This window comes from Taudactylus pleione, unplaced genomic scaffold, assembly GCF_031769625.1.
Source record: "Taudactylus pleione unplaced genomic scaffold, aTauple2 ptg000604l, whole genome shotgun sequence".
NCBI classification, from domain to species: Eukaryota; Metazoa; Chordata; class Amphibia; order Anura; family Myobatrachidae; genus Taudactylus; species Taudactylus pleione.
This window is the reverse complement of record NW_028285006.1, coordinates 361,800-493,920: the sequence shown is the minus strand read 5'-3', so window position 1 is coordinate 493,920 and position 132,121 is coordinate 361,800. Positions and strand designations below refer to the sequence as shown.

General features: G+C 46.0%; 1 protein-coding gene and 1 pseudogene across 5 annotated transcripts; one reads left to right on the top strand and one right to left on the bottom strand.

The window, feature by feature from the left end:
* Window positions 1-17,177: 17,177 nt before the first annotated feature.
* On the bottom strand, window positions 17,178-128,985 carry TMEM51 (transmembrane protein 51). Of its 5 annotated transcripts, XM_088453957.1 has the most exons (4): window positions 128,866-128,985; window positions 73,358-73,500; window positions 50,834-51,292; window positions 17,178-18,090 (listed from the first exon to the last, which is right to left on the bottom strand). In XM_088453957.1, exons 3-4 carry the CDS (start codon window positions 51,169-51,171, stop codon window positions 17,691-17,693), a joined length of 738 nt encoding a protein of 245 aa, XP_088310083.1. In that variant the 5' UTR covers window positions 51,172-51,292; window positions 73,358-73,500; window positions 128,866-128,985; the 3' UTR covers window positions 17,178-17,690. The 5 variants fall into 5 exon arrangements, with proteins under 5 accessions (XP_088310083.1, XP_088310082.1, XP_088310087.1 ...); XM_088453956.1 differs by lacking the exon at window positions 73,358-73,500; XM_088453961.1 differs by lacking the exon at window positions 73,358-73,500 and having other exon boundaries at window positions 50,834-51,234.
* On the top strand, window positions 70,297-73,444 carry LOC148480704 (uncharacterized; annotated as a pseudogene).
* Window positions 128,986-132,121: the final 3,136 nt, after the last annotated feature.

Here is a 132,121-nt window from a genome sequence, read left to right as displayed (position 1 = left end):
CCGCTGAGCGTTCATTGGCTGAGAGATACAAGCCTTCCACCTCTCAGCCATCATGGGCGCCGAGAGGGGGGGGGAGCAGGTACAGTTTATCCGGGCCCAGGCTTGCTAGAGGGTCCAGCGGGGCCAGGGTCTGCAGCCGGAGCAGTCTCCTATGGCTGTGGGGGGGGAGCGATCACACTGATCGCCCCCCCCTCTGCTTAGCGCCGGGCTGGGGGGCTTACAGCGCCCCCCTCCGCGACACGCAAAACTGATATTTTTTTTGTTCAAGGGGGCGTGGCCACGCCTCCCGCGATCCTTTACCCAGGCCCGGCCAGGCTCTCTACGGCCCTGCCCACCATTGAAGTCAACGTTGAGAGCTGCAGGGTTACTAAGTTCAGCCTGCGGTTTCCACCATTGACTTCAATGGAGGGAGCAGTTCATTGGCTGAGAGGCGGAAGGCTCGCTTCTCTCTGCCATTGAACCCTCAGCGGTATGGTTTCCATGGTGAAATCCCGCCGCTAAGCTCTCATTCGGAATTGCCGTTCTTATAGACCGGTTCTTCAGTTTGTGGCTCCGCGCTTTCCAGGTTTTTTTTGCCAAGTCCCTGGATGCCTACTTTGAACCGAACTTCGCATAGGAGACGGTGAGTATGGTTTTCTTTCACAAGTACCGTATGGATAATCTACTGGACAAGGGGACAGAGCTACAGGGATACATAGGCGAGTATGTGTACATGTGTGTGTACATGTGTGAGTGCATGTATGTTTAATAAACTTATACTGTGTACGTTGTGTGTGTTTTGTGTTTATTTAAATATTGCTTTTGCTTTGGAACTACAGGTAGCAGCGGGCCCGTAATGCCTGAATGCTGGTACTTGTGGTTCTCCAAGTACCAGCATGCAGGGGAGTCTGCAGTTCCACAGCAAAAGATAATATATTTAACTATTTGAAATGCACTACACTACATAATCAACCCGGCACCCACCGCCCAGGGGTGTCGGGGATAGCCCCGGGCTATCAGCCTAGGCCTGATGTGCCCTGGAGAGGGGGACCCCTTTATTGGGGGGGGGGGGGGTCCCCAGCTCCTCAGGGATCCCCGGCCTGGGCTGACTAGCGGTTAGGGTTAATGCTTCAGCCGGGGGGGCCCGGTGAAAGGGCTCCCCTGGCTGTGGCATTAGCCCCCTGCTAGAAAAAGTCCGGTGCTGGTTCTGGAAAATACAGGGGGACACTATGCATTTTCCCTCCTGTATTTCTAGAACCAGGACCGGATCAGAGCCAAGTGCTGGTTGCTCAAAGTATGGGGGACCCCTACGTTGTTTGTCCCCCGTATTTTGGCAACAAGGGCTGGTTCTGACTAGCCCGGTGCTGGTTGTGTTTAAGTACAGGGGACCCCTATGTCGTTTGTCCCCCGTATTTTGTACAACCAGCACTGGGTCACTAAAGCCCGGGGCTGGTTGCTCTTTTGGGGGAGGGGCCACGGTGTGTTTTTCTTTTTACACAGGTTTATTCATTTTTAAAATACAGAAAACCAAGCGCTCTAAACCATACACATGTAAATTAGTATTTGAAAACAAGGTCTAAATTCCATCCACAGCTGCTATCCTAAAAATAGGTCTGTGCCTTACCTACTACCAGAGAAATAAAAACAAAAATAATAGACAGAATAATACATAAAAAATTAAACAATCAGTAAAGATTAATAGATAAGACCGGCCGGTATTTACTCAAACAATTAGCAAATAATAGACCATAATATAGATAAAAATGGTCTATAAAAATATGACAGTCAATACTAAAAAGTATCAATTGAAAGATATACTACCCATGATACAAACAAACATGACAAACAAACATATATAAGTTTTAGTATAAATTGAATTTAGCAGTTAATACTGCAGAAGCAACGCTGGTTAGTGTGCCAATATAATTGCGGGCCCGCATGCAAGACCACATAAAAGAGTCTTAAGCTTAGACTCTATACATGCAGATATAATGTTAGTCTCTTTCCAAAGCGAGTGGTTAGTATGCAAATCTTTTTGAAATAATTCCAAATATATATTGACAAAAAGTGGTTAGTAGCAGGCAAGCATATGTCCAGGCTTACAGCATATCACTCACAAATACGATGTTTGTATGCATCCAGGCAGGGTCTGGCTGGCAACTTTAGGCCTGGGGGGCAAACACTAGCATGTGGCCCTCAATAGTCTACCAAATAACTGCGACGGAAAAAACAGCATAATAATCTTCTCGTCGGCGTGGTATATCTAATGTGAGTGTGGTTTAAATAATCAGAGAAATTTCTTGTTATGCCAAAGAGCTATAAACAAACACATAACCTACCAGCCATATCTAACAAAGCAAAAACACATACGTGTAATGGTTAGCGTTATTGCCTCACAGCACTGAGGTTATGGTTTCGATTCCCACTATGACCCTAACTGTGTAGAGTTTGTATATTCTCCCATATTCTTGCGTGGTTTTCCTCCGGGTGCTCTGGTTTCTTCCCACACTCCAAAAATGGTAGGTTAATTGACTCCCATCAAAAATGAACCCTAGTGTGTGTGAGCATGTAGTAGGGAACTTAGATTGTAAGCTCCACTGGGGCAGGGACAGAAGTGAATGGCTAACTATTTCTCTGTACAGCACTGCGGAATATGTGTGCGCTATATAAATAACCAGTAATAAGTAAAAAACTATACTAGTGTCCTCTGTTGAATACAGTGACCAATGTAGACTAATTAGACTTACAATCAGATCCACAATATGACCGCCTCTCCTTGCTCAATAAAAATCAGATGCCAGATCTTCCCCCTTTTTTAAATTAGACCCCAGATTTTACCGACTCCAACCTACTTTCTTAAAAATCGTATTGAATACACTCACACACCTATCTTATTGAAAATAATACCCCATATCTGAAGCACTCTCACTAAATAAAACAGACCCAACTTCTGTCTCTTCTTTCACATTAAAAATCATACTCCAAAGTTGACACCCCCTTTTTATTAAAGATGATACCACAAATCTGTATTTCCTCCCAACCTCATAGCACATAATGCTGATTTAAACAGGAACACAAAGAGGAGAATGATAAATAAAAAGGGTCAGGAAGATACTTTTTTCCTTCAGTCATTATTCTTGCAGGAGGGAGGAGAAGCGGGGGACATCACAGGCTGGTGGAGGAGTAGATGATAAGAGATCAGGGGCTGGCATTAAGTTATGAGGTGACCCCTTCCCCTTCTCCAGATTAAATATGCCAGAATTCTGGTGTGGTATTTGAGCTATCGTCTGATAGATTTTGCCCACCAGAGTTATTCCAGCAGTGCTCACATGGGGCACTGGGAGCAGCTGCTGCATGTAAGTGACATGCACCATGGTGAGCTGTGCAGAAAGTGGGGCCACATGCTTGGGACAGGATTGGAGAGGTACATGCATGCAGGAAGTGCGCAGCGCTCCTGCCAGTAGTTGAATAAATTAAGTCCAAAAACAACGTGCCCCAGCCACCACCCCATCCCCACCAACCCCCACTGTGACCGACAGCCGGGGAGACTCATACACTATGCCCGCAGACAATTACTCTGCCCAGCCACTCTTACCTGCGTAGTTCTCCTGCAGCCTTCTGAATTCTGATTGGTGGATAGCTCCAGCCATCCACCAATCAATATGGAAAGAAATCCCACCACTGTGATTGGTGGATGGCTCTAGTCCCATCCACCAATCAGCATTCTGACAAATACTGATGGACACAGTGCGGCTGCATGACAGGTATGTGACACATGCGGCCGGAAGACAGAGAGAAGAAGCTCCCCGGCCGCTCTGACTGTGTGAATAACATAAATGGAGCGGTCGGGGAGTATCTTCTCTCTGTCTCCCGGCCGCAGGGTATGTGATGCAGCGTGCAGCTGCAGCCACCCGGCGGCCCCTTAACTTTAAAATTGTAGCGGCCCGGGGGGCAAATGTCACCCTGCCCCCCGGCCCAGCCCGCCACTGCATCCAGGTTGTTTATAAATGCGCATATAGCCCAATCATAGGGCATATAAATCACTCCTCAGTGAGGTCGTGAGCCGATGGAGTTATATGCTTAAACTCTATACATGCAGACATAGCATTAGCCTCTATCCAAAGCGAATGGTTAGTATGCACGTCTTTTTGAAATAACTCCACATATATATTGGCAAAAAGTGGTTAGTAGCAGGCATACATATGTCCAGGCTTACAGCATATCACTTGCAAATAAGATGTTTGTATGTATCCAGGATGTTTATAAATGCGCATATAGCCCAATCATAGGGCATATAAATCACTCCTCAGTGAGGACGTGAGCCGATGGGGATATTCCCCTTCAGTAAACTGAGATCCCGGCTTAGAAAAAAAGTCCCGTACTCACAATACTCCCGGGAGATAATTGAGTAGTACAATACCAGCTGGACATATGCTTGCCTGCTACTAACCACTTTTTGTCAATATATATTTGGAATTATTTCAAAAAGATTTGCATACTAACCACTTGCTTTGGAAAGAGACTAACATTATATCTGCATGTATAGAGTCTAAGCTTAAGACTCTTATGTGGTCTTGCATGCGGGCCCGCAATTATATTGGCACACTAACCAGCGTTGCTTCTGCAGTATTAACTGCTAAATTCAATTTATACTAAAACTTATATATGTTTGTTTGTATCATGGGTAGTATATCCTTCAATTGATACTTTTTAGTATTGACTGTCATATTTTTAAAGACTATTTTTATCTATATTATGGTCTATTATTTGCGTAAATACCGGCCGGTCTTATCTATTAATCTTTAGTGATTGTTTAATATCATAAATAATTCATAAAAAATTAAACTCTGTCTACTTAGCGCTGTCTATTATTTTTGTTTTTATTCATTTTAACACAGCAGCACGGATAGAGATCCGTCCATGCATCTGTGTCTTCATGCTTGCAGCACAGAACTCTTTGTTCCATGCCTGCAAGCATCGTATCCGAACACCATATCGTACAGGCATAAACAGTGTACGATATGCCGCAGGATCACGTCCGAGATTGGCAGATCTTGCCTACAGCAGGCAAGATCTGAAGATGCGATGTACGACCCGTGGGGACAATCATCGGCATCGTGATCATGAGTGGACACTCACGATTAGGACATATTCTACAAGATCTCTCGTTCCGATGCATTGGAATCGGGCGGATCGTGTAAAATATGACCTAGTGTGTAGGCACCTTAAGGCGCCACATAGTGGAGGGCGCCGGCAGACTGTAGTAGGCAGCCCCTTGCTGCACCGCGTTTGTAATAGGCAGCCCCTAGCTGGTAAGGAGCGACGTGACATCATGACGTCACGTCGAAGGCGCAAACAGGGCTGGGGCTGGACGACGTGGTGGGAGGAGAGGAGAGTTCCGAGTGCGAGCTGCAGTCCGAATTTGGGAAGGATCAGCTTGCAGGCATATTCCTGCTGCGGGCTGAGACGGCAGGTCTACACCGTGCACACCGAGGAAGAGAGCTGCCACGGAGAGGTAATGCTCCCTTGCCGGGAATCTCCCTTTCCCGCCCTGTCCTATCTTTCTGATTTGCTGCCGCTGCTCTAATGTTGGGATTGGGGCAGGCTGAGCCGGGAAAGGGGGGGGGGGGGGGAGGTGGCATTTGACCCCCAGGCTGGTGCATTTTTGTTTTGTAACTTTGGGTCATAAAAGTAGCTGCAGGGCACATGCCCTCTTCATGTCTGGCTCCTTATTCACGCCTGTAATTTTTTTGGGGGGGCGGTGGTCTGGCTCCTAGAATTTCAACCTGGACAGACTCTAAAATGGAAGGCTTCAAGCTTAAACCACTTGAGTAAATAAAGAAACAGACCACAGCAATAATCCATAAACCAGAGGTTTCCAAACTCCGCCATTAAAGTCCAGGTTTTAAAGATACCGATGCTTGAGCCCAGATGGCTACATCAAATTGACTGAGATGCTAACTACAGATGTGTCCGCATACATATAGCCTCCTTTAACTTTAAACAGCCCTTCTAGATGCACCATGCCATGGCGTGACTTGGTAGCGCCATGCATCTTTTTATACGACCTTTTCCTTTATATTGCGTCTTATTCACAAAGTGATGTGAATAGGGTGCACAAGCAGCTTATGTTGATTAAAATGATATACGGCATGTCTATATTCTGTGTGTGACGGAGGCTGTATCTTCATGCGAAATACTATGTAACAGTGCCACAGTCGCTTTTCGAATATGACGCACTGCAAGTGAAAAAGTTGCACGAAAAGACGCTCTGCACTATCAAGTCGCACAGCGCTCACTGAGTATGTGGAACATGGCTTGTAGCGCATGGACAAATTTATGTGGACACATCTGTAAGTCACCTGTGCTCAAACATGAATATCCTTAAAAGTTGGACTGTAATGGCAGAGGGCCTGATTCTGACCCGCTCGCGAGCGCTGTACGCTCGCAAGCAGGTCGATGGTGCCCAAGTGCGCATGCACACGACGGAGGGAGCTCCGTCGTGCACATGCGCAAGACCCGTCGCTCGGGGTCTCGTACCAAAGGGGGCGTGCTGTCGATGGTGAGTGACAGCCCGCCCCCTTTGGTGGGCGTGCCAGGGGAGTGGCTGCCAGACGGAGGCGTTCCCTACCGTCTGGGTCCGGCCCCACTGACATCACTAGTGATGTCAGTAGGAGTGATTTTGGCTCCGATAGATGGTCGCGATGGTCTTGACCATCGCGACCATCATCATGGACGCTCGCATAAGCTGTGGGTGGTAACCCACAGCTATGCGAGCGTCCAAGAGGCCGCTCCAATGTTAGGTAGGAGGGCCCTGATTCAGAGCGAGCGCTCTGGTCAGCGTGTCCGTTCTGAATCAGGCCCAGAGTTCGAGAACTTCTGGCATAGACCAAGTTTTTGGCTCAGGAGTTGCCTGGGATTGTTTCTTCTGTCTCCGCCTCCCCCGGTGCATCTCTTTCGCTTCCCGGTTCTCTCTCCTCCCCCCTTTATCTTCATTTACCTGGTTGCCAGGTCCACGTGGAGACTGCTATGTTCGGCAGTCTGCGTTGGACGTGCGCGCTGGTGTAATATCTGCCAGCACAACAGCTCCCAGGACGCCTCAGGTCCTCCTCCACATATACCCCGCCCCTGGTAACAGGCATTCAGTTTTGTAAACAAGCCCAAGGCAGAAGAAGGAAAGAGGAAAAGGAAGAACAATGTACACCATAAACACTCTCACACAAGATGAGGGAATCAGTGACCGAAAGAAAAATTACCCAATGCAGCCAGGTGCATCAGGGTGGGTGCCCTGTGGACCTCGAAGAAAAAGAGTTACCTTTGTTAAGGCTATAATTTTCTTCTTCAGGGTCCATAGGGATCCACAGGGATACCATGGGGATGTCCTAAAGCAGTTTCCCTAAGGGTGTCAAAGGCGTAGAACCTAAGAAAGTGTGGTAAGAAGACCACGTGGCTGCCTTGCACAATTGTTCAGCAGAGGCACCACAACGAAACGCCCACGATGGTCCCACAGACCGGGTAGAATGTGCTGTCCCCGTGTTTGAAACAGGGAGATCAGCCTGTGTGCAAGCCTGAGAAAGTCATACACAACCATCGAGCCAGAGTTTGTTTGTTAGCTGGCCATACAAAGAAAAAAAGCTCCCTCTATACAGGAGCAAAACCGGTTACAGGATCCAAAGCATGGACAATCGTTATCTTAGTCCATTCGTCCTTTTGCAATCGCTGGGACTGGTTGCCATAAACTTTTCATTGTTGTTGCCGTCCACTTGGGGAATCATCCATACCATCTGAGTATAGAGGCTACTGACGTCCATTTCTAGCGTCAGCATCTGTGGCCCAGGCAGACTCCCGCAGGTGGATGTATGGGCGGCGTGCAAGCACAGCCTCTGCACCACTCTTTACAGCACGGAAGATATTCAGGACTGCCTATTCCCACACAGCGTACTGAGGGCCTGATTCAAACCAACTCTCGAGCGCTGAGCGCTCGCAAGCGGGTCGATGTTGCCCTAGTGCGCATGCGCACGACAGAGGCGGGTCCGTCGTGCGCAAGACCCGAATAACGCCGGCCGAGCCGTCGTTATGGGTCTCGCACCAAAGGGGGCATGCTGTCGATGGTGATTGACAGCACGCCCCCTTTGGTGGGCATGCCGGGGGCGTGGCTGCCCAGACGGGAACGCCTACCGTCTGGGGCCGGCCCCAATGACATCACTAGTGATGTCAGTGGGAGTGCTTTTGGCTCTGATAGAAGCACTCCAGGGCTTGCAGCAGCGAGACCCTACCCCAAGGGTCTCGTCGCAAGCCCGATGGTCGCGATGGTCTTGACCATCGCGACCATCATTTTGGCTGCTCGCTATAGCTGTGGGTAGTCACCCACAGCTATGCGAGCGGCCAGGAGGCCGCTCTAAAAAGGAGGAGGGACGGCCCTGATTCAGAGCGAGCGCTCTGTCGGAGCGTCCGGCTCTGAATCAGGGCCTGAGTGCTGACTACCAACATTAGTGGAGAGTGGTGACTATACAAGCTTTCACGTTTCCATCTGCATTTTATTTGTGACTTAAAACCAGGAGCGCTATCTTATGAATATATGGACTGAGTCCTTTTAAAAGCACAGTGTCATTCATAGATTAGACTTGGAGATCTCCATGGAGTTAATGTGATCATTATTGTTGTTTAATTGGTTTTATGTATTTTATATGCAGTATTTGTGGTACATATGTATGCGTTACATGTTAAAATATAAGTGTTTGCAATATGGCTATTCATATTCTATGGTGTCTTATCAGCTCAAACAGGACTTTTTTTTTTCTTTGTATGTCTTAGTTACACCATATTATGTGATGGTGTAGGAGGTATGTATTCACAAGCACACGTCATTTCGCTGCTATTAATTAAAAATATTTTGGTAATTTGACTGCAAGAATATACTGTAGATATATACATATATCTTCCTTTTATTCATTAGCGCCTAATCACTTGTATTTGTAATTGTTAGCTGGCCAGCCTCGTTTGTGAAAACCATATAAACACAAAAAGAGCGTCTGATTTTCTAAAAGTGTTTGTACGGAGAGCACGAACCACATCCAGGGAGGCTTCACCTACAGAAAGGTCTGAAGACTGTAAAGTTGGAACCACAATCTCTTCATTTCACATGAAAACGGGACACTACCTTAGGAAGGTAACCCGCCCGTGTACAGAGGACAGCTCTATCCTGGTGAGAAGTCAAAAAACGGGGAGCGACGAGAGCGCTGCCAAATTAGGGACTCTGCGTGCAGAAGAGACAGAGCGGAGAAAAAGTGTATGTGCTGTCAAACACTTCAAATCTACTGAGTCCAGAGATTCAAATGGGGGAGCTTGTTGCCCCTTGAGAACCAAAGACAAATCCCACGGTGCCACCACTGGGACAAAGGGTGGCTGAATCCAGAGAACACCCTGAAAAAATGTCTAACATCCCACAAAGAAGCAATACTTCGCTGAGAAACCTGTACTGTCAGGGTGGCCAGGCGGAACAGAGGTCTAACCCAGCCTGGGGAAAAGAAAGTACCCAGGAAACCCTAAAAACATTAGGGTCATACTTTCTGTGGGAATACCATTGACCAAAAGAATGCCAAACCCTGTAATAGATGCAGGCAGAGGTAGGCTTCCGTGCTCTAAGCATCCTTTGAATCACAGAGCTGGAGAAACCTTTGGCTCTTAAGGACGAAGACGCAGGAGCCACGCCGTCAAAGACAGACGAGGTAAGTCCGGATGCAGGCAGAGACCCTGCGCTATCAGATCCGGCCATAGAGGAAGAGAAAACGGAGTATCTATGGATAGATTCCGTATGTCTATGAACCAATGGCGCCTGGGCCAAAAACAGAAGCTACTAGTATTACTGTGCCACCTTCCTGCTTAAATTTCCTGAGGAGCCTTGGGAGGAGGGAAATCAGAGGAAAGAGATACGCCACCTTGAAGATCCACCTCACTGCCAGCACATCCACAAAGGTGGCTGAGGGATCTCTGGTCCTGGACCCGTATCTGGGGACCTTGTAGTTGTGCCGTGAGGCCATGAGGTCTATGTCTGGTAGGCCCCATGTGTTCACCAGGAGTTGAAAACCCCCCAGGTGGAGAGCCCACTCTCCGGCGTGTATGTCTTGACAACTTAGGAAGTCCGCTTCCCAGTTGAGGACTCCTGGGATAAATATTGCGGAGATAGCAGGAAGATGACGTTCTGCCCAGATCAGAATGTTTGTTACTTCTCTCATGGCTGCATGATTTTGCGTGCCTCCCTGATGATTGAGAGGGGCTGGATCTGGACCGGCCTGCCTTGGAGTAGGACCTGTACCAGGATAAGCGCTTTGTATACTGCACGAAGCTCCAGGATGTTTATTGGCAGGTGACTTTCGAGATTTGTCCATCTTCCCTGAAAGGTAAGATGGCCTGTCACCACACCCCATCCACGAAGACTGGAGTCTGTGGTGAGGAGCACCCAATTTGGAATCCAAAATGGGCGACCCTTGTCCAGATGAGCCTTTTGTAGCCACCACGAGAGAGCTGAACCTCCGGATTGAGAAGGATCCTCTGTGACCGTATTAGATGATACTGCCCGTTCCACCGGGAAAGAATCAATTGTTGTAGAGGCTTGGAGTCGAACAGAGCATATTCCACCATGTTGAAGGTGGATACCATTGACCCCAGAACCTGCATCACTAACAGAATGGACATCCTTCGCTTGAGGAGCAATTTGCGTACTCACAATAATAAGGACAAATCTTGTCCTGTCAGAAACACCTTTTGTGCCTGAAAATCCAGAAGTGCCAGTACATAAAGGAGAAGGGAAGTGGGGAAATGGGGAACGCAGCACAGGGTAATAGTAATAGTGGTACTCTTAGGTAGCAAAGAAGAAAAATGTAGTTTACATTAATTAATACTACAAGGCCCTATACTATTGTATATTAGACAAAGGTGCTCCCAAGGAATTCGGTATCAGCAGACGAAAGAAAAGGAAAGAAAACTCCCATAGAAGGGGCACATTTTGCACAACGTTGTTAAAAATTAACTTTTATTATTAAACATCTTAAAATTAGCAATGAAATATGGCAAAAATATAAAGACAAAATAAATGTATATTGGACAGAATAATTATAACTAATAATACATATATACATACAAATCCTTGAAAAAACTAAAAATTCAATATTAGCATACCTCATAGAATCATGGGAAACAATCTATCGTGCCCATAGAATGAACCTATCATCCAGAGAGAGTACTGTTGCCCGGCAATAACACTGTATAATGCTGGGAAAATATATTAGCACCCTCTTTTGTTGTCAAGAAAAGTCAGCAGCGATGAATGTAAAAGGTGACTGTGCAAATAAATAATATGTATATAATTTGAATTTTTTGTTTTTCAAGGATTTATATGTATATATGTGTTATTAGTTCTAATTATTCTGTCCAATTTGAGCTATTTCATTACTAATTTTAAGATGTTTAATAATAAAAGTACATTTTTAACTACGTTGTGACAAAGTGTGGGAGTCTATGGGAGTTATCTTTCCTTTTCTTTCTTTAATCCAGAAGTGCCCCCAGATGTACCATCCGCTGTATAGGAGAAAGAATTTCTTCCAATTGATGATCCAGCCGTGCGTCTGTAGGCAGGCAATGGTCAGTTGGAGATGGTGTTGTAGAACAGCTGGAGACTGCCAATATCAGAAGGTCGTCCAGGTATGGCAGTATTCTGATTCCCTGATGCCTGAAGTAGGCAGTCATAACCACCATTATTTTGGTGAAGAACAGAGAAGCCGTTGATAGACCAAAGGGCAGTGCCTGAAATTGATAATGTTATTGCAGGACAGCAAACCGTAGAAATTGTTGGTGGGATAGTGTAATAAGCACATGCATATACGCATCCTGAATGTCCAGGGAAGCCATAAAATCCCCAGGTTCCATCGCCAAAATAATTGACCGAAAAATCTCCATACGGAACTTGGGTACAAGGATAAACGTGTTGAGGGTTTACAGATTTAGCATAGGGCGATGAGATCCATTTGGTTTCTGAACCAAAAATTGATTGGAATAAATCGGGATTATCACCCCTGCCCGCAGCAGTAAGTAAATAGCCTCCTAAAGCGCCAAGGCCTTGATAGAATCTGTTGGGGGAGTTGTGCAAGAAAACATTTGGGGGGGATGCCTCTGGAAAGTGAGGGCATACCCCTGAGAGACCACTTCTCAGACCCAGGCGTCTGTTGTTTGATGCCAGTAGTCCGCAAATTGAGAAGTCGGCCTCTCACCCTGGGATCCCCCCAGGACGAAGCCCGCCCCATCAGGCAGAGGGTTTGTTGTCCAGCTTATAAGGATGGACGTCTGACCGGCCAAGACCTCTTAGTTTGCTGCTTGGTGGTCCTGCAAGAACTAGACGGTCTGGAGGAAGACTGTCCTTTTCCTCTTCCCCGATGACGAAAGGACCAAAAAGAAGACTGCCTAGACTTTGATGTAGCTGTTGATAGCAGACCTGCAGATTTTGAGGCTGCCAGAGTAGCTACTAGCTTATCCAATTCTGCTCCAAAAAGTAGGTTTCCATAAATAGGTAAGGATTGCAGAGCCTTCTTGGATCCTGTATTGGCTTTCCAGGACCTTAACCAAAGGGCTCTACGAGCAACAAACAAAGCTGCTGATACTTTAGAAGCCGAGAGCCCAGCATCTATTGCAGCTTCTCATTTGGGCCGCTTCCCGTATGTGGGAGATATAGGCCAGCTGTTATCTGGTAGCATTCGGTAGAGTATCTTCCAATGCATGGATACCCAAGCCGCAGCCATAGCTGGCCGAGTAACAGCTCCAGACAATGAAGACACTGATTTAAAACATGTTTCAAGTTTTCGATCTGTAGTATCTTTAAGGGAAGATGCTGACGATATAGGCAACGTAGCACTCCTAAATGTGTCACATGAGCATACACAGTAGGAGGGACTCCCACTTTGTATCCTTTCCCACCTACTGAATGTACTAAGATACTAATCTTTTAGCAACATGGAACAGTTTATCTTTGTTACTCCATGCTTTTTCCATAAGTTCAGTGAGCTGCACAGACTTCAGAAACTCAGCTTTTACCACCTTCTGGTGTTTAAACACTGGAGCCTTAGCTCTAAGAGCAGGCTCATCATCCTTTATATTTAGGATTGATTTGGCTGCCCTCACCAAAGAAGTGACATCCACTGTAGAATGATGGTCCTCCTTTCCTGAGATAGATCCAGGAGAAGAACCCAACGCATCATTGGATTCCTCCGATGATGCATCTGAATCTACGTGTGAACGGGGAATCGCCTTACCTGTGTCCCTGTGCTTCCGGCTGGAGTCCCGGGTGCCAGCATCGCCGCTAGCCAAGCTCCGCTGGTGCCCGCCGAATTTACCAGTCCGGTTAATGGTGTTGCAGCGCCAGCGAAGGCAGGTGGAGCAGCAGCACAGGCGTCCTTTAGGACACCTTGCGATACTTGCTCTAAAGTAAAAATAAAAAGCTTGGGACTGCATGTTATAAAGGTGTGTCTGAATCCTTCCGCATCAATCTCAAAACTGAATGCCTGTGGCCAGGGGTGGGGTATATGTGGAGGAGAACCTGAGGCATCCTGGGAGCTGAAAGCTTAACTGTTTGCTGCCTGGATCACTCCAACCACATATCCCCATGGTATCCCTGTGGATCCCTATGGACCCTGAAGAAGAAACTGGTCTTACCTTAATGGATGAAGACCCCCAAGTCCACTCCAGTCAGCGAAAAAACGAGAATGAGGTTTCAGTAGCCTAAGTGTCACTGGAGAATTTGAAACTTTATCCAGTCTGATGATTTCTAATTCATGTTGTTTACAGACTAGTTTATTGTAAAAACCATGGAACCCATCCAACAATGTAGGCTTGTTGTGGCAGTGGTAACACACTTGATCCCTTGAAAAGAGCAGAAAAATATTTTAAGATCACAGATTATGAAAATATTTTTTCTGATCAATCCCCCACCATGGTAGCAAATTTGTACCCACCTGTAAATTGCCTTTTTCAGTAAGATAATGCTCCATGCCTTAAGGCTAGAAAATTCCTTTAAGGGTACCAGAAACACTGAGTGTATTCAGACTCATGCAGTGGCCTGCCCAGTCAATCATATGTGGGACAAATGGACCTAGCTGAAAGACAGAGCCCTCACCAGTTCTAATTTATATGGACAATATTGGAGTTGAGATAACCGGGTCGGGATTATGCACTGTGCGGGCTTCCAAAGTAGGGATTTCCCGACGGATCTAACTCCCGACTGGGGCTGGTAAGTAACCTAACCCTCCCCTCTCCCCCCCCCCCCCCACAAATCCTAACCTTCCCCCCCCATTAGTGCCTAAACCTAACCCCTCCCCGCACCCTAAACCTAGCCCTCCCGGGTGGGGGTGCCTAACCCTCCCTAATGGTGCCTAACCCTAACTCCCCCTTTCCCTGCCCTAACCCTCCCAGGGGGGGGGGGGGGGGCCTTATCCTAACCCCCCCCCCCCCCCGTGGCTAGACGCTAACACACCCAGCTTACCTTTGTTCGGTATGCCGGGTATCGGTAATTTGTAGTGGGGCTAATGATAGGTGTCGGGATTTCGATGCCTATATTTAAGTCCCCTGTCGGGCTATCGGCGGGCAGGATAGCGCCCGCTGGTATCCGGACTGTATGTATATATACATACATATAATATATACATACATACACGCACACTTCATGTACTTTACAATAATATGTGTATATATCAGATCCCTTTGTGAAACATATGTCCCTCCTTTCTGCACCCAGATCTGTGGAAAATGGACATAAGCTAGGGTACGGATAGAACACTTTTTTTTTTTTTTTTTTTTTACACAGATATGGGATGTGGTGGAAGGTAAATTAATGGCAATGTAGGAAGAGAGCCTTGTCTGAGCTGCGCTCCCTACATGGCAGCTACTGTGCTTCTGTATGTAATGGTAACACTTTTAATTCACCTTAGTTTCTTGTGGACGTGTTGGTTTCCGGGGCACAATCTTGTCCCTAAAGGTGCATTTTTTGCGGTGGGGAGAGTTTTATGGCAACATGTGTGAAGCAGTTTAAAAATATGCAGTTGTAGTCAAGTTGTGACTAAACATACAATTTATCTAACAGCACTGCACCCTGGAAACCCACACGGTTGTGTATAGATCCCCTTCAGTAGATGAACCAGACGTGACGTGAAGTGAGGGCGGAAGTGCGGTTCCATGCCCGGGCTGCGCTGTTATTTTGTCTCACCTGTAGTATCTGGCCACCAATAGTATAAATGTATTCCCTTGCATGCTCCCTTCGTTTGCCATGCTTCAGGTACGGTGGCTCTCTTTGCGCGCCACAGGTTACTCTGGCGTGGTATGTGGGGAGTTTGACTGGAGCGGTACACCTGTCAAACCATAACGTACTTGTTCTAGGGCGAGCTCAGGGAGGACAGAAACGTACAGTGGAGCAGAAGGGTTCATCCCACAGCGCCAGTTCTGCTCATCTAAAGTGGCCTACTGGGCTCTTGCACTCTTTGTCCACGTGGATAGTAAGTGATGACGTCAGCGTACATCTACAGAAGGAGATCTATCCACAACCAAACCAACACATCGACAAATCTAATGGAACTGTACTGTAGAATAATTATGGATAGATACAGTACGCCGGCTTCCAGACTGTCTAATCCTGGCAGGGGTCTAATGATAGGCGTCGAAATACCGACGCCCATCATCTCTACGCCGGGAGCCCGGCATACCGAACGAAGGTAAGCCGGGCGGCAGACGCGGACAGCCGCTGGGGGCTATGGAGGGTTAGAGTTAGGCACCCCCGGGGGGGGGGGGGGGTTAGAGTTAGGCATCCCCCGTTTAGGCTGCAGGGACAGGAGGGGTTAGGTTTAGCCACTTGGGGGGAGGGGTTAGGCACTAGGAGGGGAGGGTAGGGTTAGGCACCCCTAAGGGAGGGATAGGGGGGAGGAACAGGGTTAGTTTTACTTACCTAAATCCCGTCGGGATCTTCACTGCTGCCGATCTTCCGGCGTCGGGATTTGAGCCATGCGGCCGGCGGTCATACATACTGATTCCATACATTTACATCTATGCCTGTACCATACTAACAGTGCACAATGGGGCTTGCATAGAAACAAAGGTCAAACAGGTCCTAAAACTATGATCCCAAACACAATATAGAAAATAAGATACCGAATACATTACTCATATAACATACCCAGACACACAGTCCGACTTTCTCATTTATTAACAAAACTGCAATGGGATTATTAAATTACACATACCTAATTGCAAATACATTAACATGCAAATGAAATCACAATTTAGACAAAAAGTATTATTACATAGGTAGAGTCATAAAAAAAAACATAGCAACTTACATTTTACTACAGAAAGTGAGACTCTTTTGGATTTAATTTGAAAAATATTTACAAGTGTAATACAGGACTAATTACTAGGCACCATAGAACGGAATTATTGCTCAGATGTTTAGAAAATCCTACTCATTAACATTAAAGAAGGGTGCAAGTTTTGGTTTGGGCATCACGGTTTACTACTAATAGCCATCATTCACACAGGTGCTCAACGTACATGGAACCCCTCCATCTAACCAGCATTCAATTAATTTAGCGTTGTACATAAAGTACAGCATTTCTACTGGTGCTTAAAATAAAAAAAATCATAGTAAGGTTTGTGACCAGGCCTGGTTAGAAATATTTGCATCTCGCATCATTACATTACATCTATGGACCATCTCTGCATCCTTCCCGTCTTGCCCTGAATGCCCATGTGAACTTCCATGAAAATCCTGGGCAGTAATAGTTTGTGTTGTTTTCCCTCATCCCCAGTATTATAACAAAAAAGTTAACTTCTGCATAGGCGTTAAATAGTGTCTGAAACAAGTACAACCTATGGATCCAATGATGGAACCTAAGGCAGCTTTTACGATGGCAACAGGAAAGGCAAGCAAACAGCCCCAAATACACATTTTCCAGTACGCCATTTTAACATGCATTATCAAGTAAAGACTATAAAATGATTGAAGAAAAAAATAAATAAATACATTTTTTTTTATTTTATATATATATATATATATATATATATATATATATATATAATGAGGTTGAAGTTTTTGAACTTCCTGACAGTTATTATCTAAGCTATTTATAATTGCCAATTGCACTGGCACCCTCTAGTGGTAACCTGTAAAAAAAAAAAAAATATATATATATATATATATATATATATATATATATATATATATATATATGAAAAACACAAAGCAAATCACAGAACCTTCTTGTAGCAGTTGGAGACATCACTGAGGCCTATGGTTACCACAGAACCGTGTCAATCATATATCACACACTGTCTGTGGGCACAAAACGGCTGTGTGCACTGCTACATTTTCAACAGATGCACTTTCTAAGGACATAAACTTAACGATAATCCGCAGACCTTATTTTTCATGGCAAGACGACAGGACACCTATGAAACCCACACCAGTGGCAAAATATTTCCAAAAACATTATATCATTTACAGCCCTGTATTAAAAAAAAAATAAAAAAAAGTGTACAGTAATACATCTAGACAAAAAAATTACTTTTTTTTTTTAAACTGGTTTATAGATTACACAATACGACTACTTCCTCCTCCCCCTCCCCCAAAATATATTTTTTTTCCTAAAGACTTGCGTTAAGTTTCAGAGCAATAAAGGCTCCTATACAGGCTTGTCAGAACAAAGTTGCTTATCTTCATACTGTGGGGGTGGCGTTAAGGGCTCAATTTTCTGTGTTTCCGTCGACTTCGTTTGACCCGACAGGTTCAATCTGAATTCCTTCAAGTGAAGTTTGTCAGACTTAATCCTTCGAACGTTCAAGGGTTTTTTCTCTTTTCCTGAGCGAGAATCTGTCCTTTGTGGTTGCTCAGCTTTTGCTGATCCGGCATTAGGTCTAGTGGGTGTTGACTCGTCAAGTTCATTCAGAGACTCATAAGATGGTAGAGTAATGCTTATTCTCTGGTTTCTGTCGATGTCTGCAGCATCCGAAGCACTATACCCGATTCGCATCACTTCCTCATAGCTTGGAGCAGAATACCTTGGGGTGTCCACATCATCGTGACTAAATAGAAATTAAAAAAAAAAAAAAAAAAGGACATTAAATGCAGAAATTAGGTTCCAGGCTTATTATTGTGATTTGGCAAGTAGTACGTACAGCCTGATGTTAACAAACTGTAATATAAATAGTAAGCTTATACACTTCATCCATTTCCAATAATATGTGTGGAGTTCACATCAATGCAACACATTCTGATGCATTAACATACCATTATGTGCGATTATAAAAGACAACTGTAGCTGATCTAAGTAGGATGTGGCAGCAGTTGTGTCTGCAACTTTAAGCTAATGCTGTTACAAAGCCCTTCCCTGATGTACATCCGTGCGTCCCACTGAGATACCAACTTTCAGTGTCTTAGATGCTGTAACACCACTCGGTGCGCCTTTTATACGACACCATCAGTTGCAGGTACAGATTATCCATATGAATATGACCTCCAATGTGAACGGTTTTGCATCTATGACCGCTAACCACTATCAGCGACACTCCAATAAAACACAACTCAGCCACTCCTGTTACCTCCCAGTCATCGCCCCATAAATTTCCAATACACTTCTGCTACCGTGTGACTAAATGGTTTAGTGCGATTCTGTACAAATAAGAATGGGAAGCAAGACTGGTTCCTCTGACGCATGAGCAGTCCAAAAAAAAAAAAAAAAAAGGGGGAACATGGCCACTGCATCCAACTCAAATTCAGAATCAGCCCAATTATGTGCTTCCAGCAAGAGGGCAGACCGGACACAAAAACATTAATGGGGTGAGTCAACTGTTTTGGGTGCCCATTTCTCCAGTCTAAAGTAAAGGGGAGCTATACAATTGTTTGCACAACCAGCCCTAAGCTGGCTGCATTCTCACACCCAAATGCACAGGATTAGCCGTGAAAAGTGGCTTCTCCTGTGCTAAGCGCCAGCGTGCTGCAATTATGGGGCACCTGGCACTCACGTCCAGCCCCAAAGCCCTGTACCTCAGAAATCCGCAATATGTGCACTCTCTGGGCTGGACATGCAAAACTGAATAGCTCCCAGTCAGGTTAGACAGGAACTACGGCACCCAATACACTTGATTCGCCCTCACAAAGTTCACAACGAAGATCCCCTTAGAGTTGGAAGTTTACAATATCGGAGAACTCCTTGGGATGAGCACACAATGCAGTCTGCTTCTGTCACTCAAAAGTCCATGCAATTCAACATATATGTTATTTAGGCGGCATGCGATTCCTCACACACGAGCAATTATAATAACATACAGATTCACTATAAATCCTCTTTTATCATTGAGAAAATCGCATTTAAGACAAAATGAAAAAGTTGCAACAACTTAAAAACATTATTAAAAATCCAACTTATGTTTCACCTAGATAATAGGATTTTAATATAAAAACTATGGTGGTGATGAAGACAGTGTGTAAGTAAAGTATCCAATGAATACTAGACAGCAGACCCATTATCTTCTAGCTTGCATTCTCATAAGAAACAAAAGGAGTCTATGTACTAACCCTTGGACAGAGATAAAGTACCAACCAATCGGCTCCTATAATTGTTCAAACAGAGGCCTGTAAAGTGACAGTTAGGAGCTCATTGGTTGGTACTATATCTCCGTCCAGTTAATCTCTCTCCAAGGCTTATTACATAAACCCCAAAAGAGCTAGGACACCTGCACACTCTCAGACACTATGTATTAGGGGTGTGCACCGGCCACTTTTCGTGTTTTGGTTTTGGATCTGGATCTTTCTTCGTGTTTTGGATCTGGATTGGTTTTGCCAAAACCACCCTTCCGTGTTTTGGGTTCTGGGTTTTGTGTTTTGGATCTGTATTTTTTTGAAAAAAAGCATAAAAACAGCTAAAATCACAGAATTTGTAGGTTTTTCTGCTCCTATGCTATTATTAACCTCAATAACCTTAATTTCCACTCATTTCCAGTCTATTCTGAACACCTCACACCTCACAATAGTGTTTTTATGTCCAAAAGGTTGCACCAAGGTAGCTGGATGACTATGCTCAGCGACACGAGTGGGCGGCACAAACACGTGACCCATCTAGGCGTGAAACTGCAGTGGCAGACATCCTGGCAGTTTGAAAAACTAGGCCCCAAACTGTACATAATGCAAAGAAAAAAAAGAGGTGCAAGATGGAATTGTCCTTGGGCCCTCCCACCCACCCTTATGTTGTATAAACAGGACATGCACACTTTAACAAACCAATCATTTCAGCGCCAGGGTCTGCCACACAACTGTGGCTGAAATGATTGGTTCGTTTGGGCCCCCACAAAACAAGCTGGCAATTAATCTGTCCCTGCACAAACTGGCTCTACGGAGGCAAGATGTCATCCTCATCCTCCTCATCCACTGATTCCTCACCCTCTTCAGTGTGTACATCCTCATCCTCACAGAGTATTAATTTGTCCCCGCTGGAACCACAGGTCCCTCTGTACGTTCTGGAGGCTGGTCTCCCTGGAAGAGTTGATAATTCATTTTATGAACATCATCTTCTCCACATTTTGTGGAAGCAACCTCCTACGCCTTTCGCTGACAAGGTTCCCGGCTGCACTAAACACTCTTTCGGAGTACACACTGGAGGGGGGGCAACTCAGGTAAAATAGAGCCAGTTTGTACAGGGACCTCCAAATTGCTTCTTTTTCCTGCCAGTACAGGTACGGACTGTCTGACATGCCTACTTGGATGCTGTCCCCGATGTAATCCTTTAACAGACAGACGCACGCTTGTCGCTGCTGCTTTGAGGATGCTACAGCCCACACAATTCACAAAGACCGAAAAAAAAAGAACAATATTTTAATTGTTTGTGTAGCACACTTTGAGGGTGTCACCACCCTTTAACAGACAGATGCACGCTTGTCGCTGCTGCTTTAAGGATGCAGGTGCTGCTACAGCCCACACATTTCACAAAGACAGAAAAAAAAAGAACAATATTTTAATTGTTTGTGTAGCACACTTTGAGGGTGTCACCACCCTTTAACAGACAGACGCACGCTTGTCGCTGCTGCTTTGAGGATGCAGGTGGAATCTAGATGGGATTTGGAACCGGGGACACACTACCTCCATCAATTGTCTAAATCCCACTGCACTAATGGCGGATACCGGACGCACGTCTAACACCAACATAGCAGTCAAGGCCTCAGTTATACGTTTTGCTTCAGGATGACTGCTGTCGTACTTCATCCTCATCGCTAGGGACTGTTGGAGGGTCAATTGTTTAGTAAAAGTAGTGATGTTCCTACTTCCTCTCTGGGATGATGAACAACTCCCAGCAGCAGCTATAGAACTAGGAGGAAGTGGTTCTTGATCTTTCCCTATTTTATTTTTATCGGAGAAAGTTTGGTCCTCCATTTATGTTATATTGATATATACGTGTGGCTAAAGCGCACACAAACACAGAAAATATTTTTTTATTTTTGCTGGAGAGTAGTGCACTTTGTGGGTTACACCACCCTTTAAGAAATGAGCCAGCCGGCTCTTTCCTTATGGGACACAGGCGCACGCTTGGCGCTGCTCCTTTGTTGATGCACGTGCAGCCACAGTGCACACAAGTCACAAACACAGAAAATATTTTTTTTTTTGGTTTGGACTGGAGTGTACTTTGGGGGTTACAGCACCCTTTAACGGTCAAGCCAGCCGGCCCTTTACTTATGACACAGGAGCACGCTTGGCATTACTTTGTTGATGCATGTGCGGCTACTGCGCACACAATTCACAAACACACAAAAAATATTATTTTTTTAGCACTTGGGGGGAGCACCCCTGATGGACAGAGCACCCCCTGGACAACACTACAGCACCCCTTTAGGACTGGGACACTGCACAGGACTTTGGAGTGGACACAGCCCCTATGGAGAACTGACTGCACAACACAGTCCAGCCAGCCCCTATGGACTTTGAAGTAGTGGACACAGCCCCTATTAACAACAGCAGCACAGCACAACACAGCCAGCCCCTATGGACTTTGAAGTAGTGGACAACAGCAGCACAGCGCAGCACAACACTACTCTGCACTACACTACTCTGCACTACACTACACTACACAGCCCAGCCAGCCCTAACTCCCACCCTCCCTCTTCACTGTCCACAGCCGAGTGAGAAAATGGCGCCGACGCGGGTACCTTATATAGGATCCAAAACCCGCGAGACTCAGAAGGCGGGATGATGACGTTTTGCCTCGATTTCAGATCCGAGTCAGGCGGGAAAAGTCGAGCCTGACTCGGATCGGCCTCGGATCGGGGGGGCTCGGATTTCAGAAATCCGAACCCGCTCACCCCTACTATGTATTGATTAATTAGTATGGCCCCGTATTAGTATTCATACGAAACTGAGAAGTGTATATACGTTTCGGGGGTGCAGCATGCTGACAACATCAATGTTCTAAACATATACAAAATGTATTTACAGCATAGCTGATGATAGTAGAAGTATTCAACATTGTGGGATCTATTTACTAAACTTTGATAGAGATAAAGTGAACAGAGATAAAGTACCAACTAACCAGCACCTGTCATTTTTCAAACACAGGGCCATATTCAAATAGAAGCGAAAATCCATTTTCCGCGGAAAATAATCGGCCATCGCAACTTTTCGTGTGGTCGGAACGGGTGTAGTATCGCATGGCCGGCAGTTCAAATCCCAACAGCGGAAACCTGGCAGAGGTGTAGATCCCGATCACTTATAAGGCAAGTATAACTAACCCTATTGTCCCCCCCAATCCTCCCTTAGGGGTGCCTAACGCTAACCCCCCCCCCCCGCAGGTGCCTAATCCTAATCCCCGCTTCCCCTAACCTAACCCTCCCGGGGGGGGGGGTGCCTAACCCCAAGCCCTAACCATCCCCCACCTGCGGCTGTCCGTGCCCGGCTTACCTTCGTTCGGTATGCCGGGTGTCGGGCTCCCGGCATAGGTCTAATTCTAATGACAGGCGTCTGGTTTTCGACACCTGTCATTAGTACCTTGCCGGGATTTGACAGTCGGGAAGCCGGCGGTCGGTATTTAGACCGTCGGCTTCCTGACTACATCCCGGTCGGAACTTATCCCCAAATTTAATTCCAGCCGGTTTTTACCTACGCGGAAAGTCAATGTAATGTAATAGGCGAAAAAGATTCACCTAAGAATAGCAGGAGAAAAGAAGTGCAACATTTTTATTTTGGGGTGCAAACATGGGGGAACCGCTTAGAGCCCTTGGGACAGCCCCCCAAAGGACAACTCTGTAAAAAAAAATCCTGGGAAACAAACAGAACACCCCAAAAAAGTACCATCAATTTGGGGGCGAAAAAAGTACAAAGAGCTGTATTCAATTTGAGTGGACCCGCGATACTTTTCCGCCTGCAAAACAGGCGAAAAGTCCGGGAGGCGGAAAAGTATCGCGCGTGTGCCCTTTCCGTATTCAATTTGAAAGTACGCGAAAACGGGACTCGGCGAAATGGAAACAAGCTAAAAGTACTGTCAGATTTGGGGAAATAAGCCTGACATCCCCCAAAAGATGCTCTGACATGGGGGTTACCTATGGTTACCCCGATTTGGCTTGCTGAAGGTATTTGGAGTTTTTAAACGGGCTTAATAGCTGCTAAATAGCGTTTTTGTACAAGTGGTGAAGAATACTATTCACAAGTTTTTTTTGCAGAAAACAACTTATCCCAGCAAATTTGGGGTACTTGAAACTGGGGGCCAGCATACTTTAAAGTTGCTAAAGTTAAGTTTAAAAAAATCGTGAAAAATCGACCTGCCGCAAGCACCTGCAATGAAAGTGGGGCATACTTGAAGACCCCCCCTAGAGTCTAGTTCGCTAGTTTTTAACTTTGTCCCCCAACATGAAAGTGATTTTTTGGGGTGTTCTTAGGGGTTTTAAAATTTTCTGAAGGCTACACGGGGGTTCCCGCAACGTTGCACCCCAAAACCCCAATTCTGCACTTTTTTCCGCCTGCTATTCCTAGGCGAAACTTTTCCGCCTACTACATTGCATTGACTTTCCGCCTAGGCGTTAAGTCTTTCAAATTGAATACGACGATACTTTTCCGCCTGGCGAAATTACATCATCGGCGAAACTTTTTCGCCGATTCCAGCTTTTTGCTCCAAATTGAATACGGGCCAGTGTCTGGTAGGCAGATCTTTTTCACCGATGCGAAACTAATTGAATACCGCCCACAGCCTTGGGATATGGCAGTTGGGAGCTGATTGTCTAGTACTATGGGCCTCATTTATCAACGAGTTTTATCATTCACGAATGATAAAACTCATTGCATATGAGTCAGCCAGCCAATCAGCTCCGAACTGTCATCTGTTAGAAAAATTACAGATGGGAGCTGATTGGCTGGAGCACCATTTATCATACGTAACGAGTTTGATCACTCATGAGTGATAAAACTTGTTTATAAAAAAGGAGGCCAAGACTTTATCCAAGGCTTAGTAAACTGACCCTGTATCTCAAAGAGAAGATGAAGTCACATTGGGGAAGATGTATTAAGCTCTGGAAAGTGATAAAGTGGAGAGTGATAAAAGACCAACCAATCAGCTCCTGTCATTTTCAAACACAGCCTGTAACATGGCAGTTAGGAGCTAAGTGGCCGGTCATTTATCACTCTCCACTTTATCACTTTGCAGAGCTTAATACATCTGCCCCAAAGTGATAAAGTGCAGAGTGATACATGACCAGCCACTCAGTGCCTAACTGCCATGTTACAGGCTGTGTTTGAAAATGACAGGAGCTGACTGGTTGGTCTTTTATCACTCTCCACTTTATCAATTTCCAGAGCTGAATACACCTGCCCCATTGATTAGTAATGAAGTGTAATACCCTTGGGATACCAGAAAATTCAGGTTCATATATTTACAAAAAAAAAAAACCACCCAAAACACACACAATGAATCAGTTGAAGAATATAACCTAAATCCTACCAAAATATTGTAGGATTTGTGAAAATTATGACAGTAAAAGAAACAAAAAAGAACTATAGTTAAAATTTTACATTCATTATTTTTAATTGTATTGCAATATATTATTAAATATTGCACTACAATTGACAAAGATTACATTTACAATTAAATTTAAACCTATTGTTACTTGACAACCTCAAAACCAAAAAAAAAAAAAAAAGGGTTTCCATCCACCATCACTCGATAGTTAAAAACATCTAAAAGATGTGTAAAGTTCAAACAAAATTAAAAATGATGTAAAATCAATAATAATCTCTGTGGTATCCAAAGCAACGTGTTTTGCCGATTGCAGTCCACTCCCTCACACAGTAGTCTCTTCACATTCTCAGAAATTAGTTTAGAGTAGACCATAAGACAAGCATAAAGTAGTCAGGGACGGACTGGAGCTGTAGAATGCATGGAAAGGGGGCGTTTTACCACACATGCGTGGCCACTAGTCTCAGGGCGTGGCTTTGTGGCATGCCCCAGTCTCTCTACATGCCGGTCCAAGCAAAGCGCCAGGAGGCGAAGCTGCTCGGCCAGCCTTCTGGTTCGGACTGGCCCATCAGTCCATACTTGCTGACTTTACAGAACTCATCCCCGGGAGAAGCCTGGAGATTAGATTCTGCTGACATATCCGGGGGGCGGGGCCAGACTGTAGACATCATTAGGCCCTGTCCCATCACAGAAAAAGACAACGATTCACGGGTCCGCGTGGAGGGGGTGGTCTAAATGACGGCATTCACATCATTTTAGCCCAGTCACCCCTCATTACGGACTCGTGAATTCACTGTAAAATCTGCCCATCCTGCTCAGTTCACTAGGAAGTGGGAGGGATGCAGAAGATATGCCTACTCTTTCGGGCGTGCAGGGGGGTTACCCGAAAAATAAGAAGCCTCCCGGGAGTGTAGGCAAGTAAGCATCAGCCCTTCAGGGATGAGCCGGATGGCAAGTGCAGCGCTGTAAGTAGATATAACTATAAAAGTGGGGGCAACACAGATGGCAGATGACAAATGATATAACATTTATAGAACACAAAGTTGACGATTTTTTACATTTCACTTCACTGAGATAATAGGGGAGGGGTTTGGTGCAGTGAATTGTATGCCAGCTCCTTATTTCGCAATGCCACAATCTGTGCTATGGTCCATTGACCACAATGCATTTAACTTGCTCTTAAAACACACTGTAGAGATTGGACGATTTTCAGAGAACTGCAACAGTACCAGTTCACTCCTGAGCACCATTAGTAGGTATGGGGTCACAGTAAATTATCATCTTTCATTTTTAGACAGGTGTCTTTTGTTGTACTAGTGTTGAAAACAGTCAAAATGGATGCAGTTAGATACAAGGCCATAAGCTCACTCAAGAGCCCTTTTTTAGAAACATTGATTTCCCTGCTCCAAGTTGAATAGCCATTTTCACATCAGAAGTGCAGTCTTTTTTTCTTACATCATTGTCGTCAGAATTGCCGTATATTTTAAGTACACTGAAAATGAAGGAAATTCATAAAACCTGGAAGCAGATGTGTGAAGCAGCCTTGGTGTGATCGAGGCCCAGAGAAAACTGCAGGTTGGCAGCTCCAGAAACAACATGAGGGCACATCGTTCCCTTGAGCAAAGAGAATGATGCTAGGCCTGCCAACATTAAATTTCACTTATCACAAACTTGCTGGAGCAAATCGATGCCCAACTTGATAGTGAGCACATTTACATATATTCTATTAACACAGAGCAGCAGGCTTACAGAAACATTTTCTTAGGTTTTAAAGAGAAGGGAAATCACCCAGCTACTCCTTTGCATTTTCTATTTCCAGACCCTACAGGCTGACTGTTCCCAAATGTCTGGGGAACTATCTAAATATTAATTTGCTGCAACTCAATTATTGCACAATTTAACTGAATAACTTGCCTTCTGATATTTTACATTTACCCGGTTCCACTATAACAGAGTTGAGGAAAAAAATTCCTATTCTTTAAAAGAAATCTTTTTTTGTTATCTGTTAATAAGAGACCAAAATCCCCCCAACAACTCCACATATTTATTATCCGCTAAAACTAATTTCTAGCAGATTGAATGAGCAGGAAAGTTACATGCTAGAGTCAAACTCCACTGGGCCAAGTGATTTATGCAGTCCAGGTCTAAGTGGCAAGTGTATGGTGTCGTAATTTACTTCGCTGCACAATGCCGCAATCACTTTTACTCCTCTGATGAAGCAGGCAGTGACTGAGGCAGTACTGCCATTTTCTTACATGTATTCTGCACTAAATGAAAGCAGCTCAGTTAAGTATAGGTTAATTATACAGGGTAAAAATGAGTGCTTAGGTTGAGGCGCCTAACAAAATTATAACACATGTAAAAGCATAGTTAACACATGATATATACAGGGGTATTCAATATGGGTGCGATAACATCGTTTTTGCGTTAATATCGGAGGTATGACGTCATTATCGCAGGTTTTAGTTTTACACTGTATTCAATATCAAAGACTTATCGCAGTTTTGAAAAGTCTGATAAAAAACGGGGATAACTTTTCACCATTGAATAGGTGTCGAAAAGAAGTGCAGAATTGGGGTTTAGGGGTGCAGGCTTAAAAAAAATAGCCTGCACCCCTGGGACTGACATTTACAAAAGAACGGTGTCAAAAAAAGTTTTAAAAAAAATAGGGACACCCCCAAAAATTAATTAAAAAATTGGGGTGAAAAAAAAAATGGGAAAAAATTGTTAAACAATAGGGAAATAGGTTCAGGGCTATTCTGCATGTATGCGGCAGATATTTTCTAGAATAGTTTTATAGCGGCAGGTGCACAAATGCAGAATTTTTAAAAACTTACTTTAGGGACATCAAAATATGCTAGTACCCATTTTCATGTACCGCAAATTTGATGGGACCACTTAAAAAAACGAAAAAAAAATAACCTAAGTGCTCTTCTGCATCACTTCTTCAATATTGGGAAAAAAACACCTGCTGCGGCTATTTAAATTCCCAACTTTCAATTAAAGGCTAAAACGGGGGTACCCATAGTGTTCCCCCATGTTTTTACAACTTTAGGGGGGTCTTACAATTATTTTAAAGGAAAAATCCGTAACTTTACGCAAATCCATCTTCGGAGTTTCCCGTTTTAGTTAATTTTATATTGAATACGGGGATAAGCGGGAGCGCGCACCATACTTTAACGCAGGTAAAAACTCCGATATGAAACGTTAACTTCGACAGTGAAGTTAACGTTTCATATTGAATACCCCTCTTAATGTTTATAGTCTTAAGACTAGTTAGTAGGAGCTGGGTAGTGCAAGTAATGTCCGATGGCACAGGTACGTGAGTGCAGGTGTACCAGATGTCTATCTCACCCTAGCTATCCCTACCTGGTCCCCTGGAAACCGGCTTGTTTCTGTTGTTCAGCTTCGAGCCGCATCTCCCAGGGCCGATGCATATGGCCGAGGAAGTTGATGATGACGTAACTCAATAAGTGCGCTGCACAAGTGATAATCCCGGTGTTTGCCTTCTGTTCACTGGCTTCACAAAGATTCTAAGAATTCTGCTGGCTGCGCTCAGGAAATAAAGGATTGCAGTGTGGTATCTTGACAATAGCTTGGTGGTAGAGCTACAGAAAGTGGCTATGTTGCAGAAGACAGACTAATGCCGGATATACACTGGGGCGATGTCATTGGCCCATTTGATGCTGTTGTTGGCCAAATCATAACTACATATGGTGCAGTGTGTATGCACAATATGCGCGCTACCATGGGAGCATGCGACGTCCTCAGGTTTGATGTGCTGCACATCAAACCTGATGATATCACATGCAGCCCCATTCATATTAATTAAGGACAGAACAAGTGATCTTTCCATTGTTCATTACATCGTTCTGATGTGTACCCACTGTACAACATGTCAGTGCGACGAGCCAACATATCGTCCCGGTACACATCGTCCAGTGTGTACCCACCATAATGTCTTTTCTCCAACAGAAAGGCTACATTGCGAATGTCCAAAAAATGGTCAAGCTGCAATTCTTAGGGGTGTGGATACATACGGAGAACAATTGGACATCACCCCAGACACTGCAAAAGATACAACAGTTAGTGCCACAACTGCAGGCATCAACGTAAACTGGGTTCAGTCTGCCCAGGAGGTTTACTTCCATAAGCAATGTAATTCCATAGGCAAAGTGGCACATGTCATCAGTGTCGGACTGGGGTATGAAGGTCCTACCAGGAAATGCAGTGGTAGAGACCAAAAATTAAGGAGTGTGGCCACAGAGGGACTTGGCCAACCATTAGATAGGACATACAAAGAACAGGGCACCTTTATAAAGGAGGGGACTGGAGTGTGTCAGGACCACCCACTTTGATTGGCAGGAGGGTTAAGCTTAATATACTTTCCCTAGAAGTAAACCTAGAACCAAAGTGCATCCATAATCCTGCTCCACAAAGTTACTGAACCTTGAGGAGGGAAGGGGGCCACAGGCAGGGGGGCCCACCGGGGTTTCCCCTGTACCTCTGGAGACCAGTCCGACCCTGCGTGTCACCTGCTGCTGGAGCTTCTTCAACCCTTAGATTGAAATAAACACACGTTGAATGTCACATTCGGCTTAACAGTCAAAGAAGTACATTTACAAAAAAAAAAAAAAAAAAACTTATTAAATGCAAAACCAGGAGTGGTTTGCTTTTAATATTATAGCTGTTTTAACCACTTAAATAATATTTGACTAATATGTTTTCCACAAATTGCTCAGAAATTGTCTTTTTATGATGGATTTAGGTCAAGAACATCTATTTAAAACTTTTAGAAAATGATTTGATTTAAAACAAAAATAATTTTTTTTGAAACACATAATACTAATATCGATCTTTAACATATCGGTCATTGCTATATTGGACTAACGATATCTGGAAATCGCATCTTTGCATATCCCCAGCGGCTGCTCCTCTGGAGCCTATGGAGGCTTCTGAGCAGGAGAGAGATTTTGCAATTTCTCTCCCATGGCGGAAACTGACAATGTGCAAATGCGCAGTGTCTGTTTCCTCCAGAGAAGCCTTTCCCAAACATGAAAGACTTCCACAAATGCCGGCACAGCTGTTGCATTACCGCAAAGCTGTCCCTGGTGCATGGTGGATATTTTCATGTTTTATTAAAATATCCCCACTATGATATGCAACCTTAATAATCGCAGCAGTTCCGCGATTATTAATACATAGGCCCCATAGTAGCTTTCAAGAACCCCCAAAAATTCAGACAAAACCTCTCTTTATTCTGCCAGAGGGAACTCGGCAAGGACATACTAAAGATACTCTTGCCAGTCATCATCTATATTTACATAAGAGATGGGCAAAAGGTGCCAAAAATAATAAAAGAAACAAACAATACAAGCAGTAGCTACTTTGTGGACAAAGACGCTCAAGCTTCAAATACCTTATTTTGTAAAGCACAGCACTTTTGTTACATGCTAGAAGTGACATCATTCTGAGGGTGCATACACACCTGTACGTTATCGGCCCGATTTGGCCAAATCAGAAGGACAAATCGGGCATATCGTGCAGTGTGTATGCCCAATTTGCGCGTACCCACGGTCGCAAGCGATATCGTGCGATTGGCTGTGCTGCACAGTCAATCATACGATATCGCATATGAGCCTGTACAAGTTAATGAAGGACGGAACAGTGATTGTTCCGTCTTTCATTAAATCTTTCAAGTGTGTACCGGCAATCATGCGATGTCCAGGGTGAAGGCAAATCGCCTGAACATCGGCACGATTGCCGGTCGTTTAGGTGTGTACCCTGCCTGAGAGATGCAGTTTGGAATGAAAGTCCTCCCGGAAGTAGAACAATACATATTTTCTTGCATTACAAGTGTGATGTTGCAGATTGAGAGCCCATCCCTTACTGGCACTGCTTTTGCTAATGAAGCAGAGAGGTAGTGCATACTTTTCTTGTTAGTATAACTGAACAATGTATTGGGCAGCATCATGCGGGCCGCGGGAAGTCTGTGTCACTGTGACACAGACTGCACCGTGTGCGTAGCGCTGACCGGACGGAGTTTGGTCAGCGCTACACAAGTGACACGCAGCCGCCGGCTCCGGCAGCTTTGTGTTTGTTTTGATCAGCAGCTAATGAGAGTCTGTCAGACTCTCATTAGCTGCTGCTGCGCCCACTGCAGGAGCCGTCCATCCCGCGGCTCCCGCAGTGGGTAATGGGAGAGGCGTCATGATGTCATGACGTCTCTCCCATAATGCAGAGCGGCCCGGGAGGACAGACAGAGGAGCGGACGGTGACGGCGGGAGCGGGGATTGAGATAAGTGTTTGGTTTTTTTGTTGTTTTTTTATTACATGTGTCTACTGAGGGAGGGGTGGGCACTACAAGGGGGAGACCACTACTGAGGGCAATACAAGGGGGGGAATTACTACTACTGTGGGCACTACAAGGCGGGGACCACTACTGGAGGCACTGCAAGGGGGGGGGGACTACTACTACTGGGGGCAATACAAGGGGAGGACTACTACCACTGGGGCAATACAAGGAGGGGGACTACTACTACTGGGGGCACTACAAGGGGGGAACCACTACTGGAAGCACTGCAAGGGGGGGACTACTACTGGGGGCAATACAAGGGGGGGGACTACAAGGGGGGACTACTACTACTAGGGCCACTACAAGGGGAGGGGACTACTACTAGGGGCACTACATAGGGGGGAGGGGACTACCACTGGGGGCACTGCATCGAGGGACCACTGCTGGGGGCTCTATAAAAAGGGCAATACTGGGGGTACTTCATAGGGGGGAGACTACAACTGGGGCCACTATTTAAGGGGCACTGCATAAGGGTTACCACTATTGGGGGCACTGCTTGGGAGGTGGACTGCTGCTGGGGGCACTGCATAGGGGGTACCACTACTGGGGGCACTATATAAGGGGCTTACTACTGAGGGCACAAGGGGCACTGCACGGGGGGACCACTACTGGGGGCACTGTATAAGGGGCACTGCATAGGGGGGGATCACTACTGGGGGCACTACTGGAGGCCTGTATAAGGGGGTCCTCTCCTGGGGCACTGCATATGGGCACCACGACAGGGCTGCCCCTAATCTTTATTTTTACTTTACATTAATCCCATATGGACCCGCCTCCTCCCTGGAACACTTGAGGGGGAGAGTGGGGGGGGGTGCCATAGCATGCACGTTCTTCGGGCACCCTGGCTACACGCTACTCCTCTGCCAGGGCCGCCTGCATGCATTTGCCCCCAGGCTAAAAGTTGCCAGCCAGCCCCTGGTTAGATAAGTTCAGTGGGTTTTTTTGTGTCAATCTGCCTTGTGATTGACAGGTCTAGGATGGTTTAACAGCCTATCACAAGTTTTTGGTAGGGAGGGTATTAGCTCCCATACTTAAGGAGAGGAAGCAAGGTTCACTTCCTCTTTTGTGACTTGCAAATTCACAGTTAGTGCACCCAGCATCTCTCTCGGTCATCCATTTTGTTTTTCAAAATTGTCTCACTACTCTTTCTCTACCCTTCATTCTGTCTCTGCCACACACCACTTTTCTTTTCATCATCTCATTTCTGTCCCTGCATTACCACTTCACCTGATTCTCATCCCTGTTCTTCCCATATACACTGTTTTTCTTTCAACCCACTATGTCCTTCCCAAGGCGAGCCGCCCCCCCGCCCGCTGCCCTAGCGGAGTTGTCCCATCCTCTCTCCTTTGCCGCCCCCGCCCCCCCCTTCCCCAATAACTGTTCTGGCTGCCGCCGGCTCGCGACCTCCCTGGGGCTCCCTCACTGCCCGCGGCCGCGAACCTTCCTCCTCCCACTCCTCCGCGCCGGGCACCTCCAGCGGCCAGGGCGCGCGGACCTCCGGCCCCTCCTGCAGTCCTCCTGCCAGCCGCGCTGTGGCTCGTGCCCGCCTCCGGACAGCCAGCCTCCAGCCTCCCGGCCCGCTGGTCACATGGCACCCCCCGCCTCCAGCCAGTCAGGCGCCGGTCTCCCGGCCCGTGGGCTACACGCCGCCTCCCTCGGTCCCCCAGGCCCACATGATCAGGCCCTGGGCGCTCCCCCCCAGCCGGCCGCCCTTCCCCCCACAACACAGGCAGTCTCCACAGATGATTAGGGAGACTGCCTGGCGGCTGTCCCAGATCAGGCATCCGTGCAGCACATGCCACAAGATGGCGGCTATCACCCTTCACAGCCAACAAACATAGACCTGCACCCCCCCCCTGCAGGCACAGGATTTCACATACTTCTCTGGGCAGGCCACTGTGCAGGCCCCTGCACCTGCCCAGGCCAGTTTTTATAACTCACACATTACGCCAGCTGCCCATTTCAAGTGCCGGCGCATTTTCCCCTACTGTAGATGTTGGTGCCCACCCTGGCCCCAGGGGGTCGGGTGCTCCGCACACCTTACAGGCCGCATTCCCCATGGATGCATTCACCTACACTATCCCCCTTTTCGCACACGCCGCAGCCCCCACTTTTTCCATATTGGCCCGCATTTTATCAGGCCGGGCAGTCTTTGGTGCACGGGTCTGCATCGGTAGGGGCGTGGCTTTACCTCTATTGGGCTCCTCCATCTTGGGGGCCTTTTACGCCGCCAGTTTCTACCCAACCCCCTCTCGTGGGCCAATCCCCTGCTTCAGACGGCGGGTCGATAACTGCGATAGATAATAATATGGCACACAGCGTTGGGCTAGTTGATACTGATGCTCCTCTTTTTCTTACAGCCCCTTCCGGAGATTCGAAGAGTAGAGTGGAGAACACGCACGGGACTCCACAGACGTCAACAGCGGACAAAGACGAAAGACCTACAACCGCAGTTGCCATTGTTGGTGAGGAGGGGTCTGATGATGTTGTACCTGGCAGCGATAGCTCAACCACTAGCGAATCTAGTTCCGCCTCGGGTTCACCAAAGAGGCCGCGCAAGCTCATGCTGTAGCGGCACTTTAAAAAGGAAAAGACAAAAGGCGTAGGGGTTAAGCCAGCTAAGGCGCCAGCAGCCTCTAAGGCTTCTGATGCTGATTTAGTGCACTGCTCCAATACCGCCATCACTAGAGGTGTTAGGAAACTTATTAAAAGGAGAAGATTAACAAGGGTCGCTATGTAGACCTTTTTACAATTACGGAGTTGGGCAGGAAAGGCTCAGCGTCAGCTAAAGCCTCCGGGGGAATGGGCGAGGAAGCGTACCGTTCCTATGATAATTGGATGACTGGAATGCTGGTTTTTAGTGCTTGTTATCTCGAGACAAGGCCGGCAGAATACATGAATGTACTCAGGTACATTCATCTCATCCATGGCATGCAGGTTAAAGCCCGCGGCACTACTTGGCGTTCCTACGATGAGGATTTCTGCAGTAAGCAGGACGGTAATAAAACCATGGGTTTCAAGGACGTCGAAGTATGGCTCGATGTTACGCAGCAGCGCAAAATCTTGGGTGACAGCATGCCAAAGCGTAAGATTCCGGTCACAGGCAAAACGCAGGCCATTCCATTCGTTAAAGGGAAATGCTTTGCCTTTAACAGTGGGCAATGCGATAGGAGAACGAAGTGTCGTTTTCGTCACTCCTGTGCCACCTGCAGCGGAAAACACTCCGCCAAAGATTGCACCAAGACAGTTGGGTCTTCAGATACCCCTGGCGGCGACAACGCAAAGTAGTCTGGATTTAGCCCCTTCCCCGATTCGCTTGCCGGCGTTGTATAGATGGTTAGGTTTTTACCCAGATAGGGCCTCCGCAGAGTTTTTGTTTTGCGGTTCTTCATGCGGTTTCCGCATCCCGGTGGTAGCACCGGTTACAGTGGGTAGCTTCCCACAATTTGCACTCTGCCAGAATGTTTCCCGACGTGGTGAGAGCCAAATTGGCTACAGAGCTGGGCTTGGGTCGCATGGTCGGTCCCTTTCCCGAACCTCCCATACCCAATTTGTGCATATCTCCACTGGGTGTGGTCCCCAAAAAGGTCCTGAGAAGTTTAGGCTCAAACAACACTTGTCGTACTCGGCCAGCCGGTCGGTTAACGACGCCATCGAACCTAACATTTGCAGCGTGAGCTATCAATCTTTTGATGATGCGCTGAGGCTGGTTAGGGGTTTCGGGCTCGGGGCATTAATGGCAAAGAATGATATCGAGTCAGCCTTCCGTTTGTTGCCCTTACACCCCAAATCTTTTCAGCTGATGGGTTTTAGGTTCGACGGTTCTTATTTTGTTGATCGCTGTTTGCCCATGGGCTGCGCAGTCTCTTGCTCATTCTTCGAGAAGTTTAGTACTTTTCTTCAATGGTGCATTCAGACGGGTTCCGATCATGCAGGTATTGTTGCCCATTACCTGGATGACTTTTTAGTCGTGGGACCAGCGGGCGAGGTCAAGTGTGGAGATGTGCTTTTTTTCAGTGAACGCATTGTTTCGTACTCTTGGGGTGCCCATCACGCATGAAAAAACGGAAGGCCCAGTGACGTGCTTATCCTACTTAGGCATCCAGATAGACACATCGGCCGGTTGTTGCCGCTTACCTGAAGACAAGGTTCAGCGGTTGAGAGAGCAGATTGATCATTGTGTAACAGCGAGTAAGGTTTCTTTGCGGTAGGTGCAACCCTTGTTGGGCTTGTTGCATTTTTCATGCTGTGCGATACCCATAGGAAGGGTTTTTTGTAGGAAGCTGGAGAGAGCCACGTCGGGTATACCCTTGCCTCATCACAAATTGAGCCTGCCTAGGGAGATCAAGGACGATCTGACTTTGTGGTTATCGTTCTTGGAGAAGTTCAATGGAGTTAGGATTTGGCCTTCCCCGCCCGTCGATAGCAAGTGTCTGCAGCTGTTTACGGATGCGTCCGGGGCAGTTGGTTTTGGCGCTTATTTTGATGGCGATTGGTGTGCTGAGCCTTGGCATGCCTCAGGCTTGACGGCAAATATGCTACTATTGGAGCTTTTCCCAATAGTTGTCGCCGTTGAGCTCTGGACCCACAAAATTGAGTAATCGGAACATTGTGTTCTGGTGCGACAATTTGGGGGTTGTACAAGCCATTAATAATCAGAAGTCATCTTCCATGCCTCATTGCGCTTGGTCAGGCCTCTCTTCCTCCGTTGCTTGGAGGCGAATATTGTTTTTAGGGCGTGCCACGTTTCGGGAACTGACAACTGTATAGCAGATGCATTGTCAAGTTTCCAGTGGTTGAGGTTTAGGAGCTAAGCACCACATGCAAGTTTGCAAGGATTAATTTGTCCTCCCTCCGTGTGGCAGATTGTCAAGCCGGTATAGAAGGATTGGCAACCATGGCTTTGACGCAGTCTACGCGTCGTGCATATCTTGCAGCCTTGAGGGATTCGGAGCACTTCCTCGGGTCAGAGGTTGCTTCAGGTAAGACAGAGGAGCAATGTCTTAGCGCTTTTGTCTGGGGCTGTTACGAAGGAGGCAGATCCAGGGCGTCCACTAGTACGGCCCTAGCTGGGATTGCATATTTATCGAAATTACATTGCAAGGCAGATCCAACTAAATCCTTTTTAGTTTCTAAAGCCATGAAGGGTTGGGCACGTTGCGACAAGCCTAGGGAGGATAGTAGGTGGCCCATTGATGTTACATTGTTGCGTTCGCTAGTCGATCGTGTCAACAGTAGCTGCGGATCCATACGAGGCAGCCCTGTTCCAGGTTGCATTTTCAATAGCTTTTTACAGGGCCTTTAGAATTTGCGAGTTGGTTGCGTCATCCAAGGAATCGTTGGATTCTGGCATGCTAGCTGAGAACGTAGTCCTCAAGGCAGACTCCCTTTTATGCAAAATACACCGCTTGAAAACCGATCAGCTGGGCCGGAGGCGGTGGATTACCCTCAGGGCTCAGCCCCAGTCCGGTGTGTGCCCGATATTGTTGGCAATTAAGTTTGCTACTTTACACCCCTGTAGCTGCTCCCACTGGCTGGCGCACACAAATTCCTCTCCAATTACAAAATTCCAATTTTCAGCTGTCTTTAAGCGTTTACTGACTTTAAAGTTGGATGCGTCCGCTTATGGCACATTCCTTTAGGATAGAAGCTGCCACTTGCGCTGCAGAGGAAGACATGTCAGTTAGCAGCATTCAGTCGCTTGGCCGTTGGAAATCTGCTTACAAGCAGTACATACGCCCTAATATTAGCAGCTAGGAATGCGCTCCCTGCGGGGTTGACCCAGACTTTTACTCGTCACCATTGTGGGGATGTGAAGGGATTTGGCCGAACACAATTTTTTTACCTCGAGGGAAATAAAAAAAAAAAGAAGAAATGAGATGAAAAAAAAAAAAAAAGACGAAACAGAGAAATAAAGAAATGAGACAAAGCAAAATAAGATCCCCGAGGGTTTTTTTTTTTTAGATGGTTTTACCTTCGCCTGGGTCCCCCTTTTTTTCCCTCATATCACGCCGCCCCTCCCTCCCTTCTCCCTGCTGCCCAATTTGTTTGGTATTGGTCATGTTTTGTTTGGAGGAATGTTAAAATTTGCCTGTATGTTTTTTGTTTCATGGATTGTTATTGACTGTTTCGGGGTTAATCTGATTAAAGATGCATCTCAAGATGGCTCTCCTATTTGGTTTATCGGGCATTCCTTCATTTACTGGGCGCGTTAATCCCATTTATCCACCCGGTCAGCAGATTTATTGGGTGGTCGGGAGGTTAGGTGGTTAGGAATTAGGGGGCTCAGGTGGGAGGGAATCATTCCACTTGTCACCAAGTCCATCGCAAAACGGGGCGCACCTGGGTGCTTGGTTTTTCACGCCGGCAGCAATGATCTATGGGGAGGGACAGGTATCAGCCTTATCCTCCGTATTATAGCTGATTTGGAGGAGGTGCAGTCTCGGTGGGGTCCCATTAGAATAATATGGTCTGATATCACCCAGCGTCGCGTGTGGCGGTGCAGCGGTCTTAGCCTGTATGAGGAGGAAAGTTAATGCCTCGGTTGGTAACTTCGTTACAGTAAGAGGGGGTTCTGTCATTAAACACCCTTATGTCAAATATGATGACCCCAGTTTATTCCGCCCTGACGGGGTGCACCTTAATGAAGCAGGCATGGTGCTGTTTTTGCGTAGCCTTTTTTCTGCATTTGGGGTGGAATTGTAGTTTTGGGGTGGTGTGCTGCGGTTCTTTTAGACCTTAGCGTTGGCGGAAAAGCATTGCTTCTCAGCGGCCCAACAGGGCGCAAGTGGTAGTTGTGGGGCGCCTTCCTTTCCCAGGGCAAGTTGTCTCTGCTCTTAAGGGGGGACCTGGGCTTCTTTCTAGAGGTGGGGCTCAGTAGTACTAAGCCAAATGAAGGGGGGTGTAGCCTATTGTAACTCAGGTTGCGTCAGAGGCCTTCAGGCAGCCTCATTTACTATTTCATTGTGGGCTAGAGCTTGGGAAGCAATGCTTTTATCTTCTCCACCAGAGATTGTAATATAATAAATCTTTGTTCAATTTTGATTCCACTTCAGTTCTCTGTGTCTTCATTCAAGTTAATTAAGGCAATAAACATCTGTGTAAGGATTTAACTCCTCAGGGCATAGAGGGCTTATGTCTTCATAGATCAAACTTTAAATTTGTGTTTTTATTTTTGATCAAGTAGGAGTATTTCTATAGCAAACACAGAGAAGACATACAATCTATTAGAAAGACAACCTCCTTTAAAATTTTGGATATCATAGGACAACAATTTTGAAAATATTTTGGGAGACTGCAGGAGTCTCACATATAGGCCATTATTTTTTATTTTTTTTTTATAACTGTACAATGTTAAAAAAAAAAAAAAAAAGCTGCACTCCTGTTCTGAAAGTACTTGAATCACAAAAGCTTTTTACAGGTACACAAAATCAATGTGTTTCCTGATCATTTTATGCTGTAGTTATTTAGTTCAGACTCTAGCACAAAAGAGAAGTGCCAGGATACAAATGAAATGGCCGATAGTCTCTGTGTTAATGGGATCTGCCTCCACTCGTCTTCAGTGACTTGTCAGGGTGTACTTGTGACAAATTCTTCAGTGTCTTCTAGTTAAAAGGTTTAAAAACTTTGTAGAAATGTTCAAAGCAATTTCTGTTTCGGTCTTATCCCACCATATTCTGGGAGCCACCAACAGATAGTAATACAATTTAAATAGCATTTTGTTAAAAAGGTCAATTAAACCTAGGGCACAGAATAAAAAAATAAAACAGTTTCAATATAAAAAGACATTTGTCACATTTGGGAATGTAGGTGATGGGATTAGTTTTAGGGAAATAATTCGGGGACTGAATTATTGCTGCATTTGAGTGATCTCAACATTGCCATCAAATGTACTCCTATATTTACCATGTTCTGTGTGAAGCGCAGCTCAAGAGATGCGGGACAGGGAAAGACTGGTGAAAATGTGTTTTATGGTTGTGACCAGATGACTTTGCTCCGCCAGGTAATCGCAGATTTTTGTCCACTGACTTAGAATAGGGGTGGTTACCAAAGCCTTAACTAGTCGTTTTGGTGTCCTGGGCCAGAAAGAGCATTGGCAATGTCCCCCAAGGGTACTCGTGGTGTGCTTGTAACACATCGGTCACGAATTGGTGACTGTGTTCAGGGCTGCCATCAGAAATTGTGGGGCACAGTATACATGTAACAGACAGGGCCCCCTTATCAACCCCCGCCCTGGCCTTTTGAACGCAAAGTTCCAACAAGCCCTGTTGACCAGAAAAACCACGTTACATAAACACACGTGTAACATATATAGAACACGTATATAAAACACCTATACTTTATTTTCTCAGTTTGTCCAGTCTAGGTAACTGACAGAGGGTTTCAACTTGGGGACAATGGGCTTAAACCAGAACAGCTGGAGAACAGCATTTTGCGCTATTCTGGTGGTCACAGGATACAAGAGACAGACGTCTTAAGGCAAGATGTTTATTGCTCAAATGTCTTGAAAAGACATACTGATGTCACAGAAGTACAATCCTTCTAGATATACTCTACAGAGCTACATCAGCCCTTTATATAGTCAAAGGACACAATTCTTGAACCTCTAGGACCGTATACCAAGCAGACAACTCTCTCACAAAATATAAATAAATACATCTTACATTTCAAAGGACTGAACTGCCTTTTTTTTTCCATATATCTACCACCTCAAATTTAGTGTGCCAAATTGTTCAGCTATATGATTACTCCTACACAATACATGAATACTCCCACGAGTGCATGGACTGTAAACAAAGTAATTTAAGACTAGACATTTTGCTAGGTTAGGATAATTACCATCTCACTTCCTATGTCACAGAAAATGGCAATGCAAGTGCATAGTCCCTAAATTTAAAACATGCATTTCCCAAACATGGCGATTCTACAACTGCGCACAGTGCATTAAAAAATAACATGTTAAAATTAGGGGTGAGCGGGTTCGGATTTCTGAAATCCGAACCCCCCCGAGCCCCCCCGATCCGAGTCCGATCCGAATCAGGCTAGACTTTTCCCGCCTGACTCGGATCTGAAATCGAGGCAAAACGTCATCATCCCGCCTTCCGAGTCTCGCAGGTTTTGGATCCTATATAAGGTACCCGCGTCGGCGCCATTTTCTCACTCGGCTGTGGACAGTGAAGAGGGAGGGTGGGAGTTAGGGCTGTGTAGTGTAGTGTAGTGCTGCTGTTGTCCACTACTTCAAAGTCCATAGGGGCTGGCTGTGTTGTGCTGTGCTGCTGTTGTTAATAGGGGCTGTGTCCACTACTTCAAAGTCCATAGGGGCTGGCTGGACTGTGTTGTGCAGTCAGTTCTCCATAGGGGCTGTGTCCACTCCAAAGTCCTGTGCAGTGTCCCAGTCCTAAAGGGGTGCTGTAGTGTTGTCCAGGGGTGCTCCCCCCAAGTGCTAAAAAAATAATATATTTTCTGTGTTTGTGAATTGTGTGCGCAGTAGCCGCACGTGCATCAACAAAGTAGTGCCAAGCGTGCGCCTGTGTCATAAGTAAAGGGCCGGCTGGCTTGACCGTTAAGGGTGCTGTAACCCCCGAAAGTACACTCCAGTCCACCAAAAAAAAAATTATTTTCTGTGTTTGTGAATTGTGTGCGCAGTAGCCGCACGTGCATCAACAAAGTAGTGCCAAGCGTGCGCCTGTGTCATAAGTAAAGGGCCGGCTGGCTTGACCGTTAAAGGGTGCTGTAACCCCCGAAAGTACACTCCAGTCCAAACCAAAAAAATAATTATTTTCTGTGTTTGTGAATTGTGTGCGCAGTAGCCGCACGTGCATCAACAAAGGAGCAGCGCCAAGCGTGCGCCTGTGTCCCATAAGTAAAGAGCCGGCTGGCTCATTTCTTAAAGGGTGGTGTAACCCACAAAGTGCACTACTCTCCAGCAAAAATAAAAAAATATTTTCTGTGTTTGTGTGCGCTTTAGCCACACGTATATATCAATATAACATAAATGGAGGACCAAACTTTCTCCGATAAAAATAAAATAGGGAAAGATCAAGAACCACTTCCTCCTAGTTCTATAGCTGCTGCTGGGAGTTGTTCATCATCCCAGAGAGGAAGTAGGAACATCACTACTTTTACTAAACAATTGACCCTCCAACAGTCCCTAGCGATGAGGATGAAGTACGACAGCAGTCATCCTGAAGCAAAACGTATAACTGAGGCCTTGACTGCTATGTTGGTGTTAGACGTGCGTCCGGTATCCGCCATTAGTGCAGTGGGATTTAGACAATTGATGGAGGTAGTGTGTCCCCGGTTCCAAATCCCATCTAGATTCCACCTGCATCCTCAAAGCAGCAGCGACAAGCGTGCGTCTGTCTGTTAAAGGGTGGTGACACCCTCAAAGTGTGCTACACAAACAATTAAAATATTGTTCTTTTTTTTTCTGTCTTTGTGAAATGTGTGGGCTGTAGCATCCTCAAAGCAGCAGCGACAAGCGTGCGTCTGTCTGTTAAAGGATTACATCGGTGACAGCATCCAAGTAGGCATGTCAGACAGTCCGTACCTGTACTGGCAGGAAAAAGAAGCAATTTGGAGGTCCCTGTACAAACTGGCTCTATTTTACCTGAGTTGCCCCCCCTCCAGTGTGTACTCCGAAAGAGTGTTTAGTGCAGCCGGGAACCTTGTCAGCGAAAGGCGTAGGAGGTTGCTTCCACAAAATGTGGAGAAGATGATGTTCATAAAATGAATTATCAACTCTTCCAGGGAGACCAGCCTCCAGAACGTACAGAGGGACCTGTGGTTCCAGCAGGGACGAATTAATACTCTGTGAGGATGAGGATGTACACACTGAAGAGGGTGAGGAATCGGTGGATGAGGAGGATGAGGATGACATCTTGCCTCCGTAGAGCCAGTTTGTGCAGGGACAGATAAATTGCCAGCTTGTTTTGTGGGGGCCCAAACGAACCAATCATTTCAGCCACAGTTGTGTGGTAGACCCTGGCGCTGAAATGATTGGTTTGTTAAAGTGTGCTTGTCCTGTTTATACAACATAAGGGTGGGCGGGAGGGCCCAAGGACAATTCCATCTTGCACCTCTTTTTTTTCTTTGCATTATGTACAGTTTGGGGCCTAGTTTTTCAATGCCATCCTGTCTGCCACTGCAGTTTCACGCCTAGATGGGTCACGTGTTTGTGCCGCCCACTCGTGTCGCTTAGCATAGTCATCCAGCTACCTCGGTGCAACCTTTTGGACATAAAAACACTATTGTGAGGTGTGAGGTATTCAGAATAGACTGGAAATGAGTGGAAATTAAGGTTATTGAGGTTAATAATAGCATAGGAGCAGAAAAACCTACAAATTCTGTGATTTTAGCTGTTTTTATGCTTTTTTTCAAAAAAATACAGATCCAAAACACAAAACCCAGAACCCAAAACACGGAAGGGTGGTTTTGGCAAAACCAATCCAGATCCAAAACACGAAGAAAGATCCAGATCCAAAACCAAAACACGAAAAGTGGCCGGTGCACACCCCTAGTTAAAATACATGAAAACATTTTCATCTGCAATCTGCTGTTCTTTGCTAACACAACCCTGCAGTCCTGGCTGTAGAGCTGCACATTAACCTAAATGCATCAGTTAATATTTTAAAAAACACACACACTTAAATATTCTAGCCCCAGCTCCCAGCGCTGGAACTTGCCGATGCAGTGTCACTGACTAATAGGTTTACATTCTACAGACACAGCGTGCCCGGGGTTAATACATCTAGTGTCACAGCTGCCGGACTTCTCGGCGCCGCAATGCACAACATTGTTAAATATACATTTACATGATGCCTAGCTAGTTCATATGAAAATTACTCTGCAGCACAGGGAATTAACCCCTGCAGTGCCGTGGCCACCATCTTGACCATGTGGGCGGGTTTCCAGCTACACGTGGGCTATACCCCAACGATTTGTCTCCTGATTCTGCAGTCTCTTCAGGTGAAAGGAAGCTACCTGGGGATTGCCTAGTCCCCAGCCTAGACAGTCATCCATATTGCAGTGGGCCTTTTCTTGTTGGAGAACAATGTCTAAATAGTAACCCTGAAGTCCAAGGCTCCACTACAACAGTCTGTCAGTTGCCCCCAAGGTAGGATGCAGCCACTCAAAAGGAGGGTGGTCAGTAACCACTGTGGAGGGTCAGTGGTACAAAACAGTGCTGAAGTTGGTCCTATGTATTTTACCCCACCTCCCACTATAGTAGTATCCTGCTCAAACAAGCCACTGAGTGCTACTGTTCATATGGCCCTTCCTGGCTCAGTACTGCTCCAATTCCATGCAATGGCACATTAATTCTTACCACAATGTCCTGCTCCTGAATTTGTGCCATAACCACTGGATCTGGTACCAGAGCCTCCTTCAGTGACTGGAATGCCAACAGTGGCAACCTTTCCTAGTCCAATCTGTAAGGTGTGTCACTACAGAACTAGTCAGGGACATTTTGACCATAGGGCCCTACAGTTTCTAAAGTCAGTAACCGTTTTAGGGTTGGGAGCTGTGGACAGTCTCTGGTTGCTTCTATCTTCACTGGTTTGGGCCTACCCCTACCTCCATTATACCCCTTACACTGCACCTCTGTAATTTCTATCTGGCATTCATCTGCCCTACAATTCTCCTATGTCATTTCTATCTGGCTTTCGTCTGCCTTAATGGTCAGACCTGCCCACCAATTCTCCTCTAACATCCTATGACACAGGAAACCAACCTCGCCACCAAAGTATTTTCCTACTACCCATCAGCCTCTGTGTTCCAGGTGTTGTACATCATGGAGAGGATGCGTGTCTTCCCCAATCTATTGGGTACAGGCAAGGGACCTGCTATGTCCACAGCCACTAGCTGTAAGGGCTCAACTATGGGCAGGGACTTGGGGAAAACACAAACACTAGAGAGTGTCCAAGCCAACACCACACATCACAGGACTTACAGTTGGTATGGGCGTCATCTAACATTCCAGGCCAGAACAAGCTCTGCATCAGGCACTGTAGTGTAGTGTCCATCTCCGGGTTACTGTCCAAAGGAGTTTTGTGCGCAACCGGCACATGTTTCATGTCTGATCCCTATCTACTCTGTACGTTAACCCTTCCTTCCAAGTCTTATTCCCTGTCCCCATCCCGGAAAGGCTGCTGCCAGATTGGCGCCTCATACCATACCGAGATGAGTCATAGAGCGGAGCTTCCCTGAACTCCTGCCTGTAGCTCTCATTTTCTCCTGTTAGGACATACTACAGGGGGGTCTATGTTGGTATTTCTAGGGTCAGTCTGTAGTCTTCACGCTAAGGCTGGGTTGAAAAGGGGCATGGTCACTCAGAAAATGGGGCGTGACCTTGAGACACCACTTTTTCATCATTCAGACACTTTAGTCTTTTCCTCTGTGCTGGTTGATGCAGTGGATGGCTGTGCTGGCAGTTCTCTAGCCGCTGTGGTCTTTTCCTTTGGACTGGGCTGTACTAATGTAGACAAATGGAGGACAGCAGTCTGGCTGCTTGTCTCCATGTTATGGCATTAGCAAAGGCAGTAATGATACCACCACCAAGATCATTCCCCAGGACTACATCAGTTGGAAGGTTTATCCATGATGACAACATCTCACAACTCTTGGCCTGCTCCCCAGTCCAGTAGGACCCTTGCCACGGGTACCTCTTGCTCCTGTCCTTCTGCCACAGCAACTTGGCAGAGTCCACCTGCTCCTTGCCAGACTCCATAGTGCTGACTGGAGGAGAATCAGTCTCTTTGGGCTCATCTCCACAGGTTAAAAAAAAGCGAGCTGGTTTTCAACATTCGGAGTTGGGGTACAAGTCTGGGGTGCGGGACAGTTCATCCTTAGTAAAGTCAGATTTCACACAGCTGTAGCACTGCTTGTCCAGTGAAGGCCCCGCTAGTCTCTGATAACCAACAATGACAGGATGGGGCGGTTGCTAATCAAAAGTACCCGGATTGGAGGATGCTTGTTTTGGGGGGTGATTATATACAGGAGAACACTCATCTTTTGCTAAAGTTCTTTGCGTTTGGCTGCTGGTCAAGCACTTTTTCCCTTGTGGCCAAATTGCCACGTACTGGTCAGCTAGATAGGTGGTTTCCTGTTTAGCATCAAAAGGTAGTACTGCAAAAAAAAACTTTAATAAAAACAATTGCTGGCAAAAAAAAAAAAAAAAAAGTAGTACTGCTACTGGCAAATCAGGTCAATCAGTGAATCCCACAAGGTGACACCAGATACCTTCACCCACCATCATGTACTGGTTCAGCTGGGGGTGAACTGCTCATAGGTGCTGTTAGGGCTCTTGGGCAAGTCCCAGAACTTTTTCCTATAGAATTGATGAAAGTCAGACGAGACAAGGGGCGCCAAGAAGGGCTGTTTGGCGCGACTGCAGCAACAGAGTATGAGAACACCGGTACATAAATGTTAATGTTTGTATATGCTTTTGTAGACTATTACACAGTCTCACCTTTCTCTGTCTTCTTCCAATTGCCCCTAAATTTATCTCCACTATCCTATCCTGCCATACTATGCAGATGGGACAAAGAATTAATCCAAATATAAACAAAAGTTGCTGAAAGATAGAATTCCCTAAAGATGGGTCAACAGCCATTAAGCCTAAAAACGGGTTTTGTGAGCATAGGGACAAACAATGTTTATTACAGATGCCAATGACTATAGACTTCTCAATTACATAGAACTGTACTTTATATTTTGCCCCTATATTTCATAAGCCTGCTACTGAATGCATTGCATTTACATGTAAGGAAGCCAAATGTATTTATAGCACTTGGGTGTAGTTATAATGATGCTACATTTCTGGGCTCTGAACAGTTGCTGTCAATTCAACCTTCAAAAACCATGCATCTCAGATATAGGTTGTTCTTGTGCAATCTTGTACAGTGGATTCTCGCACATGTCTCCACATGCAGATGTAGCCTGGATAAAACCTGCCTGAATACCAAGATGCAAAAAAGTGACATTATAAAGAAGGCCCCATGTGCTGACTAACAGACAAGCTGCCAGGATTACAGTACACAGGACTTTTTAGAAGGTTGTGTTTAAAAACTTGCACTACTTAATAGAGATGTGTCCATCTAGCCGCAATACGCAGTAAAGCGTGATATGCCTGGCGTTAGTGAGCCACCAGGTCCCGTGCAACTGCTAGCGTCTGGCGACTTTTTTTTTTTTTTTCTTTTAAATGCAATGTGATGTGAAGAGACTAGGACACACCAAAACTGTGCTGATTAATTTGATATAGTGACACTTGTATATGTGTGTGCAACAAAGTCTGTAAACAGAACTTCGCATGCTGATTGAGATACACAGGTCGAACACAGGAGATGGGTACGGGATGCCGGCTCTCAGGTTCCCGGCAGTCAGAATCCCGACGCCGACATCCCAACAGGGTTAGAAGACAGACACTTGTCGTTTAGTATTCTAACCATCTTCCTACCCTAACCCTCCTTCCCCCGATGACTGAACCTAACCTCCCCCTTCCCGTACCCTAACTCTCCCCCCTTAGTGCCTAACCCCTAGCTCTAACCCCGCTGGCTGCCGTCGGGATGCCAGTGCCGGGTTTCTGACAGGTGTCGGGATTCTGCAGCAGAGACATCGCGGTAGCCACATACGCACACGTGACCCGGAAGCCGTTCACCAGTGCGACAGAGGACTTCAATCAACTAAGCCGGCAGGGTTAGAGCAGGATCCTGTTCGAGCCCCAGGAGGTAAGTCTCACACCTGAGAGGGTCACGGCGCCTGGTTCCCCATCGAGCCGCCGCCATCAGATCTCCTCCCCAGGCTCACGCAGCCCACCCAGTTATTGCTGACGGCGCGCGTCCGTTCATTTGGACCTGTGCTGCCGCAGAGTTCAGAGACGGGCAGCACAGCCCTGAGACTTGCTGTCCTGCTTCCTCCACACTCCCGTACTCCTACCCCAGGAAGATCCACACCCCGGGCATGATCAATCATCCATTAGCGGGACGCCGCTAACTATAAACAATTATTCTCTGCAGCACATCACGTTTTTGTGGATTATACTTTTTATTTACAATTATATTTACAGCTGCTCGTCTACAAGTACACCTGCATGTACTCAACATCCAGCAAATCATCAGTCATAAGAGGATATGTACAACAGTGCAACCTGATCAGTTGCTATCTTTCATTTTGTTCTTTTATTGCTTTATTAGACCGCTGACTAATTTATCTCTGCTGCCCAAGTGACACTAGATGTTTAGTACTTGTTTCGAAGTGGAGAGCCTGCTCCCATCACTATGTGATGCACATTGACTCTAATCATCAATAATACCATTTATATATGATTCTTTGTATTTATGTCAGTTTTGTCTGTATTTTTTGTTTATACAGGCATCTCATAGTAGGAACTTGAAATTATTTTTGATTGTGTATATGTACATATTGTTTTTGAGTCCCTTAGTAAACCTATGTTTCATATTATATCAGCCTCATCCAACTATATTTTCACACTACATTGTAGTACTATCCATTTCTTTGCGTTATACTACATTAAGGGGTTTATAGAGCGTGTTTTACCTTTTTACCTTATATTTTAAATCTGCCCCACCTGCAGTGCAACATGGTTTCACCAAGATGATCGGTTAAGTGCTAAATCTCACTCTAGTTCCAAAGCTGAATCAGGCCCCGAGTTCTTAATTTTTGAAGGTTTCTAGAATTTAGATTTTATTACAAAATTTCTTGAAAGTACAAAAAGTACACGGCTTATCAACTTACATTGGGGTAGTTGTACTAAGCCTTGGAGATTAAGTGGTGAGAGAAAGAACCAATCAATCAGCGGCTGTCTTTTTTCAAATACAGGCCCGTATTCAATTAGTTTTGCATAGGCGATAAAGTTTTGCCTGCCGTACTGTGCCTACATCGCGTATTTTAGCCGTGGAAACTTATCGCGCGTGTACTCGCGATTCTCCCTATTCAATTCCAAAAGACGCGAAAAAGCAACCCGGCGAATACAAACCAGTTGAAAAGTACTGACAGAATTGGGGAAATCAGCCTGATACCCCCTAAAAGATGCACTAACATTGGGGATCAATGTACATGCCCCCGATTAGCCCTAATAGAGCTATTTGGGGTACTTAAAGTGTGTAAATTTTTTCTAATTAGCGTCTTTGCACAAGTGGTGAAGAATAGTATTAAGCAGTTTTTTTTGGGTGAAAATAAGTAGCCCTGTCAAATTTGGGGTACTTGAAAATGGGTGCAAGCATGGTTTAAAGTCGCTAAACTAAAAAGAAGTTTAAAAAAACGTAAAAAGCGCACCTGAAGCATGCACTGCAATCCAAAAAATACCTCACCCATACTTGCAAACCCCCCAAAAGTCTATTTTGCTCATTTTTAAAGTGTGTACCCCTACTTTTGCACTTTTTTGCCCCCTTTTTCAAAGTGCTTCTTTGGGGTGTTCCTCAATTTTGTTAGGTTTTTTTTACGCAATTATCCTATGGGGGGCTGTCCCAAGGGTGCTGAGTGGTTTCCCCACCTTCGCACCCCAAAATAGCGATTTTGCCCTTTTTTTCTCCACCTATTCAGAGGCAAATCTTTTTCGCCTATTACATTGCATTGAGTTTTCAATTGAATACGGAGAGAAGTGTCCGCCTGGCGAAAAGTCGCAATCAGAGATACTTTTTCGCGGATTCCGACTTTTTGCGGCTAATTAAATATGGGCCACAGCCCGTGAAATGACAGTTATGAGTTGATTGGTTGGTACTTTATCTGTCTCCACCTTCTCTCTCTCCAAGGCTTAGTACATCTCCCCCATAGTAACGTATAAGCAGAAAAAGAAAATTAACCCCAGGGGGAAGCAGTATAAACTGTCATATCAATCCGTCTAATAGAATAATAGATCAAGAAAAACAATGTTGCATACTCAGATATGACATTTTAGATAAACTTATATAGGAAGCACAGTTTAAACCAAAAGACAGAAAATATGGGTAATATTTAAAGATGAATAATGTCACAGCAGTTCTTCTAGTTTGAAATTAACAGCAGGATACTACAATCCTTCCAGGCCTCCTTAAAGGTCTATAAAGCTGTATTAAAGAGGATGATGAAAATGGAGTCCTACAGCAGCCTGAGCTAGGACGCAACCAATGTCCTGGACTTAGATGAGGGGAGAGATTTACTGGGATCCACCCTGCTTAGTACACAAAAGGAGAATTGCATATTATATGCCTAATTCCCAGAGTTCCTTAGGGAACTTACTTTCTTGTATTTTCATAAGTTTGACATCACATTTCAGACCTGGAATGGCCAACAACCATTAAGTCTGAATGGATTTACTCATTACGAGCAGGGCCCTCTTACCCTTATGTATGTCATGTATGTATGTCTTTTACAACCCAGTATAATGTTAATCTTGATTCAAATTGTAAAGCGCAACGGAATTTGCTGCGCTATATAAGAAACTGTTAATAAATAATAAAATAATTACTACCCACAGTTCAGAGCATGGTCCAAATATATAAAACTGTTCAAAACCTTGAAAGTACGAAATTAGGCAACATTTAGCAAAATAGTCTTATGTCCTTTGTTGACAGGGCATGCTAAATCTAGTAGTTCAACTACCCGCTCTGAAGCTACATTTAACAGTTAACAATGCCAGCATGGCCATGATGTGCGTACAGTATTTGAATGTAGATAAAAATATGACTGATTAACAGACAGTAAAATTCTCACTCCACAATCATAAAAAATAAATATGCATAAATATACATACACATACTGTACATTTATTAATAAATTGCCATTTTATAAACGCCAGCTTGTATTTTAGTGGTGCTTTAAATTGACATATTTAGCCAAGTGCTAACCTGTATAATTTGGAAATGACAATCAATAAACAGCAGGGATGAGTCTAATGCTGGCCATACACGCTGCAATTATCAGGACGATCCGTCCGATATCGGCGGATCGCCGCGATAATTGTAGCGTGGGGGGTGGGGGGGGCGACCGAGGGTTAAATATTGCTCGGTCGGGCATGCTGGATTGTCCAGCATGCCCGTCCGATGCGATATTACCTGGTAAACTGTCGGCCGCATCGGGCAGTGTATGCCCAGCGCAGCCGACAGACAGACAGGAACAGGGAAATGTCTCCTCCCCCGGGGGCGGAGCACGGATGTCGGGCTATACACTGAGATTTCTCTCACAGTGTATGCCGCGGACATCTGCGGCTGGCAGCCGGCAAGATAAAATGTCTGTCGGTCTGACAGACATTTTATCTGGCAGTGTATGCCCAGCATAAGAAATTCTGAGATAAAGATATTTTAAAAACACACCTTTAGGTGTACAGAGCTCAGGATATTTCTGTAAAATTAAAGTACTGTATACTAGTAGAAGATGCTACTAATTGCTACATTAAGACACCGTTCCTTCCATAAACACATTGATCCTGTAATTAGGAAGATAACATGAAAGGGTAATATCTGTGTTGTAGGTAATCATATACAGTACTCACCTGTCAGTCTGTGGAACAGTTTCCTGCTGGACAACCCGTGACTCCTCCATACTTGGTCGCCGTTTGCGTTTGCTACGTATGCTCAAGCAGATGGCCAGTAGGAGCAGCGCTATGCCTGAACCCACCAGGACGTATGCCACAGAAAAAGTCTTACTTTTTAGATTAATCTCCCCTTGATTTGCTGAATTGCTGCTGTTTCCTTGGGATGGGCCAGGTTTGTCATTGCTCCCAAATCCTGGGACAAGGTTCCATACCGCCATTACCACACCAAGCACCAAGAGGCCCACTCCAATGGCTGTGAGGGCATAATGGGATCGACTAGATTTTGATTGTGCCATGGCCAGTGACCAGTATAATCACAGGTGTAAACAAATGGTCCAGTCTTCGTTTACATCTCCTTTCTGCAGAGGTGAGGACAAAAAAATTACGCTACCTGCAGTCCAGATACATTATAGGTGCCTGCATAGTAAAAGAAAATAAATCAATGAGAATAAGGCTTTGCCACCCATCATCTCTATGTATACATTTATTTATATTCTACAGATTTTAGATGCAATTCCATCTCTATTGATTGCAATGCCCATGATCCTGGCAATAACCATTTACTGTAAACAGGGTATAAATATTACATTAATGTTAGAACAAGGAGAATCCTGATGTCTGAATGCGGTCTAAACACCACTCTGCCGAACGCATATACGTTAGGCTGTGGCTTGTGGCATTATACGTCTAACCATCAGCTCTTCTCTATGATTGTGTGTTCTATTTCATTAAAGGTATTTTCAGAACTTCATTTATTCCCAATTACACTGAAAGGTATCTCTGGAGTTTCAATCATTTGAGAAGCATGTTCACAATTAGTTGAATGGTAAGCATTTTGGGCCTCATTTAATCAACAAGTTTTATCATTCACAAAGAGTGATAAAACGCGTTGCATATAATAATGGTGCTCCAGCCAATCAGCTCCTGTTGTCTATTTAAAAACTCGTTGATAAATGAGGCCCATAGTGTTTTTAATAAGTTGCTAAATAAAAAGTCTGTATACACTATGAAGCCCCCTGCTAATGCTTTTACAAAATTCCCAAGCCCAAAGGATTTTGGGAAAGCAGCAGACCTGTTGAGAATACAATCTGGATGTCAATTTTACTAGGTTGACTAAGACGACTTGTCAACATGATAGGATCAGAATGACACTATTTAATTTGCTTTAATTAAATTCTGACTGAATTAGTGAGTGAAGACCACAATGGATTTGTATCTTACATTTGTTATACAGAGTTATAAAATTAAGTGTTTTGAAGAATATTTAATAAAAATTATTTGGAGATGCAGCAATCTGAGTTATAGACTGAAATAGGAAATACATTGTGGTACTGGAGAGCTTACAGCCTTATATACAGTACTAAAAAGCGGCTATTTAGCACTTAGTAAATTAGTTGTACTTAGACGGGAACAAAAAAAAAGCACCATCTTCGTCTCTCAGCTAGTTCAACCATCACACCTACAGAAGCTACTTCAAATAAGGTGCAAGTCAGCTAGTCAATGACACACAAGCATTGTAATCAGTATGTAAAGCCGGCAGTCGGGATAAGAATCATAATACCGAGAGCGGTATCCCGATGGTTGGTATCCCGATAGGGGTCGGGTAAGTATACTTACCCTGCCCCCTTCCCTCCCTAACCCTCCAGCATCGCGGCCACTGGTCTCATAACTACATCCCCAACCATTGTCCCATTACATACACATATCACATGTCTACATTGAAGTAGATGGACACAGAGATAAGTAAGGACGGAACATTATCCTGTTCTATGTAGAGCCATTTTATGCTCTACCTACCTGGGCAAAAATGGAAGTTATTATTACCCTGCTCAGTTCACTTAGGTGCTGATAAATGTATAAATGTAATACACAGCAAAATTTAAATGCTACATTTGGCTTATTTGCTAAACCATAAAGTGTTTCTGCAGCTAAACATGTATATATAATTGTGCAGAAAATATTATTATAGCGGTTTGAAAAGCTTTGAAAAATGTTCAAGATTTGTTCTGCTCAGATATTCTGTAAAGAGGACAAACTATCTTGCACACAGATTACAGTTAAATGTTTGGTTGCCAAATACCTACTAGTGCAGAGAGAGACAATGTTGATTTTGGACTGAACAACATCAGAAACAGTTTTCAAGATATACACAAAATTTGCATATTCTGTGATTGCCTACACAGATCTGTGCATTTACATATGTAGCAGCATTTGACGTTGCATGCATGTCAAAATCACATTGCTTTTTACCCATGGATATAAAAAAATGGCATTTCAATGCAATATTATGTTTGTCTGATGAAGAAGGCTTCAAATCTATTCAGTAGGCAAAAAAAAAAAGCATCACTAATGTCCCTTTCCAACATTCTCTATGTAATCAAATTATGGGTTAGGGAAATTCCACAAACATCTAAAGAGTTGCAATCAAAAAAGGTATTTAATAACGTATATACATCTGCCAAAAGGAAGCAAATTTCAAATATATGTCAGTGCACAAAAGGTGTAGGTAATATTAACACATCAATTCAAAAAGCAATCTAAATGTACCGTTTTCCTTACCATGACATTCCAAAGCAACACAAAAAAGTTCTCTGACAAAAAGCTAAAGTTATACATCACTGCATGTCAGTTACATTTGCTGAGACATCACTGGAACTGTCCTTGAGTATAAAATCATTTGCAGCCTGTACTGAGCATTTTGGTTTCCTTGGACACAGAGAGAATAACACAAGTGCTGATTTTTCACTTCCCCAGAGTGATTTATTGTATTCTAGAATGAGGTAGTCATATCATGGTCTCCAATTCTTAGGCCGGCTACACACTTGCACGATATCGGCCCAATTTGGCCAAATTGGAACACACTGGGCATATCGTGAGTGTGTATGCCCGATTTGCGCGCTCCTGTGGCCGCATGTGATATTGCTGCACGGCCAATCACACGCATACGAGGCTGCACATATTAATGAAGGATGGAACAGTGATCGCTCAGTCGTTCATTAAACCTTTTAAGTGTGTACTAGCAATTATGCGATGTCCAGGGTGAAGGTAAATCACCCTGAACATAAGCACGATCGCTGGTGGTTCAGGTGTGTACCCACCCTTAGATTAGAGCTAGAAATGTGGCAGTAGGTCTGCCAATAAACTGTAATACTGTAGAATGTAACATTCCCCCACAGTGGTTCTTACTGTCTAGATGTCCACACACAAGTATGTTTTTACAGGATTGAAAACAGGTCTCTAGAGCTGCTCTTTGTATTTAACATCACAGAGTGTCTTTCATTGATCAGTGGTAAGAATTCACATACTAAAGGATCCGAGGATTTAAGAAAATAGACCAACACCAAACAAAAAAACTAACCAACTGCCTGTAGCCAGGGGGTGTTACAATCGGGAAACCGGCTGCCTTAATACCGACAGCCGGCTTCCTGGCTGTCATATCCCGGCGAGGGTGAAATGCAGATCGAAGGGATGCCGGGCGCCGCGAGCGGACAGCCGCGGTGGGGGTGGGAGGGTTAGATTTAGGGCACCCCGGGGGGACTTAGGGTTAGGCACCCCCCCCGGGTGGGTTAGGTTTAGGCCGCGGGGAAGGGGTGGTTAGGGTTAGGCACTTAGGGGTGCCTAACCCTAATCCCCCCCCTCTAAGGAGGGTTAGGGGGTTAGGTTAGTTTATACTTACCTTAGGGACGATCGGGATATCCAGCGCTGTCGGGCTTCTGCTGACGGGAACTCTGCTTTTGTCGGCCAGGTGCTGCCGGGAATCAAGCTGCCGGCAGTATTTCATACCGATTCCAGCCAGGGGCATATATGGAGGAGGACCCAGTGCATCCTGGGAGCCAAAGCTTGTAGTTAACTGTTTGGTGCCTGGATCACTCCAACCAAATACCCCAAGGTAATTTCTGTGGACCATATGGACCCAGAAGAAGAAAATAAAATGTGAAAAACATGGAGTTTCCTGTGGTACAGATGCGTCCTCATACACATAGCATCTATAACGCAAACGGCGCAACAGAGCCATTCCGAGAGATGCAGCCTACCATCTTTTTCTTTCAGCTTTGTATCGCAGACACAGTAAAAAGCAGTTTACAGTGCACTAGAGAAGCTAGGCTGACACTTATCACACATGAATTCGTTTTACACACATACAAAGTCGCAGATGAAGCACAGCAGCACTTGGAGGGAGAAAAAGCAACGGCCGCTGCATGATAGCTTTTCGTATAGAAATTCAGACTCATTCACACACACAAATGTCGCACATCAAATTGATCTCCTGAATCATTTTTGGAAAAAATGGCTGATTGAATCCTATGGCATGGACTCTTTCACCTTCCTGTGGAAAGAGCGCACTGTGGGCCCAATTGAGACCGCTCGCTAGGCTGCATTCGCTCGTAGCTGCCAATGGTTCACAATCCGCGCATGCATCGCAGTGCGCAAGCTAGTCCATGCGATCGGGAAGTGTTCGCTTGCTGCGCATAGATTGCTCGCTAGACAGTGACAGGACAAGCCATTTGTGAAAGGTAACAGGGGTTGGTCGTTGGAAACAGGGGAGTGGTGGTGCGAACCCAGGCGTGTCTGAGCGTCTTAACGCCGTTTAAGAGGCGTGCATAATTATCACAGAGCATCATAGTACACGTCACTTGGTTGTATGTCACACTGAAGTGCTCACAGTAGGGTATGGTCAACCACAAGCGCTGCGACCGCATCTGATGTTACCGCTGGCTGCATACACTTCCTGGAGATGATGTGCATTAGTGGGTGTCTTAAGACAGACTAGTGGGCATCTGCATAGACATCGCGATCGCATGCCAAAACATAGTGGGCGTGCTAATGCCGTACGATCGTCTGCCTTTGTTGAATTTGCATACGCTGGGTGTGTGCAAACGCATCTAACAAGCAGGCCTGAAATGAGCCCTGTGTTCCAACTGGCCCTCCACCACCTGGTGCTTCATCTCGTACCTTTAATGCAAAATTCTTGCACTATAAAGACAGTGATGCGGTGTTACCCGTGGGACGGACTAAAAGGCCCTCTAGTTAGAAACGGCGTGAGGATCTCTGCTTTTCCAGACTTGGAGGTTCAAAAGGATAGAGCCCAATTTCTCCCTATTAAGCGCAGACTCCGGGACTTAATTTGTCATATGCAATGCTTTTCCCATCCAAGCTCCGGGTCGTGGCCGTGGAGAAACCAAATTCTTTTCCACTCCACAGGAAGCGGCTGCCTGGCTTGACCTCCTGGAGGCTGGCTATTTAATCCAGTCTGAACCCCATTTTTTGTCACTTTGGCCATTTTATCACTATGCTTATCCAAGGGGGCAGGTTTAATTTCAGTATTGCATATTTTTTTTTAAAACTTGCTGTGTTTGACATATGATGCGTATTTTTCATGTTTGCTTACGACACTGGTTTTCCATTGCCGGGGGGCTCCCTTGCAATGGCGGTTGCTACAATTTATTGCTCTATTACGTTATTGGTATTAATTTAGCTTGTATAAACTGCGATACTATTCTCCAGTTTTAGTTTGGCGTTTGAGATCTAGTTATGCAAATGGTAGGGGTGCTATACAGGGTGGGGGGTAAGGGACTTAAAAATAAGAAGTTTTTTTTTATTATTATTTTTATTACTGCTACACTGTTTTTTTTTTCTATTGATTGTGTGCTGCTCCTAGTGGTAGAGGAGATAAGCTCCATGCGGTTATTATATTTTCCTGTCTCTGAATGTCTCAGTTGAATTTTCTTACGTGGAATGTCCGCGGAGTGAGCTACAAAGTTAAGAGCTCCTTAGTATTAAAATAATTCAGATATTATCTGGTCTTTCTGAATCTCATTTGGTTGGTAATAGGCTCCCCTCTCTCTGTTGACCATGGGTGGGCTGGGCGTATCATGCCTCGCACACATCAGCGTCACGTGGGGTTTCGATACTCGTTAAGAAATGTGTAACTTTTGTACCGAATTCGGTTAAGACGGACCCATATGGGCGATGTGTTTTTATTGATTGTAAAAGTACACTCTATGTTGCCATTTATACTGGCTGCATATATATACACACCTCCCCCTTTTTCCTACAAAGTATTAAACATGCGGCTGAGTTTGTGGCCCAGTGTCCCGGTACTCCTGTTATATGCCTGGGGGATTTTAATAATCTGGCAGATCCTTCTATAGATAAGTGGTGTAAAACCTCCAATGTGTACACTGGAGGGGGGTCGTCGGGTTTGCTAACTATATAGACAGTCTAGAATGGGTGGACGCTTGCAGGGTAAAACATCCGGGCGTACAACAATTCTCCTTTTTCTCTGTGTCCTTTCACTCCTTTTCTAGAATTGATTTGGCCCTGGTTTCTCCCTGTTTGATTCCCCAAATTAACAATATAATATATAAGGCTAGAAGGGTATCATACCACTTACCTCCCCTGATGTCGCTTGATGTGGACTGTCCAAGGGGCCAGGTATTTTGAAAAACAATATTTTGGTACTCACCATTAAATCTGTTTCTTTGAAGCCACAGGGGACACAGGAGCTAGTACTGTGGGGTATAGATCGGGTCTAGAGAGGAGCCTGCAATTTAAGAATTAAATCAGTGTGACTGGCTGCTCCCCCTCTATGCCCCCCTCATCCCCAGTTTAAGAGCTGAGCCAAGAAAAGACAGAATAACAACTCTAGAAGGAACAGGTACAGAAGAAGAAACAGAACAGCAAATAGAAAGGACAGTCTGAAACATAACAGTCACACTATAACACAACCAGAGAGCAGCGCAGGATGGGCGTCCAGTGTCTCCTGTGGCTTCAAAGAAACAGATTTAACGGCGAGTACCAAAATCTCGCTTTCTTTATCAGCCATAGGGAACACTAGAGCTAGTACTGTGGACACGTCCCAAAACTCCCTGTCCGGGAGGGAGAACGCTGCGACACCTGATAAACCAAACGGTCAAATTGAGAATCAGAAGCCGCAAAAGGTGTCAAATCTATAAAACCAAACAAATGTGTAAACTGCAGACCAAGTAGCCGCCCAGCAAAGTTGAGAAAGAGAAACCCCCCTGGCAGCCGCCCAGGAAGGTCCAACAGAACGCATAGAATGTGCAGAAATGGAAGCCAGAGGAGTTCGAGAAGCTGCCAAATAAGTAGCAGAATTCAACGTGCCAACGTCTGTTTAGAGGCAGGGAAACCACGCTTAGCCACATCATAAAGAACAAAGAAAGGATCAGACTTGCGGCAGACTAGCTGCATGATCCACATAGATACGCAAGGTTTGAATAACATCCAATGAACGAGACAAGGGCTAATTCTCAGCCAACACAAGAACTACAATAGGCTGATTAATGTGAAATGAGAAAACCATCTTCGGAAGAAATGGTGCGGTGGACCGCACAATCATCATGGAAGACCAGGTAAGGAGAGGGACACGAGAGAGCACCTAACTCCAACACTATCCTGGTGGAAGCCAATGTCAATAAGAGCACTGTTTTCCAGGTCAGATACTTCAATTCCACCATCTCCAGTGGTTCAAAAATTGAAGACTGTAGAAAAGAAAGCATCAAGTTGAGATCCAAAGGAGCAGTAGGGGGGTACAAAAGGAAGCTGAATCCGGACAACCCCCTGTAAAAATGTCTGCACCTCCGGAATTAAAGGCAACTTACGCTGGAAAAAAACAGATAGGTCAGAGATCTGTACTTTCAAAGATCCCAGACGTAGTCCTGCATCCAGACCTGACTGGAGAAAATGCAAAAGGCAACAGAGACAAAAAGGAAGAGGACTTTCGCACCAAGCCACGTACAATGATAGTGGGCTTAAGTCACTGGTCTCCTAACTAAGCATGGTTGGAATACCCTTACGTTTTAACAACTCTGTTTCAACAGCCACGCCGTCAAACATAGACGCCACAAGTCTGTATAAAGAAACTGACCCTGCTGAAGGAGGTCCAGGCATCACGGAAGGGTCGTCTGCAAGAAGCTGCTGCAAGTTTGAGAACCAAGCCCTGCGAGACTCGTTCGGCACTACCAGAAAATAAAAGAGACCTGCTCACTCTTGATGCGCTTGAACATTCAAGACAGAAGGGGAAACGGTGGAAATCGATAAGCAAACTGGAACTGTCACAAAGCTGCATCCACTGCCACAGGATCTCGGGTGCGGGAGCAGTATTGTGGAAATTGATGGTTGTGCCTGAACACCATTAGTTCTATCTGGCTTCTCCCCCAATGCTGAACCAGCAATTGGAAAACCTGAGGGAGAAGGGCCCATTCTCCCGGAAGGAAGTCCTGGAGACTGAGGTAATGCACTTCCTAATTGTCCACTCCTGGGATGAAAATTGCCGACAGAACCATCCCGTCTTTCGACGCAACGAAGAATGCGAGAAACCTCCCTCATGGCGCCACGGCTTCTTGTTCCGCCTTGGCGATTGATGGAAGCCACCGTGGTCGCATTGTCTGAATGAACTCTGATATGTAGTCCTCTCAACTGAGGAAACAACTCCCCTAAGGAGTTGTATACCGCCCTGAGCTCCAGAATATTATTGGAAGAAGAGCTTCCTGTAGAGACCAGCGGCCCTGGAATTGACTATCCAGAACTGCTGCCCCGCAGCCTCAAATGGCTGGCATTCATTGTTAGAAGGATCCAATTCCAAATCCTCGAAGGCTGACACCATCTTGCCTAGCAGAGGAATGCATAAATGCATTGAAAGCCACAGAGGCTGAAGAACAAAGGCGAACCAACTCCTGGGTTGCCAAATATTTGTCTATCGGCAGGAAAACCTTCTGAACCCTGGTATCCAGAATCGTACCCGGGAATTTGAGGCATTGGGAAGGAACCAACAGAGACTTTGGAAAGCTGAGGATCCACCCGTGATGCAACAAAAAGGTGGTAAGTGATAGCAACATCCTGGAGAGGTCTTTCCGGGGACGGAGCCTTGATGAGCAGATCGTCTAAATATGGAAGTAAAGCCACCATGACAGCCATGACTTTTGTGAAGAGCAGAAGAAAGTCAGAATGGAAGAGCCCGGAACTGGTAATGAGACTCTAGAATGGCGAACCGGAGAAATGCCTTATGTGGTTCCAAAATGGGAATGTGTAAGTAAGCGTCCTCGATATCCAAGGACACCAGACATTCTTCCAGTTCCAGACCTGCGATCGCTGAATGCAGGGATTCCATCTTGAATCTGGAATATACTAAGTGAAGATTCAACGATTTTAGATTTAGAATAGGCCTGACCAAGCCATCAGGCTTCGGCACTACAAAAAGATTTGAAAAGAATCCTTCCTTGCACTGGTGAGAAGGAACTGGAACTAGAACTTCTGCCTCCAGAAGTTTTGTGATAGCGTGTAATAACACCCTCACCTTTACAGGTGAGGAAGGAAGACCTGTCGTGAAGAAACGAAGAGGAGGCTGAAATGCAAAATCTATGTGGTATTCTTAAGAGACCAGATTCCGAACCCAGGCGTCGTTGCAAGTCTGTTACCAAATATCTCTGAAAAGAAAAAAGTCGAGTTCCCACCATGGAGGCTCCCAGATGGGCTGGCAGCCTGTCATGCCACAGGTTTGTCAACTGGCTTAGGGTCCTGACGACGAGCGGGGACGGAAGGCCCCCCTCTACCCTTTGATCCTCTGGTAGCAGTGGAGGAACCTCTTGCTCGGACTTTGAATCCAGAGGGAACACGAAAGGAATGAAAGGAAGTACCCGACAGACTTCCGTGGCCCCGAGGCTGAAGAGGAGGACGGCAGAAAGGTGGACTTACCACCCATGGCCTGGGAAATCCACTTATGTTGTTGAAGCCAGAATTGGATATCCCCCATAAAGGGTCATGCTTCCACTGCCTTCTTGAACTTGGCATCTGCCTGTCAGGAACGAAGCCAAAAAGCTTGGCAAGCTGCAATTGCAGAAATCAGAGATCCAAGTAAACCAAATATCCCTTGAAGCCTCCCCTGTCATGACCAGGATCACGGGTTCTCGGGCGGCGCGGACCTTACCACTCAGGGTGCTCTGGCAGGGTCCTTCCTGCAGGTATCCTGGCTTCTGGAAGTGATCCTGGTCCTGGAGATCGGGTGTAGTGGCTGGCAGAACAGCAGGCTGTGCATTCCTGAGCAGTGCTAGTAACCACTGGGCGTCGCCATCTTGGATCCAGGTCACATGTCTAAATTGGACCAATCAGCTTGGGCTGGAGGGCTAGCAACCTATCCCCTGCACAGCAAATGCTCGTTTTAGGCCAAAATGCATTGAAATCAATGGAAACAACAAAAACACATACTTTGTTATATCTCCTCTTGTAGCAAACACAGACAGCTCAAAGTTTCACAGAATGTGTTGAAGACCAATGCCCACAAATGTGATGTGAAATGGTTTTTCTCCCATGTTGCGTTTAAGAGAAAACAGCAAATGCTCATTTTAGGCATATTAAAGAGTTGTCAAGAGGCTCTTTAGTTGCCAGTGCAACGTTTTACACAGCTTAGCTATGTGCTAGTTCCTGAGCTCCCTTGCTTGTATTGCTGCAGTCTATTGTGGTGAGCCTGCTAACTCTCAGTCCATGTTCCAGCTCGTTCCACCTCTAACTCCTGTCCGGATTGCATGCTCCAGTCGCCTGTCCCATAGATGGTCCTGCCGCCCCTGAGGGTTCTGTGTCCTTGGACGCCTCCAGCTCCAGTGTCCGACATATATTGTCTCCCTCGCTTACAACAGATTGTACCTCCTGCACCTGCCTCCATTCATGAAACACACCCAATTAAAGCCAGCATCTTTTCAATACCAGCAAACGGTCCCACGTATTACTCCAGTGTCCACTCCGGATCCAAACTCCAATCAAGTTCTGACAGTTTGCACTGGCCAAATGGATACGGCTATTGGACAGGGTGCTAATGCGGACCTTTACAGGGGATCGCAAGCCGGCTAGAAAACCTAGAAGCCTCCCAGCGACAGCTAGCCCAATTTCTACAGGATATGTCACTCAGACAGGATGTTTTACAGGCCTCCCTCGTGACAGTGAGCATGCCTGCAACTGCTAATCCGCAAGCTACTCCGATTGTTGCCGTTCCAGCTTCCCCATCACATTTACATCTACCAACGTCTAGCAAGTTCGACGGGAATACGAAGATGTGCCGCGGATTCCTGAATGAGTGTGACGTCCATTTCTCTCTCCAACCATCGAACTTCCCTACCGCGAAATCTAAGGTCGCCTACATGGTCTCCCTTCTGTCCGGTCCCGCCTTAGACTGGGTGTCCCCACTCTGGGAAAGGCCTGACCCTCTGTTGGACAATTATACCGACTTTTTGGCGTCCTTTCGGAGGATTTTCAATGAGCCGGGAAGAACAACATCTGCCTCCACTGAAATTATGAGTCTCCGACAAGGAAGTCGTCCGGTCAGCCAATACAGTAGACAGACAATTTCAAACCTTGGCCTCAGAACTAAAGTGGAATGAGGAGGCCCTGGTCTGAGCGTTTTGCAACGGTCTCTCTGATCGATTGAAAGATGATCTCGCCACGCGGGACGTTCCGACAAAACTCGATGAGATGATTTCCCTCTGCAAGAAGATAGACCTACGTTATCGTGAGGGGCAGGCAGAAAAGAACAGGGGAGACCGGTTCCGACTTAGTGCTCCTAATCCTCCGGTTACTCCCTTAACTGAAGTCTCGGGTGACGAATCAATGCAGATCAAATCGAGCCAGACTCTCTATGGAAGAACGGCAAAGACGCCGCCGCAAGAACTTGTGTATGTACTGTGGAGAGACGGGTCATTTGGTTGACACCAGTTCCCGGCGTCCGGAAAACCCTCATTCCTAACTGGCTCCGGAGACACCAGGTTAGGAGTTATGACTTTGTCTCCAAGTAAGAACGAACCTACTTTGTCTATTCTATTGGAATTAAAACAAGGATCTCAAACTATTCCTTCTCTCCTTGATTCAGGAGCAGCAGAAAACTTCATTACCGCTGACCTGGCTCAAGAACTTCACATTCCTGTCAGACCTCTCACCCGGACCATCTCCTTAGCGGCAGTAGATGGCAGTCAAATTGTCAACGGCACAGTATCCCTACAAACTCACCGTGTTCGTGTGGGGGTCCTTCATACCGAACTCATTTCCTTTCTAGTTATTCCCAAGGCTTCCCATGGAGTTATTCTGGGATACCCGTGGTTATGCAAGCATAACCACCGTATAGATTGGAGCTCCATGCAAGTTCTGTCCTGGGGGAATTCCTGTTATGTTTCTTGCCTGCCATGTATTAAACCCATTAAAAAGGTTCAAATCTCTGAAACTTCACAGGGTCCCATCTTTCTCTGATGTGTTTTGTAAAATTAGGACACATTACCTCCACATCGAGACTGGAATTGTCCCATTGACCTAATTCCAGGCAAGACGACTCGTGGTCGGATATACCAGCTATCGTTGCCAGAGACCCAAGCAATGTCCGAATATATTAAAGAAAAACTCCAAAAGGGGTTTATTCATCCTTCCTCTTACCAAACAGGTGCTGGCTTCTTTTTTGTGTCTAAAAAGGATGGGGGCCTCCGACCCTGTATCGATTACCGGGGCCTTAATGACATCACGGTGAAAAAAAAATCGATATCCGTTGCCCCTCATCACTGAATTATTTGACCATGTCAAAGGTGCTACAGTGTTTACCAAATTGGATCTACAAGGGGCGTACAACCTCATAAGAATTTGTTCAGGCGACGAATGGAAAACAGCCTTCAATACCAGAGACGGACATTTTGAATACCTGGTAATGCCGTTCGGACTCTGCAATGCACCTGCGATTTTCCAGAACTTCGTGAACGAAATTTTCAGAGATCTACTGTATGTGTTAGTGGTTGTATACTTGGACGATATCCTGATCTTTTCCTCTTCCCTCTTTCTACATCGTACACATGTAAAGGAGGTCCTACTACGCCTAAGGCAGAATCATCTGTATTGCAAGCTGGAAAAATGCATATTTGAAGTACCCTCCATTACGTTTCTAGGGTATGTCATCTCCGGATCCGGATTGGAGATGGATTCCAAGAAAGTGCAAGCCATTCTGGATTGGTCCCTTCCTAACTCATTAAAAGCTGTATAGAGATTCCTAGGATTCGCGAATTACTACAGGTGGTTTATAAAAGGCTTTTCTACCTTAGTGGCGCCAATTTCTGCATTGACTCGTAAAAGGTGCTAACCCCTCACAGTGGCTCCCTGAAGCTGAAACTGCCTTCCAGATGCTGAAACAGGCATTCATTTCTGCACCCATCCTGATGCAGCCTGACATCAATCATCCTTTCTTGGTGGAAGTAGACGCATCGTCCGAAGCGGTAGGAGTGATCTTACAGCAAAAATTCGAAGATAACAAAATTCATCCTTGTGGATGTGAAATTCTCGCCTGCAGAGAGGAGTTACCCAATTGGGGAACAAGAATTATTGGCAGTTAAAGCAGCCTTTACTGAGTGGCGATACCTCCTCGAAGGAGACCAATTTCCCATTACTGTCTACACCGATCATCGGAATTTACTGTTCTTAAAAAACATCCAGTGTTTCAGTCCTCGTTTAGCCAGATGGGCGATATTCTTCTCCAGATTTAATTTCGTCCTAACCTTTCATCCAGGTTCTCTTAATCAGAAGGCAGATGCTCTCTCCCGTTCCTTTTCCTCTGGAACCCTCTCTGAAGCTTTAAAAAAAAAAAAAAAAAGAGACCACCGTCCTGGAATCCAAGGTATTTGCCGCCTTTCAGATCCAGCCACCTCCTGGGACAACCTTCATTACTCCTACCCTTCGTAAACGACTACTCACTTGGGCACATGCATCTCATTTTGCTGGGCATACCGGCATTCGCAAGACTCTGGAATTTCTACAACGATTCTACTGGTGGCCCGCCATGAAGTCCGAAGTTTCTGAATTCATTTCCTCCTGTACCCTATGCGCCCAGCATAAAACATCCAGACAACCTTTCGCAGGAGCTCTGATGCCACTCTCCACTCCGACTCGACCCTGGTCTCATTTATCAATGGACTTTGTTACTGATTTACCCATCTCCAATGGCTTATCCACTAGCTGGGTAGTCATTGTCCGCTTCTCAAAAATGTTACACTACATTCTTTTGAAAAAATTACCCACAGCCTCTGAAATAGCTCAACTTTTCGTTCTTCATATATTTCGCCTACACGGACTTCCTGCAGAGATCGTTTCAGACCGTGGAGTCCAGTTTGTGGCCAAATTTTGGAGATCCTTATGTTCTGTGCTCCAGGTTAAATTAAAATTCTCTACAGCATACCATCCCTAAACCAACGGATCCACCGAGAGAGTGAATCAGGACTTAGAGACCTTCCTCAGGATTTATATGGCCTCATCGCAAGATAACTCGTCCGATTCCCTTCCATGGGCGGAATTCGCACACAATGGCTCCTACCTCACTTCCACTGGACAAACTCCATTCTTTGTCGTCTACGGGCCTTCACCCCAGAGTACCCGAGTTTAAAGAGACTTACCCATCTTCGATGTTCCAGCCGTGACTACAACCTTACAAGGTTTTCCTAAAATCTGGACTCAAGTACATTCCTCCCTTCAGAAAGCATCTTACCTATACAAACTCGGGGCAGACAGAAATAGAAGAGCCGTTCCAAGTCTTAAGGTGGGAGATCAAGTATGGTTGTCTACCCGCAATTTGTGACTCAGGGTTCCGTCCATGAAGTTTGCTCCTCGCTTCATTGGTACATTTCCCTATAACCGATGTCATCAAACCTGTGGCCTACAAGTTGAAACTTCCTCCGTACCTTAAAATTCCTAATTCGTTCCATATTTCCCTGCTGAAACCCTTAATTCTCAACCGATTCTTCAAGTCCTTACCCTCGCCTCCTAAAATTCAGACAGAGAGAGGAGTAGAATTCAAGGTTAAACAAATTTTGGACTCCAGGTTCCGTTATGGTCAACTACAATACCTTCTTGACAGGAAAGGCTACGGTCCTGAGGAACGATCTTGGGTGAAAGCATAAGATGTCCAGGCTCCTCGTCTGATCCGCGATTTCCATTCCAAAAATCCAGGGAGACCTAGAAGCTGTCCAGTGGTCATTTCTAAAGGAGGGGGTACTGTCACTACCAGGACCGCGGGTTCTCGGGCGGCGTGGACCTTATCTCTCAGAGCGTTCTGGCATGGTCCTTCCTGCAGGAATCCTGGCTTCTGGAGGTGATCCTGGCCCTGGAGATCGGGTGTAGTGGCTGGCAGAACAGCAGGCTGTGCATTCCTGAGCAGTGCTAGTGACCACTGGGCATCGCCATCTTGGATCCAGGTGTCTAAATTGGACCAATCAGCTTGCGCTGGAGGGCTAGCAACCTATCCTGCACTACCTGAGGGTATTAAAGAGTTGTCAAGAGGCTTAGTTGCCAGTGCAACATTTTACACAGCTTAGCTGTGTGCTAGTTCCTGAGCTCCCTTGCTTGTATTGCTGCAGTCTATTGTGGTGAGCCTGCTAACTCTCAGTATGTGTTCCAGCTCGTTCCACCTCTAACTCCTGTCCGGATTGCGTGCTCCAGTCGCCTGTCCCATAGAGGGTCTTGCCGCCCCTGAGGGTTCTGTGTCCTTGGACGCCTCCAGCTCCGGCTCTAGTGTCCGACATACCTTGTCTCCCTCGCTTGCCACAGTTTGTACCTCCTGCACCTGCCTCCATTCATGAAACACACCCCATTAAAGCCGGCATCTTTTCAATACCAGCAAACGGTCCCACGTATTACTCCCGTGTCCACTCCGGATCCAAACTCCAATCAAGTTCTGACATCCCCTAGGTATCTGGATGATTCCCTAATGTGCTCTGGCAGGGTGAGGAGCTCTGACCTAGGTGCTCCCGAACGCAAATCCTTGGCCAATTCCTCGGCCCAGCGTTCTATAGCCTTGCTGACCCACAAGCCCACCAAGGCTGGACGTAGAAGAACAATACAGGAAACCGGGCGCTGTGGTCTAAAATAAGTGAAATCTAAAAGCAGCTACACCTAAGGGGTGGCTAGCCCCTATGGAAAAGAGGAATAGAAAAGAAGGGAGCGCTGATAGAGATCATAAACATTTAATAGCAATACATGAGAATAAAAAATCACATATACGAGAATATAAAATGTAAAATGCACATATGTACAGATAGAAGCTAAGTCTCATGCAATTGAGTATATGAGAACAGCAGCAATGTTACCATATGAGTAATGTCCGTGGTTAAAAGGTATTAAGTGCTGTTGTAAGTGACCTGTATGGGATCATGAGTGTCCAATCATAAAAAGATGATTCCAATACCAGAAAGTGGTGGTTGCCAAGTGAAAATTCTATGAACCAGTGCTGTCCTGACTAATGTTCTTGCACTGTAGTGAAAAAAAATTAGTTCCAGTGTATAAAAAAGTAGACGAGGGTTAACCCAGATGAATAAAATTAGTATAATGTAAATGGATAATACATCCAGTACTTAGCTGATGGATGAATATAACCGGACCGGTCTCAGTATCTATCAGTCAGTATTCCTCCTAGTCCCGTCCTCTCGTGGCAGGCAGTGTCCGGAATGCCTCTCTAAGGTGGCCTAAGGAAGGAAGGCAGCGGTGAAAGGGTAATGCTCAGCCTGAGCTGGTCGGTAGGTAGTGAAGCGTGAAATACAGTCCTCGCTCTTCCTGGTCACACCGCGAGCAGGACGGGTGAAGCCAATGCAAGGCAGCTCACCCTTGGTATAGGGGATGCAGCGGCTGACGGAGTAGCCAGTCGGGCTGGATGGAGATGGCTCGTGCAAGTCTGAGCAATCCCTTGATTCAAGGGAAGTAGCGGCTAATTTGAAAGCCGGTCGGGCTGGACAGAGACAGCTCGTGGGGGTCGGAGTAGTCCTGTTGTGTGGTAGACCGTGGGTGGTGAGAATATAGGATATCCTGGATGTAGAAGAACACCTGCTACAGAAAAATGGATTTCAGAGTAGTCTCTAACTTACAGTCAGAGGCTTCCTTCAGGGAAATTGCACCCGGAACCAGAAGAGTAGTCTTTTTTGACAAACCAAACAGACGAATCCACCGGCAGAGGGGATTCCCACTTAGCCCTATTTTCAAACAGGGAAAGGACTGCACCCAGGCCGGGTCTGCCATGCCGATAATGGTCCCGCATTGGAACTCTGCGTCCTGGACGCTTCTCTCTCTGCGTGTTTCAGCTAACTCAGCCGAGAAATCCGACATAACATCGGTCAGGGAAGTAATCCAAGGGAGAGAGAGATCCTTCACTGGGGTCAGTCTTGTCGAAGCTGGGTCCCTCGACTCGCAGGCATCACACAATAAAGCCCACTCAGAGTGAGCCTGAGTGAACTTAGAGTTGCAATTTTTACAGGCATATAGCACACCACCCCCTGCCCCCCAATTAATAGCTCCCCAATATACCAAACCCCACTCACTGCCCTTAGGAGTAGAGACGCTGTGGTGCTTGGAGGAAGAGCCGGCAATCTGGAAAACCCTTTAGCAGTGTCTGTATCAGCATTTCTGCAGGCAGAGAAGCCTATGGCTGCTACGCGAGAAGAGGGTGCAGGAGAGATTCACGCTCTTGTCTAGCCGAGAAGTAGGAAGAAGCTCCGCCCCCTCACAGCTGGCACCTGGCTAGTGTTTGTAATGGCCGCGTCTGAGCTACTCAGCGCTGCTATATAACGTTGCCCCGCAAGGTCAGCCTTTCCTTCAACAGGAAAGGCTGGTATACTTACCAAGCCATGCCGTTGGACAGCGGGGGAGTCAGGGGGATACGGAGCTGCTGACTAGGGACCCGGACATACGCTTCAGGAAGTGGTGGCGGGTCCCTCCGGTGGCTCCAACGGCAACAATTTTCTGTCAGATTTTTTAAAGTGTAATGAACGATTTTTTTGAACTACAAATGATTTTTTGCTTTTTCCCTTAATGAAAATCGTTCAGTTGGCCAGACTGGCTGAACTACAAACTTGAACGCGCATGAACGATAGTCGTTCATCGTTTTAACTCAGAAAGTGACCGATTTTTACAACGATTGAACGATAAACGATATCGTTAACGATAATCGTTAAAAAAATCGTTGTGTGTGTATTCACCTTAAGGAATTGATGTCCTGGGATCTGGCTCACTCGAGGCACAATACTTAAACTGGGGATGAGGGGGCATAGAGGGGGAAGATCTAGTCACATGGATTTAATTCTTAAAGTACCGGCTCCTCTCTAGACCCGATCTATACCCCACAGTACTAGCTCCAGTGTCCCCTATGGCTGATAAAGAAATGACACCCATCCTGGCTTATTCAATTGAGGGCGGACTTTGAATTGGAGCCGGGTAGGAAGGGTTCTTTGCAAATAATACTGGCTCTGCTCCTCCGGCCATAGTGTGGGATTCTTTTAAGACATTTATGAGGGGGACTTTAACTCAGCGGGTCGCTGCATTGACATTATTTTATAGGAAGAAAGAGTCAGAGTTGGAAACTGAGGGCCTCATTCAGAGTCGGTCGTAAGCGGCCGCTCAATCGTACGCATCCGATGTTTCCAAACCACACATGCATACGGTTAGTTGTGCGCATGTGTGTATGTGACCTTGTGATCCAAAATGCTGTAGATCGTACGGCTTAAGAGCAGGAAGTGGCTTCCGAGAGTTGATTGACATGAAACGCCGTTTGTGAGTGTTGACGGGGGTGGTGGTCTAAAAACGCAGGCGTTCCTCACCGTTTTCAGGGCGTTTTAGGGGCCTACATAAATTTCCTGCTACGACCGACATAGAAGGCCGAAAGTAGTAAAACGTCACTCTGCGAGCAGGTTAGAGGCCTGGCTGATCGTACAGCTTGAGGTTGGGTATGTGATCTCTCAAGCACCAGAGTACAATCGATACTATCGAATGTGACTGATGTTATGTTTGATGTTTCTATTTTGTGCCACACAATGCAAGCAGCTAATAATCGTTTGTTGTTGCTAATAACACTGCTAATTGGCTTGGAATTGATTCAGTTGCGTTTGCATTAGAGAATTATAAGAATAAATATATTTCATGGGGATGGCTTATTCTATGCATTTTTTTTGTTAATTTTTGATTTAATTTGCACACAACACAAGCGGCCGTAATCATCAGAAGCAAATTAACATACAGCGACAGACAACGACTGACAACGATCGACTCGATCTCTAGCTGCTATCACTCATTAGCTAGAGGAGTTGCTTTGTTCATGTATGGGCGTCACTTTGGTTGAGATTGCCCGGCCGTGCGATTGTTTTTTTCTTCTGATTTTCGATCGTTAGGCGTACGACCGAGCGCCCGCTTACGACCGACTCTGAATGAGGTCCAGAGTGTCACCGCTTGGAGCTTGTATATTTGAGGGATAAACTGAACATCTCTAGGCTTAAGTGGTTAGAGGCCCAATCTGCATGGACGGCTCATTAGGAACATGTGTAGTCTTCTATTTAAAATCACATAAGCATTCCGTACATGCTGACAGGACTGGTAGCTTTCTAGCTCATCTGGTGCATGCAGACCGCCCCCCTGTGATGGTTGCTGAGCTTACTGATTCTGATGGTGTTGCCACGACGACTCCGGACATTGCTGGTATTTTACTTACGTTCTAGAAGGATATATATAGGTCCAGATTGTACTGTTCTATGGCCGAATTGCATTATGTTTCTGCTATTGGATTTCCAGTGCTGACGACCGAGGCTGAGGCCTTCCTTGATGCCCTGCTTACCCTGGAGGTAGTGGAAACGGTCCTTAAATCCTTCCAGGTGGGAAGGCCCCTGGCAGTGATGGCATACCAACTGAATTATATAACAAGCATTCTGGAATATTTGTCCCTAGATTGCTGACGTTATTTAATGATCTGTATGAGGGAGGCGTTTTTCCTTCCTCAATGTCTGAGTTCCCTGATGCCTATAGTCCAATTTCATTAATTCCTACACATGCCAAAATTCTAGCAGAAATCTTAGGTTTGAGACTTAATCAGGTTGTTACAACAATAGTGCATCCGGATCAAACCGGCTTTATGCCAGGCAAATTGACCACAATTAATGTTAGGAGTCTTTATACTTACTCATTTGCAGGCCTCCCATGAGGGGGAATCCACTTCGGTCATTGTCTCATTAGACGTGGCAAAGACCATTGATTCTGTAGAGTGGCCCTACCTGTGGCAGGTCATGCGCTGTATGGGAGTGGGACCTGTTTTTCTGAAATTGGTGTAGTTATTATAGGAGAGACCTAGTGCTAGGATTGCAGTTAATGGTTTTATATCCTCTCATTTTTCCCTCTCTCGTGGCACTAGACAGAGCTGTCCCCTATCCCTTGGTTTGTTTGCCCTGGTGACATGTATCCTTAAGGCCCATCCTGATATTCTGGGTCTTCAGCTTGGGAATAAAATTGATAGTGTTGCTTTATACGCTGAGGATCTATTAATGCTTCTTCGGGACTACAGGTCAGCCATGCCAGCTGTTCTACAAGTCATGGAAGAGTTCAGCACCTACTCTGGCCTTACTATTAATTGGGGTAAATCTTCCATAATGCCATTGCGAGGAGCTACCCCTGCTACTCCGGAGTTAGTCTAGTCTTGCCATTGTGCTGGGTCCCTAAATTAAAATATTTGGTTTGGATATCTAATAAATCGGAGGAATACATCACATCGAATTTGATGCCGCTGTATATGTATGTATGTATGTAGCAAGCGCCCGCAGGACTTCAGGTGTGTTTCCCGATTGCACGTCCCCAGCACAGCCTCCGTAACACTTAATATTCCTGATGACGGGTTGAAATAAACCCGAAACGTTGAAGGACTGTTTGGAACTTGAATTATTTAAGAAAATCCAATGAGTGCCGCTGCATGTGGAGATCGAGGTAGAGATATTACACACACTTGGTTATATATATATATATATATATATATATATATATATATATATATATATATATATAACCAAGTCACTCACTATAACTCATTGCTACATCAGTCAGTGGTATGCTCGGCTCTTCTCTCAATCACACACAGTCCCACATCGACTCCCTTATTCTTACTGACTGTACCTGCCAACATCCACAGTAAGCCTGGCTGCCTTTCTGTAGTGCCTTCCAGTCCCCGCAGGACGACCAGAGCCTGAAGAGAGTCTTGCTAGACCATTAGCTCCGCAGCGGCGCAGAGGCTATTGGCTGCAACCTGCATTCGTGTGACACACTGACACGGTCTGTGCGGTCACCTCAGTGCGGTGACCAAGAACCCCCCCCCCCCCCCCCCCAAGACTGCTGCTCCGCAGAGTTTTAGTAACAAATGAAAAAAGATTAAGGTTGAAAAAAAAAAAAAAAAGGGTTACAGGTGTCACAGACGCCCTGCCATGCCCGGGCCCTGGTAATCAGTACCCGCTCCACCCTCTACCTCTCGGCACCCCTGAGCTCCTCTCACGGTTACAGGCAGAGTGCATCTAACTAAAATGGTGGTACAACCTAAATTCATTTATATTCTACAGCAGTCCTGGTAAGTGAACTAGGCTTTGGTTGGATGTACTTACTAGGTCTAGGGTGGGTGTGGTGGTGTAGCGCTCCTGCATTTCCGGTTTTATGATTATGTTGCACAGATGTCGCATATTCATTCGTGGATACAGGACAGCTCTATTGACCCCTTGCCTGCTCTCTTAATTTCACAGGCGACTGCGGGACACACTCCCTTGCAGGCCAAGATCTCTAATTGTAGCCCCCCTTTAATTATTCAAGCAGTTAAAATATGGCGTGAGGTACATGTGTTATTTCAGTTTCCTGCAATTGATCCTGACACTCCTCTGTGGCATTCTTGTACATGCTCTGAACTGGACGCTCTCTCTGTAAAACAGGTCTGGTGTTTGTACAGTGGGACGGGAAGTGTTGAAATCCTTTGTTCAATTGAGGGATGAGTTTAGTTTGCCGGGCCCTTATTTCTATAGATACTTGCAACTCAGACATGCCTTTACCGCCCAATTCCAGGAAAAGCCTGAGTATTGAACACTCACCAGTGAGACAGTTTGTGCTAACCTTGGGACCTGTTAAATCTATGTCCCTTGTATACTCCTTTTTAGTGTCCTCCCATCGCAAAGATTCTTTGCCTACACTGCGTAGAGGTTGGGAAACTATTGTAGGGACCCTTCATGAGGAGGAGTGGGAAGCAGCCTTGGAATTTCCTCGTATGGCTACCAGTAGAAGATTTCAGCAGATCCAGTTAGCTTACACAGAACATATTTAACTCCTGTTTGTCTGTTGCGCTTTGGAGGCCGGCAATCTGACCTTTGTCCCAAGTGTGGCAATTCCCAAGGGACCTTCTGGCATTTACTGTGGGAGTGTTCTGTGATTCAGATATTCTGGACCAAGGTGAAATCTGCGCTGTCTGATACTGGTATTCCCCTCTCGGTACTTACACCACAATTCTGTAGCCTAGGAGCTAAAGAGGATGATGAATTGGATCGATATAGTGTTCAATATGCTGCTAATTTGTGTGCCCTTGCCAAAGTGTGCCTAGCTCGCTCATAGTTGGCTTCCACAGACCCAGACTTTTCAGCGTGGGTTTTATTGGTGAAGGCTACTGTAGAACATGAGCGGTATATGTACCTTGTCCGCAAGTCAGAAACCAAATTTGATCGTATCTGGACCAGATGGCTGGAGTCAGTTTATGCGTTCCCGTGCATCTCTACGTAGTACACGCCGAGAATCCCATTTCTTTTTTCTTTGCTAAGTCATGTACTCAAACACATCTGTTGGTTTAAAATCCAATATTTACTTACATCAAGATATAAAATAATATGAACACATGGATCCACAGATGGAATATAAATCAATCAATGAAATACCATACCAACCAACTAATAATTGGCAAGCAGTCAGTTTGTTAGCAGCAAAGCACAGCAAGGGTGGAATATAGTAAATCAATAATTATATACCATAGTATTGATGCACTTCTACACACACGATACAACTTAAATGGACGATATGAACGATAACGATCATATCGTTATCGTTCATATCGTGCATTTTTCGTCCACCAATGACCTGCGATGCACGGGCATGTATGGTCGATATCGACCATCGCCCGTGCATGCAGGCCAACATGGTCGATATCGACCAGGTTACTATAGGGACCCGCGATCATTGATTGCGGGTCGTTATAGTCGTTGGTGGGTACATGGTGTGCTGTATGATCGATATCGATCGACCAACACACCCGGGAGATGGAACAATGGCATCGTTTTCGATCGTCCCGTGTGTACGCACCATATGACTCCAAATTGGATCACCACAGTAAAAAAAAAAAACGCTAATTTAGCAAGCATTCAGTTTGTTATCAGCAAAGCATAGATACTCCAGAAAGATGGTTAATTAGTCTCTTAGTTATATCGTATGTAAAATTAAGTTGTTGTTAGTATGCCAGTTGGTGATTAATGAAGATGTTAGTATACTGTATCTTGCTCCAAATACCATGATAAAGATCACAACTGTAGCAGGGCATACATGTAATGTAGCAATATATCAAATCTTTACCTCTATCCTCACAATACCCGCTGGCTCTGTACAGTGGCACCTGGTGGCTAGTGATTCTCACCCAGTGGAGAGTGTGGCACAATCCAGCTCTACTCCTGAGTCGCAGCTCCAATACCCTGGCACTAGCAGAGGAGCTTGTGCACACTGCTGACTACGTGCTGGCGATGTCCGGAAACAGACCTTCCGGCTGCCAAGAAATGTGTTCCACCTGCGCTCCATGGGTCATGAGTCTTCTGACGCGTTTCTCTGACTATGTGGGTGGCGGAGGGAACTCTGAGTACATGTTACTCTTTTCTGCTCCTATTAGATTTTATCTGATGGTAAGCTGTGTGCGGTATTTTTCTATATTGCTTATTTTATATTCTACCATTTTTTGTGCCAATGCGCTCAAGATAAGGGGCAGTGGTAGCTTTGGGTCGATGAGGTGACCACCCTCATTATCAGATACAGTCAGATGCATAAATATTGGGACATTGACAGAATTATATTTTGGCCTCTATTCACCACCACAATGGCTTTGAAATGAAACAAAAAAGATGTGCTTTAACTGCAGACTTTCAGATTTAATTTGAGGGTAATTACATCCAAATCAAGCGAATGGTGTAGGAATTACAACGGTTTCTATATGTGCCTCCCACTTTTTAAGGGGCCAAAAGTAATGGGACTATCAACTCAAAAGCTATTTCATGGACAGGTGTGGGCTATTCCCTTGTTATTTCATTATCAAATAAGCAGGTAAAAGGCCTGGAGTTGATTCTAGGTGTGACATTTGCATTTGGAATCAGTTGCTGTCGACTCTCAATATGAGATCCAAAGAGCTGTCACTATCAGTGAAGCAAGCCATCATTAGGCTGAAAAATCAAAACAAACCCATCAGAGAGATAGCAAAAACATTAGGTGTGGCCAAATCAACTGTTTGGAACATTCTTAAAAAGAAAGAATGCACCGGAGAGCTCAGCAACACCAAAAGACCCGGAAGACCATGGACAAATGTGGTGGATGACAGAAGAATTATTTCCCTGGTGAAGAAAAACCCCTTCACAACATTTGGCCAAATCAAGAACACTCTCCAGGAAGTAGGTGTATATGTATCAAAGTCAACAATCAAGAGAAGACTTCACAAGAGTGAATATAGAGGGTTCACCACAAGATGTAAACCATTGGTGAGCCACAAAAACAGGAAGACCAGATTAGAGTTTGCCAAACAACATCTGAAAAAGCCATTACAGTTCTGGAACATCTATGGACAGATGAGACAAAGATCAACTTGTTCCAGAGTGATGAGAAGAGTATGGAGAAGGAAAGGAACTGCTCATGATGCAAAACATACCACCTCATAAGTGAAGCATGGTGGTGGTAGTGTCATGGCGTGGGCATGTATGGCTGCCAATCGAACTGGTTCCCTTGTATTTATTGATGATGTGACTGCTGACAAAAGAATGAATTCTGAAGTGTTTCGGGCAATATTATATGCTCATATTCAGTCAAATGCTTCAGAACTCATTGGACGGCTCTTCACAGTGCAGATGGACAATGACCCGAAGCATACTGCAAAAGCAACCAAAGAGTTTTTTAAGGCTAAAAAGTGGAATGTTATGCAATGGCCAAGCCTGACCTGAATCCGATTGAGCATGCATTTCACTTGATGAAGAAAAAACTGAAGGGAAAATGCCCCAAGAACAAGCAGGAACTGAAGACATTTGCAGTAGATGCCTGGCAGCGCATCACCAGGGATGAAACCCAGCATCTGGTGATGTCTATGCGTTCCAGACTTCAGGCTGTAATTGCCTGCAAAGGATTTGCTACAAAGTATTAAAAAGTGAAAGTTAGATTTAGGATTGTTTAGTTTGTCCCATTACTTTTGGCCCCTTAAAAAGTGGGAGGCACATATAGAAACCGTTGTAATTCCTACACCGTTCACCTGATTTGGATGTAATTACCCTCAAATTAAATCTGAAAGTCTGCAGTTAAAGCACATCTTGTTTGTTTCATTTCAAAGCCATTGTGGTGGTGAATAGAGGCCAAAATATGAAAATTCTGTCAATGTCCCAATATTTACGTACCTGACTGTATGTATATATTCTATATTACCCAATGCTCAACCTATTTGGTGTTGAGCCGTACGTGCCTTTTGTACGAAATCAAGATATATTTTTTTGGAGAGGTTGTTTTACTCTGAAAAGTATATTACGTAAATTCAATAAATTGCATTTTTCTCCAGCAGTGTGTATGGTGTCTGCATTAAAATAGTTTCTGTTAAGGAAATGCTCGTGTTTAACGTGTTGGTCAATGTATTCTGTTCTGTTGTATGAATGTACAATGATGACAATCTATGGATCAAATCCGTTTATTTGTGTTTATTGCACCATTGCTTTTTGAATACATTATAAAAATGTGTTTATTTTATATATTTGTACTACTGGTCTGTGCGATTTCGGTTATTCAATAAAAAATACTTTAAGAAAAAATATAAATCATCAGTGTAATCTAGCAGAATAGTTTTGTCACTTACAGTCGTTTGACTGTTTAGTGTGCCAGAGACATTTAGAATAGTTCTCTTCACCTATAGTCACTGTGGTACACACACCATAAAGTATCAGTTCATAAAGATGCCTGCTTACAATTACTCATCTCTTACAAAGTAAAGAGTGTGAAAGAGCTGCTCAAAGAAATTGACCTTCTAGGACTTGCACAGCGAGTGAAACAACGCTACACACATTTACTATGATCTGTTCAAAGCTATTAACAAAAAGGAGATGAATGGGGGAATATACATATTATACAATGATTTTTACATTCACACACCTGTGAAAATAGCTTGTATTACAATTCTACTTTTAAGATCAGTTTCTACAGCAGCGTGTATGTAGCCTTAAAGAGACATATACACTAGCAAAAAATAACAATCATGGTCCAAATATCAAACATGCTTCTGTTGTATAAACATAAATGCTTCATTTCTGCGTCACCAAAACAACACAGTGTATCATGGTCATAGGAGAATATTTGGGTAGTTATATGCAGTGTGTAACATTTTTACTTCTGTCTACATAACCAGGACTCTAAGCATGAGAAGATGCTTGTGATGTATACACAACATAACAAAAGTCCAAACCTACAGAATTATTAGGAAATATCTCACCAGATGACAGTAACATTATGTTACCTATTCCAGAGAGAACACAAGCAGCATGCACTAAGCCTTGGGGAGAGATATAGGGGCCTATGTATCAAAGACTGAAGAGAGATATAGTATATGGAGATAGTGGATAGCTCTTGTCATATTTAAAACAGAGTCTGTAAAGTGACAGATAGGAGTTGATTGGTTGGTACTTTATTTCCATCCACTTTCTCCAAAAATTAGTACATAGACCCCTTAGTCACGTGATAGCAGCCCGCCAATCCGAGGCTTCTTGAAAAATTAAACTCCCACAATGCATACATATAGATATCCTCAGCAACAATAACACTTTCACATAATGATTTAAAACTTAATCATCGCCTGCATATCCAGAAGACAATGGATACATTTGAAAATATAATAAAATATACATTACAAAAAAAAAACCTGCACTCCTTCAACTGCAGCTTATGGGTTTACTCGATGGACTAGATATACTGCTGTCTATCCCCTGCTGATTTGACCCCTAAATCTAAATCAGCGATAATATTAAATGCAAATCCATGCAAGCCGCCGCTTAGAAAATTTTAAAATGTATGTAGGGGCAGCACCAAAGGGTGCCCAATCTCTGCAACCTAAGGAGAACTAGTGGATTTCCCAACTTAACCCAAAGGGAATAGAATTGAAAACAGGAGAGTACCTCCGGCGCTGAGAAGGGTACTTTATAGATCAAAACTTCATTGCAACACTTCTGCTATGCGAAACTTGTTCCTTAAGTGGCCCATACATGGTGCGATAAAGCAGAAAATCCAACTGATTGACATGATTTGGCTGCAATATTGCACCATGTATGGGCCCGATGTCGGACCAGGTGTGCACCCGTGGGGTCGTACATCGCACCCCTTGAACTTACTGCAGGATCAGTTGATCAGGGGATGCAATGTGCGATCTCATGCAGCGCTATGCGGGTGAGGAAGGGGGGAGCCGACATATCGGGCAGTCGGCCACCTGATTGCACCGTTTGTGGGGACCGCCTGATACGCCGGAACCCCCATCGCCTCGCACGGTGCACCGTATGGCCCGCTTTACTCTCCAAAAATGTGAGCCTGGGAATTTAAATTTTGTTTATCCATGACAATAATGAGTTGTATTATGATGCCATTAATATATGTAATAAATCATAGGATTATTGTTTATCTATTTTTTATTGGGTCATCCCCGACCACCTGCTGACACTACCGTTAACAGTCCTATGCCGCTTAGTAAATGTCACCAACACCCAGGAAGATTTTAGAACATACAAAACTTCAGAAAAACACTATGGTGCTGCTTAACTGTAGACACAATGGGGGCAGTTCAATTGTTTTTAAGTAATTGTATTGAATGGACACCCAATGATGCAATTCAAATGTTTTGGGTGCACATTGATTACTGCACTGGTCACGCCTAATTAGACCGAGTTTTAGCCACGTAAAATGGCTGAACAAATCTAGAGTCCATGTTAGGCCACCCCAACCAGACTTTTCATACATTTTCAGAAGGGGGCAAACTAAATTGCTGGATCAGATGACTATTTTTTCCAGAGTGAAGCAACAATTAAATTGCTCCATCGGATGCCTGGCACTGACTGCTGCCAGCGAAAATATTTGATTCACCCCCAATAATATCAGGAACCTAACACACATATAGGCCCGTATTCAATTTGAGGCGAAAAGTCCAGACTTTTCGCCTCCTTCGTCTGTTTTCCAGGCGGAAAAGTATCGCGCGCGTGCCCGCTATTCAATTCCAAAGTAGGCGAGATCAGGAAAAGGCGAAACTATGATTGGCGAAAAAATACGGGAATTTTCTGGAAATAATTGTAGGACCCCCTAAAGATGTCCAGACCTGCGGGATCACTATGGGTACCCCCCGGTTTTTGCCTGCAAAAGAAAGTTGGGTTTTTAAATAGCCGCAGCAGGTGTTTTTTACCCCGACATTAAAGAAGTGATGCAGAAGAGCACTTAGCTTTTTTTTTTTCCTTTTTAAAAATGGTCCCATCAAATCTGGGGTACATGAAAATGGGTATATTATAGTATATCTTTAAGTCCCTAAAGTAATTTTTAAAAAATTCAGCAAAAAAAACACCTGCCGCTAATAGTCTATTCTAGAAAACACCTGCTGCATACTTACAGAATACCCCTGAACCTATTTGGCTATTTTTAAACACTGTTTCCCTATTTTATTTTATTTTTCACCCCAATATTGAAGTAATTTTTTTGGGGGTGTCCCGATTTTTTTGTTTCATTTTTTTTGCACATTTTGTTTTAAAAGGGGGCATTACTAAGAGTGCAGGCTATTTTTTTGTGCCTGCCCCCCTAAACCCCAATTCTGCACTTTTTTTCGGCTGCTAAAGGAAAGTAAAAAATATCCCTGTTTTTTTACATTCACTTTTCGACACCATCTAAGGAAAAAACGAGAAAAATGCACCTGCCGCTACCCCAAAAATGTAAAAAAATTTATGGGGTGTCCAGATTCTTTATTTTTTTTTAACGCAGAATGTCTTTTGGGGTCATTTCCAAGGGTGCAGGCTATTTTTTTTTAAAGCCTACACCCCTAAACCACAATTCTGCACTTTTTTCACCAGCTAGAGGCTGGTGAAAACTTATCCCCGTTTTTTTTTTTTTTGAACTGGCGAAAAGTCTTTGAAATTTAACATGGGGATAATTGAAACAAGCGAAAATGACGTCATCAGCGATAATTTATTGCAGATTTAGACTTTTGGCAGCATAATTGAATACCCCCATAGTGAGAAATCACTCAATTTTTCTTGTCCTTGGACTTTGAATCAAAGTCTTCTGAATTTTTTAGTTTGATTGGGTACTGTAGAAATGTATTTGAATCATTTATCTATATATCTATACCAGTGGTTCTCAGGACCACACAGTTCACATTTTCCAGATCACCTAACAGGTGCACAGGTGTAGTCATTACTCACCAGCACATTTTAAAAGATCCACAGGTGGAGCTAATTATTTCACTTGCGAATCTGTGACGAGACCTGGAAAAAATATGAGATAGAGATAACAAGGGTAAGTTCTTACCCTATTTCTACGAAGTCCATAGGGTTGCACAGGAAACCTTGGGGTATAGGCGATGGCGGAGTCTTCGGGCACCACAGAGTTACAGTTTTCAGCCTCCCAGGATGCACTGGGGTCCCCCTCCTATACCCCGCCCCCGAGCCAAGGCAAACCAGTTTTGTAACAAGCCATAGGCTGGAGGAGGAGAAAAGAGAGAGAGAAGAAAGTCTGGAACACGAATCACATTCTCACTAGAAGGAGACGGAAAAACCGGTGACCAGAGCAAAGCCCATCTGCAGTACAGGTGTGAAAGGGCGGGAGTCCTGTGGAACCCTATGGACTTTGTAGAAATAGAGATAACAAGGTTAAGTTCTTACCATATCTCATATTTTCTACTTCAGGGTCCATAGGGTATCCACAGGATACATTGGGGATGTCCCAAAGCAGTATCCTTTAAGGGTGGGGATGCTCCTGTGCTGAAAGGAGAATCCACCGCCAGAAGAAAGCATCCTGAGAGGTGAAGGTGTCAAATGCATAATACCTCACAAAAGTATGGACAGAAGACCATGTGGCAGCCTTGCACAGCTGAACAGCAGAGGCACCACGTCAAGCTGCCCACAAAGGACCCATAGACCTAGTGGAATGAGCCCTAACAGAGGATGGAACAGGAAGGCTTTCATGAATATAAGCCTCAGAAATTGCCATGCGAATCTATCCTGCCAAAGTTTGCTTAGTGGCAGGCCATAGAAGCCATAGAGGACAAACAAGGAGTCAGACTTCCTAAAAGAATTGGTACGGTCAAAATAAATCCTTAAAGCCCGTACCACATCCAAGGTGGCCTCAACAACCGAGAGGTCTGGAGAATTAAAGGCTGGCCGGCCCCCAATTCTGACAGCCTTCTGGTCGAAGCAATGGCCAGAAGAAATAAAATCTTAGCTGTAAGCATTTAAAATCCACTGAGGCCAGCGGTTCAAATGGCGGTCCTTGGAGAGCCCTCAGGACCACAGTCAGATCCCAAGGAGCCTGAATACTAAGTACACCTTGCAGAAAAGTGCAGACATCAGGAAGAGTAGCAATCCTACACTGAAACCACACTGACAGGGCAGAAACCTGCACCTTCAGAGAAGCAAGGCGAAGACCGTGATCTAAGCCCGCCTATAGGAAAGTCAACACCCTGGATATCTGGAACACCTGAGGATCATAGCCTCTAGAGTGACACCAATCAAAGAAAGTATGCCGTACTTGATGGTAAATTCTTGCAGACGCAGGCTTCCAAGCACTGAGCATGGTGCTAACCACAGAGCTGGAAAAACCCCTGAACCTTAAGAGGGCTGTCTCAACAGCCACGCCGTCAAAGATAGACAACTCAGGTACGGGTAATGGCATGGACCCTGTGTCAACAGGTCCGGATGTAGAGGCAACAGCATCGGAGTGTCTACGGAGAGACTCCGAAGATCTGAGAACCAGTGACATCTGGGCCACGCCGGAGCTATCAACAGGAGTGTGCCGCCTTCTTATTTGAATTTTTGAACCACTCGAGGAAGAAGGGAGAACGGAGGGAAGAGGTACGCAAACTGGAAGGTCCACTGGACCGACAGAGCGTCTACCAGAAAAGCCTCCGTATCTCTTGTTCTTGACACGTACAGAGGCAGCTTGTTGTTGTGTCGGGAGGCCATGAGGTCCATCTCTGGGCCCCACTTGTCCACCAGGAGTTGAAACACCTCCTGGTGAAGAGACCATTTCCCTGGATGCACGTCCTGACGGCTGAGAAAGTCTGCTTCCCAGTTGACTCCCAGGATGAACAAAGCCGAGATGGCAGGGAGATTGTCATCCGCCCAAGTCAGGATGCGGGACATCTCTCAGCGCTGCCCGACTTCGGGTTCCTCCTTGGCGGTTTATGTAAGCCACCGTGGTGACGTTGTCCGATTGTACCTGCACGGATTTTCCATGGAGGACATGTTTTGCTTCCTGGAGAGCATTGAATACCGCGCAAAGTTCCAAGATGTTTATTGGAAGCGCAGATTCTGCTGGAGTCCACCTGTCCTGGAACAAGTGTGGACAAGTCACTGCTCCCCAGCCTCGGAGACTGGCGACCGTCGTCAGAAGGACCCAGTTTGCCACCCAAAAGGGACGTCCCCTGTTCAGGCGAGTCGTCCGCAACCACCAGGCCAGAGACAGACGTACCTCCGGAGAAAGCACCATGGTCTGTGTCTTTATCCGATGGGGCAACCCATTCCATCTGGAGAGGATCAACTGCTGCAGATCCATTACCGCCATGAGTTTGGTAAAGACTCGAGGCGCTGTTGCCAGACCAAAGGGCATTGCCTGGAACTGAAAATGTTGGTTGAGCACTGCAAACCTGAGGAATTGCTGGTGTGTTAAGATAATGGGGACATGCAGGTAAGCGTCCTGAATCTCCAACGACACCATGAAATCCCCAGGCTCCATCGCCAGTATAATGGAACGCAGGGTCTCCACCATAAACCGAGGAACCCTCAAGGATTTGTTGAGGGATTTGAGGTTGAGGATGGGTCGGTAAGACCCATTGGGTTTCTGCACCAGAAAAAGATTGGAATAGAAACCCATGCCCCTCTGGGAGAATGGAACAGGCACTATAACTCCAGCCTGGAGCATGGAGTGAAACACTTTCTGTAGTTCCAGGGCTTTGTTCTGATCTTACTGAAGGCCTGTGGTGAAAAACCTGCTGGGGGGCCTGCGCCGGAAGTAGTGGGCATACCCCCGAGAGACCACCTCGTGAACCCAAGTGTCCTTGGTAGTCAGGTACCAGCACTGGACGAACCGAAGCAGGCGGCCTCCCACTGTGGGATCCCCCAAAGGGAGGCCCGTCCCGTCAGGCAGAAGGCTTATCGTCCGACTTGGGAGCGGTGCGTCTTGTACTTCAAGCCTGTTTCTTTGGCTTGCCAGACTTCTTAGCCCCGGACTGTCTCGGAAAGGACTGCACCATGGACTTACCCTGGGCCCTATAGGGCCGAAAGGACGATGTACCCGACCCTGATGGGACTGTAGCCAATGGCAGACACGCAGATTTAGCTGCTGCTAGAGTGGCCACAATTTTGTCCAGATCAGGGCCAAACAGGACCTGTCCATTAAAGGGCAAGCATTCCAATCCCTTTTTGGAATCTGCATCCGCTTTCCAAGAGCGCAAACCACAGGGTGCGGCGAGCAGCCACTGCTGCCAAGGAGATTCTGGAAGTGAGGAGACCTACAGTATATACAAGGCTGCCTCATTGATGTACGTGGCTGAGTCTCCGAGACTGCCCACTAACTCCACCTGCTCAGCAGAAGAGTCAGTGTCCACAGAGGCCTCCAAGCTATCAGCCCAGCGTCCCATGGCTCTGGCCACCCAGCCATAGCCGGTCTGGACACCCCTCCAGCAAGGGAATAAATGGATTTCAGGCATATTTCCACCTTGCGATCCGTAGCACCCTCTGAGGAGGATATGGAGGGCATGGGCAATGTAGTACTCCTCACTAGGCGTGTGACATGAGAATCCACTTGAGGAGGGGTTTCCCACTTAGAAAAGTAATTATCCGCAAAAGGGTATGCAAAGGCCAAGCGGTTTTTGAGCCTGGAACCGGTTACTTGGATTTTTCCACGCCTCCTCTAAATGATCCACTAACTGACCAGATAGAGGAAATACAATGGCATCACCTTTAATATCCTTAACCACTTGCCTGGCACGGTCGTATCAGATACGACCACACCAGGCTGGGCTTTCCCTGACGTGGTCGTATCTGATACGACCAGTCAGAAGTGCCCACTAGGCGGCTGCGGGAAGCTAATCTTCCCACAGCCGCCTATGTCAGAGGGACCTGCTGGTCCCTCTGCTCCCTCAGATTCCCCGCCAGTGTATCCTGATCACTGCTGGCCACAGTGATCGGGCACCCAGCGGGACCCCCTCCCGGCAGCTTGTCTTGAATAGAAGAAAATAGCAGCTGCGGCTCCTGATAGCCACAGCTGCTGCCGGCGTGAACTCCCTCAGGGGGAAGCTTCCCTACCTGTCAGCCGCACCCGCCCCTTACATCACAGGGCGGCTGCTGCGCTATGTCCCCGGCCGCTCCCACCCTTTCCTTCCCGGCACGGCATACAAGTACTGTAGAGAAACAGCAGCTACGCCGGGATGGGAGCGGCCAGGGACAGAGTGCGGCTGCTGCTTCTCTATACTACTTGTATGCCACGCTGGGATGTAAGGGGTGGGAGCGCCGGGAACATATCGCAGCAGCCGCTCCGGCATGTAAGGGGTGGGAGCGGCCGGGGACCTAGAGCAACAGCCGCTCCGGCATGTGAGGGGTGGGAGCGCCGGGGACTTCGAGCAACAGTTGTTCCCCTGCGCGGCTGCCAGTGTTCTGTCCCCGGCCCCTCCTTCCGGCTACAACTCCGCCCCTGCCCGTCCCCCATGTCCTGATCACAGTGATCGGACATTGTGTTTTGTATAAAATAAAGAGAATCACAGTAGGTGGGTGTCCGGTGTCCAGCTTGCGTTGTGGGGGTTCAGCTGCGTCCATGACAGAGTGTAGGGGTTCAGTGGCGTCCATGGAAGGGAGCGGGGGTCCAGCGGTGTTCGCGACGGAGTACAAGGGGGTTCGGCAGGGATGTGGAAGGGTCCAATGGCGTCAATAGCTGTCAATGGCCATCATTACAGTATACCATAAAAATTGCTATTTTTATGGTATATGGTGTTTAAAATAAAAAAATTGCATTGGAATAGTTTTAAAAAGTTGTTGTTGACCTAATTCAATCATAAAAAAAACCCGACAATTTTGGAGCGGTTTTTGGAAAAAAAATCATCAGTTAAGTGGTTAAAGAAGGCGTATTTGGATTTAGCCACGGGGGGATCACCATCATCAATAACCAAGGCCGAACAGACTCCCGTATAAGCCCAGGTATATATACTTTAGACGGAATCGGTATGATTTACCGCCGGACCTCTGCCCGGTGGTTGGAATCCCGACAGCTGCATCCCGGCAGAGGATAAAATCCCAATCGTCGAAGGGAAGTATTCACTAACCCATTTCTAACCCCCTAACCCTTCCTTAGGGGTGCCTAACCCTAACCTACCCCCCCCAAGTGCCTAAACCTAACCCCCCCTTCCTCGCCGCCTATACCCAAGTCCCCCCCGGGGGGGGTGCCTAACCCTAAGTCCCCCCCGGGGGGGGTGCCTAACCCTAAGTCCCCCCCGGGGGGGGTGCCTAACCCTAAGTCCCCCCCGGGGGGGGTGCCTAACCCTAAGTCCCCCCCGGGGGGGGTGCCTAACCCTAAGTCCCCCCCGGGGGGGGGTGCCTAACCCTAATTCCCCCCCGGGGGGGGGTGCCTAACCCTAATTCCCCCCCGGGGGGGGGTGCCTAACCCTAAGTCCCCCCCGGGGGGGGTGCCTAACCCTAAGTCCCCCCCGGGGGGGGTGCCTAACCCTAATTCCCCCCCGGGGGGGGGTGCCTAACCCTAAGTCCCCCCCGGGGGGGGTGCCTAACCCTAAGTCCCCCCCGGGGGTGCCTAACCCTAAGTCCCCCCCGGGGGTGCCTAACCCTCCCTCCCTCTAGCCTAACCCTAACCTCCTGGGGGGTGCCTAAGCCTAAGTCCCCCCCCCCGGGAGCCCTAAACCTAACCCTCCCCCCCGCATGGCTGACCGCGCTCTGCGCGCGGCATCACTTCGATCAGGATACAGGGCACTGGTAAAATGACAGGCGTCTAAATTTAGACGCCTGTCATTTAACCCTCGCCGGGATAAAGCAATCGGGAAGCCGGCTGTCTGTATTAGGTCCGCCAGCTTCCCGACTGCATACCCTTTAGACTTAGACTCCGTCTCCTTAGTACGGAGGGGCTCCTGGTCTGAAAGGTCAAAAATCTCACAGTCACCAGATGACAAATCTTCTTCATCATACAGAGCCGTCTGAGACAGTAAAGGCCGCTTAGGAGGCCGCAATGATGACTCCCCCTGTAAAATGTCCGACAGGTGTTGCACCGTATTGGACAATGAACTCACCCATGCAGGCTCCTGCGAGACCTGGGGGGGCGAAAGCGGGAGACACTGGGGTACCACCAACTGCCTGGGTAACCCCTGCATGGGTGACGACACTACCAACTGCTGTGTTAACCCCATCAGAGGGAACGCAGGAGGAGTCGCTAGCTGGCCCACAAGGGTTGTAAGTACCTTAGCAAAACAAGCCCAGGGCAGTTCCTGCACAGGTGAAGTGACTGAAATCGGGCGTAATATAATATAACATGCCCTACATAAACCCTCAGTGTTTCCGTCACCCTCCGCTAATGGTACATTACATGTGGTACACTGAGAGTGAATGTGATTTTCGTCTTCAGCTAAAGACATGATGAGTGTATGTGACTCCCCTCACAGATAAATGCTTTTACAGTCAGGCAATGAACCCCTGCAGCACCGCACCACAAGGGCTTTAGCAGAGGAAGAACAGGGATAGTAAAATGGTTGATAGTCAGAAGTGAAAGTACAGGCAGCAGCGCTAGCAGTAAGTCACATACAATGCAGACATAAATCACCTGCAGTACCAGCACTGTGATCAACTACACAGACCAGAGCCTGGTAGGAAACAGTGCTGCATATACCGACCTTAATTAAAGGAGAGGTATGCAGGGGGACCTGGACCGCCGGGATGCAGTATTCAGCGTCCAGCAGTGTTTGTCAGTCATAGAAAATGGCCGCCGAGGAGCAGAGGGGCGGCAGGCCTGGGGGAGGAGCGCTGACACACCCTGCCAGACCGCTATGGAGAGGCACTGTGCAGCGGGGGAGGCACCGGCTGGGAGACAGGGAAGGTACGCTCCCCTGGCATGCAATTAACCCCTGGGTCGCCGGAGCTCTGCCCACTGTCCCTGGTGGTCCAATGGAAGCGCAGCTTAATACCTGGCTCCACGTGCAGCCAGTCCCCAAGGAGCCCCCAGCCTGGGGACTTAGGACTGTTATCGGCGGGAACCCTCCGCGGGACCTCGCCGCTTATCTGCCCCCTTGAATTCAGCCACAGTCCGGGTAATTCGGGGTCACCGCTAGCTGTGGCCCCAGACACGCACCAGCATCCCCGGATCAGTACCGGCGTTCTGGTCTGGTGGGGTGGAGGAGCGACAACATAGACCTCAGTACTGACTGTCTATGCTGTGCAGCTCATCTTGTGCAGCCACAGCTGCCTTGAAGAACTTCAGGGGCCATACAGCCACCCCTCTGTACATGGTGCCATGCACCTATGAAACTGGTTTGCCTTGGCTTGGGGTGGGGTATAGGTGGGGGACCCCAGTGCATCCTGAGAGGCTGACAACTTTAACTCTGTGGTGCCTGATGTCTTCGCCATTGCCTATACCCCAAGGTATCCTGTGGATACCCTATGGACCCTGAAGCAGAACATGCACTGTATGGGGTCCTGAAGACCGAGAATTTGAGAACCTGCGATCTATACATACATAACTATACAGTATATAGCTCTATCTCTCTCCCTCTCTATAATAAAGGCGAGCTCAGGGAGGACAAAAACCTCCCATGGAGCAGAAGGGAAAAATATAAAAATATATATTTGTACATTACATACATACATACGTAATCTAGCTACCACCTCCAAGTTGATTGAAATGCAAAGTGCTGCAATTTCCACTTAAGCAAAAATATACAGAATGCATCTAAAGGAATCAGCAGATCTTTTAGTCTTTGGAGTGCAGCATTTCCCCAAGATAAAAAAAGAACACTTCCCTATACTCAAAACTTGTGTCAGTTACATGGTTCAGCATTGTGAAGTAATGGAATGTTCCCTCTTGCTGTAAAGAGATGTCACTAACAATAGGCTATTACACAGCTGACTATGCAAATACTGTGTACTTACAGGAAGTACACACAAGAGAAGGGCAGCTCTGAATCACTAATGAAATGTAATACTTAATAGTTGCCATTCAAACAAAACCATGCAAATAAAATGGGAAGTGAGCCAAGTTGGTTAGACATTTTAATGATGCACAACCACATGGTGTTTTTTTTTCCTTTTTAACTAAAGGTATCGCCTCACATAAGCAGCAGCCAGGGGCGGATTGGGCCGCCGGGATGCCGGCCCAGTTCCCGCTAGGCCGGTGCCTTCGGTGTCCCGCGGCCTATCATCCCACCCTTCACTAACTGCACCTCCCCGGGATTCCACTGCCCCGTCCCGCTGCCGCGATCGGAGCTTACACTTCGATCAGGCAGCTACACTGTACACACCACAGCAGTGTGTCTGAAGTTAAAAAAAATGGCAGCTTGGGGAATCTCCTCCCATAATCCTTTGCGGAGCCTTCAGACGGCTCCGCCTCCAGCCCCTTCGCAGCCCGCTCGATGTCACACCCGGCCGACATCAGCAGATGCTCATGGCATGCACACAGTACTAGGCTGTCAGCACCCAGCGGCGAGCTGCCACACTAGAGGATGTAGGCAAAGCTGCTTCACAGGGAGGCACCAGCAGAAAAAAATTAGAATATTTATATTTAACATATTAAATAAAGTGTTATTTATAGTATATATACTCTTATTATATATATATATATATATATATATATATACACACACACACATATACACACACACACCCTACATATATCATATATATTATGTATAACACACACATATATATATATATATGTATACACACACACACACACACATTCATATACATATACACACACACACACACTATATGATATGTATAACAACATTAAGTTTTATATATACAGGGACTCACGTGATGTCTTGATAAAAGGGCACACAGCCCTGAAACATTGACTTACAATACACTCAGGACTCCATTTATTAACGAAACATAACTCCTTTTAGCGTTCACTAAAGGGGTTAGGTCATCCTTTCTGTATTTAATAAACAGCGGTAATATAAGATTACCGCTGTTTTCACAGCATCGCTCTCACCATGCGACGCAGTCCCTATTGTCGGCAATGGAGACCCGGCGGTGCTTTTACAGCTTTAGTGAAGCCTTCCAGGCACTGTCGGGTCCCCGAGTCATGCACAGACGGACCGTCGAGCATGCGCATAACACTGGAGCCCCGTCGCTGACAGGGTTAGGCTGCCAGCAGCCCAGCGGAGGACCTCGCGGGACCTCGCCAGAGGGGAAGGTATTAGTAAATACTAGTGACATTTTCGTTTGTATCACAGTGATGCTAAACGAAAATTTCCTCTGGTATTTTCGCTCGTTTGTAAATGAGTCTGTTGTGAATTTTGTGAGTCACTGAGTGCTGTTCATTATTACTTGGACTACATGCCACCAGCAAAAGGTACCAGGGCAAGGTGCAGAGGTATTAGGAGTGCCAGTCAACACAAGATTTTATATGTAATATAACCCACCCTACCCCCAGTCTCTGGATCAAACCCTACCCCATGACCCCCAGGCAGCACAGACGGTGTAATGGTTAGCATTACTGCCTCACAGCACTGAGGTCATGGGCTCGATTCCCACCAGAGCCCTACCTGTGCGGAGTTTGTATATTCTCCCTGTGCTTGCGTGGGTTTCCCAGGGTACTTCGGTTTCCTCCCACACTCCAAAAATATACTGGTAGGTTAATTGGCTCCCAACACAAATAAACGCTAGTGTGTATGTGTGTGCGCATGTGATAGGGAATATAGATTTTAAGCTCCACTGGCAGGGACTGATGTGAATGGCCAAATATTCTCTGTAAAGCGCTGCGGAATATGTGTAAGCTATATAAATATATGGTAATAGATAAATAATAAAATAGACATACAGTACCACCCAGCAGTGGCGTAACTATTAATTTTGCTCCCCCCTGCAAAAAAACATTTCTGCCCTCCCCCCCCCTTCCCCTTTCATGTGTGGCTTCAGAACATATGCTTTTTCCGGACAACAGCACATAGATTCCTGATACTGTCCATGTGAGGGTGCAGACAGGGTGGTTGGTATAGGGGGGGGAGGATGTGTGTGAGGGTGCAGAGCAGACAGGGTGGTGTGAAGGGGGGATGAGACAGGGTGTTTGGTATGAGGGGGGGATGTGTGTGAGGGTGCAGAGCAGACAGGGTGGTATCCAGAGGTGAGCAGGAAGTGCAGGCTGCGGGATTAGGATGCTGCCAGGCTGGGCAGTGGCAGTCACTGAGGTGAGCAGGGGAGCGCACAGGCAGGGCGGGCACAGGGTTGCACTGGCCATCTGACCTGCCTCCTCTCTGGCTCCGCTGCCCGTATCACACAGACATGAACCAGATGGCCCGCGTGTACCTGAAGACTATGATGTCAACACTCCGGGTACGGAACCAGCGCTGAGCCGCTCTACACAGTCCCCATGGCAGCTGGCCTTCCCGGTGCAGGCCGGCCTCCAACTGCAGAGCATTTCCCATCAGAGGCGGCGTAGAAACATCACCAGGGGTGGGGACAGCCGCTCTCAACCAATCACCTGCTGTAACATCAAGAAGGGGGCATGGCAAGCGCGATGTATAGTGCCATTATATATCATATTTCTACACCGGCACCCTCTGCCCTATACCTTTATATTAAATATATATCATATCACTACGCCCCCCCCTGCTGGCGCCCCCTAGCCACTGCAGGGTCTGCGTGGGCAGTTGTTCCGCCACTGCCACCCAGCCCATGGACATTCCCCCTCCGCCCCAGGATGTTCACTGCTCACCATATTTTCTTCATGTGTAGGCCAATGTGTTTTTTATTTTTTCCCTGCAGGGACCAATGTGGTTTTTCTTCCTGTGGGGGCCAATGCATTTATTTGTCTTTTACCTGTTGGGGGTCAATGTGTTTTTTTTCCTGTGGGGACCAATGTGTTTTATTTTTTTTACTGATCTGGCCAATATGTTTCGTTTTTCTTCTGGGGAACAATGTGTTTGTATTTTTTTTTCTGTGGGGGCCAATGTGTTTGTGTTTTTTTCTGTGGGGGCCAATGTGTTTTATTGGTTTCATTTGGTGCCAATGTGTTTGGCCCTCACAGAAAAAAAAACCCAATGTGTGTGTTTTCTTCTTTTGGGAGCCAATGTGTTTTATCTTTTTCTTGTGCATTGTCTTTCATCTGCGCATGCATCTGAGTTACACCGCGCATGCGTCCTGATGGTGTCCTTATAGAGTTGCAATATGAATTCAGACGCATGCACCAAGAAGTGTACTAGAAATGTGATGGCTACAGAGATGCTGAATTGATCACATTGGAGGCCAAACATAGATGGATGATCTGCACCAGGGCTGGTGAAAGTTCCAATAGTGCGACCAATGGTGACATCTAAAGACGCAGCGTATGTAGACACTGACAGTGGGCATCTCAGTTCTTGCATATTTAGAAGCATGGTTCTACACCAGAAAAGGCCATTGTAGCGTCATTAGCATAAAGTCGCAAACTGCAGCAAAAGACAAGTTAGACCGCAACGGTGTCCTACTCAGAATCAGGTCCTATGAAGAGGGATCCAGCCCCCTCGACAGACAACACCCCCTCAACAGACCCCACCCCCATTAGGGCTGCATCTATAAATTTCCCAGGCTGGTTTTCCATCCCAATCCGCCCCTGGCAGTAGCCACAGAGACTCATCTAAACAGCTGTTTCTGAGACTTCTCCGCTCCTCTTAAAACAGTCTGAAAGCAGAGTGTGGGATGGGGAATGTTAGTGGGAGCACCTTAAATTTATGAGATTGTTTGGCATAATGTCAGACAAACCTGGTGTGTGTGCACCATCAATCATTCTGTCCAATACTTCTGCTGCTCCTGTAGTGATAACCTTTTCAGCAGACTGTTTCAAAAAAATGAGGATCACAGATTGCATGGTAGACTAGATTGTAAAAGTGTGTATGCATGAATCTGCAAGTTCATGCCATATCATGATCCGGGGAGGGGGGGGGGGGGAATCAGGGATTGTCACATGCCCACAGAGTTCCCATTCTTGGCTCCACAAACATCCTACGGTCACCATGCATTCAACCACCTGGATCAATTTAAAATCCACCTGCTTCTGTTGGTGCCAAGTGGTATTCGCTGACTTGTGTCAGGCGCGATAACCAGGCCACTGATCTTGAGTGAAGTGCGAGTTATGGTTTAACAGTCAGGATGCCCCCTGCCTCGCTCGACTGCTTTTAAGGGCAATCCCTCAGCTTCGGCAACTGTACGGGGAGTTGTGGTTCTCGCATGCACGTCCTGCATTGCTCCTCATCCGCCGCCAGTCAGGGGTCTCTGGCAACTGCTGGGGATACTGCAGGGGTCGTGGCGCCTGGAGCATGTGGCCTACTCTTCTGGCCGCAGCTTTGGCCTCCATTTGCTCACTGCAGCTGCCGCAGACCACCTCCTGAATTACTGGAGATGCTTTCCATTAGCTTCCAGCCTTCACCTGCCTAGCCTGTGTGGCTGCCTCTCCACACCTCTACATGTCGAACTGGTCTCCATCACGGATCAGCACCTGGATTGGCCCTACACCAGCTCCAGACCCACCCATCTAGCTGAGAACGCCGGAACCCGGTCTACCCAAGCTCTGGGCGCACCCCTTCGGCTAAGAACACTGGGACCGCCTCTGAGCCTACTCCTCCAGGTAAGCTCCCAACTGAGGGGGAGAATACCATAACTGTACTCTGTGCCACACGTTGCCACATTCACCAAGACAGCTCCCATGATAACATCAAGACATTCATATATAATTTTGTTAAAATAGTTTGTGTCATCCCAATTTTGTCCCATCTCTCTGTTATGTTGAAACGTGTATCATTGTACTCACTCTCCTTACTGCCACATCATGAACTTCATTTCAACTGTTCTTTTTCCTCTCTCTGTAATTTCCTACTGCATGTTACACTTACATGAACTGCTTATTCTGTCCACTGTAACCTATGTAGTGTGTCCTAGATGGCTGCATCGCCTGGTACTTTTAGGAACAGGATGTACTCATTGAAGTATTTATGCAATGTTAGCTCACTCTTCATTTTATCATTGTATTTCTTATTTCCATTATTTGCTTTTTCGCACATTGTAACCAATGTAGTGCGCCCAACATCGCTGCCTTAACTGGTTCTCTGTGTGGAATGAAAAATGCAAGGTTCCGATGAACTTGAAAGGATCGCGACCATTCTTTTATTGCTCCCATTGGGTACCATCAATTCATTGCCTATTATGTAGTGAGCCTAAAATGGCTGTCTCACCTGGTTTCATCGTTGGTAGGAGAAATAATCCCTGCAATTGATGATCCAAAATGGCTACCAGTGTATTATCTTCATTGTCTCTGTATTTCATGCAATTCTAAAATTCTTTATTATGTTCATAGTTTCCATACTGTTGTGAAAATCTAATCCTTGCTTTCATGTTCATATACTAATGGAGAAAGAGCGCTATATAAATAAAATTATTTTTATAATCTGGATTTTCAAGCTTAAATGTACTTGTAAAAAGAATTGCGTGTCAAGTTTGATTGTAAAAGTGTGTACCTAACTTAAGTAAAGAAAAAATAAATAAAATTAACTAGTAAGTAGCGCAGTTTTAAAGCCAAATGTTTTAAATAGGACGTAAAACCCCAATTTGAGATTAATACCACTTCCACACAGAAAAACTTAAAAAACCCAGCTTTTACATGGCATTTGATGCACAGATTTTTTTGGTGAGTCAAGCATTTTCCCCTAAAATATTGCGGATCAACCCGGGTATTTTGTGTTTGTGAATGGGTCAACCCGTGTTACAATTCTCGGGACTTTTGACCTGGGTTGATCCTTTCACACAGAAAAAGGACCTGTTGATCCGCAAATTACCTGGTCCAAGTGCTTGACCCGGCAAATTGCTTCTCTGTGTGAAAGGTGTATATATAACAAATATCACAGGCTGCATAATATACGTAAATAACAAGAGTGTTTATACTTCTCGAAATACATCCATGTTCTACTTCACCATTCTGCAGCAAATTGTCACGGTAGGAGGAAGGTAATTCTTAAATGGTAGATACACAAAGACAGCTAAGCAGACTTCTTTGCAGAATTGCATTGTGGACTGGTGGATTCATACAAAGAGGATATGGACAGTGATGTCACAGCAATTCAAATGACTGGAATCTCAGCTTTTTGACCTGCATCAGATTATATAATAAAATAGAATAAGGGCAGTTCCAGATTCTAGTAATGGAGTCAGGAAGTGATAGTTCACAGGAGGCACAGGGGATGTGGTCAGTCTAGGGTTTGTACTGGAAGTATGGAGGAATGGAGTTTAACATTCCCCCCTTGGCCTTCATTAAGATCTGCCGTTGGTTTGGGTTCGCTGCAGGTCATGGCCCTCTAGCTGGCCTTCAGACATGACTAGTTTAGAGTAAGCTCTAATGAGGTAAAACAACAAAATCAACAACAGGTAGAAGGGACGTCAAAAGTAGCCATTTTCAGGGTCACAGACACAGATGCAGAACGGCAATTCAGGCTAAGGTCAGCGTTACAGACACAGATGCAGAACAGTAATTCAAGCTAAGGTCAACATCACAGACACAGATGCAGAACAGTAATTCAGGATAAGGTCAGGGTTACAGACAGATGCAGAATAGTAATTCAGGCTAAGGTCAGGGTCACAGACACAGAATTGTAATTCAGGCTGAGGTCAGCGTTACAGACACAGATGGAAAGTAATTCAGGCTAAGGTCAACATCACAGACACAGATGCAGAACAGTAATTCAGGATATGGTCAGGGTCACAGAATGGCAATTCAGGCTAAGGTCAGCATCAGACAGATGCAGAATAGTAATTCAGGCTAAGGTCAGGGTCACAGAATAGTAATTCAGGCTGAGGTCACGCAGATGCAGAACAGTAATTCAGGCTAAGGTCAGCGTCACAGACACAGAAGCAGAATAGTAATTCAGGCTAAGGTCGCCCAGATGCAGAATAATAATTCAGGCTAAGGTCAGCATCACAGACGCAAACTAGTAATTCAGGCTAAGGTCAACATCAAAGACACAGACGCAGAATAGTAATTCAGGCTAAGGTCAGGGTCACAGACGCAGAATAGTAATTCAGGCTAAGGTCAGGGTCACAGACGCAGAATAGTAATTCAGGCTAAGGTCAGGGTCACAGACGCAGAATAGTAATTCAGGCTAAGGTCAGGGTCACAGACGCAGAATAGTAATTCAGGCTAAGGTCAGGGTCACAGACAGAATAGTAATTCAGGCTAAGGTCAGGGTCACAGACGCAGAATAGTAATTCAGGCTAAGGTCAGGGTCACAGACACAGATGCAGAATAGTAATTCAGGCTAAGGTCAGGGTCACAGACAGATGCAGAATAGTAATTCAGGCTAAGGTCAGGGTCACAGACACAGATGCAGAATAGTAATTCAGGCTAAGGTCAGGGTCACAGACACAGATGCAGAATAGTAATTCAGGCTAAGGTCAACATCAGATGCAGAATAGTAATTCAGGCTAAGGTCAGGGGCACTTGCAATCAGCAACAGCATAGAAAAAAAAAACGAAAAGAAGCATGGCATATTAAAGCTGTGTAGGAGGACACATCTGGATCCTTCTATGCACCCCCTATTGGGCTACATATATTTCTATGCACCCTCTATGCAGCTTAGTCCATTACAAAGAGGAATATATGGAGCCCCAGCTCTCCCGACACTGAGGAGCAAGCTAACAGTTACCGTTTTAGACGTTTTATAGGTTTTTCTTATCCCAAACAAATTTACTACAGGACGTTTGGAACAAGGCGAGCATCCTACTCAGAGAGGCAATAAGCAAAGACTGGAACAAGTTTAGTATTTTTGGTAAGACATTAGTCTTTATAGAATTAATGCACCCTAGATGGAGTGTTCCCTTCAATGGAACCGATCCTGCATAATATTGTGGAACAGTAGGGGATAATTTGCTCTATACAACGGATCATACGTTTTTGTAATAAAAATACCCAGACAGTTGATGAAATAATTCTGCCATCAGAAATTAAACTTAAGCGTAAGAAGTTTCCGCATATGGTCATGTAGGACCTACATTGTAGGTGATGAATTAGCGCCTTAGACTTTGCTTCCCATCACTGTACAGAAGTCCGCCAACTCCTTCAAAAGGTTGGGGTGTAATATAAGTGGCTTAGAGGCAGATGTTCTAAGCCTTCCAGAGTGATAAAGTGAAGAGCAATAAACTGCCAACCAATCAACTTCTAATTGTAATTTTTCAAACACATGGCAGTTAGAAGCTGATTGGCTGGTCCTTTATCTCCATCCACTTTATCACTCTCCAAGGTTTAATACATCTTACCCTAAGGAGAGACAATAAAAAGTAATCAATAAAAAAAAGTAACATTGTCATCCTCCATTATTTTTACTAGACTATCAGGTGGTTATTAAGTAACAAAAAAAAAAAAAAAGGGAGAAGAAAAGTGAATGCCATCAGGACCAAATAAGGTACATACAGATTTTCTTTCTGTCTCCCCCTCCCAGCAAGTCCATCCTCCAGCTCCACAACACAAACTTTGATAAACATTAACAGAACATCAGCTTTGAAAAACATTGATCCAACTTACTACTATTAATTAAAATAGTTAATCCTGTGATGCAAGTTTTTGTTCTCAAATGAATGATGAGAATATCTAGAGAAGATAAAAGAATTCCTGTTTGGCAGTTTTATCGACTTCTAAAACTAGTCACCGTCAGCTGAGTATCACCAAGATAAAACAGGGTAATGCCATTGGCTGCTATTTACTGGTAGAAAGGTCTCACATTTCAAGGACAGTAAGAAGTGAATGTAGTAGATAAGTTATGTCAGACTGCAAAAGACCAATATTGGGAAATACAAAAAAAAAAAAGCAGAAGTACTTATTATACTACTATCTGACTGTTGGATGAATTAAACCAAACTATATATAAAATAAAAGTCATGTCTAACATCACAACTTTATTACGTATAAAAGCTTTTATGTCATGTCTTTGGACACATGTATTTGAGAAGCCAATAGGAAATTCCTGTGGATGTGATGCTTTAATTAGTGTTAATTTCACATATCATTAAAAAACAATATTTTGCCTTTTACTTACAATTAAACTGGGAGGCATAATAGCTTATATCAAGTGAGATGGTAGTCATTTTACAGTTAACTTACTTAAATTAAATGATATCTTGCCAATGAGATACAAAGTCATAGTAAGTGTATTGTACTTTACAAGTTTACAGTAAGCACGCTTCTTTTGTTTCCATTGCAATGCAATGGTATTTCCTGGTTGACTGGTTCAGATTTCTCAGCAGTCTGCAATTTAATGTCTCCCTACTCCTAATATGAGCAGGTGCTTTACTGAGCTCCATGTCTCACTCCACTGCAACTGTGGGACTATCCCTCCAAAGCAGGTCTGACTAACCTGTGGATTTTCAGCAGTTGTGGAACTACAAGTCCCAGCATACCCTTCCACCGATCAGCTGGTAAAGTATGCTGGGACTTGTAGTTTCACAAATGCTGGAGAGCCACAGGTTGGCCAGGTCTGCTCCATTTACCGGTTCTAAAACACAAACAGCACAGCCAGTCTTACAAATGTCTTTCACCTTTCACTGAGTAATACGGGATGCAGTCTGGATACCGTCGGGCGCTATCCCGCTCAACGATATCCCAACACTGGCAGCCCGACAGGGGACTAAAGATAGGCATCGAGATCCCGACACCTATCTATAGCCCCACTACAAAATACAGACACACCAAATGAAGGTAAGCCAGGTTTCTTAGCATCTAGCCACAGGGAGGGTTAGGTTTGGGGACCCCCGGGGGGACTTACTGTTAGGCACCACTGGGGGGGGGGGCTAGGGTTAGGCACCCTCCCCGGGAAGGTTAGGGTTAGGGTGCAGGGAGGGGGTTTAGTCACTAATGGAGGGGAGGTTACAATTAGACACCACTAAGGTAGGGTTAGGTTACTTACCAGCCCCAGTCGGGAATTAGGTCTGTCTGGGTTCCGCTGTCGGTATTTGATCCGGCCACTATTCAGCTGCCGGCATTAAATACTGATCCCAATTAATACCAACCATGGTCTGACCAGATGCCACTATGCAACAGGATACAATAAGTTTCACCTCCTTTCATTGCCTCTAAACCAGTCTAGAAATCACATTGCAGAGTTTATACAGTGAGTTTTTTCCCTTATTCCACTATACATTTGTTATGATAACAGTCTTCTCAGAGGCAATTAACAATTGATATAGTATTTTCATGATAATGCTGCTAGATTTACTTACAGATTAGTATTTCAACTGTACTCACAGTGGGGAGTGGGGGGGTGGTGGGGGATTAGAGAGAATTTTTTGGGGGGGATGAACAACTATTTATAAGAATGCAGCCTAAAGAACCAGTGCCTCATGAATTTCTGCCATAAAGTGCCTGAATGTCGTCACTGGCTGCTAGCGCATTTATAGCATCCCCATAACTACTCAGTCATCCCATAAAACCTCTGCTGTTGCTATGTGTAGACAATTGGTGCCCTTCAATTACTGATGTTTTGAAAAATTAACAACATTGCACACTAGTGATTTGGGACAAAGGAGTAGCTGTATCAAACCTTTAAGAAAGATAAAACTGAGAAGCTGAACAAAGCAACTTCATAGGACTGTGCTAGATAAATGACAGCTAGATACTGATTGGTGGCTATGATCAGCTTCTTCATCTTTCTCAAAAGGTTTGATATATTTCCACCAGAGTGCTGAACGGACAGCCATCAGAAACAGATAGTTGTCAAACATCGATGCTTCCGGTCAAATGGATGCCAGGACTGGAATGGTTGTCACCATTGCATACTTCTTTCTGATGACTGCTGACATCATTCTTGCTGTGTAAACTGTCTGTAGCATAGTTCCTTAGGCATCCGCAATCTTTTGAAACATAGAAAGCACTGGTATATCTAAACTAACAGCAGCTGACTACCAGGTACTTTCCCAAAACGAGCACTTTGGAGTTTATCACTCGCCATTTTTTCAGACATTAAATCAATTACACTTATGTCCCCAAAGTTCTTCAATAAGTTTTATTTCAATATTCACACTGTGAAGCCAGATAAATTGTCCAATGAATGGTTTCAAATTACCAATAATGTTTTAGCTACAGTATCTTTGACCGTAACAAGTAATTTATTCCTCCAGATTGTGAAGGAATCATTGCTATTTTTATCATGTTTTTACAGATGTGTCTTTGCTGCGGTCGCGCTAAAAAGCCCCTCTCAGCGTGCCAGGTTCCGTGAGACTCTGCTAGCACCAGGTGTCTTTTATTGCCAAAAATGCGTCTAAGTAACAATGTGATGTGACTAGTACACATCAGAAGACTGTGCCGATTAATTTGATATGTGACACTTGTGTATCTGTCTGCATCAGTATACGAAGTGCTACAAAGTAGCGGCCGCAGCTTTTTTCATTCCAAGTTCCGTTGTGCTTTATATACAGACTCCGATGCAAACAGATATACAGAGTGTCGATTACACTGGGGAACAAAAAAATTTTTTTCTTCTTGCCAAGGATTTAAGATCGGTTTGAGAGTACTCACAGGTCCTATTTTCGCATTAGATCTTCGCTATAGCTGAATTGGCTCCAGTTTTCAAACTAATGAAAAATTATAAAATTAAATTATTTTCTCCATTTGAAGTACCTTATGCTGGCCATACGCGCTACAATTATCGGGGTGATCCGCCTGATATCAGCGGATTGCTGCGATAATTGTAGTGTGTGGGGGCAACCGAGGGTTAAATATTGCTCGGGCGGGCATGCTGGATTGTCCAGCATGCCCGTCCGATGCGATATTTACCGGTAAACTGTCGGCCGCATCGGGCAGTGTATGCCTACGGAAGGAATAGGGAAATGTCTCCTCCCCCGGGGGCGGAGCGCGGATGTCGGGCTGATACACCGAGAGAAATCTCACAGTGTATATGCCGGCGACATCTGCGGCTGGCAGGCTGCCAGATAAAATGTCTGTCGGTCTGACAGACATTTTATCTGGCCGTGTATGCCCAGCATTACTAGTCTAGGCCTGCTTTACTTAACAGAATCGACTTAGATTTGCTTTTTTAATAACTAACCTCTTTCAACAATAACAAGAATTTGTTTTATTTGTGATAACGTAGCTAGTAGTCACGTTTGAGACATAACGCATTCATATCTCCTCACTAATGCTGGGAGGAGGAGTGTCAGTGCACTGCTGAGCCTGCTGGGACATCTGTAAAACTGTGAAATTGGTGGATTTGCGTCAAAAAACAGGCAAAAACGGGGAGGGGTGAAAAAAAATAGGCAAAAAAGTTAGGAACTTTCGTCTGTACCCCAAAAAATGTCCAACGTACTTCGGAAATTATTTTAGAAGTGTACAAATGGCCGTAATATAAGTATTTTGGGGTCTTAAATGCTGTCGGTTGGCGGTAAATTGCGTATAAAGAAAAACATTAAAAAAAAAAAAAAAAAAAAGTGATGGAAAGCAATTTTATTTTTTCCAGGAAATTACTGTTCCACATATATTGGGGGTACTTTAAAATGGGTGCAAGTATATTTTCGTGTCGTAAAATTGCAATTTTAAAAACCATTAAAAAAGAAAGTCTGCGGCGGCCAGGTGCGATGTTTAAAACATTTCACACATCCATACCACCCCCCCAAAAAACCAGACCCAGTATGTTAAACCCATTTTCAAATATATTTTTTTATTTTCTCTCTAAAAAAAATTTGACCGGGCATTTTTTTCGCCAAATTACGCAACTTTCAAAAAAAAAAAAAAAAAATTGTGTGTCATTTATCATTAGGGGGAGGGGGATTTGGGATGTCCAAAGGGTTCTGAAGGAAATCCCCACATTTTTAGTCAAAAATAGGGATTTTGTATCTTTTTCTCCTGGTCTTAGGTAGAGAAAACTTTTCGCCTGTTTTTTGGCAAAAATCAGAAGTATGACTTTTTTTTTTTTTTTTTTTAAATCGTCCGATTTCGCCAGCTAATGGAATCCGGCCCAAGGGTAACCTCGCCGCTAATTGAATCCGGCCCAAGGTCTGTAAACAAAACTTGGCATGGATAAACTAAGGCCGCTGCATCATAGCACTTCGCATGCTTATTCATTCAGTATGTGTCCTAGTCACGTCGCAAAAAAAAAATGACACCTGATGCTATCAGACTAGCACGTGACCTTGCTAGGGACCTGGAAGTGATGTGAGAGAGGGCAGAAGTGCAGTTCCTTCCCATGACAACCAGCTAAAGAAGTACTTTGTCCCCACTTAAACAAGTTTGTGCTGCGCTCGCCACGCTTCGGGCACGGTGGCTCGCTACATGGTTATATTCCCCCTCTATGCCCACTTGGATGGCAGGGAATGACGCTGGACACTGGCTGATGACGTCAGGGTCCTCTCCGTGAAGGGGATTTAGACATTACCCATTAGGCAGCTGCCTATGGGCGCCGGCCTCTAGAGGGCGCTGCTCGCTTCCCTATAGCTACTGAATGATAGACTGAGTAGTGACAGCAGTGTGTTTACATTGAGAGCGGCGGCTGCGGCACTAGTAAACCCAGCCGCCACAGCAGCAGGGCAGGCCCAGTTACAGAAAGGCCGCTGTGCAGGTGTCCACCCGGCAGCCACGGCACTTATGAAGCCGGCCGCGGCCATTGCGCTATTGCTGTCCTCCACAATTCACTCTGGCGGCACTGGCACTGATGAAACGGGCCGACCTGTTTGTTTCCGCCTGGCGGCCGCGGCACTTATTGATCCAGCCACAGCGCCATGTCACAGTATGGAGTGGGACTGAGAGTCAGAGTGTGTAGCTGTAGTGTGACAGCGCTGCAAGCATACTGTCTGTCTCGTGTCTCCTCACTCCCTAGGCAGCCCCAGGCTCCAGCCGCAGCGCACGGTTCAAGGAACCACTAGGAGGCTGCCTGCCTACTTTGTCAAATTGTCTGTGACACTCACAACTTAGGGCCCCATTTACAAACGAAATATAACCCCTTTAGCGCTCGCTAAAGGGGTTATACCGTTTTGCTGTATTTAGTAAACAGCGGTAATCTTAGATTACCGCTGTTTGTACAGCATCGCTCTCTCACCATCTAAAAGATGGCGAGAGCGATGCGGGCCCCATTGCCGGCAATGGAGACCCGGCGCTGCCTTTCCGGCTTCAACGAAGCCTTCCAGGCACTGCCGGGTCTCCCTGTCATGCACATGCGCAGACGGACAGTCACGCATGCGCATGACCCTGAAGCACCGTCGCTGGCAGCGTTAGGCTGCCAGCAGCCCAGCAGAGGACCTCGTCGAGGACGAGGATTCCGCTGGACTTTGCGGGACCTCGCCGGAGGGGTAAGTATTACTAAATACCAGTGGAATTTTCGTTTGCATCACAGTGATACTAAACGAAAATTCACGCTGGTATTTCCCTTCGTTTGTAAATGGGGCCCTTAGTTGGGTGTCAGTGTGGCAGCCGGGCAGTGATGATGACATGACAAAGTGTTGCTGCCAGGCTGCCAGCCAATCACCCGCCCCCTAGTAATTTTCCTTTTTGCTTCTCAGGGTGCTGCCCGGGCAGGCAGTCTGACTGAATGTAATGTAATAATCATCATAATTTATTATCATGACAATATTTATGTAATATATATTTTATATTTTATTAACAAGCAATGTATAATGTAGGTTGTGTACGTATGTGTGTCAGTAAGTGTATTGGCACTGTATACAGTATATTATTATATATACGGTGTACAGCACCATTACATTTACTGACACACACAACATACATAGCTTGTGTTGATAAATTGTTAATAAATCTAAAAATAAACCTATTAATTTCAAAAGTCAAATTTGTATTTGAGCAGCTGGAGGGAGGGTATTGGGGGAGGTAGGGACGGTATTGTGTAGCTTTGCCTAGGGCGCCTAGCGTGAGGTTCTGATTTTGTTGTGGACCCGGGGTGGTGATAGGAGCAGACACAGAAGCAGACTTAAAAGAAAAAGTGGAGTTTTTAATAAGTGATTTAGAAGACATGGGAATGGCAAATGAAAAAGTCCAGGTATAGCACTAAAGTGCACTTGATAACTGTAGTGGGGGTTAATGGGAGAATGTCCAGATAGTGACAAGCAGGAACAGTCCAGTATACAGGTATGGTGAGCTGTAACAGAATGAAGGTATGGGAAGCTGTAACAAATGCAGGCAGAGGTAATGAAGTCCAGCAGGGAGTGAAGGGAGGCAAGGTACAGGGAAAATATGAGATATGGTAAGAACTTACCCTTGTTATCTCTATTTCTACGAAGTCCATAGGGTTCCACAGGATACCTTGGGGTATAGGTGTGACGTCAGTCGCAGGGCACCAAAGAGTTAAGCTTTCAGCCTCCCAGGATGCACTAGGTCCCCCTCCTATACCCCGCCCCCGAGCCAAGGCATCTCAGTTAGTTACCAAGCCATAGGCCGGAGGAGGAGAAGGAAGAGAGAGAACAAAGATCTGGACACATACAAGAATAACATTCTCACCAGAGGGAGACGGAAAACCGGTGACCAGAGCAAAGCCCATCTGCAGCACAGGTGCGACAGGGCGGGAGTCCTGTGGAACCCTATGGACTTCGTAGAAATAGAGATAACAAGGGTAAGTTCTTACCATATCTCATATTTTCTACTTCAGGGTCCATAGGGTATCCACAGGATACCTTGGGGATGTCCCAAAGCAGTATCCTTTAAGGGTGGGGACGCTCCTGTGCAGAAAGGAGAATCTGTTGCCCGAAAGAAGCATCCTGAGAGGCGAAGGTGTCAAACCTGTAATACCTCACGAAGATATGGACAGAAGACCACGTAGCAGCCTTGCAGATCTGGACTGCAGAGGCACCACGTCGAGCTGCCCACGAAGGACCCACAGACCTAGTGGAATGAGCCTTCACAGAAGGAGGAACCGGCAGGCCTTCATGAAGATAAGCTTCAGAAATAGCCATACGGATCCAGGCTGCCAAAGTTTGCTTTGAAGCAGGCCAACCCTTTTTACGGAAGCCATAGAGGACAAACAAAGCGTCCGACTTCCTAAACGAAGAAGTGCGGTCAACATAAGTCCTTAAGGCCCGCACAACATCCAAAGAGGCCTCACCCACGGAAAGACCCGGTGAGTTAAAGGCCGGAACAACGATTCCCTCGTTAACATGAAACTGGGTGCGGAGTACTGCCCTGTTCCCATGAAAAACCAAGAAAGGGGTTCTACAAGAAAGAGCCCCTAACTCAGAAACACGTCTGGCCGAAGCAATAGCCAGAAGGAAAACAGTCTTAGCTTTTAGCCATTTAAGATCCACTGATCCCAGTGGTTCAAACGGCGGTCCTTGGAGAGCCCTCAGGACCACAGCCAAATCCCAAGGCGCCACAGGTGGAACAAAGGGCGGCTGAATGCGGACAACACCTTGCATAAAGGTGCGCACATCCGGGATTGTAGCAATCCTACCGTGAAACCAGACAGACAGGGCCGAAACCTGTACCTTCAAAGAAGCAAGGCGAAGCCCATGATCTAGTCCCGCTTGCAGGAAGGCGAGAATCCGAGACAGACGAAACTCCCGCGGTGCATAACCTCTCGGTCGACACCACTGTAAGAACGTATGCCACACGCGATGGTATATCCTCGCGGAAGACGGTTTCCGAGCTCGCAACATGGTACGCACTACAGAGCTGGAAAACCCCCGGGACCTCAGCATGGCCGTCTCAACAGCCACGCCGTCAAAGACAGCAGAGTCAGGTCCGGGTGACGACAAGGACCCTGAGACAGGAGGTCTGGTCGTAGCGGCAACCGCAGAGGACAGTCCACGGACAGACCCTGAAGGTCTGAGAACCAGTGCCGTCTGGGCCACGCGGGAGCTATCAACAGGAGCGTCCCTCCTTCCTGTTTGAATTTCCGGATTACCCGTGGAAGAAGGGAGACCGGAGGGAACAGGTATGTGAACCGGAACGTCCACCGGACGGACAGAGCATCCACCAGAGATGCCCCTTCGTCTCTTGTGCGAGACCCGTACACCGGCAACTTGTTGTTGTGCCGGGACGCCATGAGGTCGATCTCTGGAAGACCCCATCTGTCCACCAGTAGTTGAAAAACGTCCGGGTGCAGGGACCATTCCCCCGGATGAACGTCCTGGCGACTTAGAAAGTCCGCCTCCCAATTGAGCACTCCCGGGATGAAGACCGCTGATATGGCCGGAAGATTGCGCTCCGCCCAAACCAGGATCCGAGACACCTCTACGAGAGCCGCCCGGCTTCGGGTTCCTCCTTGCCTGTTTATGTAGGCCACGGTGGTAGCGTTGTCCGACTGGACCTGTACCGGGTGACCCTGGAGAAACCGATGTGCCTGCTGGAGAGCATTGAAGAGCGCACGGAGTTCCAAGATATTGATTGGAAGCTCCGCTTCTGTCGGCGTCCACCTGTCCTGGAACAGATGTGGACCCGAAACTGCTCCCCAGCCCCGAAGACTGGCGTCCGTTGTCAACAGGACCCAATTTGGAACCCAGAACGGACGTCCCTTGCTGAGGTGAGTCGTCTGTAACAACCAAGCAAGGGACAGGCGAACCTCCGGGGTGAACACAATCGTCTGGGACTTCAGAGACTGAGGCAGCCCATTCCACTTTGACAGGATCAGGTGCTGCAGAGGTCTGGAGTGAAACTGGGCATATTCCACCATGTCGAACACCGACACCATGGAGCCCAGTAACCTCATCGCCGAGTGTAGAGACACCCGGCGGCTGTGCAGACAACTGCGCATCCTCGACTGTAAAGCAGAGATCTTTTCCTCCGTCACGAAGATCTTTTGCTGTCCAGAGTCCAATAAGGCTCCAAGATGCAGAATCCTCCGAGACGGGATTAGAGTGGACTTCTGCCAGTTGATTAGCCAGCCGTGCCGTTGCAGCAGGGCAATGGTCAGGTCCAAGTGGCGTAACAGGAGCTCTGGAGATCCCGCCACCAATAACAGGTCGTCCAAGTACGGCAACATGCGGACTCCCTGCAGCCGCAGAGAAGCCGCCATGACCGCCATCACCTTGGTGAAAACACGTGGTGCTGTCGCCAGGCCAAAAGGTAACGCCCGAAATTGGAAGTGGTCGCTGCGGATTGCAAACCTGAGGAACTGTTGATGGCGCAAAAGAATAGGGACATGCAGGTAAGCGTCCTGTATGTCCAATGACACCATGTAGTCCCCAGGTTCCAGCGCCAGAATGATGGACCGTAGGGTCTCCATCCGAAACTTCGGCACCCGCAAAGACTTGTTGAGTGCTTTGAGGTTGAGAATCGGACGAAAGGACCCATTGGGTTTCTGTACCAAAAAAAGATTTGAGTAGAAACCCTGGCCCCTCTGGGAGAATGGAACAGGCACTATAACTCCAGCCTGGAGCATAGTGTGCAATACCTTCCGCAGCTCCGTAGCCGTGTTCCGGTCTGATGGTAGACCCGTGGTGAAGAATCGAGCCGGGGGTCTGTGCCGGAAGGAGAGGGCGTACCCGTGGGAGACCACCTCCAGAACCCAAGTGTCTGTCGTAGTGACCGACCAACACTGGGCGAACTGCAGCAGGCGGCCTCCCACCCTGGGATCCCCCAAAGGGAGGCCCGGACCGTCAGGCCGCAGGCTTGTCATCTGGCTTGGGGGCCGGACGTCTGGTACTCCATGCCTGCTTCCGGGGCTTGACCGATTTCCTAGGGCCAGCCTGACGAGGAAACGACTGTGGTTTGGGCCTGCCCTGGGCCCTAGATGACCGAAAGGACGATGGTCCAGAACTAGAAGGAGCAGCGGCCGACAAGCCGATTTGGCTGCCGCCAGCGTGGCCACAATCTTATCCAGATCCGGACCGAAGAGAACTTCTCCGGTAAACGGCAACGCTTCCAGACCCTGCTTGGATTCTGCGTCCGCCTTCCAGGATCGCAGCCACAAGGTGCGACGAGCAGCTACCGCTGCTGAAGAAATTCTAGACACCAGAGTACTAAATGTCTAGAGCCGCCTCGTTGATGTAGGTGGCCGAATCACGGAGATTGCCAATCAACTCCGCCTGTTCGGCCGAACAGTCGGAATCAAAAGAAGCCTCTAATGAATCCGCCCAGCGCTCCATCGCTCTGGCAACCCAGCAAATGGCCATAGCCGGCCGCGCTGCCCCCCCCGCAAGGGAATAAGCGGACTTCAGGCAGATCTCCACCTTGCGGTCCGTAGCATCCTAAAGGGAGGACATAGATGGCATCGGCAATGTGGCACTACGGACAAGACGGGTCACGTGAGAATCCACCTGTGGAGGGGATTCCCACTTAGCAAAATAATTATCCGCGAACGGATAAGCCACCGCCAGGCGTCTCTGCGGCTGGTATCTTTTGCCAGGCTGTTTCCACGCCTCCTCTAAATGGTCCACCAACTGACCCGAAAGAGGAAAGACTGTGGCATCGCCCTTCACGTCTTTGAAAAAGGCATACTTAGACTTAGCCGCTGGGGGAACTTCGTCCTCAATCACCAAGGCTGTGCGGACCACCCGAATAAGTCCAGGAATATATACTTTGGACTTAGCATCAGCGTCCTTAGTATGGAGAGGTTCCTGATCGTAAGGATCCAGAATCTCCCCATCATCAGACGTCCCTTCGTCATCCTCATAAGGAGCCGACAGAGACGCCACCGGCCGTTTATGAGGCCGCATCACAGACTCCCCTTGCAACACATCCGACAAGTGCTGTACAGAACTCGTCAGGGAGTTAACCCACGCTGGCTCCTGAGAACTGGGAGCGGGGAAATAGGGAGACTGTGGGGTACCACCAATTGTCGTGGGAAACCCTGCATGGGTGACGACACCACAGACTGCTGGGACAAACCCATCGGAGTAAACGCGGGCTGCGGAGCTAACTGGCCCACTAAAGCTGTTAGCGCCTGAGCGAAACAAGCCCAGGGCGGCTCCTGTACCGGTGCTGTAACCGTAAGAGGCCGCGCCATGGACAAACACTGCCGGCAAAGGCCCTCCGCGCTACCCTCCCCCTCCGCTAACGGTACTTTGCACGTGGTACACTCTAGCGGGAGGGGAAAATCACTTTCAGACATGATGGCACCACGTATGTGACCCCTCTCACCAATTATATATTAAATAGGCAAGAGACCACCCTGCAGCACCGCACCGCAAGGGCTTAGCAGAAAGAACAGGGACAGTAATAAAGCTGACAGTCTTGAGAAGAAAAGTTACAGGCAGCAGCGCTAGCACAGTCACATACAATGCAAAGAAAATCAATTCCTGCACTAACAGCGCTGATCACTCAACTACACAGGGCCTGGTAGGACACAGCGCTGCATACACTGACCTGACCACAGCGGAGGAGAGGTATGCGGGGGGACCCAGACCACGATGCTTCCAATGCAGGCTTCCAGCAGCGTTCACCATGCTTCTGAAAAGATGGCCGCCGAGGAGCAGAGAGAAGGCTGGCCTGGGGGAGGAGCACTGACACAGGGCCAGTCAGCACAGTGCAGAGAGGGCTGTGTGCAGCGGGGGAGGCGCCGGCTGTGAGACAGGGAAGGCGCACTCCCCTGGCATGCATTTAACCCCTGGGACGCCGCAGCGCTACCGCTCTGCTGCGGTCCGCTGTCCCAGGGGGTAGTGGAAGCGCAGGTTGGTCGCCTGGCTCCACGCTGCAGCCAGTCCCCAGGGAGCCCCCTGCCTGGGGACTTAGGACCATGTGATCAGCGGGGACCCACCGCGGGACCCCGCTGCTTACCTCTGTCTCCCTTGAATCTGGCCATGGTCCGGAACATCTGGGGTCACCGCTAGCTGTGACCCCTGATGCCCACCAGCATCCCCGGATCAGTACCGGCGTTCTGGTACCGGCGGGGTGTAGGGAAGACAGCATGGACGTCAGGACTGACTGTCCATGCTGTTCATCCAGATGTGCAGCCACAGCTGCATGAAGAAAAAGCTTCAGGGGCTCTTCTAGCCCCCACTCCAACAGGTGCACCCGACTCCGGCCGGGCACCAAACTAAACTGAGATGCCTTGGCTCGGGGGCGTGGTATAGGAGGGGGACCTAGTGCATCCTGGGAGGCTGAAAGCTTAACTCTTTGGTGCCCTGCGACTGACGTCACACCTATACCCCAAGGTATCCTGTGGATACCCTATGGACCCTGAAGTAGAAACAGCAGGTTCAGGTACGCAGGCAGGTGAAAAGGTAGGTGGAGGGTGCAGGGTAAGTCCAGCAGGTAGGAGCAGGCAAGGTTCAGGCTAGTAGCGCTTCCAAGGAGACAGGTAAGGCACAGGTACTCTCTCTCAGCCGCAGCTGAGAAACACGTTGCACTGGCAAAGGAAGATAGGCTCTGGATCTTCCTAAATACTCAGTGCCATGCTGTGACTGGCTGGAATGAGCATATGACATACCAGGATTGGACAGCTGGAATCACATGGCCGCAGGCAAGATGGCAGCGCCCATGCCAACGGAACGGAAACACTGCCAGACCTCACCAGGCCTAGTGACAATGTGCCCGCACAGAACCACACGCAGCCAATGCCCCTCGCCAAACACCAGCACTGTTGCCAGTAGGGATGTGCAGGTTCGGATAGGTTCGAGTTTGCACGTGGAGTTCGGATTTTTCCCTCCAAAAAACGGAACTCAGAAAGAGGCAAAACGTCATCTTACATAGACGAACATCATCATTCCTGGACTTTTGTCCAGGAATGATGATGTTCGTCCATGTAAGATGACGTTTTGCCTCTTTCTGAGTTCCGTTTTTTTGGAGGGAAAAATCCGAACTCCATGTGCAAACTCGAACCTATCCGAGCCTGCACATCCCTAGTTGCCAGAGACCCCCCGCCATAACGACCTCACAGGTAATACACGGTGACCACCACGCCGAGAAACCCTGGCCGTGACACCTAGAAACCTTGCACCGGCCCTGACTGTACATGCACACTAGCATACCATCAATGGCATGGCATGCTGCGAAAATGGCAATGCAGCAACAAACTGATGGTCCCTTTCTGATGGCCATCCCTAGAGTGTGCACAGAGAGGGAGTGGCTATATCATCATATGTGGTGGTACACAGTGCTTCAGAAGCATTGGCCAGCCTCCATTCACCATCCCTTCCCACTGGTATGTGAAAGAGCATACGTATGTCATTGAAATCACAACTGTTGGAAGGTATGAAACAAATATATTATGTATCAATGCAGAAATAAAACATTACATATCAAGCCACATTTCTTTAAGAAATATGGTTCCACAAATAAGACCCGTCAATTGGATTAAACACTGCTAGTATACACTGTGGGCCTGATTCTGAGTACTGACTCAGTGCGATTGTTTTCTTCTGCACGTGTCCAGAGTCACTGTGTACAGTCGCAGTTGCGAGAGAGATGTAGCATCTCAGAAATGCTTTGAAAATGCATTGGGCATTCCTCGGCAGTGACAGGGAGGTGGCTAAGCCATATTAAGGCGTGTCGCTGTAGTGGTAGCAAACTCAGACACACAATCGCTCACATTGGAAGCCATACTCTGACACAGAATCTGCACCTAGCATGGGGCTGCTTCAACTGTCTATGGTGCGAACGATGGTGGCATCTAAAGACGCACCGCGCATGATTGCAGTGTCTGGAGATGCTCAAAGTGGCAGTCTCAGTCCTTACACATTCAGACAGCTGTACACCAGGGGAAGGGCTTATATCAGCATTTGCATAAAGTTGCAGGTGTGCGGCCAGAAAGAGACACAGACACGGTCGCCGCTGCATATTAGTCAGCCGCAGTATGTGTAACATATATACAGATGTAGCTGCGCTCATCTATGCAGTGATGCGAGCGCATTGCTGCATGGATGGCGCGACTAGCGTGCCCACGGCTATGGCGTGCGCATGCACGCTCATACCACAGACTTCAATTAGGTAATCGCCGGCTGCAAGCTCTTGCAGCCTTTGGGATTGCTGCACTATGCCGCAATGCGTGCGCACATGCGCCTCGTGGCAACGATGAGGCTGGCTACATCTGTATGCCTGTTTAAATTAAATAAGGCATGTTTTGTAAAGGGGTGCTGGGGATAATGAATGGAACATTGTTTAAATTATTCATTTCCAGTAACAGAAAATACAGAGATAAATAATTGGTGAAATCCATCTCTGTGAATAGGCACCTGTACAAGTTCATTCCCCCCCCTCCATTTCAGTGTCATCAGGCATTGTACTAGAGGTTATAAACACAAGCTTGTAAGTGAAGGGTTCTTATTTAGAATAAGCGAGTGTGATAGCGTTTTGTATATTAATCTGTTTTATATTAATGCACACCTAAAGTCTGCCACAAAATGTGCAAGCATCCATCTGTGCATGAAAATGGTGTATGTTATTTAAAAAAAATACACACGATACACAGTGCAAGAGCCCTTAATGTCTCACCCAGTTGCCCTCAGCTCACACTGAGGAGTGGTTCGGTGTTTCCAGAAATCCGAAAGATCCGAAATTCAGTTCTCAAAACAAGGAAAAACTCAACTTTACCGGAAATGACAGATCTTGCGTGTTCCGTATTGCATTTAAGTCTCTCCCTGTCATTTCTTCTACTTTTGATTCCTCCCTGAAGCAGCTCAGCCTTTGTTGTGATATAATCTGTATAATCAGTAACAAGGACCTCCGGGCCTAGTCTGGTATGGAAAAAAACAGCGTGGGGTTCCCCCTATTTCCCCAATAAGCAGCACCAGCTAGGAAGGGGGGGGGGGGTAACACTATAGCAGGGAGACAAAGCATGGGGTCTGCCTATCATAACGTCAACCAGCCCCAAAGTGGCCAACCCTCCTCCATGAAAAAAGAAAAAAAAAAAAATTGTGCCCTCTCGAGGGACTGAGAGCGTAGGAGCAGTACTTCACCATTCATTCCTATAGCGTGACTGGCAGTAACCAGTCGCTTTTGTCGTGGCTCTGCTGCACACAATGCACAGAGCGAGTCCATCAGGTTTCTTAAGTTTTGCCATTGTCCCTCAGGAGGTGGGATCCCATTTTTTGAGGGATTCTGGCGCTAGGCCGACCAGTTTGGGGCTAGTTAACGTTATGGCAGGAGAACCCTTATAAAGAGTTACCACCCCGGCTGATTCAGCCCGTTGCTGCTTATTGGGAAATAGGGGGAACCCTATCCCATATTTTTCCCACAGACTCAGATGGTCAGGGCTGGTTACTGAAATGGGGGAGGGGCACTTTTTTTTTTTTTTACATTCATTTAAATTTAAGTTAATAATGTAGTGTCTTTTTCTACTAGGCTTTTTAATTTTAGGCTATTAGTTCTTTTATACTGAAAATATTCTATAGGGTTGTATAGTTTATTAAACTGCCATCCTTTGTGCCAGTATGTTTCATAAATGTGCTATATTCTTTTAAACTTCCATGTTTTTGTGCCGCTGCTCTGTCGCTTAGTTTAGCTAGCCTTCACGCTGCAGCTTTTGGCCAATATTAGTGAAAACAATATTGCGAGCCGCGAGGTGGTCAAATTTGACTGTAAATTAATGTTATTGTTTGTTGGAACAAAAAACAGGTCCAAATGACATGATTTTAGGGGTTTTAATAATTTAAAAAAAAAAAAAAAAAAAAAGATCCAAAACACTTGAGGGTGGTTTTGCCAAACCCAAATCAAAAGGATTTGGAACCAAAACACGGGGATCTGCGCACATATCTAGTTTAAAAACGTGTGCTACATTGGGTAAATGTACCTAAACATCTCGGGCAGGATGAAAAATGTGGTAAAACCCCCGAAAATGCAGTTTTTGGGGGGGTTTACCACATTTCCCAAGCTGCTTCGTCCCAGTGGGTAACCCAATAGAAGCCTATGGGCTTCTTATCTGGATGCCCTCTGAGAGGGATCCAATCGGATCCATCCCAGCTGTCCCCTCAGCACGCGCGTCCTTCTGCGCATGCGCTGAAGGACGCCAGGGGGGACTTCTGGGTGTTAAACCCGGAAATCCCTCTATCCAAGGGTATCGCAAAGGGCAGATCTTATCAGGAGAGTGGTTCTTTTCAATTTTAATCACATTTCTTAGTACATACTAGGGTAATTAACCCCGGTATGTACGCGATAAGAGGCAGGATGTACCACAGCTAGGATGCCATGCTTAGTACTGTTAAGCCTGGGGTAGGACTTTGTAGGGTATTGTCCCGCAACCGCCTTGAGGGCCGGTATAATCTTGGCTTAATGCGGCCATGTAGCAGCGTAAACCGCTAAGATGGTTAGAATAGATGAAGCCTGGACCAGTGGGGTGAGATGCGGCCTTTGAGCCGGTAGCAGCCTTCAGGGCTGGAAAAGCCTTGGCTGGCTGTGGCCTGTGGGCCTGAAGATAAGATGCGGCCTTTGGGCCGGTAGCAGCCTTGGGGGCTGGAAGTGCCTTGGCTGGCTGCTGTAGCAGATGACTGCAGGAAGTATGCTGGGTTGCGACTAGTGTCGCAGAGTTGACAAGCCACCGATGCTGTAGTGCGACCTGTGCCGCCAGGTTGACACAAACGCGAGTACACTGGCTTGTGCACTGAAGATGCTGGATTGCGGCCTGTGCCTCCGGGTTGACACAAGCGCGTGTACACTGGCTTGTGCACTGAGGACGCTGGATTGCGGCCTGAGCCGCCGGGTTGACACAAGCGCGAGTACATTGGCTTGTGTACTGAGGACGCAGGAGTGCAACCTGTGCCACCTGGATGACACAAATGGCAGGTATATAGTATTGAACCGTGCTGCCCTGATGAAACAAACGGCAGGTATACAAGATAGGAGGACTGGATACAGGACACATTGCCAGAAACGGAAACACGTGAGATGCTATCACCGGCATCGGAGCAGCGTTCACAGCAGAAGGACATGGATGCAGGAGCCAATCCAGATCGAACCCAGAATGGACAGGTAGGTGGAGGTTCAGCGAACGCTGGCCCGGCGTTCGATTTGCACAGCATCGGAAGTGCGGCGGCTTGTGACAAGTACATCCCACCCCTCTTCTGGAAGCGCAAGATACACACCTTCAAAAGTATGGGATGCATTTATCCCTCCTAAAAAAGGGACCCTAAACCATCTCATTCATTTCAACACTCTGGTTGTTTATGCAGTGCTAAGAGTGCCTACAGCACACACTGCAAGTAAAATTCCCTCACTCCAACCAACTCGTGAACAATCCTGGTCCTACAAATGCAGTAACCTTTCTGCATACTGCGCTTTGGCCATTTTGCACTTTATAAAGGAGGCCCTTTCTTTAACAAATCATTAAAAGAAATTATCCACTTTCAAACATTGGGCCTGATTCAGACCCGGTCGCAAGCGCTGTGTGCTCGCAACCGGGTCGATGGTGGGCCAGTGTGCATGCGCGAGACCCGGATAGTGACGGGCACTCCGTCGCTCCGGGTCTCGCAACAAAGGGGGCGTGCTGTCGATGTTGAGTGACAGCACGCCCCATTGGTGGGCAGGCCGGGGGAGTGGCTGCCCAAATGGAGGCGTTCCCATGTGAACGCCCCCGTTTGGGGGCGGCCCCACTGACATCACGAGTGATGTCAGTGGGAGAGATTTCGGCTCTGTTAGAGCCGAAATCTCTCTTTGTGCTTGCGGCAACGAAACCCTACCACAAGTGCCTCGTCGCAAGCCCGATGGTCGCGATGGTCTTGACCATCGCGACTATCTTCCTGGCCGCTCGCTATAGCTGTGGGTGGTCACCCACAGCTATGCGAGCGGCCAGGAGGCAGTTCTAAAAAAATAAAAAAAAAGACCGGCCCTGATTCAGAGCCAGCGCTGCAGTATATACCTTTTGACACTAGGATACTGATTCTATAGCTCACTGCTGAAAAACTCAATCTGACCAGTCCTCAGCAATCTCCACAGATAAACACTGGACGGACTGCATGAACTGCAGCATCTTACATAGTACATAAACAAATAAGTGAAACATAATCCAGTGACTTACAGTACAATACACTGCAGTACAAAGTTATATACATTGCTGCATCAGCGTTCATAAGACTCAAATAAGCAACAGAGTGCAAATGTTCAGTGCCCTAGTAGATAGTACGGAGTAGATGAAAGTATAAGTAAGGAGAAGCACAAGAGGATAAAGGGCCCTGCTTATGAGAGCTTACATTCTAATGTGGAGGGGCAGACAAACAGGTTTGACACAGATCGGGTAGACAAGAGAGGAAGGAGCATGTAGCAGCGAGTTAGGATGAGATCTGGAAAGCTTTGATAAAGCAGTGGGACTTGAGAGACAGTTTGAAGATTTGTAGAGAGGTGGAGAGTCTGATGGGGAGAGGGAGAGAGTTCCAGAGGTAGGGAGCAGCACAGGCAAAATTTTGGAGGTGGGAATGGGAGAAAATAATCAGATGGCAGGAGAAGCAGCATGCATTTGTTGAGCGAAGAGAGTGGGCGGGAGTGTGAAGGGGGAGGAGATCAAAGATGTAAATGGGAAACGAATGGGTGAGGGCTTTGTGAGTGTAAGAACCTTGAATTGGGTTCTGAAGAGGAAAGGGAGCCAGTGGAGGGCTTGTAGGGTAGGGGAGGCAAATGAGACGAGCAGCCACATTGAGTACAGATTGGAGTGGTGAGAGGTGGGAGTCAAGGAGGCCAGATAGGAGAAGGTTACAGTAGTCCAATCTGGTGATGTTCAGTGAGTGGATGATGGTTTTAGTAGCATCCTGGGTGAGAAAGGGTCTGATCCTGGAAATATTTTTAAGATCAAAATGGCAGGACTGCCATTTTGAGGGAGGAGTCCAGAAGAGGGAGGAGTCCAGAATAACTCCAAGACAGCGCACTTTGGGGATAGAGGCAGGGCCGGAATTCCCACTAGGCAACCTAGGCGCTCGCTTAGGGCCCAGCGGGACCCAAGGGGCCCGTGGACGGGCCCCTCTGCCCCAAGAAATCCGCCCGATAAAAGTGCTCCCAGCGGAGCACTGCGCAAGTACCGCATGACGTCACGCGGTCCCGCCTACACTCCTGGAGAGTCCTGCGCCGCCGTCTGCAGTGCACTGCACAATGCTCTCTCGGAGAGTGACTGTGTGTGTGCCTGCACATTACACAAGGGTCTCCGACGTCACCTGGACCGCTTCTGTGGCCCGCCGGTCAGTCCCAGGTGCTGCGACTACCTCCGGCCGCGGCCCGCCCCAGCAGGATGTTTGGTCACACTGACAGGCCCTCCGCCCACCAGCAGCATCAATCATCAGCAGCACCCAGCAAGGCCGCAGAACAGAGGGACAGGCACGGAAGATCTCAGGCCAGGAACTACAGTACTAAGCACAGCAGCTAGGCAGGTAGGGAATTATCGAGTTTGCAATGAGCTGCAAGAAACTGTAACAAAGGTGCATATATCACAGTAGGTGTCACTAGGGCAAGATACACATATTCATATCATAAATACACTATAAATATATAGTATATTTATAGTGTGTATATGATATGTGTAACTTGCCCTAGTGACACCTACTGTGATATATGCACAGTTTTTACTATGTCAGTAGGTGATTATATATATCTATATAAATATAGCAACTGGAAGGCGGCGCTCGGAAAACATCAATCGAACACAGGCAGTTTAAACTGATTGATGTTTCCCGAGTGCCGCCTTCCAGTTGCTGTATTTTGGATCCTTTTTGCGGGATACCTAGGATATCAGTATAGTATTCAAGTGAGGTGGAGTGCTGTCTTTTTTGTACATATATATATATATATATATATATATATATATACACACACACACATACGTAACACCTTCCACCATCTCCTGGCACCTTCCTCTGCTTCCAGCCCCTGCCACCTTCTACCCAACCCCCATCACCATCCTTTGCCCCCAGCCTCCTTCACCTTTCTCCGTCACCAGGAACCATCTGCTTCCAGCCTCTGTCACCTTCTGCCCCATCACCTTCTTCTGCCCTCAGCCTCCCTCATCTTCCTCTGCCCCCTTCACCTTCCTCTGCTTCCAGCCCCTGTCACCTTCTGCCCCAGCCCCCATCACCTTCCTCTGGCCCAGCCTCCTTCATATTTTGCCCCCTTCACTTTCCTCTACATACAGCCCCTGTCATCACTTCACACCCCAAACCGCCCTTTTTTTTTTCACCACTTCACACCGCCAGTGCCCCCTTCCTCCTACCGCCACTCCCTCCAGTCATGTATAGTATAGTATATGTAATAAATCACAATGCAGGACATCTCACAGAAATCTCCCGCAAAGTGCTAATTAGCGCTGCAGAATTGCAGTCCCCTTTATTATCAAGTGGGACTACAATCTGACCCCTATGTACTAAACTCCAAAAAGCAAAGCTTTTCGGAGTTTAGTCCTAGTAGTTTACACCATCTTCAGATGGTGTAAGCTACTGTAAGCCTATGGAGGCTCTAGGGACAGGACAGCTTTAGATCTCTCCCCCGCAGCCCCCAGAAGGCTTTGGAAACTGACACTGTGTGCATGCGCAGTGCCAGCTTCTCCGGGAGAAGTCTTTCACTTTTGTGAAAGACTTCTACAATTTGCCGGGGATATATCTCACAGGGACAATGGTTACCGCAACTAATGTCTCTGTATGTTGCCCTTTGTATACAGTGGGAATATTTTCATTAAAAAGCTTTGAATAGTTGAATATAAGGAGGAAAAACAAAAAAAAATATGTAAGGGGCATGAATCAGGAACTCACATATAGTGTTATGGATTGTTTGAGGGAGGGGGGCCCCAGACTGGTATCTAGCCTAGGGCCCCATGAGGTCTAAATCCGGCTTTGGATAGAGGAGACGGTTGTGCCATCAACTAATAAAGAAATTGTGGGAAGTGAAGTTATTTGGGAGGGTGGGAAAATGATCAGCTCAGTCTTAAACATATTAAGTATGTCTATGATGGGCTATTTGGTTATATTAAGGCAGTTGTTTATATTAATATTTCCGCTCTGAGGATGTGTAAAGTTTGGACGTATTCTGAGTCACCAAGATATAGGTGCATGGCTTCACAAATACAGTAAACCTTTGGCCAAACTGACAACACATTGGGGGTTGAGTCAGAGGTGGACATGGGGAAAGCATCCGGCGCAGTGGCCAGTCTTCCCTCTGTGCAAGAGCCTCGATTGTTGCGGTACATAGACACAGATCAAAATACATGGAGATTAATCTAATTTTGATGGGTTGTTGCTGGGTGGTAACTGGGGGTTGGCTAATAGTCGCGGGCTTGTAGTTGTCAGCGATTGCATCTTAAGTTGCAGTTGCACTGACACCAGAGGCCATTGCCAGTCGGACATTCTGCGCCTGTCATAGGCAGATGCAAGGTCCGATGTTGCGGCGATAGTGCATCAGCAAAAAAAAGCGCCACAGCCAGTGGGCATTCAGTAGACCACCTATCAGCCATGGCATTACCATGAAGACGCTTAGAATCACCCCCATGATATTGTGTGTTCAGCCTCGAAATGTTATAGTATTCAGGTTAGGAAAACTGGGCTAAACTATGACCCACCTCCCCCCCCACCCCAACCACACACTCTCCCATTCAGTATGGTTTGTCATCTTTCGAGTCATTCCATGATAACTCATGTTACAAAGTGACATAGCAAGTATATGCATGGCTATCAACAGCAAAAGCAATTTGTGCAAAATTTATTTTGTTTACTGAGAAAATAAGATAGGCCATGCTTTAAAAAACCTGTATACAGGAATTGCTAATTATTTGCCATGTCACTTTGTGTCGTGAGTTACCATGGCATGACCCTTTCCATTCATAGATATTCTGTAGTCCTTTTCTTACAGACAAGGGAGTAACTGTGGGGGTCACTAATGATTTTACAGCACTTCAGAAGGGAGAAAGATCTGAGTGGATGATTGCAGGGACCATAGAGGAAGTACAGTTGTCTTGTGTAACAGTACAATTGCATTAACCATGCGCTCAGCTTCCTTATACTGCACTTCATTACTCTGGACTTCATTTTTATTTTTTTAATTATATTAATGTGCAAAAGGTTTCAATCATCTCGCTTTAATTCTTGCCTCATTTAGCAGCACGACAACAGATCTGAAAACAATGCACTATATATTGCACTTAATTTTAGCACATTTGGGTTTATTTCCATAGTCAGGAAAAATTATTTTTATTTTTTTTTAATGAATATAGACGTCTTTAACCACTTTCCTGACACTGTCGCATCCCATGTGACTGTGCCATCCCAATGTGCCCCCCCCGGGTATGAATGACGAAAGCCAAGTCTATTAAGCGGTCACTCACAATCTGCCTGCTCAGCTACAGAAGCAATCTACTACAAAAGAGTAAACAATCATGGTGGAGATGTAGAACTACAGGTATTAATTTCATATTATTCAGTGTAATAGTACAAAGCCTTTTATATAACCCAAATACTAAACACTGACTTACTTAGACAGGGGGAGGGGGCGGGTTGAGCGAAGCGACGATCATTGCCTGACCCTAAGCACGATGTATGAGCACGTTCTCCAGCGCATACACTAATATAGTGCATCGGCTGGATATGAACGATAATCGTGTTCCGTGTATGGCCGGCATTACTCTTTAAAATATTTGGAACTACTATTGCTTCTTCTGTGCTCTGTACTTTCTGTGTATATTGGCCTTATTGTTGTTGTTGCTTTCTATAAGGGAGATTCCAATTTCTGGCCCTCACAGTCACACAGACGCGGCCTCATACACTATTGCTGCAGGCCCTCCTTAGCACACCAGGTCCAGCGTGACTCCGCTTGCGCCAAGCATCTTTTTTTGCTTGACTGTGCATCTTCGTCGCAATGTGATGTGACAAAACCGCTTCACGAGACTGCACTGATTAATTTGATAAGTGACACTTGTATATCTGTATGCAACGGAGTCTAAGAAGAGCTACGATGCAGCGGCCACAGCTATTTTTTACACCAAGTTCAGTGCTTGCATGGATCTGATGGACTTATAGTAGCTCAGCCAGATGATGACTACATACACTGATCGTTCAACTGCAAATACTATGTGAAATCTGCTAGCAAAATACCAGACAGTAGCTGTTGGGCCTAAAACGGCACAAGAGCGGGATGTACTATCCCTAAATTGCGGTCAATGCTACACTTTCCGGAGCTTGCATCTGACAGACAACGTCATCTATAGATGGCATTGCCTAATAGAAGCCTACAGGCTTATTTTCGGAGAAGTCCTAGAAAGAGATCCAATAGGATCCCACCCAGTGTCCCCCACAGCTTGTGCAGAAGGACTCCCGGGTCATAAACTAGGTAGTGCTCACACTGCAAAGGACAGCACTTATCGTAAGAGCTGTCCTATGCTGCATGCAGTAAGTGTGGGGATGTATCGCATTCAAAACATGATGCATGATACATCCCGCACTAAGGGGTCAATCCAATTAGGTGCGAAGGGCGTTTAAACGCCGGCAATGGCACCGCATCTCGCACCCTTCGCTACCCGACCAGAGCCTGGATTCTCAGAATTTTGCTCTGAGCCCTATGGGGCTACGAGCAATATTAGGCAAATCTGGAGTGCTGTGAAGTGCGGCCATTGCCGCGATGACTCACACACGCAAGATCATCGCACCTAATAGGATTGACTCCTAAATGTCCATTCAAATCATAGCATGTACGAGTGCATTAAAAATGAGGAAAAAAAAAAACTGAAAAGTTAACACTAATATTTTTAATTCCTATTGACTAGAAGTAAACACAAATAAAATACCTCATTTTAATCCATCTAGCAACCGTTTCGCTCACACTTAAAATTTAATCCAAGATCTTCAGAAAATGGATGATTGATCACCACTTTTCACCAGTTATGATTTGTCATCTACTTGCTGAAAATCCTGAGTACACAGAGTTTCTGCTTACTGAGGGGAAGTGGAGCACTTTATGTATAGACACACTTGTACCTGCCTCCATAAAATAACACGGTCAGCAAACAAATATAACAACGTGGATTAAAATGGACCAGGACATATTTGGTAGCATTTATAAAACCGTTACAGCAGAGTTAACAATGCACAGACTTTTTATTTATGGTATAGGGTTTACATGAGTAATATTAATTCAAAGATAGAATAGCTCTTACCTATGGTGTATGGACTGTATTTTGTGTACAAAGTTTTTTTTTTTTTTCTTTTAAGTGTACCTTTATCTCCATTAGGGAACTGCATTCTCCTTTTCACTATGCCGCAATCACACAGCTGTATTAATATTTTAATGACAGTGTTTCTATAGCAGAGGTAGCCTAATGCTAGCCATACATCAGCAATTAATTGGGGCAATGCCCCAGGTTCTGTTGGTGAGAGGATCGAGTGATCAGCAAAATACAAGATGTTGCACAATCCCAATTCGCCAATTCCAAACCAAAAATTATCAGAATCAGAGTTGGGAATTTTTAACATGGAGAATTTTCCCCAGAGAAACCGCCGTTTGGATCGGCATGAGGATTGTCCGTTAGATGTATGGCCCACATGAGCCTGCACACAGTGATTTCAAATGAGAGAGAAAAACATTACAATTACATTTTTTTTTAGAACATTGTATTTGCCACTGTAATGCAGCCACTTGCAAATTAGAATCTTCTAAAATGCCAAACTCTAATAGATTATATTCACACTGAGCTGACTCAATATCTAATATCTCTATTCAGGACTATCGCCAAGAAGCAGGCTACCTCAGTTTAAGATACACATTTGGAATATATACGCTAACGTGGAAAGAAAACTAAACAGAGAACAGAAAAGCACCCAAAAAATAAAAAAACTTCATGCACATCCATTGTGCTTAAACTATAAGGTGGTGTGGGAAAAAAAAACCTTGTGATTATTGTATATGTAAAAGTCACACTAGTTGTGTTCAGAATAGAAGACTAGAACATATGACAACCTGGAAGATTATTGTTCATGCTTGGCAGATGACATTTGACCTTAATAGTCTTTGAGAACGCTGCTGTCAGCAAAAATACAAAAATGGTGAAAAACCTAACAGTTTGCACCAAGCTGCAGAGCAAATGTAAATACAATGTTCAAGGTACAGGGATGTCTACAAACATTTGTGATGGTTATTGGTAGCCTTTACATTTGGAAAGGTTTTTGTTATTTCAATGCTCCGGTTTCAAATGGTTGTTATATAGCGGTGTAATGTGGAAGCCTGAATATAAAGAGCATATCTCCGATTGGTAGAGTCTCATGCAGCCAGTGAATGCAAGGCAGTTGATGAAGAGCAGCTTTAGAATGCCATGGCCATAGGAGCTGGGATGCGGTCAAAACCCTGACAGTTGAGATGCCAGCACTTAGAATGCCGGCGCCAGAATCCCGACACATCAGAATTCCGGCGCCGGCATCTCAACGGTAAGACTGGGGTTAGGAAAGAGGGTTAGGCACAAGGGGGGAGGGGAAGGTTAGGTTTAGGCACCAAGGAGGCAGGGTTGAAGTTAGGGAGAGGAGGAGGGCTAGGGTACTGACCGACAAGTGTCAGTATCCAAACCCTGTCGGGATCCCGAGCACCGGCATCCCGTAGCCAACCCAATTTGTATCATCATGCACTTTAAAGATGTAAGTTGCACAATACTGTGTTGGAGGTTGAGAAGTTAGGAGGTGCGCTAATGAAGTGACCATATTTGCCTACAATCCAGCAATGTCTCACTCACAAATATCAGTCTTACTGGACTCCTGGGACAACAGTTCATTATCCTTGGTTCCAGATAGTGCCTTGATTGCAATTCACGCAGCTTTGGCCAGGACCATAGAGTGGGTACAGTAAATAGTAGATCTTTAAGACTGAAGGCATAGGACATAGTTCCTATGGGGTGGGTAAGGGACACCAGCACCCTGGTTCCCGGCGGTCACAATCCCAACCCGGCATCCCGACAGTGTTAGGATACGGACACTTGTTGGTCAGTATCCTAACCCTCCTCCCTCTCCCTACCCCACCCTTGTGCCTAAACCTAACCCTCCCACTAATTCCACTACTTACCTTTGGGATGCCGGCGGTCAAGATGCTGGCGCCGGAATTCTGACAGGTATTGGGAGTCTGGCGCCGGCATCCAGACTGTCAGGATTTTGACCGGATCCCAACAAATTGTCTTATCACTTGACACGATTTGCATCATTATGACACTTTGCAGGTCAGTAACTGCCTTCAAGAAGAATTGCCCCGGGAGTCCAGTAGGCAACTATAATTAGCGGCATGTTATAAGGGAGGAAACACAAGCCTAAAACAGGTGGCATGCGATCCTAATCACTGTCACCATGCTTACTTCTCAATGGTACATCTGTAGTTGCTGCTTAAATAATACGTCTAACAGCAGAGCACATTTATAAATCAAAAACATGGGGAAAGCTTTGATAGGAGCGAAAATGGGGTGTAGCTCATTCATTTCTTAAACTGAAACAACTGAATAAAAGGGGCAGTCCACTTTTGGACAAATCATTCATTATAAAACCTGATCCCTTGTACAGTAAATAGGAGGCTCCCCTGGGATTGCCTTTTATTGGAAGCTGGGTTTTGTGTTTTGCCCCAGTCCACAGGATTGAAGGATTTAGCTTCTTTAACAGATATCTATTAGAGGGTGGATTGCAATACACTGCTTAGCTGTATTCTCACTGCCGAAGCTATTGGCAGGTTTGGCTGCGATTCGACTTCCAGCTTTGGGCAAGCATGTCAGGTATTGTCCAAAAGATGACAACCCCGATGTGGTGCAGCATGCATTTCAGGCAGGGATAAAACCTTTATCAATTAAGAGAAACAAGTTTTGCTTTTCTTTTCAAAATTTGAGAAGCGGCAATTTCCACTAAGGTACCCCAGAATTACAAAAGCTGATAGGTGCACCCAACGGCTCCACACAGTGGTTGGGCCACTTTGAGAGGTGATCCAAATCTAAAATATAATATTTGAAATCAGATCAGCTATAAAAAAAAAGGTACACCCAAATTACTTTAAAATACTTGTCAAGACATTTACAAATATCAATATCTTAATTATAGTGACTTTAAAACTAGACTGACATCTTATGAACAGAAGATGATCACAAAGTATTAGGTTATGTTATTAAATGTTCTTATGATTTAGGCACACTCAGTAGGGACATCAATACTGTCTGATATGTATAGGGAATATCTTATCCATATAATCCCAAATTTATTTAAAAAATATCTTTATGATATTTTTCAGAAATTTAGTATGCAGAAGTTATAAAAAGTATTCACCCCCTTTTTTCTCTTCACGTATTTAAATCTTCTTACAAGAGTAACTTTAATACATAAGGCAATTGAAGGTTAGATATGTGCAATATTAATTTCCAGCACAGTTAAGGGGCCCATACATCTGCGGCCATCGTTCGTTAGCGATCCGTCACAGTTTGGGGAAATTTAACATGTAGAAATATCCCCGACTCGCCAATTTCGCCCATTTTTGGGTCGGGATCAGGGAAATCAACATTTTCCAACATGTTGAATATTCCTGATTCCCCATCCCCACCATCAGTATAATGGGGGATTGCTGCTTTATATTTAAATCTGCAATAGAAGATCTCTTACAGCACAATCTATTCCGAAAGTGAGCAGTATGATTTTCTTTCCTCATTCAAATATAAGAACTGAGAAGGGAATTAATATCTGTAAAATAGTGGGCTAGATTAAAAGGTACACGAGGACGATGCCGCACGCCAGCAGCCGCTGTTTTCAGTCTGCGCATTCGTCAGTCACAACACGTTATTTCCGAAAGTAAAAGATCAAATTTGGACACAAAGGAAGGTAATCTCAGCGGGCGTTTCTGGGTGGTACCAGGGGGTGGCTAGCCAAATGCATTAGTGCCGTGGTCAGCAACAGCGTCTTTTGCAGAAGTTGCACTGATTTTGTCTGGTGCAACATTTGACGGTGCAACCGATGTGCAGCCAATAGCGAGTCTTAAAGCATACAGCGGCGGATTAACACACAGCTGGTGAGCGTTTCTGTATGAATCCCATCAGCTGCGACATTAGCATAAAGATGCAGTTGTGGCTGCATTAGCGTGCACCTCTGAATAAGGCCAGACAGTGTACACAGAGGCCCTGATTCAGAGCCGGACGCTCTGAATCAGGGCATTTTTATTTTGGAGCGGCCTCCTGGCCGCTCGCATAGCTGTGGGTGACCACCCACAGCTATTGCGAGCGTCCAGGATGATGGTCGCGATGGTCAAGACCATCGCGACCATCGGTCTTGCGAAGAGACCCTCGTGGTAGGGTCTCGTTGCCGCAAGCCCCAGAGAGCTTCTGGCTCTAATAGAGCCGGAAGCTCTCTCACTGACATCACTGGTGATGTCAGTGGGGCCGCCCACAAACGGCAGGCGTTCGCTTGGGAACGCCTCCGTTTGTGAAGCCACCCCCTCAAAACGGGGCGAGCTGTCGATCAACATCGACAGCCGCCCCTTTTGTAGTGAGCCACAGAGCGAGTGCTTTTTACGCTCGCTCCAGGGGTCGCGCGTGCGCACTGAGCCACCATCGACCCGCTTGCGAGCGTGTCTGAATCAGGCCCAGAGTGCATTGTTATAACTACTGATAAAGTAGTGTGAGAGAAAAGATCTCTCCTACCCAGCATTCTAGAATTTGTCTGTAATCTCTGGCTAATGGCGTATGTAATGTAAAAGTGTGAATAGTCATTTCTGAAAGTGTTGTACAGCTACATCTAGATATAAGGGGGTGTCCTACATCAGATAACTATTTTGACAACTTGTACATGGGCTCTGAAATGTTTACTAAACATTCGGCAGTGGCACAAGAAGATACATTTTTATACAGGTATTCTGGGGCTTCTTGTTTCTAAGCCTTGGATGGAGATAAAGTGAACGGAGATAAATTACCAGCCAATCAGCTCCTAACTGCCATGTTACAGGCTGTGCTTGAGAAATTACAGTTAGGAGCAGGTTGGCTGGTACTTTATCTCTGTCCACTTTATCTCCTTCGTTTGTTAAATGTATTTATTATCAGTTATTTATATAGCACACACATATTCCGCAGTGCTATACAGAGAATATCTTACCATTCACATCTGTCCCTGCCCCAGTGGAGCTTACAATCTATATTCCCTACCACATGCTCGCAAACATACACACTATGGTCAATTTTGTGGGGAGCCAATTAACCTACCAGCATATTTTTGGAGTGTGGGAGGAAACCGGAGTACCCTGGGAAACCCACGCAAGCACAGGGAGAATATACAAATTCTGCACAGTTAGGGCCGTAGTGGGAATTGAACCCATGACCTCAGTGCTGTGAGGCAGTAACACTAACCGTTACACAGTCTGTGCTGGGTTAAATAAACCCCTCTGTGCTGGCAAAAATGGGTGTGGCCCCAAGTCGTCTCAATATGCCTTTCTCACCACTGGGGGAGCATGCCCAGCGCTCCGGGAGATGCTGGGCTACCCCCACTCACTCACATGCTGGCTCAGGAGTCAGGGTCCATCTCACCACCGAACATAGTAACTCGCTCGCTAATGGCAGCATTAAAGTGGTAGGGTAAGTACAGCATACCAGCTACCAATTTCTTAACCTTACTTTCACTACTGTCCTTCAGACTTCCTTGCAGCAGGGATGTACAGTACAATCCAGGAAGGTAAAATACCAGTACCAAGGGTGGGTGTAAGATCTAAACGGAAAATGCGGTAAAAACCCTGTTTTCAGGGTTTTACCGCATTTTCCATATGTATCAACACCTGGCCGCCATGGCTTCGATGCGGAGGGTAACGCCAGCCTATGAACTTCTACCGCATCGTGCTGCTATGATCAGAACCCTCCCAACATGCCCTGCGGCCGCCACATCACTCTGCGCATGTGCAGATGGACTCTCGGGTCATAATCGGAAGTCCACGGCAAAAAGCACATCGCAAAGGACAGCTCTTATCGGAAGAGCTGTCCTTTCCGCTACTGATCGCACATGTTAGTGCATATACGATCAGTAGGAATGCAAAGCATGGCGGGATGTACTTCAGCTCCCAAGTGTCAGTTTTCAAACACAGCCTGTAATATGGGAGCTGAGTGGCTGGTGGTTTATCACTTTTCAGAGCTTAGTACATCTCCCCTCAGAAGGTAACAATTCCTCTAACAAGGAAGGTATTCTATTTGGAATCCTTTTTCTGACGTAGACCCGGGTTTAATTTACTAAGCGTCGGATTCAAATCCGGCACTTCCTATCACGTTTAGGTCTGAAATTTAAAAGGACAATGCTTTCACTAGGCGTTGTTTTTTGCTAGTAAAATCATTGCCCTTTTAAATTTCGCGTAAGCGACGGGTTTTAGAACCTGATGCTTAGTAAAGAAAAGTAAATCTTTTGCTAGTAAAGGGGTTAATGCCAATGTTTTAGTATGAAACAAAGGGATGAGCTAATCTTCTTGTGTTATCTATGAAGACATTTATGATTTTCATTACAGAACACCCTCACAATGGGCACGATACAATTAAACGCGAAGTGAATATCGCCGGGAATGAGCTCCCAGAGCTATTCAATGCTGTGCGAAGTTAGGTCGGGGAAGGCACGTTCTCGCGCCTTAAACAGGGTGTTTAGGCGCGAGAAAGGCCATTCTCCAACTAAACTTCCTGGCGAGATGGGCAGAAAACAGCATCGCGCCTGGACTTTTGTTGAATTGCTGCTCACATCCTCGGAGGGATGCAAGAAGAAATCCTTAGTCGGGCTTAGCAGCGCAAATGAATGGAATAGCTCCGGGAGCTGATTCCCAGCACTATTCACTTTGCGTTGAATAGAATCGTGCCCAATGAGTCACAACACAAGTGATACACTATAATATATATATATATATATATTATATACATATATACACACACACATTATTTATTTTTTTAAATTATTATTACTTTTTTGCTTCTTTTTGCTGCCATCCCTCAGTGATTTCTGGAAGTCATACATTAAAAGGAAGAATTCTTCTTGACTCCTGCCCATAAACTTAAGTGGACCAGGATGTGAATACTGAGACACACACACACACATCACTGAACATAATCAGACAGTTGCCACAACTTGCATGATCTTACACCCACATGAAAATGGGGAGCCCATACAAACCCCACACATAGTTAACTGGGTGATACAGAACCCATGAGCCCAGCACTGTGAGACAGCAATACTAACCCCTGTGCTGCAAATATAACCAATAAACCCAACACTAACCACTAGAACAAGTAAAGCATGATAGAGAGCATACCATACCACAACAGACATTTATCACAAATAAGTATTGTATAGCAATAAAACTAAGTTGGAGGGACATGGCTGATTCTGTGCTGCCTTTGTCTTTCCTTACAAGTTAATGCTCGATTCTATACTGAAATCCGGTAACTAAAATCTCCAGACAAATAGTATAATCAGACCTGGAGCCTATACATAGATTATAATAACTCACTTCCCTTTACTTGTGACCATCTCTATACCTAGGATTGAGTTTATTAAAACATTTTAGTATGAAATAAATCCACCTTCAGGTTGCATGAGGAACTAGTCTGCTCCCCTCTCCATGTAGGAAGCTGTTGCCCTGTGTGTCAGTGACATTCTGTAGGAGGTAGCTCACCCTGTATATTCCTTTTTTACAAAGATCTAGGCAGTGATCATCCCTCTACCTGTGTATATACCTGCTAGTATACATCAACTCACCTCCTCCAGTTCAGAGCAGCATCCCGAGGACCCCAACTTGTGTACTAATCCTATATCACCAGGAAGTACATGGAAAAGTCCTTAATTCAGCAAGTTAAAGTAAAGTACAGGATCGCTGGGAAGGTGCACTGACTGAGTACACACCCACCCCCACTCTCAGAAACTGGGAGGGAACCGACCAGCACTTCTCAGGTCCTAAAGCTCAACTCATTCAACCAAATTAACTCTTTTCATGGATTAATGCTTAGATTATTTTGGCTTTGAAGAGGTTAAATCAGTAGTAGCAAGTTACTTATTCATTTTACTCTCCATTTCCGTCATTTAGATTCACCAAGTATGGCAGTTTAATAAAATCATGTCTGTACTTATTATAATCTAATGCCTATGTACTATCCCTTCAAAAAAGATCTAAATGCTGGATACTGGGCTTTATCTCACTTTGTGAATGTATGTTTTATATAAGAAAAGAAGAATTAACCTAGAACAATCATTCTCTATAAAATGTATTTGGAACCTTGCGGAAGATCACAGTACACTTCTGGCTAATACAGTATGTCTGCTTTCCAAACAGATATAGCCATTCCTGGAAACATTACTTGTCACCTATAGTGTAAGCATGAAAAGTGCTAAAATAAAAAAAGAAAATGTAACTCAAAGAGACAGTCAGATGTGTTATTATTTTATTCACAATAACATATATTTTATATTTACTTGTTAAATGTTCTTCCTTATTTCAGTGCAAAAAAAATAAAAACATTTAAACAAAAGTCTAAATTTTTTTAGTTTACTTGCCCAAAGCTGCTGTTATTGATGATGTAGCTTTTCTCCATAACATAATAATCCAATGATTTATTTCTTAAGGCTGGGTACACACTTAATCAACAGAGCAGCGGACCGCACAGCCGATTTGGTAAGCTATACACACTTACCAGTCAGCAGCTCAATATGCCTGGCCACACATCACAACTGGGTGGGCATAAAATTTGCTTGTCCAGTTGTGATGTCAGTGTCGGCGGTCCCTGCAGCCAGTGTGCGAGCTGTCGTTGGGTCGCCTGTACACTCATGCAGAAACACCAATATATGTGCATGATGCATCGGGTGTGCTGCAGGGCTGACCTGATATGTCTGTGAATGACACATCGAGTGTTAGTTTTGAGCCAACTGCTAAAGATATCAGTGAGCATTTTTGGTAAGTAACGGGGGGTGACAGGTCAAACACAAGCATGCTGCGACCATTTTGGGAGGGTGGCTCAGCCTGAAACTACATACGCAGTTAAAATGGCTCCAGCGGCTGACTTGCAACGGACATTCTGAGCAATCATAGGGTTAATCGGAGGATCGATGGTGTGTCTTTATTCGTAAACAGTGGATCAGAGACGCAGCCGATGGGCGTCTCTGTACCAATCACAGCGATTGCGTTATTTGCATATTTTCGCAGAACCTCAGCATACAGAATCGGGATATACGTCCACCTCTGAATCAGGCCCTAAGTCTTCACCTCACCCTAACATCCTAATAGTCTTATGTAATAAATGTACTGTACTTTTTTTTCGCTGCCAGCAACTGGGAGGGATAGGACAGACCAGTGGCTGGAGTATATGTACTAAGCCTTGGATAGAGATAAAGTGGATGGGAGATAGTACCAACCAATCAGCTCCTACCTGTCACTTTACAAGCTGTGGGCAACATTTATCATCGAGTGATATTTTTGTTATCATTCGTTACTAATCTTAAATGGTGCTCCAACCAGTCAGCTACCTACTGTCATTTGTTAAACATAAGACAGCTAGGAGCTGATTGGTTAGTAGCAAGTGATAACAAAAATACCACGTGTTGATAAATGAGGCCCTGTATGAAATATGACAGGAGCTGATTGGTCCATCCACTTTATCTCTCTCCAAGGCTTAATACATAGACCCCTATGAGTCTTATGTGGGGTACACACATGAACCATTTAACTGCCGACTGACCTTCTGATTTTCCTAACAATTGAGAACACACAATATATCATACATAGGGCCTGATTCAGAGATGGTTAGTAATGCAGCTACAGTCACAGCCGCTCTCTCAACAGCGGTTGCGGCCGGGCATATGCAAATGCTAAATCTTAGCCTTCCCTTTGAGTTCCCCTGTGCGATGGAGTGTATGAGAGGTAAGACGCCCACTATCAGGATGCGTGGTCTGTGCATTTGCTATTGAGTTTGTAAACATTCCAACATCGATGCAATATCGGTCGCATCATTGACATTTGAGGTAGCCTACTCTAGGTACTTTCCTAAAGAGAGATGTTGTCAAATAATGTTTTTCATTTGTGGATTTGGTTCCTCTTTAAATGGTTCATATCTTGCCCAATGATTTATAACTGAAGGAGTTAAATGTAAGGTCTGGCCACCACATGTGGTTCCTCCAAATTGTTCCTAAATGTCAGTGGAAATCCTGCCAGTTAAATCTCTTTCTATTCATATGGTAGAAATCACTGCCCTAAACACAGGGCTGCTTTGTGATTTATGTGGAAAGCAGAATGGAATTCCCTAATATATGTGCTGATAGACCACTATCAGTTTCCAAATATTCTGAAACTGGACCTGATCCAGAATTGGTTGGTAATTCAGCCGCTGTTACAGTCGGTCCCTCAATAGCGGTTGTGGGAACATACAAATGCTAATCTCAGCCTTCCCTTTGTGCTCCACCATGCAATGGAGCGTACAAGCAGTGAGACGCCCAATTTCAGGCTCTTTGGTCTGTGCAATTGCAATAAAGATTGTAAACACTCCAACAACGACAGAACATTGGTCGCACTATTGACATTTGCAATAGCCTATGGTCTACTGTAGCTACTCTCCTCAAATCCAAGTAAACATGCACTTTGAAGCATTGAATTTGCAATCGGGAACACAGTAGCATTCCCAGACACGCCCATGACACTCCCATAACACGCCCATACAACAGCCCCTTTTTGCGTTCACTTCAGGTCACTTCCCAGTCTCAACCTTGAAACACCCGGGGATCGCAAATCACTACTCAAGTGTTGGCTATTCCGTGCACAGTTACAAATGCCATAAGACTTGTATTCGCACGTGCACAGTAAGGGTATCCAGGAATTTTCTGAAAAATCGCTCAACTGTGGGAACATCAAAACTGCGTTCATCTCTGAATCAGGCCCACTAACAAGACAATGAGATTGACTCTCCATGGATCTTGTCACTTCTGTTTAAAAAGCATTATCTCCAAACGTGAAAGTGAATTAAAGCACTCC

Bases quoted from the DNA above. Each gene is read 5' to 3' on its own strand.
- TMEM51 (XM_088453957.1), bottom strand. From the start codon at position 51,171: ATGGCACAATCAAAATCTAGTCGATCCCATTATGCCCTCACAGCCATT. The intron at 18,091-50,833 runs GTGAGTACTGTA...ATTTCTATTTAG, and splicing joins ACTGTTCCACAGACTGACAG to TCACGATGATGTGGACACCC.